Below are 144,179 nucleotides of genomic sequence, written 5' to 3'. Positions count from 1 at the left end.
CTGGCAATGAGGCATTAGGGGAAAATGTCAGTATGGTCACAGTAGCTACTTATGGGGAAGATTGTTGTAGTTACCACCATGTCATAGAAAACTGTCTCACACCTGAGGACATCTTTATTTCAAGTTCAATTTTGAATGGCTTATTTGAAACAGAAGTTATAAAAATGATTGCTGTTGCTGAAATGTGGATTCCAATCACTTAGCTGTAAGTGTCAGGAGTCAGATTAGCTATGCACCATCAGCACCCACTACTGAGCAGTGTGTCCATGCTCACCTTATATCCAGGAAAAGAAGTTTCATCAGTGTGGTCAGTGGTCTGGAAAGCAGTCTGTCTTGTCTTGAAGCAGATTTGGCCTGACCTGCATTGGATGAATATGCACTGCTCTTTGTTGGCTGTACTGATAACATCTCCCACTAACAGGAGATGTAAACATAGGCAGCCTGTGCTCACTGAACTGAGTCCCTTCTGTACAGGCAGCGGGGGGTTCCTGTGACAAGATGTGGCCAAGGGGTAGTTGTTAGTTGCAGTTTGGTTATCACTGACCTTTTCTTTCAGTCTCAGCTTTAACAGGCTGGTTTGGCCATGTAATCACCTCCCTGGGCTTCTGGACAGTGTATCACACTCACTTTGTTTCATCTCCTACAGTGAGACCAAGTAATGGATACTTCCAAGCTCTTTACCCAACCAGGGAGCAGACCAAATACAGCAACATCTGCACTCCTAGAGGATTTTTGATTCCTTGCAAACAGAAATCTTTGCAGGGACTTGAACACCACATTCTAAAGGAGAGCAGATGAAATGACAGGTGCTCTGTTTTTGGGTGTGCAGACCACTGAGCCTAGAGGTCACACACCTGCACCCTACAGTCTCTTTGGATTCAGCCAAGGTGAATTCCTGGCTGCAGCCTACAGCCAGAGCAGGAGCAGTCATGAGATGCTTTGTTACTTGAGGAAAAGGGTCAATATATTTTCTCTTATTTTGATCATAGGATGATTTTTAGAAAAGCCTCATCAAAGACAGGCTTGCTGCCAGCAATGTCTCAGTAAAGACTCGCTCCTCCCTTATCAGCAAGCATCAGCTCAGGCCTGGTCAAACTGGGTGCCTTGTACCCTTCCAGCCCAGGGTTGGTGAGAGCGGAAGATGGGGCTGTTGGGGTGTTTATAGGCACTGAATCTGATCAACATCTACTTATGAACTATCGTTTCCTGCCAAGCACTGCCCACAGACCAACAGCACCTGCCTTGCTCGTGGTGCTGCCATGCATCACATGCACAGCTCAGCCAGATCTCAGCTCAGCTCCTGCTGCACTTCAATAAGTAGGGGCTTATGTGACAGCCCTTGAAAATCTCATTAATTTTTTTATTATTCTAAAGAGTTAATTTTCAGTGAAGTGCATGTAACAGCAGAGTCTGGGCTTTTGTCATAACATAACTACCATCAGCTCCACAGTAATACAACCCTCACTAAAATAAATAGTGACAAAATCCCAAAGTATGCTTGGTGCAGTCTTTCAGTATTTACCACAGCACATATAAGATCACTCTAATGTTATTTTCTTTACTCTTTCCATTTTGCCTCTAGCCAGCAAATTCAGCATGACAGAAGCCTACTCACAAGCCACAACTGAATATGTTTACGATGAAGATGCTTTCTTCTGCAATAAAACCGACATCCAAGAGTTTGGGAAAATATTTCTGCCACTATTTTACATCATCGTGTTTGCTCTTGGCCTCACGGGGAATCTAATGGTAGTTTTTGCCATTGTGAAAGGCAATAAAAAAAGCATCACTGACATCTATCTCCTGAACTTGGCCATCTCTGACCTTCTCTTTGTGATCTCCCTCCCATTCTGGGCGTCCAACACAGTCCGTGGATGGACTCTTGGGACCGTTGCATGTACTGCTGTTTCCTCACTGTATTACATTGGTTTCTTTGGGGGAATGTTCTTTATCACTGCTATCAGCATTGACAGGTACTTGGCCATTGTCAGGGCAACTTACTCTCTGAGCTCCAGGACAGTTAGACATGGCCTTCTGGTAAGCTGTGGAGTGTGGGCAATAGCAGTGCTAGTGTCAGTGCCACAGTTTGTGTTCTCCCAGCTCATAGAAAATTACTGCATTGCTGTCTACCCAGAGAAGCTGGAGAACATCTGGCCAGTGTTCTGCAATATGGAGCTGAACACCATTGGCTTTCTCATCCCAGTCTGTATCATATTCTATTGCTACTGTGGGATCATCAAAACTCTTCTGTCCTGCAAAAATCAGAAAAAAGCCCGAGCCATAAAACTGATATTGGTTGTGGTGGTGGTTTTTTTTCTGTTTTGGTCCCCCTACAATGTACTGATTTTTCTAGATACTTTAAATCACTGTGAGTTATTCACAGATTGCAACCAAATTAAGTCATTGGACTATGCAATGCACCTGGCTGAAACCATTGCATTCAGTCACTGTTGTCTCAATCCTTTTATCTATGCATTTGCTGGGGAAAAATTCAGGAAATACCTTTATCATGTCTGCTTGAAGTACTGTCCATTCCTGTGTTTCTGTGGGCCCTGCAGTCACTACCAGGTCTCTCATTCACTTAGTTATGCAGAAAGTGTGGTGAACAGCAACATAACCCAGAACACCAGTGACCAGGACGGCTCTGTCTTCGTCTAAAAGGGTCTCAGAAGGAGAAATGTATCAATACATGTCTTCTGCAGGGATAGCAGCCACTGAGGGGTTCCATTTACCCATCTGAAGAGCCTTAAAGGTTGCCCTGAATTACTGACATGCCTCTAGTTAACCATTAAATATACTAAAACAGCAAAGATTTTAAAAACAAAAGCAATACAATATGTCAGTGTTGGACATGGAATGGAATCAAAAGCAAGTAAGAGGGAAAGTAGAAACAAAAGGAGCTCTCTGTGCCTAGAAGAGAGTAGGGAACCTTTTGAACAGTTCCACCACTGGAACTTGTGCACGTGTCAGTGTATCTGCATGTGATACTGATGTACATAGACCTAAACTCATTTTTTATAAGGGAAGAGAAGTCTCTTTAATGAAAGGTGACTAAGTTTTTGGAGAGGGGAATATTTTTGATAGTAAAGGGGTGTATTTTTGATGCTATGTATCCATAAGGAAGTGATTTTGTGGTTATTGATTGCAACAAATGTTTTAACTGTGCTTTCATTTGTAATAAAATCACACTGTTTTAAAAAAAAGGAGTCATTATTTCTGAACATGTGTTCAGTGTCACCTGTTCACTCTGTGTTTATAGCATGCAATAATCAGAGCAAGGATCTCTAATCCATCCTTTAGGACTAGAGATGTGCCAGTGGGTGTATCTCCTGATTTCCATTTTGGCTTGGCCTCAGCCAAATGCCAGTGCTCAGTGGAGGCCTTCACGGAGCACATCCCCAGCGGCTCTGACCAGTGGACATCAGCAGCCTCTGGAACAATGGGAGCTAGAAGTGTGGGTTTGGATATCCCTGTGCTTGGTCCAAATACAGCACAATCAAACTGAGCACAGAAAGTCCCTGCCTCTCACCCATGCCCTGCTTGCCACATGTTGTAAACACCAGCCATGCCTACACTATCACAGACAATGGCTCTGGGGACAAAATAATCACTTGCCCATTCTCCTTACCATAACCTTCCTCAGGATTTGGGGCCTCTCCCACCACAGCTGATTCCCCCAGGGAAAAGTGCAGCTGTACCCAGACTTAATGCATCCCAGAGGACACATTTCCCATGTGCACTGCGCAGCCTCCAAATATCCTTGTTACTCCTGCAGTAACAATGCACTGGGGATGCAAAATGTCCATCACAGAATGGAGTCCTTTACCTGGGCATCCTTGTCATCATCTGCTGCAAAAGTAAAGGAGAATTTGTTGGCACTGTAGACTAGAGTTAGGGGAGTGGAAAAAGGAACTGTTGCCAGTAATGAAGCTGACATCACCTTACAAGGAAAAATCAAGGACCAGTCTTACAAAACAAGTCCATGACAGTGGAACCTTATTTCTGTACACTGATGGAACTGGTAATATGTCAAATCTGAAGAAACACTCGCACTTTTGAACTAAAACAAAACAGTTGATTCAGACTGTCAGGGGGAGGAGTAGGGCCTTTCTTTGTGAACCTTAGTACCACCTTGTTTCCTAGAAAATGTGCAGGTGAGTGTGTCCATTGAGCAATTTTTCCCATAATTACACAAGTATTCAATTTTTTGCTACTGAACATTCATCACAATCTACAGTAAAAAAGCCAACTGAACCCAACATTTTCCTAAAGCTATTTGTATTTGGTGGAAATATATTCTCTATGCTCAACTTTGTAATTTTCAGTTATAAGTAGTCTTCCAGACTCCAGACTTGTTGTCTAAGATTAAGTGTAGCATGAGTGTCACTTGAAATTAAATTATTTTTTCAAAATTCAGTCTGCCTAATCAAGTGATATAAGGCAACTTTGTTTGTCACTCCCTCCAAGAAGGTGGTATTTTAAGAAATGGTATTTTTACAATGTTTTTTAAGGAAATGCCAAGATGTGCAGAAAGAAAGAGGAAGGCTCTGAGACTAAACAAGAAGTTATCAGCCTGAAGTCAGCCTGAAGACAGTGGATTGCCAAACTGAGCAACACAATCATGCTTGGTTTATTTAACTTCCCTTTGATTTTTCAGACAATTGTGAGTTACTGAGTGGGAAAAGGAAAAGGCACCTTTAAATATGATCCATGTGCTGTCTGCAGAATGGAAGGTGGAAACCCAGAGCTTGATGCCAGCTCTCCAGGAAAAGAGAGGTTTTTGCTGCTTTGGCCCAGTGGTTCCCCAGCAATGCTATCAGCAGCACAATGTGTCCCTCTCCTTCCAGATGCATCTCCCTCTAGCAGGACAGACTTGCTACTGTGAGTCAGAACTGCCTTGACAGCCCTGGGTCCTCTGCAAGCTGCCAAAACCCGTCACTTCCAAGCTCACTTCGCTTCTGGAATCCTGCACTCCTGTCTTCTCTGTCACACTGTGCAATGGAATGCTTCCAAGGATTGCCAGCATAACATTGTCAAGTTTTATGCCATGCATTTACAAGTTATTATGGTTGCCCTTTATTTTTCATGGTTTTGTTGCTCAATAGGTGAGCATTTGTATGACATTAAAAACTTTAGGGGGTTTGTAGGCATTTGGCTCCACCACAGACTGCTAGTTTTTGCAGGTTCCTCCTCATAGGAGCAGCAGTAAATCTTTGAAAACCCAAGTGAAAACCAAAACCACCGTTTTCATTTTGTTTGTATTAACAGAAAGAGTATTCTTGTAGTTGTTCTTTAAAAACTTCAGCACCCATGGTACATACCTGTGCTCTGAGAGCAGCAAGTAGCAAACTTTACCAGGTCTGGGTTCAGCTGCAAGCTGAGACAGGCATTGCTGCCCTTGCTGTGCTGCACCATTCAAGCCTGGCAGAAAGTCCATTGATGTCTCTTTAACAACTGGACTTTCAGTTAATTGTAGCCTTTTTTTAAAGGCACAACTTCTCTTTCAAAACCTCTGCAGCAGGAAACTGCTGTTTTCTAACTGCCTGGTTGGTTTCTGACCTGCAAAGCTTTTCTAGGTACAGCAGTAATGATACATTTATCCTTAGACTGGATCAACACATCCCTGAGGAACAGCAACATCCAGTTCCTCCCCATTACCCATGAGAAAGTAAATCACTCTCTCAGTATGGGATAAAACTTTTTCATTCGCTATAAATTAAGGACAGACTCTTGCTTACTTAGCAAGTCACAATTTACACATGGAAATGCACACACACTTGTATCTATCCACTGAATAGAATTTTGATGTGCAAAAAGAAGGTGAGGAAATCTCTGGGTTTGGGGGGTGGGTGTTGGGCTTTGGGGTTTTTGAGGTTGATGAGCCATCTTTGGATCTTAATTTTTCATTATTATCAATTTTTTTTCCTTTTTGAGAATCACGCTGACACTTACTATAAATCTTTTCCCAGCTGGGTTAAGTTTGAGGAACTAGTAAAACCTGAATCCAAATGTCCTTGGCAGGTTCATGACTATATTTCATGTTCTACTTAAAAACAGAATAAACAAGACCCATATTTAGCTGAACTGCTTGCAGTGAGATACATGGACATCAGTATTTTTTTAGGTGCCACTATGAATGCACCTCATTCAAATATTACAATGCAGTTCCAAAACAATAGGATTTACATTTCTTCTTCCTTCCTTTTTTTTTTTTTTTTTTGATTCTTGAGGATTTTTTTAACAAAAAAACTTATGCAAAAATCTTAGAAGTGCAGCTGGTCAAAGCATCAGTTTGGCCTAGGAAATTGCTCAGCAGTGAAAGCTGACATTTCCAACACTGGCACCAGAAGGACCAGTCACAATGCACATATTTCCTTTGGGTTCAGAATTTGGTGGAAGTGGATTTGAAGTCCTCACCCAGGGTAGTCTGAAATTTTAATGATGTTCTTCAAAGAGAAACTATTAATGGATTAATGGGTTATGGGTTAAGTTCTGTCATTTCTGTTTTGTCTCTATAACCTTTGTGAGGTCCCCCACTGTGATCTTGTGAGTGATATAAGGCCCTAGTCTTAGCAGGACAATGAGGGAACAAGTCTGATCTACGCAAGTCCCAAGTCCTGCTATCACTAAAAAAAAAAGATAATTTTTCAAAGAAAATCTGAAGTTGCACTATCTCTACCCACTGTTGCTTTTTCAGGTCCCATCTGGTAATGTTTTTCCTCTGTAGTTATAGCCCAAGCATGATGCATATTTGCCAAAGGCCATTAACACACCACTTCTAAAATAGCCGCTGAATGAAATATTTTCTGTACTAAGAACATACCTAGTCCTGCTCAAAGTTTTACTGTTTGCACTTCAATTTCTTAAATCTTCTGAAACTCTAATGAAATTCTGTGTCATCCAGAGTTATTATTTTGAAATTGAAGTTCAGTAATGAAAGCAAAAATTGAGAACTATTTCTAACTATTAAAAATGTTTTTCTGACACTTAACCACATACATTTAGTTTCTGTTGAAGTTAGCAATAATTCTGCTGTCACTTGTAAGCAGAACTTCCTAATTTATTTCGTAGCCACTGTTAGAGCTTGGTTTTCACCATATACACACCCAAACCTCTAGATCTGTGTTTTACAGGGTCAGGATTAACACATTGTTTTCAAAATGGAAAAAAAAAATCCACCAATTTTTCCTGTCTGATTTTGCTTGTTACAATAATATGCATCACAAAAATGTTTATATATTGCATTTTTTATTCCTCTCCCTAAAGAAATACTGTGAAACAACTCCCATTGGACATGATGAAAATGGTTTGCTTTTGAAGAACATTTTGCATTTACCACATTTCTAACCATGATATTTCAATCAGCAGGAAGGAGCACATGAACTTCGCATCACTGAAGGCAGAGGCTGGTGAATGGAATAGAGAATGCCAGCAAGAACTCTGGCACTGCTGTTTCACTATACAGGGAATATAATCCATTTTCAAACTGCTGCTGTCACTGGAACAGTCTGTTTCCCACCCCACTCAGATTTTAAGTCTCTGATAAATTGCATGCATTTGTCACTGCCCCATATCCAGCTGCAGCACTGCAGTCCCACAAGACGTAGGTCCAATATGCCAGGATAATGCAGCAACTGAGAAGCTGCATTTCTCCCATGAGGAGTTCACGTTTAGCTGACCAACTTGCTACATTAAAATTAAAGCCAGCGCCACCGAGAGGCATAGAAATGCCAGCAGAGATTGCAGTGGCCCAAACTTGCAGGGCACATCGGAGGACACAGACAAAACCGGTGAAGCAGAGTGGCGGTGGCTCCTGTGACAAGACAGTTCCCCCTGGTGTCAGACACGGGCTGCTGTCCCCCTGAGGAATCTCCTGTGCCACGGAGCAGGACGGTTCCGTGCAGGTAATAGCTGCTTGAGACCCTGAGCTGCTGCTTCAATGATTTCTCCAGTCTCCAACCAAGAAGGAGCAAACCAGAAGGAAATGGTAAATCTGAAACGCACCTGGAGCAGGTTGTTGAACCACCTTTGTCCACAGCCCTTTGCTCCCCACTTCACCCCAGGCAATTGCTGAGCAACATAGATCAAGTTCATAGATCCCAGTTTGGCCACAGCTGGAGCACAAGGCAATGGGAGCTTTTCCCACAGGAAAAAGGGAATCAGCAGTGCTAATGGCCTGTAAGCATCCAGGCTTGGGGAGCTGGCTAAGTGTGCCCAGGAATTGCTTCTTCAGCACTTCCTAGGGATGAATGAAATGAAGGATGAAGGAAATGAAATTTCCTTTTGGGAAGGGAAATGAAGTCTTGCGATTTCAATGGTGATCAGTTGGGCAAGCTTTGGTGCACTTGATGGCATGCCATGGTTTTTGATGGCTTTCGTATCGCCTACAATTTTTTTTTTTTTTTCAGTATCCATGCTGTGTCCCTCATATTTTCCCTTCCGAGTTGTGTCTACCTCCTTGATTTTTTCCCCTGCTTTTGCAACATCTGTGAGGTTAGTTTTGGCCTCTTTTGGTTCTGTGCACTGCACCTGATGTAATCCCTGTCTATTTTCTTGTAGTCACTAAATTTCCCAAATTTCTTCTTTTTTCCTTCAATTTTATTTCCCTTGGTGGTATCTCCATTCCAGAGTGTTCCTAAATCTTTCTTTACCATTTTGGCCTTCAATGGGGATCAATTTGGGCAAGCTTTGGTGCATGTCCCTGAACTTGATGGTATGCCATGCTTTTTCATAGCTTTCCCTTCACCGAAGATTTTGCTTTTTTTTTCCTTTTCTTTTTCAGTACCCGTGCAATGTCCCTCATATCTTCCCCTCTAAGTTGTGTCTTCCTCCTTGATTTTTTCCCCTGTTTTTGCAACATCTCTGAGGTTTGTTTTGGCCTGGTTTGGTCATTTGCACTGCAGCTCATTTCCTCAGAGACCATTTCTTGAAGGCAGTACATCTCCTGATTTTCTGCTTTTTGGTGGGTTTTTTTCAATTGCATTTCATTTGATCCTATCTCCTTTCCAGAGTGTTTGTAAGCCTTTCTTTTCTGTGTTACAAGATACCATTTCCTTTCCTGAAAAAATCAACCCAGGTCTCCTGGTACAGATGAAGGACCTTCACTTCACATCTTCTTTGCCCTGGAAGGATTGTGTCTGAGGAGGCCCAAAGCCGGGTTTGCCTGTTTTGGAAATGGCAGTGTTAGAGTTTACTAAAATTGACCAGGTAATAACTCCTAAGTGGCTTCAGTGCACCTCTGTAGTGAGTCTCTGCTTTATTGTAGTCCCCCTCCCTCTTGGACTCCTGTGTTAGAAAATAGGTATCCTCCTACTGTGATATGCTTTTTCTATTTCCTTTTTTGATTGTTTGGTTTTTTTCTTGTGTTTTTTGTTTTGCTTTGTGTTTTGGTTTGTTTTTTGCTTTTGGTTTTTGCGGGTTTTTTGTGGTTTGCTTTGTTTTGATTTTGATTTTTTTTTCCCCAAGAGAGCCCTCATTTGAATCATTAAGGCTCATCCTACTTGGTCTCTTGTTTAGTTCCTTTTTCTTGGTCCCATTGCTGAGCCTTGCTCTCCAGATCCTCTTGGTAGTTCAGGTTTCAGGAAGCTACGGCGAAGGAATGGACAAAATTCAAGTTACAATAAAAACAACACAGAATGCCCAGGCCAGGGTTTACAGTTCAAGTCAGATTCAGAAGGTGCAGCTGTAGACAGTGGCATATGTCTTTTTGCACAAGGCTAACAGCACCTGGAGCCAAATATTTCCAGAGTCACTACACCCTTTCACTATCCCTGTAATCACCCTAGCTCACACAGCCCTGACTGAGTTCATTTCATCATTCCTTGTGCCCATCTTTAGTGTCAGTGCTGTCTTTGCATTTCCCCCAGAAGGTGGCATTATTAAACTCCGTTAGACCTGAAAGTCATTCATGGCTAAAGCAGGGCACCCCAGTCAAGCAAGTGGAGTCACTGATGAGCAAGTACAGAGTGTAAAAAGTATGTTTATGAAAAGTAAGAAAAAATTAGTCATTACATTGTGCTGATGGAAGAAACATTTTCTCCAAGGTTTTATTTATATGCTTGCAAGCAAATGAAAGTCTGTGGATATAAAATTAACTACAGGCAGTTTCACCAACAATTCACAAAGCACATCAGAATATCCTGTGAATCACAAAGATGACAGAGATGCTCCAATGAGAACCTTTTGTTGTGCCTGTCACATTTTTATTTTGGTGTCCTGAGTGGTTTCCCCTGCTACTAAAACTGAACTGAATATTATATAAGTTGGCTATACAGATTGTCTTGAACAGGCCTTGCAATGAAACAGCTTTTTCATGGGATAACACAGTGCCTGGGCCTTGGCAAACATGGAAAGATTAGCAATCATTAAGATAAGTATTAGTTCTTACTTTCTCTTGATCCTCTGCAAATACCTTAATTCTTTTAACTAGCCTCCTTTATATTACATCTGCCATGGAAGGAACAAGGCAGGAGAGACTTTGAAGATGCAGATGTTCAGGATAAGGCCAGTCATTCAATAAGCTTTTAAAGGCTACCAGCAACTGAAGTGTTTGTGACTTGGGGGGCACCAACACAAAGCACATGGAACACAAAGCCTTTACACCACATTGCCATCCTTCCTCTGTATCTAAACTCATCACAAAGTGGCCTGAGAACACTTCTGCTTTCACCACTGCCTTTCTTCTTTTTTTTTTTTTTCTTTTTTTTTTTTCCAGAAAGGCCAGCCTTTAAGAGGATCTCATAGTGATGATTAGGTGATGGCTGAGACATTTAGAAAAAAAAAATTCAGTCTTGGGTGTCAGCTACTCCTCAGAATGGAAACAGCACTGACTTCTTACCTACCTGTAGAAACTGCTTGGTGACATTTAAGAGATCACTGAACATGACAAAAAAGCTCCCTGCTGTGCCATTTCACATTTAAGAAGAATAAACTCATCACCCCTAAAAGTGTCCCTTGATGTTTTTTGCATCAGTGATTTTTATTTTAAGCAAAATTCAGCATACGACATGACTATTTCTGTCATGTTTGAGGTAGGAAGTTTCAGTTCTTTTTTTTAAATCAGGAGTTCTGTCTGTAGCAGCTTTGCAAGCACAGCATGTAGAAAGAAAGCAAATGAGGCTGAGGAAAAGGATGACTGACACCATTCACAGAATCACCAGTGGAAAGAAACAGTAGAATGCACAGGACTGGTCCACTGAAAGAAAAAAATTAGGGGAATTGCAGCTTAGCACTGAACAAGGAAAAGATGTCTTCGGCTTAAATAATTTCCTTGTCAGCACAAACAGCTATCTTAGCCAAAGGGAATGCATGCATTCAAGAAGATTGAAATAAATTGTGAGTGAATCACCTGAGAAACAACAATAGTGGATGTCTCTAAAACTAGGAAATTATTCTCTTCCTTTTTTAAGGAACCTTCTCTGTCAGATTGCTCTTTTTTGCTACAGGAAATTTGGAATACATTAAGAAATTACAAGGAAAGGAACTGTACAATGAACTGGTAGTGCAAACACTTTGCTAACAAGGAAGAATGGGAGCTACAGATGTGCAAAAAGTGATTCAAATTCACCTGAACTGCAAAAGAAGAACCCCACAAGGCCAGACAACACACAAAGGAGCTGGATACTTGATGGAGAGAATGGTTTGATGAGAAAGGTAAATGTTTGCCCATCTGTGACTTTGGCAGCCTGGATCCTGCACCAATCCACATAATCAGTCATAATACTAATTCTTGGAATAGTTGTCCCTTTTTATTTACTGTCATCTGCTTCTCTTATGGGCCAGCCTCTTCCAAATGAGGACTTGTCTGAATAATCTGTCCCTGGCCAGCACTGAGATCAGACAGAATGGATGGTGCTCTGGCATATCAGTGGTATCTACTTAGTGGGTTAGGCAAATGTCTATCTCCATTTCTTCCTTGGGCAAAACTCCTATGCCTCCTGTGAAATTAATGATAAGACTTCCCATAAAAGATGGGAGGGGCTGAAATAATCTTTTGGTGGAAAGCAAAGTTTTTTTATGGTATGGGTAGTTTCACATTTTGCTTTTATTAAGTTCCTTCCTGTTGCAGCTAATGTGCCCCCACACAGACACCATCCCATACAAAAGGTTAATCTCCTTCCAGTCAGGCCAATCAGGTTTCGTCCACCCTGTGATTTATCTGACTGCTGTCACATATCCTGATGCCATTTAGTAAAGAGGTGAAATGACTTCTTCTCTTCTTCTCTTCCCCTGCAAAACCTTGAGTTTTACAGCAGCATCACTGAGAATGCTTTCCCCTTCCCCTGTAATCTTGCCATCTCCTGCCAGTCTCCTTTTCTTAGTCTCTGCCAGGTTCTCCAAGAAGCATCTGAAAAAGACAGGCTGCCATGTGTTACAAGGGAACCTCAGAGCTCCCCCACTGGACACTGCAGTTATGCTCAGCCCCTTCCACTCTTCTCTCCAATCAATTGCAGAACCAGCACTCACAACACCTTTCCTCTATTTTCTGCATTGTCTCATTTGCTCAGAGATTTCTTTTGGGTTTTTTTTCCTTTTTTCTCTCCAGTTTTCCATGCAGGCTCTCCCAGGGACTCTGTTCATTGGTAAGCCATCAGAAGGTAATCCAGAATTCATTCACATCCTCTTGATTTTCATGAACTGGCAGATAAATGTTTTAATCTTCATTTTCTGGAGTTCACACATCATAGGTTTTCAGCATCTGTAACTGCAACTGTTTTTCTCTTTTTTGTGGCTGAGCATTCCTCTTTCTGTAGAAACATTCTTGCTCAATTTCCTTAAAAAGACAGCTCTTCCCATCTGGCAATTTAGCATGAAGTGAGTTGATATTATGGCAGGTGCATTTGCTACTCAAAAGCCTTCCAAAGAAGGACTGGGCAAAAGGCACTGTGCCAGGTAGATGCTTTCTTCAAGCTAGTGCCATATGGATCATTCTAAACTGGAATTCACATGGCTGCAGACTTTTTCCCTGCTGACAGAATACCTGAAAGATCAGAAGCATGTCTGAAGTGCAGCCTGTGTGCTAAGGATAGGTCTCGAAAGACTGGTCATGGATGATGATCAACACCTCTCACAAAATGTTGTTGCTGATGGGAAATCATTCCTTAACCAAGCAGGGTTCCTACAGAGTCAAAGAGATTTAATATCTGGATTCAGTTCTATTCACCTCTTCATGTGGAAATCAAGAAAAATCATCACTGATGAAATTCAAAGAAGATATCTAGTTTGATAGAGCTGAAAATAATGAGTGGGACAAGATAAACATGCAGATGCTTGGTGGCTTATTGAGGAGAAAAAATTTACAGCCAGAACTAAGAAACATCAATGCCTAAGAGAGCATTGTAAAGAGCAAGAGATGTTTTCTTTCCTGAAAAGCATGCACTCAAAGAAAGATTTTCTGTCATAGTTATTGTGGCTGAAGAGCTGAGCTTGTGGCTCTAGTGCAACAACATGTCAAAGAAGAGATTAAGGACGCCCTTAGAGAGACAAAAGAACAGCAAGAGGAACAGTTCTGGTTTCTATGAGCAGACCTGATGAAATGGGTACAACAGTGTTGTCAGCTTATCTGATGTCCACATCCTTTAAGGACTTCTACTAAACTGAAGAGAAAATGTAAGCGATCTGCAGAGCAATAACCAGTACAAGAGGAATATCTCCCAGAGACCAATTTTAAAATCTACAGATCCAGCTTGTGAAAGATGACTGACAAGGTCCTTACCACACAGTTTGATTCTGGCAAAACCTGAGACCAGTAAATCCTGCATCTCATGCTTCAGGCTTTTCGCATTACATTCACATCAAGCTCTTCAGCCAAACATCAGTTATTGGGCAGTGTAACAGTGTCAGAGGCATATGAGATAGCAGCAAATGGCATAAATGAACAAAAGCTGCACCTGTGTCTGGAATAACACCAGAGACCAAACAAGAAAACATAATCTCTTGTGGACAGAGATGTCTGATTCTTACTACTCTCACTACCACCTTCTGTAGATTTCTTGTTTCTGCTTCTCATTGTGTATTTTCAGTTTCCCCTGTTGAGAAATGGGTTGTACTTTTTCTTGGCTGGCCTTTTCTGGGAAACAGAGGAGACCAGCACCTGCCAGCTGCCAGCACAGCTGTTCTGTTGGCAGGACTCACAACCATCCCTCTTGGCTACCATATGTCCTCTATGCTCTCTTCTCCCTTCTCAGGATCCTTCAAAAGACAAATAAGGCCCATCTCACTCTCAAGAGAAATTCATAGAAGCTGCTGAGCTTCCTACTGTGACAGAAGGCCTTGGTAAACCTCAGCACTGTGCACACTCTGCCCTTAAACCACACACACGTGCACACATCCTACTTCTTATTAAGTATTCTGACCACTGTTACATTTTGTCCTGGGCAATAGTAGAAGGTAGATTTGCTGTACATAAAATCTGCAACAGAAGACATCAAGAAAAAAGGTAGTGTGAATTAACATGTCTTCATTTCTATTTTTAGTATGATAAGTAGGAGTTAGTGATAAGCAATAGTGATTAGAAGGAACCTTCCCTACACTATCTATACAGCTTTTCTCTTCTACAATTACATAATGCAACTTGCAAAATTAGTTATCTGTCAGAGGACTAGAAACACACTTCCCACACACCCACCAAGTGCCTGCCTCCTCTCTGCTCTCTACAGAGGATTCTTTGATTTTTTTTTTCTGAGATTAAGAAAAGAACAAGGTTTCAGTTGAATGAGAGTTGAGTGACATCTGTGCTTAGTGACGTCACTTTTAATGATTGTTGGATGAAATGAAAATGCTTTAACTCAGTAATCAGTCTCCCAGTGGAAACTGTGGGCTTTTTTAAACGTTATGTGTTTAATTCTGTTTCTGACTTAAAGGGACTGTCTCTGATGAGCACAGGAGAGAAGTACTTGTGATACAAGTCTAAGGAAGTCGAAGCTTCCGCTAAGAGACAGAGCTACCTAGTGATATCTGCTTTTTACATCTGGAGAACACTGCTGTGTGGGTAGCACCTCACTGGCAGAGCTACCTGAAGAAAAGCAAGAGACTCTGCACCCTGAGAGCAAAGAAGATTCTTCATCTCATCTGAGAGGAAAGGAGGAGAAAAGGTAAAATTCATGAAATGCAATTGCTCAAACATTTTTGTATCATGTACACTCATGATATGTGTGAATGTAATACTTTTTCATTTACCATTTATAGCTGCTCAGGTAAATTTTTTAAGCAGTTTTAAGAATTCTTGCATCATCAGACGTGGTTGTAGTCTGTGAGCATATATTTTTAAGTATTCAAATGTATTATGCTGAACCTAGACTAAATTCAGGTATGTCTAGGTGCAGTTGCTGTAAAGCTGTCTTTTCTACACCACTGGTGTCAAACAGTTCTGTCCTTGTGACTTGTAAATCAGATTAAATTCCTCTCTGTGTAGAATGGAATGGAACTGTAGGCTGGAAAGGTGTCATGCTTGGGAACACACACGGTAGGTCTCAGATTAATGATTATCAACGTTTGCTGGTACATAGCAGCAACACACAGGACTAAGAGAAGTAAATCTAAGAAACACTTCTCTTCTGCTTTACATTCATAAAATGAAGACAAAGGGGAAGAAAATAGCACAGGCTTAGAGTTCTGATACGATAGGCTAAAAAAATGCCACTTGTGATGTGAATAACTGAACACAAGTAAGAACAGAACTGAGACTTAAATTTCTGGTATGTCAAACTAAAAAAAAAATGATGCTGTGATATGAATAACACACAAACTCGTAAGTCAGCAAGATATTTTCCCTGTGTCCAACTTACATCACTTACAACTCTGTATCTGCCTATTAGAAAAGAACATAAATATGAAGATGACAAATTCCTGTAATTCATTTAGCCACTGAAAATAAGCCCTTATTGAAAGCACATGACAACTTTCAGTAAAGGTAATTGCATAAGAAAAGTCTGATGAATGTTTATCACTGTCTTCTTATGGTGGGTGACATATACCTGATGGGAAAGGTGGGTGAGTAAAATTCTGAACTGCTGTGAACACTGAGTTTGATTTTTACTTTGCTCTACATGGAACTTAACTCTCTCTAATTTGACACTGATGTGGCCCACATCTTTCACTCCTATTTGCTTTCCTGTCACCCATTTGAACATCCCTTTGTGCTCAACATGCAAGTTGCACAGCACTGCAAGGACAAAGCACATGCATGCTAAGGACAATACCTTGCTCAAATGTGCACATGCATCCATCCCATAATGCTTACATAATGTCTGAGAACCTGCAGTGAGTCGTGTCCTGAGCTGTCACTTCTGATTCAGGTTTGTGGAGTAACCATGTGGTCTTGATGCACTGAAAGCCACTGACATTTTTATATTCTGACATTTTTATATTCTTCCCTTCTCAGAACTGGGGGAAAAAACATGAGTTCTTCAAGTACAGAGTCCCTTGAAGTCGAACCCTCAACCTTTTATGACTATTATGATAGTTATTACGATGCTCCAAAACTGTGCAGTAAAGAAGGCGTCAGGAGGTTTGCAGCCTCCTTCCTTCCCGTTCTGTATTGTCTGGTATTCCTGGTCGGGCTCGCTGGAAACATTCTGGTCATCGTGGTCCTCTTCAAATACAAGAGGCTGAGGAGCATGACTGATGTGTACCTGCTAAACCTCGCCATCTCAGATTTGCTCTTCGTTTTATCCTTGCCATTCTGGTCTTATTTCACAGTAGACCAATGGGTTTTTGGGACTCCCTGGTGTAAAATCATTTCGTGGATCTACCTGGTTGGGTTTTACAGTGGGATATTTTTTATCATGCTTATGAGCATAGACAGATACCTGGCAATTGTTCGTGCAGTGCTTTCCTTGAAAGCAAGGACCACCTTCCATGGTTTTATTACTAGCCTTGTTGTGTGGCTAGTAGCTCTTTCAGCCTCAGTCCCCGAGCTTGTATTTAGAGAGTCTTTTAATGAACATAATTTTACTACCTGCAAGCCGAGATTTACAGGCAATTTCACAACATGGAAGCTTTTTTCCACTTTGGAAGTCAACATTTTAGGGCTCCTAATCCCTTTTATAATTATGACATTTTGCTACTCCATGATCATTAAAACATTAGTTCACTGTAGAAATGACAAAAAGAATAAGGCTGTGAAGATGATTTTTGTTGTCATGATTGTGTTTTTCTTTTTTTGGACCCCCTACAACATTGTTATTTTCTTACAACTGCTGGAATTTATGGGAGTCATTAAAGACTGTCAAGTGAGCAGGAATCTGGACTATGCTTTCCAGGTAACAGAAATCCTTGGCCTTTTTCACTGCTGTCTCAACCCAGTCATCTACTTCTTCATGGGGGAGAAATTCAAGAAGTACCTGAAGATGCTCTTTAAGAACTGGCAGCTACCAGGGTATTTCTGCAAGTGGTGTGGAGTTCACATCACTTACCACACTGAATCTACCAGTTCATTCCACACACAGTCTACAGGAGACCAAGACGCTCTGTAAAACATTTCAAACCAGCCACTGAACTCAGCAGCAAGCAAACTGACAACAAACAGCAGGAACTTTGAAAAGCAGGAATTTTGAAAAGCTAAGCAAATGTAGACACATTTAACAATAAGCTAGTGCCGGATAATTACTTACTTCAGCTTTATTTGTGCCTCTAGATTTTCTCAGTATTATGACAGAAGGTGTCCCAAATGTGGAACATGGAGGATGGACATGCAAGGTTTCTCTGCTGTGATTACAAATCACTGCTCAGCTCTGTGCAAAGCAGTGCACTGTGTGCCTTCTTTGTCACCAGCTTCAGTAGATTGGCCTGCATGGAGGGGCAGAGGTGAGACAGCACCTTGTCATCAGCACATGCACTTGGAATACATATTAATGTACTCAAGAAGAATGATTGTAACCACACTTTTTTATTCTGCAGTTGATCTGTGTAGGACTTGTTCACCTGTGACTCTTAGGCAGCTATTAGCAGTACCTGCTACTTTTAAATGTTTCATTTCAGGGGGAATGATATATCTCCTGTCATTAAGAAAAAGCACAAAATATATTCTCTACGTGCACAAAGACTCAAAGCAAAGCCATTACTTTTCATTGTAGGTGCATTTTCTTTCAGGTTGACATATATGCCTATATGTAGGCGTATATATAGGCATTTTGAATTACTTTATCACTGTAATTCAGGATATCACGTCTGTATTTTAATGAAAATGGAAAATATTTTGAATATTTTTGAATAAAAGTGTTTAAAAAAACTTATTTTCCAGCATGCATCAATAAATTTGAAGCATCTTGGTTAAAAGTATATATTTTAAAATGAATGCCCTTTCTTCCAAAAGTACTTAACCCCAAAACTTGATTTTCATTCACTGGAGATGTATCTGGCAAAACAAAAGAAAGTAAAAACAGAGATTGTGTACAAAGGGTATGTCATAACTTAGAAACCACACATAGAATCCTTGCATTTGATAACAGCACAATGCAAGCAGTGTGATACCCCAGTAGCCGCTCACAGGATATTAATTCATCAGCAATCTGTAACAGGAAGGAAACTCACACAGCAGTGTTTAGATTTTGGCACAAAAATTATTTTAAAATAGGCCAAAAATCAGTAATGTGGTGGCAGACAAATTAAGAGTTGAAAAATATGTATTAGAAGATATTTCTGGTGTGTCTTTTTGCTGGACAACAACAATTCATATTTCTTACTATAAATGATGAATTTTATAGTAAGAGATTAATTATTTTCTTACACTGTCAGTAACAAAGGGCCTGCTCAGCATTCAGCCAAGGCTGCAAAGAGCAAACAAGGCATTAAAATGTATCAGGAAAGGGCTGAAGAAGAAATGTATAAACATTGTAGTGCCATTGTGCTCATGACTCTAAATGAGAGACGTAAGTGAAAGCTCATCTCCATGTGACCTCTCTCATGATACAAGACTGAAAATAAAATTCAGTGCACTTAAATCGCACACACACATGTATTCATCATAACTTTGGGAATGCACTACCATTTGCAGTTTGCTGAGAATGACAAGCAAGGATCTGCATTAATGCAGATAACAATAGCTGTGGAAGACATTACTTGTAGTAAGAGAGAGCCTTTATATTGAAGAAAAAGACTATAAATTCTTAATACTCAAAACCTTAGAATCCAAAATGCAATCACTTAGGAAAACTGATAGAAAGAGTGGGTTATGCCACCCACCTTTTTTGAAAAGGAAGACAAATTTAAAGTGTGAGATGCTTCAAATTGTCACAGATGACACTGAAGCCATCATAACATCCCAAGGTAGCATGGCACATCATCCTCACAGCAGGTGATGCTGACAGCAGAGGCACTGGGAACTGCTGAGCTGTGCACTTGTCTGGGGCACAGACTGCCCTGGAAGCCAGACAGCTTCCACTGCAGCTTCTTTTTCCTTTGTCCTGCTCTGTGATCCCTCTGGTCAACAACAATGGCCCTTGCTTTCCAGACTAAGGGAAAAGCTGCCTGTGCTGGGCTGGCAAAAATGAGGGTCAGCAAAGAACAAGCAAGCTGAAGGCTCTTGACAGCTGTGATGCGAGAGACATCTAGGGCAAAGAGTGGTATCAGAGATGGCTTGCAGGTTGGTCCAGGTCTGGGCAAACTCTGTGGTGAAGGAGAATGCTGTGGAATTAATGGGGTGCACCCAGCAGCCATGCAGCAATGCCACAAACAGAGCCAGTGCAGGGCCCTTCTCCGACACAAAACTCAAATGTGCCTCAGTCACTGCTCAGCTTTGTACCCCATGGCCTTTGCACGTTTCCCTTGCTGCAGAGGGGGCCTGGTGCAACCAGAACTCCTCCCAGGTGAATATTGTCTTGCTTTTCTGTGCCAAATAGCCTCTTCCAGCTCTCCCAGTAATATTCACAGGTGCTCAATGGGTGTGCTGGACCAGCAACTGAGCTGAGCTGAGCTGAAAGTTGAGCTCTGAGCAGCTTTGCTTCATTGGGTGCAAAGAGGAGCTCATGTTAAATTGATGGGTTCAGGAAACCAGGTCCTGAGGCTGGAGCTCATTGAACATGGGTGGCTTCCTCCTCTGTCACCTGAACAAACCGCCCCTCCCACATGCACCAAGCTGCAGCGGACAATGCCACTCCTCTTTTGAGAGAGGGTTTTGAAATCTGCTGATGAGAAAGGACAAGATAATAGTATTAATACAGACAAAAATAAAGTAGGGATTTTCAAAATGTCATTTGACAAAGGTGTTATTTCAGCTGAACAAGAGTTTCCAGCAATGAAGAATATTCGTACAAACCCACTGAACCATGAAAGACGATGGATAGATATTTGAGTGAAACAAAGCTGACTCATTCTTAAAGCCACAATTTTACATCAAGGTTCCTCAGAAGGCCACCCTGCATCCTCTCTTCAGTTATGCTAAGCAGCCACAGAAAGGTAGACAAAGGGGGAAATCAGCTAATTAGATTAAATACAAATAATGATGAAAAGATAACAAGTTGATTGGTTTTCACAGTGTGCTTAGGCCACCACAGTCACTCCCTAACCAAAAAGCTGAATTACACCTTTACTCTGGAGGACAGCTTTACCCCTTCTAATTGTGCAAAAGCAGCATCATGGCCAGCAGCCTGCTCCCTGTCAATCTGCTCCTCTCAGTCTGAAAGCCGGTGAGGAATTGCAGTTCTCCTTCCTAGACTGCAGCTGTTTGTCACTGTCCCAGCAGTGACTGCTTGTCACTGTCCCAGCATTGTCCCAGCAGTGACTGCCTGTCACTGTCCCAGCTCTGCACACCTGCTCTGAAGGGGAGCACAATTCCACAGGCATCAGAGTCTTCCTCTGTAACCAGGATGCTTCTAAACTGCCAGCAGGGATCTACATCACACATTTTCCTGCAAGAGCTCTTAATTCTTTGCAGTTTTATCCAACATCTCTCTCTTAACACAACCAGAGACCAGTTTCATTACATCCTGTCTCTTACGCCAACATCTCCATCTGACTTGATTTACAGTTAGAAATCAAGGGCCATTTAATAATATAAATCAAAATAATCATTAAAATAGTGCTTAAGTCAATGCCTACTGAAAGTTCAACTTTGTTACTCCAGTCATGAAAGGAGGAGACTGGAAATGATACAATAGTGGTGAGATTTGTAGCATTTGTATAACTGATAAGACCATTCAAAGGAGAAGGAGTGGTGGTTGTATCTGCAATCACCTTACTGTGACACAGCAAGTGCCAATGGCAATCATGGACAAATCAGTCCTAAAGCAATGAGCCTTACCACTGAGTAAACACCAAGTTAGAAGCTCCCAGGATGATTTTCTTTTTCACAGTCATCCAGCAGCAACAGCCATCACAAAACTAACAAAATCCCATTTTAGGGGACAGTCACTGAGTCAAAAACTCTTCTCACAGAAATGAAGCTCAAAAACAAAGCTCTTATCTGTTCCGGATAAAAATCAACAACAAAATCAAGTTCTCCATGTAATGCAGACCAAATACATGACTGATAAATGGATCACACTCCTCTAATTTTTGTACTTTTTGAATTTATTTTTTATTTTTCAAGTCAAGTTTGAAGGGTTGAAGTTTCTCAGGGTTTTAATTTCTTGTTTCAAAACAAGTTACAGAAGACATCCAATATAAGTAGCTCTGTAACTGCATAATGCAAGCTCTTTGTGAATTCAAGTGTTGCAAAATAAAACTACTAAGGCACTAAGAATTTTTCAAATTCCAAGATTTTTGCTTGTTTGTATTTAACAACAATGGCAAGTAATCAAGAATCTGATCTGCAAGAATCAGATATTTCTCCATAGATACAAAACACTCATAAAAAGTATTCTTGGTGATGTTAGTAACATGTAAGACAGAGAATTAATGAAGATTGACATTACTAAATGAACTCTTCTTCTCAAAAGAGATTGTGGCATACAATCAGCATTTTCCAAGAAGGTCCAAGCAGCCAAGTTCAGGAAGAGACTTTTGTATCTGGGAGAGTGATTGGAACAATGGGTGGACATCCCTGCATAAAAAGCATATTTGTTTCTTTTGCACAGGAACTTTGCACCCCTTAAAGAACCTCCATGGGAGTATTGTGGTTTGGGCAGGGCAATGGAAGAGAGGGGCCCTCCCTAGCTTTTCACCTGTCACCATTACTCACAAACAGAGAGAGCAGTACTGGCTCATAGTCACACAAAAGCATCTTAATCAAAGTGAGGAAAGACCACAACACATCTCTGTACTTGCTTATAACTGGTAAACTGAAATTGGACCCCAAGCAAGACCGTGACTACAGGCTCAGTGACTTGCCTTTTCTGCTATCAGAGTATGTGGGAAAGCTGCAAAAAGTGCATAGAAGGAATATAAGGATGGATTTTGCTGTTGTTTACGCCCCCTTTCCTCATTCACAAGCACTGGGAACAGAAAGCAAATATGTCTCATTGATTGCAGGGAGCAATGGCATGTTCTGCAGGCCCCGCAGACAAACAGCACTGAGAAGCTGCAGAGGACAGCTCTGCCCTTGCTATCAAGATTCTTGTTTATGCTTTCTAGAACAGTGAGACCCATAGTATGAGGTGTCACAAAAACCTCCCCAGTCCTACAGAGAAGGGGCTAAAGGGTTTACAAAAAGAAAGATTCTGGCTGTTTTCTCCTCAGTTCTGCTTTACCAGCCCATCCTTGCATAATGTAGGTCACTACTCGCTTCCTTTCCTCAGCAATATTAGGGAACATCCAAAATCTCCCACGGGAACGTTGGCCCTGACTGCTGCTGCTCTGGCTTGTTGCATGAACCTCACATGCCATCACCTCATCTCCACAGTCACATGGAATCCATTCACATGTCAATCCATTCACTTCCTCACTGGCTTAAGCTCACGTTCTCTGCTGGCAGAAGTCACACAGTGGGATGGATGCTTGTCTTGTCACAACACAAAACACAGAGTGTTTTCCTTTTGACAAGGCAGTTTCATGAAGATGTCCCTGCTCATTGCAGGCAAGTTTGACTGGATGACCTTTAAAGGTCCCTTCCAACCCAAACACTTCTATGATTTGAAGAAAATATGGAAAGGGCAAATTTTTGATGGCAGGTGCGTTGGCTAATGATAAACACCTTTTAGCCTAAAATTCCCTCCACATTTTTATAATCTTCACATTAAAACTATTTTAGAGTAAGTCAAGCCTATTTGTCAACATTACTGCAACAAATTATTTTATAAATTCTGCTCTGAATTCTCATTAAAGTTTTATTCTGATGGGGGAAATAATTTCAGAAGTCCTCATGTAACCAAAAATTGTAGAAAAAAAATCAAGGATTTGTCTTATTTAACACGCTTAAACAGCTTAAATAGAATAAGTGCACCACACTGCTTAATAAGTATCTTATTACACATATCCATATGAATGTACCAGAACTTAGGAAAAAAGCCAGCATTAGAAGCATAATTTCAGTGAAGTGATGAGTGCTGAAGACTACTGAATAAAAATAGGATTTTTTTTCTGTGTTTTTTTAAATCTACTGCCTATAGTGTAAAAGACTACAGTATTTTATAGACTCCATCAACATGAGACTGAATAAAATTTAAACAACCAATCATCATATTAGCATTTATGAAAGGTCAATTCTTAAGTGGATAACTATTTACAATTTGCGTCAGAGACTGAGAAAGCAAGGTTAGTACTAGATACACAAGGTTCTGCTGAATTTTAATTTGCATGTTGGTTTTTTTTTAATTCCAGGAACGGGTTTGCACAGAGGCAGAGCAACTATTAATAGTGTCAGAAAAAAGGGGGAAAAAAACCAGCCTACCTTTTCTCTAAGGTAATTCACAATGAAGACCTCAGTCATAATATGATACAACTGAATGAGACCTGAATTTTCAGGAGAGCACATGCCAAATTCTTTAATTGTCATACCAGCATAATTCAGTGGGTACACAGAGGCTTCTAGGTCCCTAGAGAAATGTAAAAAAACCCTCTATAATTGTCAACTAATTGTACAGAGATAGCTTTGGAAGGGCTGATACTGCCCAATATTGGAACAAATAGGCAGCTAGTATCAATGCCAATTTTAGACTTAAAAAATTCTGCCATGTTTTCTAGACCCGAGGCCACAAGATTGTTTTGTTACTGTTTTGCAAAAGTTACTGCTTTTGCAAAAGCAAAATGAAACACAGTAAAAAACAGAAATTAAAAAAAAAAATAAATCAGTGAGATCCTTCACAACAAAAGCTCCAGCTGCCTGGTCAGGGAATGGCACGAGAGCAGTACATGAGGACCTGGTCGGTGAGACCTCGTACAGACTCAGCAGACAGATGTGACATTTGAATGAAAGTGTTTCTCCTTTGTGACTGCAAGTGCAGAGAGTCCCACACAGACAGATTGTGGTGGATGGGGGCAGAATACAATTGGCACCAGCTGTATTTGTGCAGATAATGGTCATGTTCAGAAAAACCCCATGTTTTATTAACACTGCCCTACTAAATGCCCTCCACTGTCTGCACTGGCTTCCTTATCATGGTGGTGCAGATGCCAACCAGGCAGAAGTAACCCAGCCATATCAGTACCTCTCAATCTGAGTTAATATACCCAAACCAGACTGTAGGACCCTAGTCCTATACTTCTCCCTGAAAACAGACAAACAAAATCTGTTGAGGATCGACCTTTAGCTTTGCAAAGGATGTTGGTCAATCTGAGTCTTGCATTTGCAACATAGAAATCAAAACTCTGTCCTCCTTTGTAAAACAAGGCATGCTGCAGATGAAAGTACTACAATTAGATAGTATTACAGAAACAAAAATCTGTGCATTACTTGCCAGATTCCTTGCTTTGTCTCAAGACATCAAGAACCATGCACTCTCATTTACTCACAGCCCAGAAATTTTAATCTCCTTCCACAGAAGATGAAAACAACTTCATAATGGATTATTCTAAACACAAGTCTTTGGTTTTGAGCAATTTCTTCCAAACATTTCTCAGCCAATGGGTGATTGTCCTGAATCATGAAGTTTGAAGACTAAACCCCTACTCTTTTTAACTTGCTTGCCCAATTTAACTGAGGTTTTGACATTTGTAATCAGCAGGGGGTTTCACCAATTTGCATGAACACACTAAAACAGGTAACAGGAAAAAACAGAACTTCACAAGAAAGGATAGGAACATTCTTTCAAAACCAAACCAGCATCAAAATTTTACATCAGAAGGTCTACAGCCTGACAACAAATGAGCAACCTCCCAAACCAGAATACACTATGGAGCACCAATCAAGACTGTTGAACAGAACTTAAACTTTTAAATTATTTCAATTGCTGTACTTCAGTTAGCCTTGCAGAGCATGAACTTCAGAGTTTTGAGATGTTGTTTTTGCAAACTAAGTTATGGCAAGCGAGCAGCTGAATCAGCAAAGTCTGAGTCTGTTGTACTGAAAAGAACTTAAAAACACTGAAATTCTAGCTCAACTTTGTACAAAAAAAAGACTTCACCTTAAATTTCCCAGTCCTGAAACTCAAAAGAAGATGATCTGATATGCTCTACTTCAAAACATGATACTGGGCTAGATGGACCTTAGGCAAACTCAGTGCCATTATTCTTATATGAAAAAACAAAGTACTACTAAATGAGATAAAGAGATCAAATGCAACAAAAAATATGAGCTGATCTTTGTGTATTTTTAATGCCCTCAGCCTCTGACACAAAAGGGTTCTTGTGAGCTGTGCCAAATCCTTAACAAACTCAGAGAGAGGAGAAACCTTGGGAATCTCTGAAAGTTCTTTCACTCACCTTGCAGGAGAAGCACAACAGGATGGTTATGTGTCCAGAGAAGATGCTTGCTCACCAGCAACCACAGTGAAAGCAAACCAGAGACCATCCAAATTACTGTTTTGTGAACTGAAAATAGATGATGCCTATCAATGACTGACAGAACCAGCACAGTTTCTACCTTGCTCAGATAAAATGAAAGACAAGATGGTAATGAGCAGGTGGGGATAAAGTACCAGCAGACCTGGTACTGATGGACATTCCCCATTCTTGCAGTTAGACAGATTTTATTAAGATTTGGATTAATTTTCCCCACTTTGCAAATCCAACCAGGGGAGCTGAACCTTTACTACAGTTCACCTCCCTTCTTTCATGTAAAAATTCTCCACTTGTAGCTAAGAAATCTGAAAACTACAGAGCTCAGCATCATTCACCTTTAGTGAGATGCAAGGCCACAGTCTGTAGCTGGAGGTACCAGAAGGGGAAATTATTTTCCTTCCCGTCTCCAATGCCAAGCTGCTTAGTTTAAAAAGAAAAACGAATCCCCAATAAACAAAAAACCAAGGAAAGCAAAACCAACACAAAATCAAAACCAAAAAAGAACCCACCCTTTACCCAACATATTATTATGCCTTCCCCAGTCCTCACTAGGCTTCACATCCAGATCATGCTTTGTAACACTGAATATCCTTTTCAGCTTGTAGCTTCATAATGCTTAAACATCCCCAGTTGCAGCACTTTGTACTGTACCTACAGGAACAGGAGAAACAACTTTCATGCAAGTCAAGGATGCTACTACTGTGATCTCTTTTCAGTATCTTTGCATGGACTGAGTTTTTCAGAATTTAAAAGAAAAAAACCAAACCACAACAAAAAGCCTCCTGGCTCATTTCAGCATAGGTAGTGTCTGCTCTTGTATCTAAATTACTGGCACCTGTCCAAGCTCTCCTTATTTCCTAGGATGGGTGAAAAAGCTTAATTTTGGGGTGTTAACGGTGGTCCTTCTTATCACAATAAAAGACATTAAGAAGAATATAAAATTTGGCTAATCCAGACAGGATCTATCTTTCTTTTTTCTTTTTTTTCCCCAGCACCTCTGAAGCCTTTGAATCAAAGCAAACAGACCTGAGGGGTTAGACTAGAAAAAGTTAAAAATAGGCAGCTTGCTGCTAGCTGTTTTTGCTAAACTTTCCTCTACTTCAGCACAAGCTAGATGGACTCAGTGCTTTAAACAAAGTCACATCGGAAAGTATCTCTGGTCAGAGTCAAAAGACTGAAATTGTCTTGACTTCAGCTTTTGAAGTAGATACTGCTCAGGATCAAAGGACCAGCAAAGCAACACAGACGGGGATGCACAACAGACAGTATTTTGCAGGAAATCATGCTAACACTTTGTGAGTTCAGTATAAGACTCTTGGGTTCTTCAGCACACTGAATCTACCAATTTATTATTAGTACAGACCACATCCTAAAATTGAGGAGGAAAAAGCAAAACAGCTTAAAAGAAAATATGTAAAGTGTATGCAGGATCCAGACCCATCTCTCAGAGTTTAAAGTCTTCCAGGAAGCCCTGATGGTACAGCAGAGTGTTTCAACATCCAGAAATAGAATTTAACATGGAAGACACAAGAAAAGAGTGCAAATTTTTCTTCTGCAGAGTTTCTATGTTATTCCATTTCTGCTTGCTGTGAAAAGAGCAATGAACACTTTTAGCAAACAGAAGATTCAAAGTTCAGCAACAGGCAAGGCATGAGGAAGGTTAGGAGCAAGCTACCAGTTTATTTTTCTTCCTTCTCCTCAACAATTCATCCTGGACAGCCCCTTCACCCATAGCAGAGGAACAAAACCAGATCCCACAGCCACAAGACACAACAGCAGTTCACCCTCTCCCAGGGCAAGTGCTTTGGACAGTGTTATTGGACAAGCCCACAGCCAGGGCAGACTTCTGTCAAAATTTAGACTAGAGATCCATAAAGAGTGTTCACTCTGTACATCTGACCAAGAGGAACTTAAGAAAAGGAACCTCTGAATGAAATTTGAAAGAAAAGAGACAGGCATAAGCAAGCTGGATGCACAGGCATCTTCATCCAGCTTGCGAACTGCCAATGCATAGGTGGAAGGATTAGAGATCAACTCCATTTTAGACAAATAAACACATATTGAAGGAAATTTTTTCAGTTTCTCTACATGTAAGACTTCCTACTGTGGAAGGAAGAACCAGCAAGAGTTCAGGAAGAATGAAACAGGAACTAGGTAAGAATTTCTTAGCTACAGCATCAGAAGGATGAGTTGCTAGGCATTTGCCCACTCTGGCCCAGATCTGTGCTCTGGCCCACATTTACAAACACTGAAAATGCTCAGCTAATATTAGTATAGAAGCATGAGCCCTACAGAAGCACTAAGTTTAATAAAACTACTGCATATACTGACAGTGAAAAAGAAAACAGGAAAAGCCTTTCAGACCATAGATATTGCCTAGATATTCTTACTGAATTTGCACTGATATTCAACAAATCTACTGTACTTAAAAAAGGTACCTCCAGTTGGAGTTTCAAACCAAATTCTCAATTTTATAAGGGTGCCAGTTTTTTCCCCTCTCTTGTCTACCAAAAGATTTTAAGAGGCTGAGTTACAATCATGCAGCTGTAAGCACAACAACAGAGTGCAAGACAGTGAGGTAATCATGATGCTGGCACAGGGTCTGCTATCAAACTGTGCTGGGGAGCCTCAGGAACAAGTCTGTGCTTCCCAGTCCAACTCTATGGAGTTAAATGTGGGACCTTCCTAAGATCCTGACTCTGGAGCTCTGTGTGTACTTGCCTCCTGAGGGACAGGTGCATGTGCTAAAGCCCAAAACAGGAGTTCTTAAATATATCCCAAATTCCTTGGCCACACCATATATCCTAGTTAAAGGGGATTGCATTACCTGAAATAAGCTGTGGTTTTATGAAATGTCTTGAGGTAACACAGACCTTCAACATTTCCCCTGAAACAGGGAAAGGTCACTACTCCCATATTTGATAATGTAACAAGCAACAGGAAATATCTTCTGAAAAGGGATTTTTACATATACACAGTTTATTCAGCAAAAGAATAAGTAAGATCTTTGTGATGTACTTTTTGAACATTTTTCCATTCAGCCACAGCACCAAGTTCTAGGATAATCTATTTCTGCCTGGTTTTGCCTTCTCATTGAAGGAGAACCACTAAAGCAGACCACATTCTTCTGCAGTTTCCAGTTTCTTCTGTCACATAAGCTCCCAGCCAGGACCTTGAGGTTAACTGCTATGCCTTAAGTCCCAGCCCGCAAGACAACTGTCTTGCAACTCAGTAACTTCTATTGAAAAGAGATGCTGTAACACCTGGGCCAAGTCATTCAGGAGCTGGCTGCCCTTTCACATCCTTGCTAAATCTTCTCTGTGTTACCCTGCACCTCTTAAAATTTCTCTAAATAAGTTAAAAGAGATAAGAAAGTGAAAGGGCACAAAACAGCCTCAGAGCACAATACTTTGTGTTGGCCGTGGACAGTGAAAGTTATAACTGGCTTACACACAGCAATGATGGCTTCAGTTATTACTAGCAAGTTTCCTAATATTAAACACTGGAATAACTTGCCCAGGAAAGACTGGAGTTCTCATCACAAGAAATCTTGAAGGCTAGGTTAAAGAAACACACTGAGAATATTTAAGATACAAATGATGTTGCCTTAGGGTAGAAAGACATAGGGCTAGATCATCTCTTACAAACCTTTCATCGTGTATTATCTGTTAAAATGTTGTCACCTTCTCAGCCTGTACAATAACAGCATCACCTCCTTCAGAGCACACTGCAAACCACAGGATTATCCTTCTTCTGCAATTGTCATTTCTGAACACCTAACACACATCTGTCAGGTGGATAGGATTTCCTGTCCAGGCAGAAGGATTATTTCTAGTCACTCCTGCAAGTATTCAAACTGCGCAAACAAAAAATTAGTATTTCATCCAAAAAACTGTGAAAGAAAACAACAGGCACTGTGAAGCTCCCAAAGAGGAGGAGATTGGAGAGCTGTCTGCACCAGAGAATTACAAAAGGCACAGAGAGTCTAAAGGATGACAAGGTCAAGTCTCAATCCTGCCATTCAGGGACCAGAAAATGTTGACTAACATTTAGTAAGATAGTTAAATTATGAAAGAGTCTCATACATAAGTTAAGAAATAGAATTCAATTATATAGCACACAGTCAGTTCTTGTTCCTCTATTTGCTCATTCATCCCAAATAACCACATTTAAAGGCTTTCATTCATGCATAAACAGGATTATAGAATAAGTTTACAAACCCCACTCCAGAGCTGAAAAAAAAATCTATGGTAAGCTGAGCCACTACAGCTACTCTATGGGTAGATTTCAAAGGACATCCCCCTACAGAATTGCAAGCATCTGCCTACCCTCCAGAGGGAATCAGTGTAAAACTTCTGTTTTCTATGAACTAATTCCAACCAAATACCATACTTGCACTGTCTGCCAAAATGAGAGAATATTGTGCTCATTACTCAGCTCCTGTGCAAGCAACACACTTGCAAATTCCAAGGAGATGCACCAGGAAAGATTTGAGGACCCACAGTTTTAGCATTAGGAATATTCCTTCTTGCCAGCCCTTCAGGAGGCAGCTGGCTCCACCAGAGGGACCATCCTGTTGAACTCCAGCACTTGGAATAGCTCATACAACTACACCACAGGTTCCAGCCAGGGGTCTGACAATGCTTTCACACCTTGCCTTTCAAAAACAAATTGGAACTAGGCCCACCAGTGCCTTGCCCACAGGGTCAAAGTCAGCCAGGTAACTCCCTATGGCCCCTGTTCTCTTACTCATTTTCCCTCAGTCAGAAGGTTTAATTTTGATTACAATTCCACTCTGGACATGGCTGAACTACATTAGAGGACAGGTTAAAATGACTAACCAGCCTGAGGCTGCAAAGGAGGAAATGCCACACTGTCCTGTTTTGTATCACACTCAGTCCCAGCAGGACTCCATGCCCAGGCTAGGAAACCTAAGGTAAGTCCCAGGCATGTGCTGTGGGCACAGTGCCCCAGTGTGGGCACAGGCAGGGCACAACACTCAGCTGCAGCACCTGCAGACACATCCTTGGTAAAGCAGCAGCAACTGGCAACAGGTTCCTCCTGCTAGAGCTGTATTCTGAAGGTCCTTTGTCACAGGGACCTCCTTTCTGAACATTCAGATAATATGTCCAGCAGTGTTTCCAAGTAGGTAGAAGAGGATTAGGAATCGGGGCCACAATTTTCAGCTCTTTTCTGTGGACAGGAGACCACTTCACTGAAAGCAGTAAATAGGCAAGTATGCTAAAGAAGCTATCTAGAGCCCTACTTGAAAAACTTTAAACCCATTCTTTCCACGTTGTTACTGTTATTCTTAGAACTAATCAGATGCATGTTTATAAATCTTGATGCAAAGCCCTTCTGCAGGTAATATTACATAATTTTCATGGTGAAAAGTGAAGTCTCACAGATCACACTACGTTTTCACAAGTACAACATAAAGAAGTTAGAGTGAGAACCAGGAGTTCCACTGCCCTCACAGCACTAACTGCCATACAAATAAAAATACTGCCAGCTGCAACAGCACTGAGCTTAAATAATACATAAATAGTACTGTCATTCTGCACACTCCAAGCCACAAAACCCATCAGTTAAAAACTGATTCTGTTTCATCCTTTACTTTCAAGGCCTAGTTCTGAGGTAATTAATACTTGATAATTAATTGCATGCAGAGCATATTCCAGATGCACCATAGGGATGGTGCCAAGAAAGAAAAAAATCTGTGGTCAGAGCAGACCATTCCAAGAATCAATCATGTCTGGGTACAGAACACACAGCTCTCAGACCCTGGAACTGACATTTGAGGTCCGAATTTACAAGCAGAACTGCTCTGTCCTGGATGAGCCACATTTGCTTCCTTTGGAAGTCCATCAAACGTGCCAAACATGCAGCAGTGGGTGGTGCTCTTTCACACCCTCTTCTCCAGTGATAGTATTGGTCCTCATCAGAGGAAACAGCCAGGATCTTGCACTGGCCATGTCAGAAAAGGGTGGCACCTCCAGTTTATGGTCAGCTCATCATAGCTGCTTCATTTTTCTTTGTACAGATCTTGGTAACAGAGAAAATTAACAAGACATTAACAAGAATAACTCCTCATCCACTGAGACTTTGCAATCTCATTTCTCTCTTAATATATATGCTCATAATTCTCTCATCCTTTTTTTCTTTCTCAAACACACAGAGGAAGAATTTAATCTTTAAATAATCATTTTAATAATGTCAGACAAAAATCAAAGGAAGAAAACACAGATTATGAAAATACTTGATTTGATCATTTTCTGTTGTTTAAATATCACCATGGAATTTGCATGACTGACACCAAAATCACAAGAATCAAAAAGAAGATTCTGTCTTCAGAAAGTCAAATGTACTGATGGAGTTTGTGCATCTTTGCAAATATCAGTCACTTACAAAGACCATCAGTTTACTTGAACAAAACAACTGATGTGAATTAATGACCAAAAGAGAAATAAAATTCTTTAACTTAAAGCATTCCACTTCCAAGGTGCTGGCCTATGAAAAGCAGGTACACCATGACCAATAGGGAAAAAAAAAAGAAATAAGACAAACAAACAAACCAGAAAAAACCCAACTCAAACTAAAAAAAATAAAGAAAAAAATTCATAATTTTAAAACCACATTCTGCAGGCAGGTTAGTCAGACGTTGTGGTTCCATCAAAGCAGCCTAAATTTCACTTGTCTTTGTACTTATCAATTTACTTTAAGTCTTCAGAGATAGCAACAGGGAAGCCGTAAATTGGCTTTCCAAGAGGGGACAGATGAGACTCCATGTTACTGCTGTTGGAACAGCTGGCATCTGAATGCTCTCTTCCACAGTTTTTCCCACTGGTCCTATAAGAAATCAACTGAAATTTTCTGAAAGTCACTTGCATTAAAAAATGAGGTCCACTCAATGCTGGCAGTAAGCCAAATAAAATTAAAATTATGTTGATACTCTAATAAAGTGATTAGGCAAGCTAAAGGGTCTTGTCTATTGGCAGCTCTGACTTACCAGTTCACTTAAGTGAAACCAGCAAGGTAGTGGGGGCTGCACAACTTTTGTGGCTCCTCTCTCCCGTTGCAAAACATGGTGAAAAATAAAAGCATAGGAAGGTTACTGCATATAAGCAGAGTACAAGGACTACATTTTCACTAGGCTGATGAAAACATTACCTTCCAGTTGAGTGCAATTTCACAGTCCAAGGCAAATTTCAAAGCTCCAGCTTTTATTTTTAAAAAGAAATTCAATATTTAACGGAGAGATTTTAAAAAAATGTATATCTTTGAAGGATTTAAGAAGTTGCCTCACCTAAACAACCTCCCTTTTTCGAAGACCCTGTGTTACACAGAATGGTTTTAGGGAAAGAGAAGCAAAGGGCAGAGGGTGGAATAAATACTTGAATCATTATAGATGCTTTGTCCACATTTCTCTAATAAAGAGTGGGGGTTTCTCAGTTTCATGCAGAAGGGTTGCATTGATATTAGGTTCATCTACAAACTCTATGTCGCACGCCTGGGCGCTGCAGGGAGAGCGCTCCAGCTCCAGCACTGTTATGTTGTTTGGCGCCGAGGCAACGAGCACATTCCTTGGAACATAAAGGGTCAGCTGAGGACCACGGGCTGGCCAGTAGCGACCAAGATTAAAGCCATTGATCCAAATTTGCCCCTGTCAAGAGAGAAAGAAAAAATAACAACATTTTAATAATCTGTCAGAGGTGAAATGACAAAATAGGCTTAAGCATAACATTCTTAATATAGTAACTGAACTCCTTTCACCTTTCAGTTTGATTGAACACAAGGATAGAAAATCTATGCTAATGACAGTCAAAAGAACCCCAATTCCCTGAGCAGTCAAAGCCATTGCTAATATTTAAAAAGGAAGTGGTAAAATACTGCAGCAACTCCAAATATGACAATAACTAGAAAACAACTGCCGGCTCCTTGCACTGATTTTTGCTCCAAGTTTAAGACCAAAACAAATCCAAAAACTGTATTTGCTTGAAGCTAATTGTTAAAAGGAGAAAGAAGTCACAGAAGAAAAAAGCAGATCATAAGGCTCTTATGGTTTTCTGTACAAGTATAAGACTACAACACCTTGGTAGTCCCAGTTCTGTGATTTCGAAATCACAAGATACAGCTTGTCTAGACACATGAAATTCAGATCTCTCTTTTACTTGTAATAGCTTGGTCGACAAAAGTACTTCTGCAATCACACTGCAATAAAAGTACTGTTGTAGTTACACACAACCATTAAAAGCCTTGGGATCTCCTAGTATTATTTTAAGTACTATGAAATTGTAGCATACAAATTTTTAAAACTGCTTTTTATAGTTGAAGTGGTCAGAACCCCTAGCTCAAAATAACATACTAACATCATAAATACCTTAAATTCAAAAGATTAAAATAAATGGGCAAGGAAAAAAGTAAAAAGTGAAAACACTAATTTATCTACAGACACACTGAAGTGACATAAATGCAGATTTTTCCAGAAGTCCATAAATTGACAGGCTGCAGAATGTTTAGTAAAACTGTAAACTGACTCCTACTGAGTTGAGCTATGTCTTGGCTCTCAAGACAGAGGGAGGATATAGTGCTGATTTGCATAAATATTTTGGTTTTACTCCTCCAAAGGGTCCTTTCACTGTGTATCAAACAAGAGTTTAGTGTCAAGAAAAGGGATGGAAACAGATAACTGCGTCTGTGTTTCTCCCTCTTGCTTTGGCCTTTGGTAATCAAAACAGAGGAAAACCAGACTCATGGCATGGATGTACAAGGATAAACATAATAAAATTGTCTGAATCAGTGGAAAGTAGGATTTTTACTGCATTCAGTGACTTCTAAAGTTGTTTGGGATAGCTGATATCAGAATATTTTAACACAATTTACAGAAGCAGAAATGTAATATAACAAGTATTGCTGGTTCAAGCTGCTTTAGAGGTATTTTTCTAGTGTTTCTTTCTTCAGGTATTTATGAAAATAAATTTTACGAACTCACAAGAGAAACTTTTTAAGGAGTTAGTAACATGCAAATGCAGCTGAATTATTTCACCTCTGTATCCACTTCCGTGGTATAAGATCCTATCTTGCACTGTTCTACCAAGGTGTTAATAAACCTTGGCCTCAAATGCTTTTTTTTAAAATCAAGTTTGTCTTTATTCAAACACACTACTCTCTGTAGTAGGTCTAGAAGAAAACATGGCATGAATGCAAGTTCCCCACACACAAAATGGATGAGTGAGTGTACCCACTAGACTGTGGCCCTCCTCTCACAGAGAATGACAGCAATCTGTGGGAAGTAGGTGTTTAGTGTGGGAATCAACTGCAGTAGAGTTCTGATGCAGGACATATGATCAGACAGGTCTCTGTTTCTGATCTGAATCAGTCACTGGCTGTAACTCCTTTTTCCAGTAAAGCTAAGAACTTACATTTCTCAACTTCAAACTGGCTTTCTTACCACTGCAATTTCTAAAGACTCAGGAATTTGTAAGCCCCAAACAAGCAAATTATGACATCATATCTACTAATAAATACGCCCTAGACAAAATAAAAGAGGGAGGAACTTCATCTTCACTAGCAAGATTTCCTTTAGCAGGGACAGCAATTATAGCCCATGATTCCACAGAAAACAAGAACAGTTCTGACTCCAAATCCTCTTTTCTTTTGAAGAAAAAAAGGTCCAGTAAATCTAAATATTCACTCAGTGGCGTGTATGCTTAAGGGCATTGTGATTCCTCATGTGGAGGGTGGAGTAAGTTTTATTACTACTGAAAGGTTTAAAAAGCACTGAAGGCAAGCCACAACACAGGTTAACACTGTTCATACTGCACCTTTCCTTCCAGGCTGTCCCTCATGCTATATTCCTTGCCTTTGCAAAGGCAGAACCCATCATTAGGACTTTAAGTTTTCTTGGTAAGTGCTGCTTCTGTGGTTTTTCAACTACTCAGACAGGTGAATTTTAACTCCTGCTAAGAGTCCCACTCCACACTTAAGTAATTTACACAGTGCCATGCAAGGAACTAAGGCACACATACAGTGACTGGAATTTATACCCATCTACCTTAAAGGCATTTGCACATTTGTAAAATTATCTGAAAGTCTCAGTTTCCAGGTATCTTACTTCAAACTCTCATCCAATCCATATAAAGCTTGAAGGATAAATTCAACACCCAAACTAAAGCTCATCTGGAATCTCTCCCCAGGACTGCTTTACAGGGTAAACAAACTACATAGAACAGAGGTTTTCATGGATCAGAGTAAAAGATTTCACCAGTACCTAAGATTCTTGGACTACCTTGCCATTTTAAAACTGGCATGTGTGGCCACCTCACTTCCTGAAGAAGATTTATGACTGATAGGGTCACAGAATTTACTAAAAAGGCATAAGATACCAGTTGCCATGAGAAAAAAGCTATTTTTTCAATTTTATTCAGTGATTGTGTGACATGCACTATACAGGGACAGGGACTAAGACAGACTTTCTCATCTAAGCTCAGTGTCAGCAACACCAAGAGCATGCAATAAATCACAGCCTACTGCATATTGTGAAGTGCTTTAACCACTACAATACTGGCAGTGGAGACAGACCAAAAGCAGTTCTTTCTCCTACTTTATTTTAATAGCAGTAAATTAATTGTTTCAGAAAAGAACAATTTTGCTACTTAACACTGCCACAGGCATTTCCCTAAAGCCTGGAGTTAAACACTTAGGCTTCCAAAGAGTAGCAATTCAGTGCACACACTCTGCTCCCTGTGCCTCCCACCAGGAGCAGCTGAGCTGCTCCTCACCCATCCTGCATGCTGGTGGTTTCAGACATGGCACTATGAAAACACACTCCTTCCTGCTCTAGCTACACTCCAACCCTGTGAGAAATTCCCATTGGCAAAGATCTGCCCACAGCTTCTCACAGCAGTGCTTCCTCATCCATTCAGTCCAGGTACAGGCAACCATGCACTAGATCCACATCTGTGGCACACCATCAGCCACAGAATCCAACACTCTTTATGCTTTGCAACAGGATCCATAGTTCCTAACATAGCACCTCAAATATGATCCAAAAAAACTCCCTGCACAACCAAATGCAACACTTTTAAACAGCCTGACAGTTAATCTTACTGCTGAAAAACTTGGGTGCATTGGTTCAGTTGTTTTGGTTTGGGGTTTTTTTTTGTGATGCTCCACTTAGTACATCAACACCATGTATCTTCTGAATATGTTTCCCTTTTCTTAATGTTTCATCCCCAGATTTATTTAAAGCAAAGAATCCATTTCTTAGTCATTTAAATAAATTTGAGACACCCACCTCTATGACCAACGTCTACCCATCTAGGAGAGGTGGACTTTGATTGTCCATAGAAGTTTCAGTAGCTTTTTAAGTGGACTTTGAGGTTTTTACAGCAAAAAATGTGTACCTTTGTCCAACCAGGAAAATTGACATAGGTGTCCTGTGGCAAGTCTGGAATCCCTCCAGGAATTGAAAGAGTACCGGTGTAAAATGTAGGTACTTCATAACTCAGTGCTTTGACAGTAGATGAGTTCTGGTTAGGAAGGGGATAAATAATGTCATAGTTCACTGCTCCATCTATGTCTAGAGGATAGATTTCCCATCCAACAAGTATATCTTCAGCAAGAGTTAAATTTGAAACTAGACCCTAGGAGAAAGAAAAAAGAAACAATACAAAAATATAATTAGCTGATGTTATTGAAGTTATTTGGGTGTAACTATAAATCAGTCACAAATAAAAACTGAATCAAAGTAACAGCTGGCTCCCAATCTGTGTACAAAAACCACAAGCATCTGGTCTTCACCAAGTTATAAGCTTCGCTTAAAAATAAAGGGCTTCATTTATTCTCTGTGAAAGATCTGTTCCTCTTCAGAGCTTCAGGCTTTCATTGATACATAAGAGTTTTTTTTTAAATTCTTTTGCTGTAACTGGAAAAATTTCTGTTTTGCTTTTACATGGACATGATTCCAAAACCTGAGGCTTAATAAAAAGGAGAAGCAACATTAAATGTCATTAAGCCTGAGATACCATCGCTTGGTAACACTGAGTCATTAACCCAAGACATTAAACTTGCAATAGCAGAGAAAGTGGTATTTACTTCCCGCATATCTTCTCCAGACAAGATACAGTACAGTAAAATCAATGGACATGCCCAATTCAGTGAAATGCTTTCAGCTTACAGCCAGCTTCAAGGCCATGGAATCCCATCTCATTCCTATGGGACCATGTACACAGGGGTTCACAGCACACTGGGGTGCTTGCACACCGAATGCCAAAGCAAGGTTAGGTCATCATTTAAGAAGAATGAAAAGAACATGAAGTTACCCCTGCACACACCCTAACCTTGTTACAGTAATGGTTCCTAAAGCAGTGTTTCAGGGCAATGCAAGGGGCTGGTTTTAACTGCTCGACCCTGCACAGAAGCTGGTTGTCACAGCTGGTGCAACACTAGTTATGTTGCAAACATCACATGTCAAACAGGAACAAGCTAACCACAGTCTCCATGGCTTTGGAGAGCTAATACTATGTCGTGTGTCTGCTGTGATATCTCCTAAGCATTGCACTGTCTCCAAAAAGCTCACCACCTGTATGAGCACTAAGTGGTTTTCTCTTCCTTTACCTAATGTCCACTACAGAACAGGAGCTTATTTTGCTTATGTCAAAAAAATATCTGCAAGTGTCAAAAGTTAAGTGACAAAACTTTTCTATACAACCTAGACTCTATTCTCTCTAGCAATCAATTGAAGTAATGCAACATAACTTTAGCCTCAACTTTCTAACCTGCCTCCCTAAGCTATCCGTAGTCACTATCAACAGAGTGATTTTTCAAATTACATTAAGTACATACTGAACATTCTTACTTAGGTCTGCATAAGAATACACATTCAATGATCCTTATCTGGAGAAGATTTATAGGAAGTAAATACCACTTTCTCCGCTATTGTACAAGTTAATGTCCTGGGCTAGTGACTCAGTGTACCAAGATGTGGATATACATTTTCCGAGTAAAACGGAGATATAGGTGCCAGTGTGCATGTGAATAGACACATAAAATAACAAAAACCACACTCTTCCTTCCTTTGTGTCTTTTAACAACTTGACTTAGATCAACAGGATGTTTTAAAACCAAAATCCTCTAAAGATTCCTTCCCAAAAGCTAGATGCCTAGTTCCATCTCAAGCTCAAAAAAGTGATGAAACTCCAGCCAAACAAAACCCTGAAAACCTATCCTCTTTGTTAAAAAATGGAAGGCTTCACAAGACAGGAATCTCTTCCCCTAATTGATTTTCAAAACCACATGGATTTTTAAAACCCAAGGTATAATTACACCCAGTTTTCAAAATCAACATGAAGGAGAGCATGAGGGATGGAGTCTACAGAAAGAAGCAATGCACGTAGTCCAAAGCTACCCAAAGAAGGCTGCCTTTTCTACTCAGAAAGATCCTGCTTTTAGAGGATTATTTTCCCTGTGGACATGTCTCTTAATCCTGCTTTCACTCTTATATGGTTAAAAGGTATAAGTGTGAATTTCAGCTCAACCACAGCAACTGAGCACCTCATTAATCCAACCTCTACTCTCTTTCCTTAATTTAAAACTAAGCATATAGGTTTCCTTATCATCTGACTGTTAATAAATTATTAATTAATTAGTTAATAAAAGCCATGTCTCTGCTGCCTCAACATGAAGGCAAAACACTGGGGTACCAGCTTCCTTCCCCTGCCACTTAGATAAAGGCAAAGTACCTTGAAGAGACAGTATGAACTGAATTGTAATGAACAATTAGCACTACTGCTACCTACTGCATCCTAATAATATCAAAAATCAAGAAAAAGGAAAGCTGTGAACTGTACACAGCAAGAACATAATACAAGACTCACCTCTAAAGCACTCCTGTCTTTTATTGACTGTTATGCAGCACTGGGGATCCCATTAAGTCTAAAACCAGAAAAGTTTACTTTTTGCCCCTGCCCTTCCTAGGGCTACATTAGTGGTACCTCCATGGTATGGGGTTTACATGGCAAGGGTTTGTTAGCAATGGGAGCTGCAGTGGGGACTCTTCTGAGAAGATGCCAAAAGCTGCCCCATGTTAGACAAAGACAGTTCCAGCTGACTCTGGAACAGACCCATTGCTGAGCCCATCAGTGATTCTGAGAGCATCTCATTGATGACATATTTAAGAATAAACTGAGTTCCCCAAGTTGAGTTTGTTTTGACCATGACAGTAATTTCTGAATGATCCCCTTGTCCTTATCTTGAACCACAAACTCTTTATTGTATTTTCTCCCCCTCTCCTGTTGGTGGAGGACGAGTAACAGAATGAGCACAGCCAAGGCCAACCCACCACAGCCTCTCATGCATGGAGGTGACAGTCCTGAAGTATAGCACACACTCAGAAGCTCTGTGATAATAGTAACACCAGGTCAGTTTGGGTGAACTGGCACTTTTGCATGCTGAAGTGCTTATGGACAGCCTTTCCCAGCCACACACAGAGTACTGCAAGGGTACACTGCTGCCAAATGAAATGGGGCAAGAAGAAAGATACAACAGGGTATTTATGTACACATACATACATCCTCCCAGCCTCCAAAAGCAACCCCAGGATTCACAAGCCTCAAAGTGCAATCAAGTTCTGGACCAATTTCCCACTCATTTTTGGAGTTTATAGAAACAATTTTAATACTACTATTTATAAACTCATCTGAACCGGAAAATCTTGTGGGTAGCACTTTGGCTGACCATGTAAGCGAACAAACAAAAAAAGTTCAAAAGATGTCTAGCAGCTTTTAATTTCACATTGATTCTGGTGTCTGGAAAACTCAGATGGAAACTACTGACTAGTTATATTTTAGGTAAAGTTACAGCTGCCTAATCCTGACCTTTTTGCTCTTCCTAATTCATTACTTTCTTTTTAACCTGTGGAAAAGACGAAAAGCCATCACAATCCAATAACTCAATAGATTTTACTTACCTTAAAGTCATTATTGTATCTACCAAAGTTGACTCGGCCCATATTCTCTACCAAAATGTCCAGATTTGCTCCAGCTTGCCCAGTTATATTTATCTTAAGTGATTTCTCCCTTTCAAGGATACCCTGAGGTACCTATATGAATTGCAACAAGAAGAAGAAAACAATAAACACTAAAACCCAAGAATGCCCTGTTACTTATTTTTTCAACTTGCATGAAAAGATTAAAAGTGCAAAGGAAAAAAAAAGAGTAAAGAAAATCCCTTTCCTCTCCATCTCCTGCATGTGAGCACATGCACACACAAAGGGCTTCTACATCAACAATCACATTTCACTACACCAGCTGGATGTGATAGTGGGTTTTGAGGCAACTGACTCACAAAAGCAAGTTCCCAAATTTAGTCCAGTGACTGAAAAGATTTTGGCAATATCAGTGACTTAATCATTGGCTTCATTTTCCAATTATGTGTGCAACAATATTTAGTTTTATTTATTCCTATTCCCACAACACAAGGAAAGATGAGCTTGATCTGGACACAAAGGTGATAAGAGTCCATATGCATCAAATATTAATTGACTGTAAAATACATGAATTTATATTCTCATCAAGCAAGGCCAAAACCCTGCTTATGGAAAGAAAGACTAAGTTTACATTCTGTACAATAAACTTTTTTTTTTGAAACTGTGGTTAGAAGCCAGTTCTATAAGGTAAGACATTGGCTCAGACTTTCTCCTTCTTCCATCCTCAAAGGAAGAAATAAGAAAAAACTAATAAAAAATTTGCAAATATTGCAGAAAAACACCAAGTATATATATCAGTAACATATTCCATAAACCTGCAAGTAAATCCATTCTCTAGGTCTTTTATTCACCTCAGTCATGAATATGTATCAACATTCAAATATGTCAAAAATGGCAAGATAATAGATAGTCATGTTTTCTGCAATACTAATTGGAACATCGGGTATGCACCAAGTCTATACTTCCTTATTTTCCTCGTGTGATTAAATATGATCAGGGTTGCTTTGGTGATCTGAAGAAAGGAGAAAAAAAAATCCAGTCTGCATCCTTGACTTTCATGAAGGCCACTGACGGCATAAATTAATACCAGCAAACAGTGATTTTACCCCATTGACAGAGACATAGGCACGATCATGGACTCCATTTAAAGTTGAAGACAGTGGTGTTGGTTCCACACAGTTCTTTGGAAGTGTAGTTCTATACAATACATATCCAAAATACTAGGAAAAGAAAAGAAAAAACCCCAACAGATTAATGAACCAAGTAATTCTGTTGTTTCAATTCAGGTCATGAATTAAAAATATCGCACGTTTCTGCCTACATGCCTGCACTGAAATGCTAACTTTCATTCACTTCAGACAGTGACTATCACAGATATCATTTCAGGTTAGAGTTTATTTTGACCTTTAGGTAATGGGTGACCTTTAGGTAAACTGGTGAAAATCCCTTTATAACTGAGTTTACACAAAAAACTTGTAAGTTCACTTCTCACTCAGTGCCCAGAAACTGATACATCCATCAAGTCAACATTATCTTGTTATCCATTAAATATTACATGGTTTACATCAGGAACATTTTGGAATAATTTTCACTAAGTTCCCCATCAGGAATGGAAAGAATATGTCATAGCCATTGCTGAGACCTTAGCAGGCTGGAGAGTTGGGTGGAGAGGTAAGTAACAAACTTCAAAAAAAGGCAAGTGCAGGGCCCTGCACTTGGGGAATAATAACCCCATGTATCAGCACAGACTGGGGGCTGATCTGCTGGAAGCAGCTCTGAGAAGAAGGACCTGGGGGTCCTGGTGGACAACAAGATGTTCCTGAGGCAGCAGTGCCCTGGGGACCAAGGAGGCTGATGGTCCTAAGGACATTAAGAAAAAACATGGACAGCAGGTCAAGGGAGATGATCCCACCCCTCTTCTCAGCCCTTCTGAGGTCACATCTGGAATGTTGTGTTCAGTTCTGGGCTCCTCAGAAAAAGAGGACACAGAATTACTGAAGCAGATCCAGCAGAGGGCTATGAAGATGATTAAAAAAAAAGCCATTTTAAGACCTGAAAATTAATATTTCAGAGAGGAGAGAAATCAAGGTGAAAGCCTAGACAGCACAGACACCTACATCCACAGGAAGAAGAAAGCCTCAGGTGCAAAACACTGTAGAATATGAAAAGGCCTCCAAAACAAAAATCCAGGACACCTTTATAATACTATTACTTGTGTCCTAGATAAAGTGTAAGACATGACATAAGAAGAGTAATACCACAGAGGGTTGCTCAAATAAACTCCAAAAAATTACTGTGAAGTGACCTCACCTGCTTTAGCTCAACAAAAGTCAATGGGTAAGTGCTTCTCACTGGTCCAGAACGTGACAGTCCATCAAGAACCTCCAATACAGTGCCTGCCTGCAGCACAGAAAAGGCAGATACATGAAAGTCAGTAAGTTTCAGTTGAAATATAACAGCTGGCACATCCACCCATGAAGTCAGCTAGCTCCATGTGTCCAGAAGGTTAACAAATATTTACACCATCCTTGCAAACATTTAAAATACAATATAGCAGACACAACTGATGAACTCTGAAACATGCCACATGTAGAGCAGTGTTTTAATAAAAACAGATGCTCTAATTTTGCTATGCATTCACAAAAATGAAAGTGACCCTTTATTATTTAACTAGAACTACCCCAGGAGTTTCTCACAAAAGTTGTATAAACAAACACAACTGCTCAGTATGATTAATACAAAGCAATATATTATCTAAATTTTGCTCAGTTATACTTAGAATCAACTAGAGAAAATGCCAGTGATTCCCACTGAGTTACTCCAGAATCATTCTGAAGTAAGTAGGGATACAGTTTAATTCCATCAAGAGCCATCCAAGATGAATTTACTCTATTTAGTCTTAAATGATTTCATGAACTCTAAGGCTGTAATTAAGTTGTCATATGTAAGTAGCTGGACTGGTTTTAATGAGACTGAAGGCAAGGTTTAGGCTAGTCACACACATAAACACCTTGCTGAATAGGGACTTAGATATGTAGAATTAAATTGCCTTTAATTGCCAATATGGAATATTCTACCCATCTATGATTCTCTCTCAAACACCATCATCAGTTTTAGGTTAGTTAAAATGCACACAATATGCCTAATGTCTTACAAGCTCAGAAAATCAATTGCATATGATTTTTCATGAAAGATGTCAGTAAGTTTCCCCAGAATTATTGTCACTGTTCAGTGATAACAACATATTAGACATTCAGACACCTCTCATATACCAGATTTACATTCAAATGCTTAATAAAAAGGGTGTTTAAAAACATGTAAAACTATACTGTAAGAGTACTCACAGCAGTACAAACTTCTGAAGGTACTTAAATAACAGAAGTATTCAACAACTGAAAACTGAATTTTTGCAGAATTTACATGAAAGTTATACTGATATATTAATATGCACATACAGTATTTTGCAGTGATTTTGAACAGAAGCCAGCATGAATTGTCTATGTACACATAATTAAGTCTGCAGTTTTGGCTGGGATACAGTTAATTTTCTTCAGAGAAGTTAGCATGGGGCTGTGTTTTGGATTCTTGCTAAGACTGCTGATAACACAGGGATATTTTGGTCATTGCTGAGCAGGGCTGACACAGATTCAAGAACTTTTCTGCTCCTCTCACCAGACAGCAGGCTGGGGATGCTCAAGAAGCTGGGAGGGAACACAGCCAGGACAGCTGACCCCCACTGACCAAAGGCATATTCTGTACCATTGATGTCATGCTCAGCAATAAAAGTTGGAGGAAAAAGGAGGAAGGAGAGACGTTTGGCATGACAGTGTTTATCTTGTCAAGTAACCAACACACACAAATTGTTCAAAAGGTGTGTGATGTGACACTCTGGAACATGGTTTAGTGAAGAACACAGTAGTGGCTGGGTTAATGCTTGGACTCAGTAACCTCAGAGGTTTTTTCCAACATTAATGATGCTGTGATGGAGCCCCGCTTCCCTGGGAAGGCTGAGTGCCTCCCTCTGCAAAGGTAGTAGCAAATGAGCTCCTTATTTTGCTTTACTTATGTGTGCAGTTTTTGCTTACCTACAGAACTACTGTCTTTATCTCAACACACAAGTTTTCACACCTCTACCTTTCTGATTCTCTCCCCCACCCTACTGGGGGAGAATGAGTGGCTGCAGGGTGCTCAGCTGCCTACCAGGATTAAACCACAACAACCATGTAGACACAGATCTAAACAGACTTCTGAAATGAGACTGTCTTAACTCTAGCTAGGAACAAGCAAGACATAAGGAAATAAAAGGTAACACCAACACTGTCTGGTGGTTGGGTCACCCTTACTAGCCCACAGCTAAGCATGTTCACTTGTGCAAGAAGATTGGTGGTCAAACATGGCTTGCAAAATTTTGATGAAAGTTGCTTGCTCTCATGTTTTCAGTTTAAAAGTCATACCTAAAATCGCAATCATTTTTCATGCAGTAACATCTCCCAAACATTCCAGACTGCATACATGGTCCACTCCTTATCCTGTGCTCCTCCAAGGGAGCCAGTAATGTTACAGCAATATGCAAATTTGTCATGCCACAGGAGAGATTTAGCTAAATCAGGTCTTCTACAAGAGCTGTGAAGCAAGAGATGCACAAACACTGACAAAGGTAATTTATAGAATTGAACAATTCTATGGGCTTTAATAGTCTTAGCCCTAGGTGGACAGCAAAACCAGAAATGACTACAAGCAGCATTAAGACATGGTCATCACTTGAATGAGCAACTAAGTGGCAATGAAAGCTGCTTTGTGCCTTGCTGACCTGTGTATTAGCAGCTTGTACATGTGCCTGTTGGAGTTTTTATTTTTAAGTCCCTGCTACCAAAGGGGCTTCTCTTCTGAATATGGGTCAACCAGGTATGATTCTCTTAGGGATTGGTAGAAGGTTGTTTCTTTGAAACTCCAGGAGTTTATTTTTGTTCAGCTTTTCAGTCTTTGGTGATACATACAAAAACAGCCTTCAAGACAAGATTTGGTCTTGCTGCACATTCCTGTTGACTGCTACTTAGTGGACAATCAGTACCACAAGAGAAATTTACCAGTAAACTTAAAAATTACAAATATTGTCAGGAATTTTTAAAAACAACCTGTAAAACAACAGATGACTGCTAAAAATAAAAGCAATACTTATTTAATCCTCCAAAGCAAAGTCTTCAAAACCAAGTCAAGCATGACAGAAAAAAGGAATGAAATAGCTCCAACAGGAATATCAACTACAGGCAGCATCCTGTTTGCTTAACCCCTTTCTAGCCCTAACACACACCCGCACTGCCTGCTACTTGCTATTGCTTGAGCTCTCCACATTTTAAGAACTGAATACTTCTCCAGAATTTAAAAGTCTGCAGGCTGCTGTGCTAGGGCAAGCACTTCCTTGTGACCAAGCACTTCTCAGGGGCCCCCAGGTGCTAACCAGAAACTATCACCTGCTCACAAGCCTGCACAACCACGTGGATACATCACAGGAACCAAGATTAATTTACTCTCCTCTGGAACAATGCTTCCCAAGTTCTGGGGCTTAAAGTCCTTAAAATCTATCATCTTGTTCACACTTCTACTGTGGTTCTGCCTTTGCTTGCCCTCATTCCTCATCTTCAACACTTCTCTTCTGCATCTGTGCAACAAGATTTTTTCCATATCGCCTGCTTTCCTGCCTTTGCTCTTACATAGCAATGTCAGCATACAGCATCTTTTAAGAAACTGCATTTTTCCCACCCAGTAAGATTCTTTAAATGAATTAATAGCTCAGAATGAGTAACTGTCTCATCAGGGGAGTTGATACTTAAGGACTGAACTACCACAGAATATCTTGAGGAAAAAAAAGATAGAGAACATCTTGCTCTGGTTACATGTACCTCTTTAAAGTACATTCATATGACCCCTAAAAATACTCCAGAGTCTCCTTTCTCTCATCCTTTCTGCAAAAGTGTCAGGGGAGTTGGTTCACTGGAGTAGACACAATGCTCTCTATGGCAGACTGACTGCTGGACCTCAGCTGTGGAGTGAAAATCCACACAGTACCTGTGTGAGCACTGACTGTGACTGCAAATGACATAGCTAGGAAGTTTACTGTTACCAAAGCTAAGTGCTATTATTTAGAATATTCCCTCTCTGATAGTCACCAAAATACATTAAGGCTTCTTCATACAACAAGGTGTATTGGAGCTGGTTCCAGCTAGAGCTAGAAAGGAGTTGGGAAAGCAGCTTTGAGCTGGCACAGTACAAACCCTCTGTGATTGGAGACTTGACTTGTGTTGCAGGGTAACCCAGCAGAGCAAAAGCTAAGCAGTGGGTCACAGAGCAATAGGCCACCTTCTTCACAGAAAACAGTTCCAGAGGCTCTCAGTGCAGATGGCACTATATGTACAAGCATGACAGGAACCTTACATCTGGCAGTTAAGACATGCCATCTGCATTCCTAAAACTGATGTCTGGAGAGCGAAATGCTTCCTCTCAAAAAATCACAAGGTGTAGAAGGGGCAGATCAGATCAAAGATGCAATATTTGACTAAGTTTGGTCATCTGACTCTTGCAAGAGTCCAGCAGCATTTCCTGAAGGCATGAAAGAGAAAGTTTTTCATTCTACTGAAACTGGACAGCCTTATCTGAGAGCCACAGCCCATGACAAGATGGGAGAGTCAAGATCTGATAACTGGGCTGCCAAGTGCTCACAACCAAAGACAGCAGCTATGGCGGTGGGTGTAGCGATAAGAGCCTATAATTAGTCACTGCTGCCAGTTCAGTGAAACCTCATCTGGGAAGAAGACACTCAAAGGTTGTTGAAAGTGATACAGATCTCTTTCAACTTCACAGATGAACCACTTTTATGCAAACAGTTCTTCTGCCCACCACTTGAGCGGAATGACTTGAAAATGCCTGCAAAGCCTTATCGCTACTAAATTTTGCAATGCTTCAGTTGCAGAGATGAGATACCTGACTAACTGGAAAAATAACTGCCAAATTGAAATTACAGAGTGTGAAATCAGAGCATTAGGAGTTACAGTATCTAGCACATCAACTGCAGTAATCCTCCCTCTCAAAACTTGTCTGTGCCCAGCCGAAAGAATGTAGCCAAGTTCATACCTGCAGGGTCCTCTGTTGCCCATTAAACCATCCACTTCACTCACAGCAGGAACCTAGTTCTCAAGTGTATCTCACAAAAAATTGTCCTCGGTCCTAAAATGATGGTGCTGCAGTCAAACCCCAGATACTTGTGAGCTGACCAGCTATACCACTACTGTCACACAGGCTGGGTTCTGAGTGCTTAGTTCTGTGTGCTTTTCCCTTAGCAGGAAACCAATTTAATTTCTCTCATCAGCTACAGATCTTGTCAGAAACTTTATCAATAAAACTTTCAAATTTATCAAAAATATTCCACATTCAAAATTTAAAGGTCTTGAAGTATTTTAAATACATATATCCTACTTTTCCTTCCACTTTAGAGGCATCATGAGCTACAAAAACACTTTGCTGTAAGTCTCATGGTAATATTCCCCCAGCTACATGAGTAATCCCCCAGCTACTGATATATGAGTAATCTTAAACAACTATGAATCTGTTGTGTTAATAATATATTAATTTCAGTTCAGCAAAGCTTCAGGCACATACTGCATATTGTACACACTATCTTTTTACAGCCAGGTAAGATGCATTTGATCATTTTCTAACATGGGCATGATTCCTAATTCCCAAACTCTCCCTCCTTCCTGAAAGTTTGCTTTCAAGGTTTTCCTCTTTATTTTGTAGGATATCTAGAGCCTGTTGTGACACCCTCATAAATATTTTTAATAAAAAGCAAACAGGGAGCATCATTAAAAGATACACAGTGTATTACAGATGTTAATTTACCTTCTGCAGGCGAACCTTCCCATATGCAAATTTGGGTGTTGTTGGAGGGATAAGACCTTCTGGTAACTCCTTATACTAGAAAGAGAAGGAGAAAAAACACACACAAAAACACACAAGTTAAATACAAACACACTTTAACTGAATTCTCACTTTACACTTCACAACTTACAGAATTATAACTTTGGCTAAAAGTAAATAACCCCCCTAGAGGCTACAGATGTATCTAGTCTTCAGATGGAGGGTTTTTTCTTTTTTCAAAAGAAAAAAATTGACTTGATCACATATGGTGAAAAATTTTTCATAACCATTCGACATTAGGTAAAGTAAAAAGCATAATTAACAAAATGAACTACCAAAATTCCCAATGCCCTTGGAGCCCTCCTGTGGCTAGAGCCTGAGTTACTCTCTTCCACAGCTTTTCTGCAGTCCTCTCCCAGTTCATGGGAGCTTGAGTGAACCTTTACAAATCTGTAAGACATCTCACCCTTTGTGAGCAACACTTCCTTATAGGAATTACTACCTCCAGTACCTTTCCTCTCAGTGTTCCTCCAGTGTTACCTTTCCTTTCCATGATCACCACCTGCTACTCCATTACTGCCTGGGCTGGGGTCTTTGAGAAACAAGCCTGGAGACCACAGCTCCATTAACTCAGCTCCATGAACCTCTGAGGTCCCATCTTTAGCTTCCCTCTGTTCCTGTTCTAGACACCTGTCCAGTCAGTCACAGGGAAACATGACAAAGAAACGCTCTGACCACCCATCCACTTCTGGTTGCTTCTTGTCCTATACTTTTAAGAATGATCACCATAAATCAGCAGAGAAAAGGGATGAAGGGCCTCCACTCACCCACTACTTTCCTGGACACCCTTGAGATGTGGCAGATGAGACAGTGGCTTTCTGCCCAGTACTTTGGCCTTCTCCTTTCTGTGCCTACAACCTTCTTTTCTCCTTGCCATCATCACCTTCTCCCCTCCTGCCACTATTTAATAGCCACTCTTCCCATCTGTTCTTTCATTAGCGAGGCATGGCCTGTCTGCATATCAGAGAAAAAACTTCTGCAGATGAGATACCCATATGAACAAGCAATCCAAGACTACATTCTAATAAACATGTACAAAAGATCAACCTTGTGAAGAGTGTCTCCATCTGCAAATTGGTAACTTTGGAGTGCTTACCTTGTCAGGGTTTTGTTCAAATAAATTTGATTAGGGGCTGAAAGGGTTTTTGATTTAGCTGGAAGCTTTGTGTTTTGTTTTTAACAGACCACAGCACTAAATTCCCAATGCTACCCTGTCAAGTGTCAGTCATGGATGGATGAAAGCTTGATTTACATTTCCAGTAAGAAGTTAATTTCTTCTCCTTTGTATTAGAACACAATCAAGATTCCCAAATTTAAAAAAAAACATAAGTTGTATTCACCCAAGAGGAGAAATCAAAAAGAAATCAAAAGCAGGAAATTTCAACTCCAATAGTAAAAATTAAAAGAATGCTAACAGCAATTGAAAGAAACTGTAGACTGAAATTCTTCATTACATTTTTTAACTAATGGAAACTGTAAAGGAAGACTTTAATGTTATCCTTGTAGCACAGCTAACACGTTGAACAGAGTCATTTGTTAAAAGAAACTTTATTTTCTTTCATCAGCTTCACCTCAAACAGCAACTGAGTGGAAAATTTGTTAGAATTAGGTTTAGAATCCACAGTAGTGACAGGAAAACATCACTGAAAATCTATGGACATGCAAATTAAGAAACAAACCAACCACAGCAAAAAATGACTCAATACACCTGACGTTATAGTGAACATTTCACATCTTATCAAGGCTCTCTCACTGCACTAGATTACTACTTACATCTCAGAGAGGGGTCTTGCACCTTGAAGAAAACAACTCAAAATCAGGAAGTTTGTGGATTTCTCTGGTGAGAAAAGCTGTATCAAGACAGGAAACTCCCCTTGGAAAGGCCATCAAAATTATCCCATCAATTTATCCGATCAGGCTTAGGGATAATGGTGAAATTGAAGAAAAAAAAATCCACAGCAGGCCTTCCACAGTTAAAGACATAAAGGCATTCTCCACCCTAAAGAAAGTGTAGTACACTTTTGGGAGACCTACTCTTAAAATAAAAATGTCTTCTAGTGCATAGGAATGTTGCTGGTATGCAACAGGATAGAGACTATAAGCCTGAGCCTTGGGATTCACATGGAACCTGTTTTTAAGCCTCATCTGAACAGCCTCCAGTGCAAGGCTATTCAAAACACAGACAGAGGTTCCATGTTTTACTTCAATCTCCAGTTTGTGGAGACACTGAATTTTTACAGCAAGGCAAAGCTGGTCCCACCCACTAGTTGCAGTTTGTGAAAACACAAAACCGAGATGTGTTCTTTTGAGTAAGCCTGGTCTTTCTCAGAGGCCCAAAACCTCAACATGGAGTTTGGGACAGCCAAAGCACTAAACTGCAGCACAGATTGGGCTGACATCAGCTCATCAGCCTAAGTTGACTGAATGGCTGACTGATGCTGCAAGGAAAAAGCTCTGTACACTCCTCCTCCATCTCTACTCCCAGCCAAACCCTTCCCACCTCCCTCTGCTCCCCCTGTGGCAGCACTGGCTCTCATCCTACTGAGTGAGCTGATTCACCTTACTGACCTTGAGAGAAAACAAATGTAGGAAAAAAGAAGAGCTGAACCATGTCAGAGTCAGACCTACACCAGTATCCTCTCCTCTAAAAGGAAGCAGGAAGCCACTGGGACAGAAAGAATAGCTAGAGAGGGGCAAGATCTTTTGTTTTTTGTAACAAGAAGCAGTTAAGTTGGCCTAATTGTCAGGTTCCATTTCACTTCCCCCAGCTGCAGAAAATAGTACATTGAGGAGTAACTTCCACCAACACAAGAACAAGACAGTTTGGAGGATGTCTCAAAGAACCATTCTAAAAATGTCCTGGGGACACTCACCATACCAATGACTTTTCTGATGGTGAAATACTTTTCTGTCAGATCTCCCGCCTCGCTCAGGGGAGCATCATAGTCATAACTAGTGGGCTGAGGCATATAAGGCATATTAGCACCTAGGGGAGGAGGAAAAAAGAAAAAGCAATAAAAACAGTGGAAGAGATGGATTTTTTCCCAAAGGTATCAACTGCCAGAATTCTTTCTGATTTCAGACAGATTCTGCTACACTTTTAGATTCAGTGTAGGCCTTGATGTTTGGGATTTGGCATAAAAAACTGAAGGAGGACAATGTCCTTGTGAGCTTACACCACTCTGTGACATACTCTGAAGAGAAACATATTTTTATTTGTGCTCCAACTGTTTCACAGCACCTGGTGAAGCAGAAGTAGCCTTGGAAAAGACAAATACCATGTTGGTTTGGTACAACATGTTGGCAATAAACAAAGAACAGCTAGCGCAGTCATGTCTTTTGCCATGGGCAAGTAGGCACAGCTCATTCTTTCACAAAATACATTACTACCTAATTCAAAAGGAGCTCCCCTCCACCATTAGTATAATTTAAGTAATTTCTTACCATTCCAATAGGCAAAGTTAGTCCCACCTATAAACATGTACCTAAAAAGAAAAAAAATCAGGTTTTGCTGAACTGGGAAAAGAAATCCCCCCAAAATTAAGCTCTACTGAACACACACTTACAGGTTAACGTTAGCACCACGTGCCAGGATTTCATTAAGTGTTTTAGCTATAGTTTCTGCGGGCACAACAGAATGACGGTGCCCCCAGTGATCCAACCATCCAGTATAAAACTCAGAATTAACCTGAAAGGAGGAAGGGCAAAAGAGGAAGGGAAAACGTGAAGAGGGAACAAGAACTGAATGCAATGTGAACTAAGGTTCCTAACTGTAAGAGGGAAGGAAAAAAAGGCACCTTGACTAATTTGAGCCATTTTTAAACTACTATAAATACAGCAAAGTACATACTAGATCAGTTCTTCTCAGCAGACTGCAGGTCAAAGGAATTAAAGGATTGTTTCAATAATTTTATAGGGACATTTTGAAAAAAACTGCTTAAGCATCAAAGAGTATGGATTTCTTGGGAACCTGGCAACAAGGATGTGTTTCAGATGCTTGGCATTCAAATAAATGACGGAATCAACATATTCTCTGCAGAACAGCATATACAACCTGGATGTAATGAAAAATATTTCAAATTGCTTTCTAAACAACTCCTTAGCACAGAGATAATTTTGTAGCCTCAACAGGCCTTCTCCCTTTCTCAAAATGGCTTCCAGTGTTCTCACATCCCACCACAGCTTGTATAAAACCTCTAGGGTAGCTGAAAACAGGAAACAACTTCTAATCTGCCCTTTTAATTCTGCTTTTAACTTCTACCTACACACATATCTCACTAACTTGTCTAACCATCCTTAGTGTTTCCGCCGCTTTGTAAACATTTGTCTTAGCAAGGAAAACTACTGAAGCAAAATCATTACTTTTTGAGACTAAAATAGCATTTGGAGAGCAGCAGTTGATGTGGATTTTACAAACACACAGACAAGTTCCTCTATTCACTTTTCTGACTTGGAAATTATACCTTTGTGAACAGGTCCCTAAAATTGTTCAAGCAGTGCTGTCAATCCCTCTCTGATTAACAACTTCAAGATTAGACATGATACAAAAAGTTTAAGTGAAAACACATACCAAAGGGCCCATGGGTTCACTGCTCCTTTGAGCTAAGAATGCTGCTGTGACATTGCCACCTATAAACAGAAAGAAATAAAAATGAGTTGCTATATCCATGATTTTCTGGGTTCATCATTTTATTGAAATTGGTGTTTTATCTCCCTTCCAGCCTAGCAAAAAATAATGACAAGAAAGCTGCTCCAGCAAACACAGGAATCAATACTTTTAATTCTGATGTTTAACTTGCAAAACTTATTTTAAATATATACATGCACATATGCATGCCTGTGTAAGTGTCTTTGCTTTTGAGACACATCCTTTGAAAACCCAGCTTTTCTCAGAAATGACATCCTGACACAAAGAAGTCGGAGATGTGTCAGAATTGCTATTGATCATTGGAAAGTCTAAGTCTGGGGTTACGTTACCAAGGCTACGGGGAAGAGTAGAAACCAGGCAATCTCTAAAGAGGTGTTTCACTCTTGATCACTCCTAGTGGCTCAAGCCACAGTGGCTGGAAACAACTTCTCTGGTGGAATGGTGGCTCACCATTGCATAAAGGATATTGGTGTAATTTTGCCTGATGGTGGGAGGAATGATGAGGAGGACTCCATGATATCAGAAGGCTAATTAATTACTTTATTATACTATTATTCTGTACTATATTACACTATATTACACTACATCTAAACTGAAACTGCGCAAGCACTCAACTCAACTGAACAAAATCTCTTGACTGTCTGCTGACTGGCAGTCTGGACACGAACTTGGCCCTGATAGGCCAAGGAAACAAAACACCATCACTCTGGGTAAACAATTTCCATATTGCATTCTACTTGGGCACAACACGGGAGCAGTAAATGAGATAAGAATTGTTCTGATCATTCTCTTCTCTGCTTTTCTCACTGCTTGTCTCAGGTTCAGAGAATGTGAATCCCACAAAAGGATCTACATGAAGACATCCACAATTTCATTCAACTTGCAAGAAAACAGATCTCTGCTAAGCACATGTGTTTGGTTGTAGAGAGAATAAAGTACAGAAGAGGCCAATAAAAAATTAAAAATAAAATTAAAAAAAAATGCACAATAAAAACCCAAAAATATCTGTCTTGGAGTTTGTTTCTTGTGCCCTAAGCCTATTTTGTCAAGTCCATGCAGTATACAAACATTTAAATTCTTAACTCGTCTATCAAAAGGGTACTCTCTGATCACACTAATAATGCTTAGCCATTTTTCAGACCTATAACACAATAAATTGTAGCAGTGTGCACATTTCTAATGATGATCTTCAACAGTATTTTTTTCCTAATAACCTCTGGCATAAAAAGAAATGTATTTGGATGGCTGGATTCCAGGACAGACAGAGAACATTAAAAAACCTCAACACCAAAAAGGTATATTAAAATAATCAAGGAATCAATGTCAACTATTATTGCTAATTTTTAGGAGGTATGCGCTATGAGCAGCAAAACTGGCTATTCATGATTCCAAGATGCAAGGAAGTGATTATGACATTCTAACTGAGCGGTCATGGGTGATTCTTGAATGTTTAAGAGTATGTTAAATACACATAAATGCCTGTTAACCCATTTAAACAAAGCAGGCAAGTTTGGCAAGCAGTCAAGTAAGTTTGTCCTGCAACAAACACAAAGAGCTCAGAATTTTTGGAATCAAACAGCAGTCTCCAACCTGGAGCAAAGTCCACCGTTGCATAGAGACCCTGGAGAGCCCCACATTTCAAGTGAAACTGGCTGGCACCATCAGTTGTGAAGAGCACCACCTCATCCCCAAGATGCTGGCGAAAGAGCTTCAGGAGGAAGCGCAGGTAGTCGTAGTCACAAGCGAAGTAGCTTCCGTACTCATTCTCTACCTGCAGAGCAAAGGCAAGTTAGTAAAGCCATAGCCAATTCAGTCTGCATCTGATAACAAAACAGAAAGCACAAATTCAACCCTCTTGTTCCTTTGATAGCAATATTGAAAATGTCACTAAGTCCAGATGTGAGGAGTATGAGAAGACAAGACTCATTCCTATCAACTGTACTTTACAGTGGACCCCTCACTGTGCAGAGCTAAGCCATTTTCCTGCAAAATTCATCCTCCCCCCAAAGTAGCTGTTTAGCTACAGTGATCATAATAGAGTCTCTATTAAAATCTGAGATCTATAACCCACCTCCCAAGCAGACCAATAAAACCATAGAACAGGTTGTGAAATGATCAAAACTACAACAAAACTGGACATTCAGAACAGAGACATCTACAAAGGGCTCACATGAACCACAAAGCCCTGAAATAGACTCAAAAGGATTGAAGGGAGAACAACTGTGCTACTACTGTGAGGCACACATCTTGCCCCTTTTCCAAGGAGATGAACTTTTCAGCTCCAGATCCAACAGGTTTCAATCCTGAAGGTTATTTCTGAAAATCCTGTTATAAGCATCTTACTTCTGCCAAAGAATAATTTTTCCCAGTGCTTCTGCTCAACAGACAGAACACACCGTTCAACAAAATTATCTTGGGCATATTACAAAAAGGGTCTCTTATCCCAACCTGTGCCAGTCAGGGAGTTTAAAGAAATTGAAATAAAGCTTTATTAAGATCAAATACTACAAATATAGGACAATCACTCCCACACGTCTATCTAGAAGGAGTTTAGGACAGAAGCTACTCACCATGAACATACAAAATTGTGCTCTGAAACATTTAAAACTCAAATTAGGTGCTAAATTAGGCTTACTCCATACTGCTTTTGCTTCTGTCTAAGGGTATTCTTATCCCCCTTTTTCTTGTCAGATTGTTTCAGGGAACTGTATGCATTTTGGCTTTATGCGAGAATTGCCACAAACCTCAGATCTAAAAAGCTACAAAAGTTCCCTCTATTGCCTTATACAGCTGTGGGAAACAACTTTCACAGAGCAGATGAGGGCTCTCTGAGTCCTAGAAACAGTGGATTCAGTTCTTTAGGATAAGGTATTTCATCAGAATCTTGCAGCTGCCTGAAAGTTAAGAAACACCTGTGACACCACCACCCAAGACTCATGGTGTGCCTGTAAGAGCCGTATAAGCATTCATGCTGCTTGGGTTCATCTGGTTTTCAGAAAGTTACCTGCACCATGATGATTGGACCTCCATTTTCATAGAGATAAGGCCTCATCTTTGGCAAAAGGACACCCATCCATCTCTCTACCGCTTCCAGGTAATCTGTGATACACAAAGTATACATGTTTCACAACTTTTCTGCCTTTTTCTAATTTTGTTTTAAATTACATATGGGTCATCTTTACATAGTATTCTAATTACGTAATTTATGAACAGCATTTAATGAACAGTTTGCTCTTATACTTGAACAAATGTGCTCTTCTACTTGGTCATAAATGCTTCCAATACAGTTTACTAAAAAATAAAACATTTAAATACTGATGAACTTGGAAAATTATCAAAAGAACTTCATTATGTCTCACAGGTTGTCATAATGCATTAGAACAGGAAGAAAAATTCAATTGTTGATCTATGTACTATTTTTTAAATAGATAATTTAACCACAGTTAGCAGAACTGAAGTTGGATATGATATCTATATATTCACCCCCTACATTCACTCCAACAAACACATTAACCTCTTGTCTCATCTTATTCTCCTATGTCTGATTCTTAAACAGGAGCACATGAGAATGCTGTAACTTGTTCTGGACTGCACGCTGACCAGCCAAGAAAGATCCCCATTATGACTAGCTGTGGCAAATCCAAAAACCTCAAGGCTGAAGCATTCTTTTCCTCAATGTGACAATGATTCCCCTCTTGGCACCAACTTGACAATACCTTGGAAACTTTCTCCCCTACTTTAATTGTTCTACACACTTTTTGAATGCATGCTTCTAATTAAAAGCATTGAAGATTTTACTCACAAGAAAACGTGAGCTGAAATATGAATTATCTAGTAATGGCCTCAAACAGAAAGTTGCCTTGCTGTTACAGTGTATTTTTAATGGCCTTTTCTGATGCCTCTACCTGAATCAGAAGACCTGAGAACAATAGATTTCTTTTCCAACAGCCATGCAGGAAGGCCTCCCTGGGAAAAGAAAGGGAAACAGTGACATATTTAGGACTCCTAAGAAGAATTTAGCCTCTTATTAAGACACATACTGAGACAGGAAAACTGATTTTCTACAAGTAGTAATTCCTAAAGAAAAAAATACAGAGTAAGTTTGTATTGTAAGAAGTCACTTAGGATGCATGGATTTTAACTCACTACACCAAGACTCTTGTATAAGGATACATCAATGAGTAAGTCTGTTTACTTTAAGAAATACTTGCACTAGATTTACCCTAGAAGTGAGCTGTTACAAAAGGTTGTATACCATGTCCCATTCTGCACAGATGTAAGGTCCAGCTCTCAGGATAACAAGCAATCCAGTGTCATTGGCAAGCTGCAGGAAATACTCTAGATCTTTGCCACCAAAAAAGTCATACGTGCCCATCTGGGGTTCGTGGTAGTTCCATGGGACATACCTATTAAGAGAGAAAATCACCTTCCATTAGGAAACTGAGACTAAACCTGAATTCTGGAAAACAGCTACTTGCAGTACATGCCCCAGAGATCAGTAATGCTGCTGATCCTTTGGATCAGTAGAAGACAGGAGTAACTCTCTGGCCTTTCTTCTGCCAGGTATTTCATACAGCAGAAGGCTTTAAAATTGACACTGAAATTAGGGTTATGTCTGCAGGAGTCCCTATCAGAGCAAGAACAGGTTCTGGAAGTGCCATTGTGAAACCATGATATCTGTTCCAAAATTAAATAAACAGTTTTGAAGCTGGCAAGGCAGCTGGCAGCTGTATAGTGGTGGGAGGTTGATGAGGAGATGAATGTGGTAAACCACTCATGAAGGAGGAGGCCAAGAACAAGCACAAAACAGCATGTGACCCTCATGTGAATGGATCACCCAGCTTGCATAGAGAACACCAACCAGGCTCCCAGGTCTATGCTGCTGCCACTGCAAAGAATTTGAAAAACACTTAAGCCTCAAGTCATATTGCATCTAGGTCCCAAAAGTTTTCATTGACCAGGAACAATGCAAGTCCTGGAAAACCACCACTGGAAGAACAATTAAGTTAAGAAATGTTAAGGTGCCCAAGAACTTGGACAAAGCAAAGCTTAATTTCAACTAAGTAACAAAGATGTCAAACAAGCACATCACCATTTGAAAGAACACCTCTCTCCTACCTCTAGGACTCAGGAGACCACAGCCTCAGCACAGAACATCTCACAGAAATAAAAAAAAAAACCCACTTGGTTTCAAGACAACAAAGAAATAGAAATCTACCAAATACCATGAGCAGTGTTGTAGCTGATAATCCCTGCTTGACAACCATGTTGTGTTTGCCATGGTACTAAGTGGCAGTCTAGCACAGACAGACTAAAATTAGGGATGAGTACAACCCGAGCAAGGATTCAAGGGAATGTGAAAACTCATTCCCCTAAAATTTCTAAAATTCCCAAAACTGTGTCTAGTCAAGCAAAGATCATCTAAGGCAACACTTTCCTTACTGCCTGGGTTTGTTAGTATGTTCCACATTTAATTTTGCAAAAACCACCCAAGAGGGAAATAAAGTCCCTAAAACAATGCTTTCAATAAGGAAGAAAAACAGGAACCCTCTCATGAGTACACTACTAAAATGGTCATATACAGACAGACATGTACATGAACATCAAATACAAAAATTATAATATTTCAACCTTCGTGAATATTATAGCATCTCAAATGCCAAAATTTTAAGCCTCTGTTTGAAAAGATAAAGCTTCAAATTTGAGTGCCAGGATGGAGTCAGAGCAATGCACTCAGGCATCAAAATGCAGATTTTTCTTCCATGTGGTATACTTTATTTCTGTGTCAAGCTGCTCTAATTGTTTCTGAAGCACAATTAACTCACTTGTAAAAAAAACTACATGTGCATTTAATGAATATATGAACCATGTGAAAATACACTCATTGAATTATCAACTAGTTCAGAAATAAGTCTTAAGGTTTAAATGCACTTAATACTGTCTGAGGTGAGGATGAAAGGTTTTCTCCAGCTCCCTTATGCTCAAGATGGAAGAAAATAGAAAAATCCTTCCAGAAACAATTTTAATTTATGTCACATGCTTGACCACAAGACTGGAAAAAAAGCAGATTCTAGCAGAGAAAAAGGGAAGAAGCACAAGAAAAAAACCTATTTGAAACCATTGTTTTATATAATGAATCATGATAAAAATTTATTTTAAACATTGGTCTAAAAATGGTTACTAAGACACTTTAATCCAGCAATACATTTTCTACAGCTAGTGATGGTCTCAAATGAAATAATTGAAATTGTTATCTTTAATGAATATATTTGTTACACACCATTGTCAAAATTTACAGTCAGTTGTTAATCCTGTACTGCTTTAGCTACAGAATAATGAACTTATAAAGGAAAATCTCATTCTTTTTCAGTCTTTTCAATCTCATAATCCTTTTTTGAAATATGGTATTTATTTTGTATTTGAGTTTACTTTCCATTTACACACAATTTCTAAGCTTCATGCTATAACCTCCCTTTCTTTAGAAGTTACAGCTTTCCTCTCCTATTTCAGATATTATCAACAGGCAAAAAATCACACTTCAACTTCTTTAATGTACAGATAATTCTCTCTCTAATACCAGGCTGGGATTATCTTAATAGTGTAAAATTGAATAAATTGTACTATTTTCATCAATGAGCATGCTAGTTAGATTACTCATTTATGAGTCTTTAAAAAAGTCTTTAAAGTCTTTGTGTTTAAATTTTAAATATTTCATATTCTAAACAGCAGCTCCTTCATAGAAGGACTTTGTACAGGTTTACACCCCTCTGTTCATTAGTCAACAAATAGAGTAAAACAAAGAAAATGCTCAACATTCTTTAACTTTCTATGAGCCTGTAAAGGTAACTGTGGATTCTTCCAGGAAGCATCTCCACTGATCAGTAAATTCTGTATACATCTTCTGCCCCATCTAGTGGCAATTGTTTATCTGCTCTGCACAAAACAAACCCCAGACCTCCCGTGCTTTCCAGATGCCTTCTTCAGCCAGCACTCATTTCCAGCTGGCAGACACAGTCCAGAAACTGAAAACAAGGACCTGTGTGACCAGACACCTCTGCTGAGGTGGGGAGTGAGCTCCTCAGCATCCTCCTCCACCACCTTCTGGGACATCACACCAACCACATTAAATTTCAACCTGCTCTTTAGAAGGGGTAAGCCTTGATCTCTTAGGCTTTAATATAAGATCAAGCTTACTGTCATCTGTTTTCTCATGTTCTGTTATTGCTTAAGGTGTTACCAGGTGCAGACAATTATATTCATGTACTGACTTCACCTATTCGAGAGACCAGGAGGAATTGCTGCCTCAGTCATGAGCTGAATGATGCATCAAGGCACAAACAGCCTTTTGGAAAAAAGGCTGCAGATAACAGGAAGGAGAACATGTCTGGTTTGGCTTTATCCACAAGATATTTACAAGCACAATCCCATAATATAAGGATCCTGTTTTCCTTGAAGTGGTAAACCTCACTGGGAACGCCTTTATAAGAACAAGGAAGGTTCCCATATTTCAAATTATAGCAGGACCATTCCCTGTCTTATGGAAAAAATCCCAAGCAACAAAATCACAGTCTTCAGATGAGGCCTCAAGATTAAGAATCCAACCACCACATTCTGCCAGAGAGTTTGGCAGTGCTGCTGCCCATTCATTCCAGAATGACTTCACAAAATTTATACCTCTGTCCCTTGCTAGCAGTATTACTGATCCAGGAGAGAGTATGCAGAAGAAGAGAAAACAAAAACCCAATCACATAGACCAATTTCCATTTTTTTTACCAAAATCACACAAGATCACAGAAGATTTCTTTGGGGTAATATGAATACTCATAGATTTTTCTCAAATAATCAAAAGCAGTAAGACTTGATTATCGACAAACCTCAAAGAAAAACAAAAGGTTTTTTTTGTACGTGAGGTGCTTTTTAGCATAAGGAGAGACAGTGATTAGTGTCAGATGGAAAGACACATGGATTTGACTCTTGTAGAAAATGCAAGGCACTGGAGCACTTTCTGCTTCTAAAGTACATTTTCAGATTTATCTTTCACCATAGCAGAAAAAATCCAGATGTGAGCAATAATCGGAGAGAAAGTCAAAGAACCTCAGTCTGCTCTTAGAAAAACAAGAGGAGACTAATAAAGCTGTTATGATGTGATCCAGCAGCAACACCTAAAGCCACAGTTGCCATAACCACTTGCCAGCTGCACAGCACCTTTTGTGCCAAAACAGACACAGCTCAGCTCTCCCAAGACCAACACAGATCAGCTGGCACCAGCAAAAAAACAAATCTTCACTGCTTCCTGCACAGCAGAAAGATACTAAGGCAAAACAGTAAAGCAGAGTAAGAAGTCTCAACAAGGGAAAAAAGCAGAAAAGAAAGAAGGAAACACCCACCTTGTTAGTGGGAGATCACAAATGAAGAGGGAGAAAGCAACAAGAAAAAACTCAAACTGGCCCTGCAGCAATTTGCCATTGAACAACAGTGACAAAGGGAATGGAAAAAAAAATATATCTATCTCAATTCCAGTGATGCATCAGAGACATGAAAAGGCAATTTAAAAAAATTAAAAAGAAAAAAATGGACTATTTGAAAAAGCTGGAAATGAACAAAGGGCATTGAAAATACATGGGTGTTGGGAGGAGGAAGAAAATTAATGAGAGACATAAGGGAAGTATGAGACACTATGGATCACAGGAGTCACTGATCATAGGGTCAGTCACAGGCTGACCCTCAAGCCAGACACCAAAAGGCATAATTTCCAGGTCCACTTTAAATTACTTTTATTTCAGCAAAAAGTAATTACTTGGGCAAATCCAGCAACCTGGTCCTGAGCAAGTGTGTTTCTTAATCCCATTGCTCTTATTAATGTGAGCAAAGACAGAACTTGATTCCTTGATAGAAAAAAGCAAAAACAACTACAAAACCACTCAACAGAGTGACTGCATCATCCCAACACAGGCAAGAGTCTTAAGATATGCAAAAAAATAGAGAACCCTAAATTTGGAAAAATTCAACTTTTTTTTTCTCTCCCTGCTGTCTGTTCTTCAGCTACTAACTCTGACTAGTCTCATCCCCAAGGGTACAAAGGAACCATGCAACTTGCAGGTCTAACAACAATACAGATTTCAAGGGTGAGAAACCATTTCTAGAGAGCCTACAAGCTCTGCACTGTCAGAAGCTGAACTTTTTACAGCACAAAAGCAGGTGGTTTCAAAGAGAAGCTCTAAGCCTTGCAATGACTTAAGAAAAGAAAACAAACCTGTTTGGGAATTACAACAATTGCCTGAAAAGACTGTGCCTTACACAGTACCACTTCCCTTGTCAATGAAGCCATGGCAAAAATAAGAGAAAGAATTTGTGCCTCATCTGTTGAATTAAGTACACGACCAGGTAGAAAAGACAAGGACTAGGGGTTTTGCACACACACACACACACAAACGAAAGCTGTTTAAGCTTTTTCTTTTTAAATAAGTACACCTAGCTCCCCATCCATTTATCTAAATTTAAATGCTTCTGGTAAAACAGCTTTTAAATGTTACTGCAGTATTCACCAACATTTTCAAGGCTTCTGAGCGATACCAACCCAGGCTGTACTAACTAGGTTATTGTTTCCTCACACCTAGTCTGCCTTTTGACCAGAGAGTACAGTGTCCCTGGCAGAGGCAGAGCATGTATAATTGTTCCATAGTTGCCAAAGTTCATAGTCCAACAATTTATTTCAGTCACACTTGCACCCTGGGTTGTGAAGTCAGAGGAGTAGCCTATCATCAGGGGAACAGACTGGTGGTTACAACCTGCCCAGATGCCCCCATTTATGTGGTCAAAAGTCATCCTGTACCACCCTTCACTTCTCCAGAGCTTCCTCACCTATTACTGGAAAAATAATAAACAAGTAACAATGGCAGGCTCTTAATGAGTTCTCATACAGCTCCCAGGACCACAAATCCATCAGAAATCAACAGCTACTCACGTTTGAATGGCATCAAGCCCTGCCATCTTCATCTTCAGCAGGCGGTCCTTCCAGTAATACGAGGGCACCCGCGAGTAGTGAATGCTACCGGAGATGTAACGGAAAGGTTTCCCATCCTTGACAAAGCTGTTGGATTCATAATCAATCCCAAAACTCCTCCCAGGTACATTCTGTACACAAAACCAAACCAAAACAAAAAAAGACACAGTGTCATTTTTTTCTGCCTTGAAAGACACAGAGAACAGGCTATACAACATCTGTGGGTTGTCTACAATAGAAGATGCAATGGTCCTAAAATAAGAGATGGTGAATGACTTTCCTCTAGCTATCTATAGCCCACCTGAGTCTTAGCACAACAAATCAGCAGAAGGGAGTCAGTGCAAAGTGTCACAGGATAAAAGAACAAGGAAACTAGTAGATGTAGTTGTTAGAAAACACACTCCCTCCTGAAAAATGGAGGACAAAATTGCTAAGCCAATATGCCTATCCCCAGAATGTCATTACACAGAGCAACTGAGATAGCACTTTACAATCATTTCAAGACTACAAACTCCAAGGAGGAAGACAACAGCATGTTCCATCTGCAACAAAAGCATTATTTTACAGAAAACCTAAAAAATGTAGGGGAAAATGTCCTAGATACACATAGCAATTGAAAGCATTCTGCCAACAGGGAACAAGTGAAATTGTGTGGTGGATGTGTAGCAACAAGTATGAGAGGATACAGCAAGGAGCTGGCAGGGAAACACAAAAAGGAAGTGCTGCACAGCACTGGCTTTTTATGCTCTGTTTCCACAAACTTGGACCCACTCTTATGATTACTTAATTTTATTAAGATAAATAAATCTTGATTCAACAAAGGTATGGGCATGTCAGGCCTTTCCAAAATCAGGACCACACAGAATTCAGAAATACAAACCAACTGCTCTGGAATAAATGTAACTCAAGGGTTAGGATTCTCCATAGGAAATTATGATGCTACAGTAACTCCAGGCTGTTAGACCTCAAGCAAACTATTGCTGAAAAGGATGTACAGGTAGGTATAGCTGCTTACTTCCTGTTCAATTTAAATATATGTGACTTTTCCTGATCTTTCATTTATAACCTGCATCCTGACAGCTGGGCATGCTGCACTAGGATGGAATTGTCCCATATGTACCCGTGAAGGAAACTATTATACCCTTACAGACACCAAGCAGATGTTTCATATTCTTCAAATGTTTTTACTCAAGGGCACCGTGACAAGTCACAGCACTAATGCAGAGCTGAGTGCTTCAAAATGAACATGACTAAGTGGAACTCTGAAACCCAACACAACAACACAGAAAAGAAACCCAAAAAAAGCACCACTATGGATAGAAGTACCTTACACATTAAAAGACCATTATCCCTGGGAATAAGGAGAGGTGAAATAAATTGCTGTGATGTCCCTCTGTAAGAGGATTTTAGCTTCCTCATTCAGGCTAACCACATCAAGAAGTCTATGGAAAAGACACTTAGTTCCATTCATGGCAGAGAACTGTTGAGATGATGAACGTTAAAAAAACTTTACATGCCCTCAGGGACAGACACTTATGGCAGAGAGCCATGGCTATCTTAAAACAATTAAAGGGAGGTATTAATTATGAAAGTGGTAATCACTAAACCAGTTACCATTTAGAAGTTGGGTTTTTGAAGCTGTGACCATGGGTGTAAATCACCTTCCCAACAGATACACTTCCTGCCACAGTGCTGAGGACAGGGAAGAAGCTACCAGAATACTTCGAATTCACCTCATTCATCATTCATTGTAAACAGACCTCCTTCATGATCAATTCCTCAGCATTACTTCATTGTCAGGGGATGATCCAGAGCTTGCAACAAAAACAAGAGAGCTGTCCTCATGAATTCATGTCAGGCTCTGCCAATACTGTATATTCACCATTGTGAGCATGCAGGGAATTCACTCCCACTTTGTGTCCCCTGAAGATGGGGTAGTGGCTCTGCTTGTTGGGTAAGCAACACAAACAGTGCTGGTTGGGGTGCCACTTCCTTCATACCAATTCATATCAGTGCCCAGCTGGAAATTCAGACCCTTACAGGGTATCATGTTGCACCCTACACCCTCAGAGCATACTCATATGGAAATGAGAAGAACTAAAGAATTTGTCCTTGCTTAAATCAAGTAAGAGTTTATTTCTGCAACCTTAATGCAATTTCAACATTTTATAATGTGCATGTCTCTTAACACAATTTTTTTTTTCCATTTTCAACACACCGAATGGTTTATCAGTGGCAAAAATCTCACATTCTCCAAATTTACAAAACCGGGGTTGTTTTTCTTTTTCTTACTTAGAAAGCAAATAAATGCCGGTACAAATCCTCCATCTCTGATGATTTTTAGCCTCTCTTAGACCAGTCACAGAACATCTCTTTCTCCACCTCAAGTATCAAAATTGAGAACCACAAATCACTCATTTTCTTCAGTTCCTTCCAAAATATTCTCTTAGTAACCTTTCTGTGCCCTGTCAGTGGTCCTTTTCTCAGCATCACATCCTCACCCCTGCTGTCTGCATCTTTTTCTCCTAGCAGGCTTTAGGCAAATGTAATAGTGGCCTTTCCCACTTTCCACTATGACTGATTGAGCAGTAAGGGTGTAGGACTTTACAAAACTAGTAAGGTTTATTGTTGGTAGCTTTTTGTTGGTAAATAGAATGAGTGTGTTAAAACTATTCAGCACAAACTGCTACAATGCATACTGGTACAAAATAAAAGGTCACTAGAGGCCTCATAGTTGATTATAAGAATAAAGTTTTATTAAATCCCAACATTTAAAGCATTTGTTATACCACAATTTACATATTTTCCAATCCATTCTATAGTAATTATATAATAAATATAATTTTCACAATGTGACGATACTATTATATTCTGCTATTAATTCTGACATTAATTAACTCCTCCTCAGCCCCCAATGAACTGGCCTTTTATAGGATGAAATGTATATTCATTTAGTTAAGTTCTCTAGATTAAATACATTACACACACACATAAAATTTACAAAAAAAATTTAAAAATTAAAAAATAAGCAGCACAGCAATTTTTCTTCATCTGAAATACTGAACATAGGTCTGCATTGTGTACATTCAAATCCAACTGGAAAAAGTATAGAAAGAACCTTGAAGGACAGTTAGAGATTGCTGAGTAGAGAGATTATAGAAACGGTTCATTCCTTTTATCAAACAGAAAGTTGACATAGGATACTTTCCATCCATAACTAAAAAGCAAAATAAGAAAAGGCTTTGAAGTCTTTTGGCACAGAAAGAAAGCATTTAAAGTAAGAAGTAATCATCAGCAAACAACCTTTCAGAAGGAGAGATACAAAAAAAAGGGGCAAGAACTAAATTACATCAGGAGAACTCAACGAATGTATGAAATGAACATGACCACTCCTAAAATGATGCATATCTGCTTCTGAAAGGATACACAATTATTTTCTAAGAGAGGCACACACAAAGTAATGAAGAAATTCTGAGATAGAAGGACCCCTTCAGCTATGTTTCTGCATACACTTGATCAGAATGAAGAGAGAAATAAAAAGGGCAGGGAGAAAAAAGTAAATAATACTAGCATCTCGCTGAGAAACTGACACAATCTAAAATCAGTCCCACAAATGCCTCCTGTAGAGGAAACTGGCTTAACAATTAGCCTTCTTAACATGCTAAGAACACTCAGTGCAACAAGTGTAAAAATCCTCTGGACTACTGGACTACTGGCCAGGTGAGAATACTCTGCACCACTAAACCCAGAACACAGCTCTTAACTGAAGGCAAGTTGACAAGTAACCAGAGAGCAATCAAAATTCCTTCCTCATTCCCTCCTATGCCACCAACTGCAAAAAGCAGTGTTGAATACACATGGAAACCTTAGGATACTTAAACAGATATTATCACACTATCATAAAAAAAGTTTACAAAATTATAGGTGGTGAGAAACAGAAATTATCTAATCTGGCAAGCAGAGAGCATGGCTGGTAAGATACTCAGTCTTTCAGAAGAGGACTGACTTCTCCAGCAATTCCACTAACCTTTGTGACACATTTAGAGTATTTCTCATTATTCCTGAGTAAAAATGTAAGATGTTTGTACAGAGGAGCAGGATACAAAACTAGCATAGGAATTAGAAGCTCTGCCTGGGAGATGTTCAGAGTGGATGAAGTCAAACCTCAACATTTAACTTAAAAAAACTCTCAAGTTTACAAAGACTACAGTACATTTCAAACACACCTCTACCTATCTCCTTCAATATGAGAACAGAAGCTGAAGAATGGAACCAATGTTTATGGTTGTCTGGTTCAGGATCACACAGGAAGGCAGGAAAAGACTGAACACCACAGCTCTGGTCTCCCATCCTCACTCTCCTGGATAAGAATCACTCTCTTTTGCCCCATGCAGTGGGTCTGCCTGAGGGGAACATGGGCACTGCTGGCAGAAAGGCAGAGCAAGGAAAGCCCTGTGGCTACAGCTGCAGACTAGAGAGGCAGGATTCCCAGGCTCCAGTGGTTTGTGATATTTCATGCAGCAGAAATGAGGTGGGAGAGGAGGAGAGAAGATGCACAGAAGTAAAGTGTTTCATCGGCCTGGACAAAAGTCACACATTATTTTACATTTTGGCTTTCTTACATGAATGCAAAGATATAGAAACAAGAATTTGTATCAATTATTCTCTAATACCTCAAAAATCCCACAATTATGTTAATCTATGATAAGCCCTCCTATGAAAGATGGGAAGAAATCCTCTATTCATTATCCCATAGCAGTGTCTCTCTTATGTGCCCATCAGACAACCAGGACACTGACATGCAAATGCTCTTAAGGAAAGTCACCTGTTGCAGAGTTTAGTCTCATTAAAAGAGGATGCAATTTACTTAAATATTAAAGCCTTCAACAAATTTCAAGCATTAACTTATTTGCATTGTATTGAAATAAAAATTTCTCTTCTTGCAAGAGAAAAATGATGAAGGAGAAATTAGGCAGAAAGAAAAAAAATACAGAAATAAGACAAAAGACACTGAGTATTTCAGCTTTGGAATTAGTGCTTTATATAAGGAGGTTCTGTATGCTCAGACAGCAAAAGAAGTTAATTTTGGAATTCTCCTAATTTGCTTTTATTAGAGCTATTTTCAGTAAACAATTACTGGATGCCCAACTATTCTGGGGACAATGCCTGAGAAAGACAGCTACTTTCACCTTTGGTGTCAGTCTCACCAAATTTTTTGCATGCTGCAGACAGCTAGCAGGATAAAAATATCCAGTCTCAATTAAAAAAAAAAAAAGGCAACCCTAAACTATTAAACTCTTCCTTACCCATAACAATTCCAGCATACGAGTTTACATACTCAGTGCACATTCTTGCAGGCCTTTCTGCAAAGGACACATCAGTGACTTCACTGTACAAGCTCAGAACTTCACCTGCCTGAGATTTGGTAAGGCAGCTGCCTGATGGACACCAAACAGTGGAACATGAAGTAGCTGCAGGACACAGGTATTACTAAACATGCACAGGACACACATTATCTCTGTGACATCAGTGTTATCTTTAAGTGCAGAACCTCAAAATAATGAAGTCAAAGACATAATTATTTCAATAATTTAACATGTCCCAAATTTGTTTCATAGGCCCAAGACACAATTAGTGTTTTCTGCTCAAACTTAACAGAACCTACTGAAGTTCAGCCCAACACATCTCTGGCTTCCCTGAAAAAGGATTTGCTTTCATTGTAGAAGAGCCAATATACTGGCCAAAAAAAAAAAAAAAAAATTAGGAGTCTGTCAAATGGAAAACTCCTCAAGGAGAACGTAGAATAATCTCTGTTATTTCAGCTCTGCTGCCCAGTCTCATGGGTATTCCATAGTACATCGTTCCTGGGCTGACGTAGACGAAGGTATTCTGCCCAACTTGGTACAAGCCAACAAAGAATGGATTCAGCAGATAAGCTCCAGCATTTAGAGGGAAAATCTGCCCTCCATGAGTATGGCCAGAGAGAATTAAATTTATGTCTGGTCTCTCCTGAAGGGCCCACTTTGCAGCAATTGGCTGATGAGCAAGGAGCACTATTGCATGCTCACTGCTACAACCTCTGAGAGCTTTTTTCAAATCCATGCCATGTCCCGAATAACGCAATACATCTGCTTCAATATCATCCACGCCAGCCAGGCAGAACCAGTCAGAAGCGCTCTTTGGTGAAACAATCTTCACATTCTCGTTATGCAATGGCTGAATGTTAAATGATTTTAAGAGCTCGAACCAGTTGCTAACATCTGAGGTGTAGTACTCATGGTTTCCTGTGACAAAGTAAGTCCCCAAAGGAGAATCAAGTTCTCCAAGAGGCTCAACAGCAGGTCGGATGATCTTTGCCTCAGCATCAGACAGGTCCCCAACAATCACGGTGATGTCTGGCTTTAAAGCCTTAACCATTCTCACTATCATGGCAAGCTTGGTTTTCCCAACCGTGGGCCCCAGATGGATGTCTGAGAGCAACACCACTTTCAGGTTATTCATTGCTGAGGGCAGCTTGTGAACTGGAATCTCCACGGAATTCACAGTAGGGGGCTGGGAAGCATTTAACAGCCCAACAACAGTCAGCACAACAGTCAGCAAGACTGACAGAACTGGTTTCAGTGCTGTTCTGTTCTTGTTGCCAGTGCTTGCTTTAGCACCTCTCCCAGCCAAGAACTTGTAAGCCTGTTCTACAGAGCCTAGAGTGAAAAGGAAAAAGATGAGAATAATATAGGCTCCCAAGCAAGTGTAGGCAGCTAAAGAAAAGAAATAGGGCTCTTCTGCAACAAGAAACAGCAATGTAAAGAAGCTTGAATGAGCCAAAGCTAGAAACATGAACACAGCTATTTTCCACAGCATGAAACAGAAGGAGCTGGCAGCTGACGACCTGGTGAATGTGGTGACTGTGCTTCTCCAAACATGAAGAGATCCCATCAACATGAGTGTATTAGCAAATAGTGCCATTTGCAGCCTTAGAAGCCAGCGCCGCGTCCTGAAATCGAGTTTTTCCGCCAGGTAACTCCGTGAGAGCATCATGGAGAAGAAAACCACTCCTGCAGCCACTGCAGCCTTGGCTTCAATGGGCAGTTGCTTGAAGGAGATCATCTTTGCTTCCTGACTGTTCTCCTCTGTTCTGCAGAAGTCTCCAGAAGTCAATAATGTGGTTATGAAGGGATGCCTTGGGTCAAAGCCTGCAACCAGGAACCAGTATGAGCCGCTTTAAAATATTACACACATTCCCTTTTTCCCAGACTGCAATAAAGGACTGTTATTCTACACACTACACAAGATGCTGGGTCATGCAGAATCACTGTCGTAACGACAAAAAGGAGATGTCCTGAAGTGGAGTAAACCAGACAACAGAAAAGACCGGATGCTGGAAGTCTCCTTCCAAGCTCCCTGTCTGCCCCCCTCAATCATTTCTCCCCCATATCCCCTTTTCTTTTAAACACTTTTTTCTCATCAAGACTTCATAATAGTAGATGGCAATACATCACAACGAGGATGCAATGAGTCCTGGAAAAAACCATTATAGCATTTGTAAATCCCGTACATGTTCTGGGACTGCTTCTGATATTAACTTAATACATGATTTCTGTTCTTCTTGCCAAGCAGTTGGCTCCATCTGAAAAGCAGGCATCACTCTACATCATCCTTACCAAATGCAAGATGTTTTACTAACACATGCTACAGCAGCAGTGAAATCCCCATGGAACAGATGCAACTGTGGTCCCAGAAACTGCAGATGATCAGCAGATATCCCTGCCTGCTGCTGTGAATCAGATTTCTCCAAAGCCCTGGAAATCAGTAGGATCAGTGAAACTCAGACTGTGTTTTGCTACTCACTTCCAGCTCCCTTCCACTACAAGTAGAGTTTTCCAAAACCCCAACACCTGTTCTAGTATATCCTGGTCTAACAGGATGCAACCAAGTTGAAAAGGGATTAAAATACCACACCCTGGTCCTTTAGATGGGAGTACACAATCTAATGCATGACTGCTCACAGACTGGAAACAAACAAGCAAGGATCAGTTATGTTTAAATGGTAGCAGAATTCCCTGTTTTGCTCTGTATTTTGCTTAGTCACGTGTTTCTATTAATGCTCAAGTTGCACATTGTTATTTAGAAGAAACCTATTGTTTTATTTTAGTTATAGATGAAAAAAGTTTGGGTAGTCTTTCATAACATACAACAGAGACCATGTCTGACATAATAGCGTCATAATAGCACAATTATTTTCAAAACACTTCCTGCCACACTTAGAGAAAGCAAGCAATCATTACAGCCAAAAATATCTCAGAACTAGGGCACAAAAGCAGCATTGTAGGGCTCAGCAGTGAGCCTAAGCCCAGAAGTCTGCAAACCCCCAGTTGCTTATCTCTGCATATGTCCTCTCAAGCTAATTTAAAAGAACATGAGCACATCTGTGACGACAGGACCCTGATCTACTTTGAGGACTAGACCAAGTTTTTTAACCTAACCCCTTCCCCCATTGCTTGTGTCAGGGAACTGTGGGCTGATAAGGGAAACCGTGCCTGCCAGCCTCAGCTCCTCAAACCCTCTCCGTTGTTACTAAACTACTCTTAAGAAATAGTGCTATTTTGCACGTATGTCTCTCCAGAAAACACCCAGAGCTAGGAAGATAAGAGCACAATAAATGCTCTACTTATTCAAGTCCATAGGTCCTCTAGGCACTCTGTCTGGACAGCAGTAAGAAACACTGTTTAAATAAATGACAGGACCCTGGCCACAGTCTGTGGTTTGCTCCTTCATACTCCTTCAGCTGACACAGCTGCTACACTAGGGATGTTAGAGGGCAAATCTCTTGCACAGTCATTTCTTGTTGAAAATGGATGTTGGAAAGTCTTGGATGTTGCTTATGAACCTGAGGTATTTAAATGTGGCAAATCCATTTTTTTTAATGTGTTGAGTACTATCTGGTTTTACAACCTCCCATGGCAGCAAATTCTCAAAACAATGTATTTTTACAGTATTTTATCTGTCTGAAACAAACCTATTAAATCCCCCAAAAGTGCTCATACTACCAAGTTTGAAGAGCATTTGTTCTTGCCTGCTACCTTCAAAATTTTGGAAGGCCCAGCAACAACCTCACACCTAAGAAAGCACAACCGTGACCCAATCTCCCCTCCCATAAGGTCTCACATGATGTTGTTCTATTTTTCAAACATCTTTAACCACCCGTGCCTCATGCAACTACAACATCTACCACGGTAATAGTATCACTCTGCCTTCAACTCGAGGCACAAACCACGAGACCTGTGGAGCATGAGGATTCGTCCTTAGCCTGTGGGATTGCGTCCCCCGGGACAAGGCGGCTACAGCAGAATCCATGCAGAACAGGAAAAACCTCTTTCTCTCCTCTCACACAGCGCAGGAGGAGCACGTTTTCCCACGGCATGTACCAGCAGTGTCGGTACCGGTTCCCCACGGCCCCGGGTTGCTCAGCGAGGCCTCGGCCGAGTCCCGGGCGCGCAGGGAGCCCCGGCGCCGGCAGCACCGCTCCGGCCGGGCGGCCCCGCCAGCCCTTCCACCCCTGCGGCGGGCCGGGAGCGGCCGGCCTGCTCGGGAGAACCGCACGGACACCTTCCTGCCCCGGCTCCGGGATCTCCCCTCGGCGCAGCCACAAGCCCGGCACCCGCGCCCTGTGCGCCGCCCGTGAGCCCTGAATCGCTCGTGGTTTAAAAAAGGAACGAGGCGAAGCGCCTTCCTCCAGCGGCGACAGGAGGCCCCTGACAGCCCTCCCTCGGCCACGGCGGCCCCCGCGCCCCTCAGAGCCGGCCCCCGCTGCCCCCGGGTGTCCCTGGCGGAGGGGGAGGCGAGGCGGGCACTCACCGCCGCCCGGAGGAGCGCGGCCAGGGCGGCCAGCGGGAGCAGGAGCCGCAGCATGGCGGGCGGCAGCCAGGAAACGGCGGCGTCAGCTGACGGCTCCGCCGGGAAACGGCCGGCGCAGGACGGGCATCCCTCCTCCTCCGCCTCCCTCCCCACCCGCACCGCGGCAGCGGCGCTCCACCCTCCGAGCCCGGCCTCCTCCTGCCCTCCCCTCCCGGGACGCCCCCCCGGCAGCCCCGCCTGAGGCGCTGCGGCTGGGCGCGCTGCTTCCCGTGTTCCAGCACTGCCGTGCAGTGTCAGGAGCTCACGGGAGACTTCGGGATACAACCTGGGATGTTGAATACGTCCAAGGATTTCTCCCACGCAGAAGTTTCCAAGATGGAAAGGTCTTGCTGACCTTTGTCTCCCCTGGGCAGCCCATCATCCTGACACGAAGCACTGGGCCTGGGTGCTCTTCTTCCCATGTTAAAGCACTCTCATCCTCTTTCGGGAGAAATCATGACACAACCGCCAATGCTGAGTACATCTCCAAAGATTGCCCTTGCACAATAGGTGCCGGGACAGAAAGCTGGTTCTGGCCTTTACCTCCAGTGGTCAGACCATCATCTGCAGCAGCACACACACCCCGGTTGGTCCAAGGCTTGCCCCAGCTCCCCAAAGGAATGACAGAAGAGCTGCAGCCTCTGCCAAATTTGCTGGACAGAAAGAGGCATTTTCCCAGAGGACCTCACTAAGTAGTTCCCAGAACAGCCTGGATTTTGCTCACTTCATATCCAGAGTTGAAGTTTTGCTGGCAGTTTTCCTCCTGTCAGCAGAGATTTTAAACTTGATTGCTTCGTGGTTGCTATGGCCAAGGAAGCCACAAATCATCACTCAAGAAAGTCACAAATCATCCCTTTGCCCACAAGTCCCTCTCTGTTAATAAGCAACAAATCAAGGAGGGCACCTTTCCCAGTCAGTTGTCATAGTACCTGTACCAAGAGGTATAGGTGCTTCAGGAATCTTATGGACCTGTTATCAGCTATGTTGATTTACAGGTACTTCTTAGTTGCTTAAAGACTAATTTGTTGGTGTTGTCATCCTGGCTGGGTGGCCTATAGTAGACTCCCACAATCACACCCACTTTATTTGTTTGTCCTTTAATCCTTACCTGGAGGCTCTCTTATGCCGGTGACTGTGCATCTCTGGGGCTGAGCCAAGGCTTCTAAGCTCCTCTTGCTTATTCCTCATGCTGTGTGTAGAAGCACTTCAAATGCAGTTCTTTGTACTCAGTGCCTTGTATAGACAGCTAAGGATCTCACTGGCTGGCACACAGCCTCTCAATATTTGGTGTACCATTCTTGTGCTCATTCCCGGTGAGTGTCATTGTATCCCTTTGCCCTGCACACTTCTGCAGGGAGTTAACTCAAGAATTAAAAGTCACAGTATAAGCCAGCCTGCAGCATGAGTAACAAAGCCATTGATTCTCCTAAAATAGTAGTCGGTAGTCGGACCTGAGATCTGTAAAGTTTTTCTATCCCTTGGGAACAGATGCAGCCAAAAGAATGTTTACTCTAAAATGGGTACTACAAACTAGGCAGGCAGGCACAGGCAGCTCCCAATTTAATTAAGAATACACGGCATAGGTATATGAAGACCTAACAGAAATGAGAATGTTTAACACCAGCCTCTGGTTTGTCTATCCCTGCTTGCCAAGTGCTCTGTAAAAGGAGCTGCTGGTGACATGGCTCTTCACAGGAATTGCTAAAACATTCCATGCCAGCAAACAGGAATTGGGTTCACAGAAATCTGTATATATATTGTGTATATATATATATATATATATATATATATATATGTATGTATGTAAGGGTTTTTTTTGGTTTTTTGTTTGTTTGTTGGTGGGGTTTTTTTGTTTTGTTTTGTTGTTTTTTTGGTTTTTTTTTGTGGTCAAAACTGGATTAACTGTGTGTCTTCAGTACCTCGACTTTAAACTTGTGCTATTTTTGTGGCGGAAAAGAGTTGCTACACTTAGGGTAGTGTAAATAATACTATTTTTCCTTCATGCTCTGTGTTTGCAACCCATCCTTACAGCCAAAACTTTTATTTCAGCTATTTTTAGTTTACCTATGCAGGCCTGGGCTGATACATTTTGTGATGGATGTTCTAATTGCCAGGGCCACTCAGACAGTTTTCAAGCTGGTTTTGTACTTTAACTCCCCACCTTTCTGAAGAGAAGGAAAAGTTTAATGGCTGTGGACCCATGCTGGAACAAGAGGACCCTTTTGTCTCCTGTTTATGGAAATCTCCAGGGACTTCTGTGTGTAATCTACATAAACAAGTAACCTGGCTAAAATTGCAATCAGAGGCACTGATCTCACTGACTGTGAATATCCTCCCCACAGAGGCCAGTGAATTGCAGCCACAGCCTCTCCCTTAAACGGACCGTCTGAGGAGTTATTGAACCTCTCAAGCAGCCTGCTTGGAATGAAGCAGATTAATGTCCTCTTTTTACCCAAGGAAAGGAAAATCGGCATGTTAAAAGATAGATTTACCTCAAACATGGTGCAGTTTTCACTGGGAAAAAAGGAAACTTCTTGGTCAGGCTCAGAAGAGGATATAGCCCTAAGTTTTGTTTTATTTCTGCAAAATCTTTCCAGTTAAGTAAAAGCTAGTGTCAAGCTAAGTACTTCTCTGCCTATAGTACCTGCAATAAATGAAGAGCTTTAAAAATCATCCCCAAATTATGCTTAAGCACCCCAAAGTTAAAAAGAAGACAGAAGAAGTACCGGTGGGTTTAGTTTTCTCACTTTAAACAAAACAAAAAACAGTGTTTCACTTGCAAGTTCTCTTGATGAACATGAAAGCAATATATTTGTAAGGAAAACAGAGATGCTTAGTTTTGCATCAATATGAGCTGAAGGGAAATCACATGTTATCTCACAATGCATGCTGAGATATGATGCAAGAGCTGACTGCCTTGACTCTGGTTTTGCTTGAAAGGATTTAACTGTGGATGGCATTGAGTGAGCATACAAATCAGGAGCCATTTTGGCAGAAATTTGGTAAGAGGACTAACATTCACACTGTTTTGCTTCTATGTGCATTCTTGGGGGTAGAAAAGCTGCTGTTGTCAGCAACACTCACTTAACAAATGTCATGTGGCAGAAAAGTGATGAACAGGATGAGCAGCTGCCTGTGTTCTGGTCTGGAGGTTTATCTACCCTGGGGCTTTTAGCACAGTGGGACTGGCTCTGTAAAGGGGTGGGCTAAATCATACTTATTACTTTGCTGCCAGGGAGAATTAAACTAAGTCTAATTAAAGTCAGGTAAATCCTGAATGTGAGGGCTCGGATTCACAAAGGAGAGACCAAAGGATGTGAAGATCCTTTGCATCTGAGGCTTTGCTCATGGGCATGCCTTTACCCTACTGCAGTTAATGTAGCTCTCCCAATGCTGAATCAGCCTGCATTATACCAAGGCCCAAACGAGCTTGAATTACAGGTAATTACTGTGGATCCACCATCAGGCAGCCATTTGCAAGCTCAGGGAAACTTGTCCCTAATCTCAGAGTCTATGCCTTTGCTTTCACATGTGCTTTCCTTAGCAGATGCCCTGGGCTTTGGCTGAGATCTACTCCCCCTCTTCTGTTTTTCTGCAGGATGGCCCAGGAGGTAGAGGAGGCCAAATCCTGTACAGTGGTATCATCATACAGACCTATGCCTGTTTCATGAGGAGTTTCAAGATGACAACCAATTATTAGAGATACCCAGACACCTTAGGGGAGAATTTGCAGTGGAATGTGGAGCATCCTGGGCTTCTTCCCATTGGAAGGAGATGCTTTGCTGCTGACATGAGTATGGTGCCAAGTAACAGCAGAGCCCAACTCAAAACCTAGCCAGAATCACTGTTTTCTCCATAATTGGAACTGAACCTGAACTGTGATTTGGACATTTCCTTGAAGTCTGAGTCAAACAAGCATTGGTCACAGCTGAACGCCATCATTAAAGCAAAACCCCAAGGTGCTCAGACTTCCTGCAGAGAGGGGAACTTAAGTCAGCATCATTTGCATGCCAGTTTACCAGAAAGAAGACATAAGATGTGCATGTTCATATTTTTATTAACCACTTCTCACTGCCTTTTCAAAGTCTTCCCTGCCACACTCTTCTGGATGGTTGTCACATAAAGATGTGCCACCAGTAGGGACTTTATGGGACTGTCTGCCATCTTGCCCTGGGTCTCCCCACTTTCTGCAGCAGGAATAGCCTGGCCTTTCCTCTTGAAGGTGGCATACTTTTGGTTTGCTCCCTTTTGCTGTTGTTTGCAAAGCACGTGGTGTTGCAGGGCATGAGACAGACCCTGCAGTCTTGCCTCCTGCCTGCTGGCATCCCTGGCAGGCAGCAGAGGGAAGCTGTGACCTTGGGTCAGCCTGGAGAGGTCAGGACTAGACCCAGCTACTCATTCCTGTCCCAGCCTCCCAAAAAGACACTGGAAGCTGCCCAGAGGAGTCCAGTTCTTGTTCAAGGGTACTTTTTCTCCCCAGTGAAAGTGTTCTGCAGCAGGACACAGCCTAGGAGCAATATCTGATTTGCCCTGTGCTAGATGATGCACGTGAGCAGAAAATTGATGGTATGAGACATTGTCCTTTTGGTATCAAAAGAGCTTACCAGGAAAAAACCTCAAAATAAAAATAAAAGAAAGAAAAGATTACCACGTGTGTTTGAGCCACCGAAAACATGAAAACCACAGAGTAAGCAGTCTGGGACAGGTCTAATCAGGCTGAGGCCCCAGGAGCACACACTCAGCTCAGCCTACAAAAAGGTTAACTGTAGGTCTGAAGAGCAAACATTACATGCAGAGTGTGACTCCTGGGTGCCACATCCAGGCTGGCCCCCCTGCAGCAACTGTCCCGATGAGTCCCCTCACTCCTCCCCTATTCATGTCTCTCTTTCCCATGAGCAGCCTCCATGGAAAAGGAACTAAATTACAAATAACCTATTTTTTCCCCCCCCACAGAATTGGCCCAGTTACAATGATCTTTTTGTTTGCAATTTAAGGTAGGTCTGACAGCTAGAAGAAAATAACATAAAAAAGCTCCCTGGGGATACACAGCTCTGCACCCTTCACCAGATGCTTCAGTGCCATGTTAGAAGGAAGTTCTGGGGAGAAATCAGGAGCTTACTGACTGCTGCCAGCCACAGCCACAGGTGCTTTTTGTCAGCCCACAACGAGCAGTCAGAGGGAAGTCAGAGCATGAACATGGGCCATTTCCCCATGGAGGAGGTTTGGCTCCATCCACTTCTGCTGTGGCTTCTGCAAGGCGACCTCTCAGTTACATGAGCTGTTTTTGAATGGGTCTGGAGGAAAAATCTGTGCTAGTTGAAGGTCCCCAGTAGCACTGACTCACCTTGTGTTGTCACAAGGCATTATTCTGGACAAGCTGGTGCAGAACATGTGGAATACTTAGGTGCATTTGTGTTGCATCAAGCCCACCAGGCTCAGCTACCTTTTGTGATGATGGACCAACTAGAAAAGCAATCTACAGCAGAAAAAACCCAATTTTTTTTGTTTACTGGGGCTCAATGATCAGCTTTGCAGGCCAACAGCAATGAGCACTAAAGAATCACAGATAAGAAAGAGAAGTTGCAGGTAGAGATTAATCACTTGCTGCAGAGGATGCAAATATTTAAGACTGCAAAGAACTACTAAAGCCAGGTACTTTTCCTTCTTAGTTGCTAGATAATTTTAGAGGAAAATTTCAATTTTTCTCATGAATCTTTTGCAAGATACAGTACTTTTAGATTACTTTTTACATGTGCACACTGGGGAGCCTACAGCTTGATAAAAATGAGATAGCAGTAACTATAGTGCATCCAAGGACTTAATCAGCACAGTGCCATAGAGAAGCTGAAGACCTAATCTAGGCTAAATGTAAATTTGTAAAATGGAAATAAGTCAATAATTCAAATCAGCAGCATCAATTTCTGTGTGGTTTGTTCATCTTCCGGCCAGAGTTGTTTCAAGGAGTTGAGGTTTTTATTAAAGGTAGAAGAAGAAGAAGTACAAGGAAGAGGTCACAGTCCTGCTTCAGAGTTGTTTCAAATCAGTTGTTTTCTCCCATCTTTCCTCTCCAGGCTACGGAGCTTCCTTCAGGACTGAGGAGCAATCTGGCTGAAGATGGAAGCTGCAAATGTTGTGAGTATACAACTATGTCACTGTTCATCTCCTTTTCCTTCCCCTCCTCTGTCTCCATCAGTTTTCTGCCTCTTTCAAGCCACTGATACTATCCCAATGTAGCAGTAACACAAAGACTTCTTCTCCACCTCTTTCCAAGCTGGGCATTTTGCCTTTTGTTATGTATTTGAAGCCAAGCAAACCATGGTTTGAATTATCTCACAGACATAATGCTTTCACCACCTGCCATTTTCATGACTGAAGTTGGTTGGATGTCATGGACTGCTCTTTTGTGAGTTTTTCACTCAATGGGTCATTTTTATAAATCTCTGCTGTGCTGCACACTCCAAGCAATCTGAAATTATCTGTTTCACTGGCATCCTTTGCAATTTTTCATTTAAACGGAATAAATTAAGCATTTTAATTGCATCTGTTGGAGAGGGGCAAATGTACGTTTTACTGAGCCTCTCAACACAAATTTACTAGATATCCTATTGCAGGTCACACATCCTGGCAGGAGTAGCTTGGATTACTACAGGAATGACAGCATGGTGCTGTCCCTGTGTGAGATCCCAGTGAACAGCACAGACTTCATGTGTGACAAGAGGCAGGTCAGGCAGTTTGCTCAAGCCTTCCTGCCAGTGTTTTTCTGGCTCATCTTCGCTGTGGGCACAGTGGGGAACACTTTGGTCGTGCTTGTCTATTGCAAATACCACTTCAGGAGGAGCATGATGGATCTGTACCTGTTGCACCTGGCCATCGCCGACCTCCTGCTCCTTTTCACCTTCCCCTTCTGGGCCAAGGCTGCTTCAGATGGATGGATCTTTAAGGACTTCATGTGCAAAGTTGTCAACAGCATGTATAAGATCAATTTCTATGGCTGCAGCTTGCTTCTAACCTGCATCAGCTTTGACAGGTACATCACGGTAGTGCAAGCGATGAAAGCCAAAACTTGTAGGCGCAGGTGGCTTCTGCGCAGCAGGTTCATGTGCCTGGCTGTCTGGCTGACGTCTGTGAGCCTGTGCATCCCAGAACTCATTTACAGCCAGAGCACACAGGTGGGTGACCTAACAGTTTGCAAAATTGTGTACCCACCAAACGTCAGTGTGATCTTCAGAGTTATGGTCCTGGCCTTGAAAGTCATCATAGGATTCTTCCTCCCGCTCCTTGTCATGGTGATTTGTTATGCCCTTATCATCAACACCCTCCTACAGGCCAAAAGATTTCAAAAGCAGAAGTCGCTGAAGATCATCACCACGATCCTCACCGCTTTCCTCCTCTCTCAGTTCCCATACAATATTGTTTTGCTGGTCAAAGCCATCGACACCTACACGGGGGTGGTGCACAGTTGTCAGGTTGCCAACCAGCTGGACATCGGGCTGCAGGTCACCCAGATCATCGCCTTCCTCCACAGCTGCCTCAACCCCTTCCTCTATGTCTTTGCTGGTGAGCGGTTCAGGATGGCGCTGGGCAGGATGATGCAAAGCTGGGGCTGCTGCTGGAGCAGGGCCCAAGAGCACTCCTCTGCCTGTGACAGCCAGGAGCACAGCTCAAACTGGTCCTTTGCCATGCTGGGGGGACGGCGGGTCAGGAACTCCCTGATCCTCAACACTCACTGGACCTCCTCTGTTATGTCCCCTCCTTGCAAAGTCATCCTGTAAGTTAGTCCTCACCTTCTCCTCTCCAGAGAAGCACCAAACTCTTTGGAAACCCTCTGTATACCCCAAAAGATTATCCCAGAGGGGCAGAAAGGGTTGGGGACCTGCCCTTGATGTGTGGGAACCAACTGAGGGCTGCTGGCTGAGAGAACAGGAAGCCTTTGGCAGATGGGAGCAAAATGGAACCATATAAACGTTCATATGCTATAAACAGAACTGTCACAAAAAATATCTTTGTGACAGCAGGCCCATCTGCAGCTCAGACCACAACCTGAAATAACAAGTCTCACAGCAGGTGGTAAACCCAGCTATGGCTGCAACACAGGCAGATGAAGCTTTCTGTCCATAGGAAGCAGCAGGAGGGGGCTCAGGCTTCATTTGCTGTCACACCAGGTTCCCCTATGAATGTGGCCTGACTTGGGAGCCCTGCCAGATTCCTACACCAGATCCCGTCCCGTGTAAAGGAGAATGGCCTTTAGCTCTGACACTGGTTTGTAGCAGTGACCAAATGCTGCTCTCTGTGCCTGGGCAAATGCAGCTCCATTTGGCTGCATAGGTGTTTTTTCTTGTAAAGAAAAGCCAGTTGTTCATGTACATAAAATGGACATTGCAGAATGTGGTCTGTCTTTCTCCTGTATTTTAGCTGTGTGATGTCAGGTATGATGGCTCCTGTTTTGATACTGGAAACAAATCACCCCTCACAATAAAAAATAAGGGCTTCAGAGACATTGATTTGTCTGTCCTGGGGATATTTGGTGTATGGTGCAAAGGTGTCATAAACCAGAGCACAAAAACCAAACCCATGGTTCAGCTGACCACGAGTAATGCACCAATATCTTTGGAAAGTATATTTAACCTAGGAGCAGCAAGACAGGGAGTAATTAAGTGTCAAACCTAATGAAATTTGGAATGAGACATCAGGTTGTGGAGGCTGCCATTCCCAGAAGTGGTGTACTGTAATGCACCTCAAAACCTGAACCCACAGGGCATCATTTATCTGTTCCCCATTGCTCATCCCCTCACAGGGACATGGCCTCACCTGTCCTGCCTGACCACAGCCTGCACCTCCCACTCTTCAATTGCAGGATGTAGTGCTCAGAAGGCTTTGTTTTAAATAATCTCATCTAACCTGGTTTGCCTTCTGGTACTTAGTTCTTCCAGGGAAAAAGGGTTTTCACTGTGCATTTATGATTAAAGCATGTTGGTAAACAAGAGCTTTCTGCACAGTTTGGTGCTGCTTTTCTAGCTAATTGGGTATACCTAAGCAGATGGGGTTCAAGTTTCATATACACTTATTCGGATTTTTTTTTTTTACCTTTTCCTTAGAAAGAAAAATGGTCAAAGATGTATATAATTCTCACTGTATGCATAAGAAAGGTGTGTGGGGTTTTTGTAATTTGTGCTCAGCAAACAGAAGCCAAAATTAAATAAAGGCACTGCCACATACACCAAGGGGATGAACTGGTTGTTTCTTGCCCACACATCCTTCCCAGTTTGGATCCATACACATAACCTGCTTGCAATCACAGCATTTACCCCTCTCAAAAGAGGCCAAAGGAAAACTTTGCTAAGAGGGTCTATTTCAAATATCTAACCCTTGTGGTGTGGAAGCTGCAGCTGATAACCCTGCAGGCACCAGAGCAGGTTTAGGCTCCTGAGGCGAGGGCTGGGGTGCAGTCTGGGGAAGAAGGGCAGGTTTCTGCAGTAGGGGAGGAGGGAGCACATTGGGGGCAGATGCTTCCCCACAGCTGCACAGTCCCACTACCCCTTCCTGAGACTGGGGGTGATAGGGCTCTTCTCAGAGGGTTCTCCTGGCCCCCAAAGAGCCCTTGAGTTATGCAAACAACTTAGTGTGCAAACCTTAGCTGCTGCAAGCTCCTCTTCCCTGCACTACATCTCACCAACCCCAGGAACCTGAACTTTGTGGCCATCTCACAGAAATAAAGCTTCTTCAGTCCCCAAAACCCAGTGGGAAACATTCATGCTCAATCAGCAGGTGAAACTGCTGAGGGTAGTGAATCAGCAATTTGCAGCAGTTTGGGGTGACAGGGTTGTCCCTGGGTCATGCACATCCTGCTCTGAGACAGGCTGCTCCCATCACTGTGCCAGGGAAGCTGGTGACCAACCTCCCTGGAGGTGGTTTTCCCTCCTGGGGTTGGTTCCACCAAGGCTGCCTGCAGTCCAGCAGCTGCTGGTGGCTCCCCAAGCTGCTCTCAGCACACAAACTTGGGGGGAAGCTGCCTCCCTGCACCCCTCTGGCTGCAGCGTCATCAGCAACCCTTCTTGTTGGTCAGCACACAGCAGGGACTCAGTCATGGAGGTGTTTTCTGCCATTACTCCCTCTTGCATCTGCTGGGGGCCTCCATCTGCCAGCAGCACAGCTTCTGGTAGTCAAACCCTTCTTGGGCTCCTCTGTCCCTCTGCCCTGATATTTTACTTGGATTTATCCCACCACAATCCCCCTTGTGTCTGGCTAGGGTGTCCCCAACCTTCACCAGATGCTGTCTTCCAGGATGGGAGGTTTCCTCACAGGCAAAGGGTATTTTTGCCTCCCTTGCTCCATGAGCAGTCCCAGGGAAGTCTGCTCATGTTTTACAGCTCTAGCAGGATGGGCACCCAGCAGTTGCTTGAAGTCCTGGGAGAGGCCTGAGATGTTCATAGCTTGGGTCCCCTCCCTTCTCTTTGAGGCCAGCTTTTCCTAGATGTTCCCAGTTTTGGGCTGTAGTCTCCTATGCTGTTGCTATTCCTCGAAGAGGCAGCTGGGCTGGTCCCTGCCCCAAGTGCTGTGTTGTCACCGTGGTGCAGGCAGTCACGCAGCGCAGCACCAGCCTGCTTGTGGTACATGCTTGTGCATGGTGGGAGAGCCATGGGAAACTTGCACTCTCTGCAGGCAAACCTGCCTACCTGGTGCCTGCTCTACCCAAAACAGAGACATCTTTACAGAAGCACCTCTTCCAGAGAGCAGGGAAATGACGGAAGCATGCGAAAGTACAGGCATTATTACTATATTTGGACTTTAAAGCATCCCTGTGACACTTCAAGGACTAATGCAGAGGATATGACAGCCTTGCAGCAGCTTCACATTGTCCCCCCAGAAAAATGTTATCCTATGTGTGCCAAGGTCTGTTCTTGGGGCACAGACTGAGAAATATAAGGCAGAAGCAGGGTTGGGAGAGCCTTTCCCTTAGCACCAAGGGAGGGGATATTACCCAGGATGGATAAAAATGAATTACCGGAGATGAACACAAAGACTTCCAACGGCTGCAGCAGTTCCCTGCAGAGCTGAGGTACAGCAAGGTATGGTCACTTTCACATGTACTGGCTATGTGTAAAACTCACTCTCTGCAGGTCCCTCATACTCCAGATTAGGCTTTGCTGGAGCCTCTCCTAGAGGGAAGCTTCTGAACGTGGAGCCAGGTCTCCAGATGCCTCTGGAGATGCTCTGAACCTTCTATTGCTAATTGTAGCTTTGAAATGAGGGGATGGAACAACATAAATTTCATAAAACCCCCAAGTAGATTATATAATTATCAGATTTATCTTCCACACAATGCTATCTCTACAAGCCAAAAAAGGGACAAGCATTCACAATGATAAAGAATTTTATTCTTAAATTCCTGAGGTTAAAAAAGGGAAAAAAAGCATCAAGAAAAACATTCCAACACAACCATTAACATTTCTGTAACTGTACAGACACTGGTATACATGATTTTTCCCATATCTGGAGCAGGAAGTTTGATGTGAACAGGGCTTGCAATTCTTTGGCAGTTAAGACCAAAAGATGCTTCTGAACAAGTTACAACCTCAGTGATTGAGTATAATGAAATCTATAGTGCAATTTCAGTTTTAGGAAAGAAGTCAGGCTTTTGTAGCTTTGCTATTTTTTAATGTGGTACACTCTTGTGCAATACCTCTTTCATTTTTCACAAAGAAACATTGAGTAATGTTGAGTAAAGGAACACTGTCATTTTCTTGAAGAAACTGCATTCTTTCCTGTGCATAAACCTCTTTGTAATAAAAAATCTTACCCTCCATATCTCCTTACCCTTTCCAGCACCCAGAAAAACATCTAATTACTTATGCTACCCACAATGTGTAATCTCATTGTCCAATGAATGTGACATCTCCTTCAATTTATTTCATGATCAATTAAAAATATTTTTCTCTTTATTGCATTCCTGCAGATAATGAAAAGCCCAATTCAACAAATCACCTGAGCACCTATAAATAAATAATTTTCCAGCATTGCTGGCTTAGCTCACATGAACAAGAATTTTATGAATGGAAGAATGAGGTGCCTGAATGAAATAATCTCTTGCACAAGCCTGCCCTTGTGCAAAGTCCCTTACTGGGTTTCCATGATTCCAGAAATGAAATGTCTGGGACATTTAAACAAAAGGTCTCTACTAATGTCAGGTTCATTACTGTCTCTGCACAGCCTCTTCCAACAGTAATCACGGATTACTGCTCCTGGGAAGCTTCTTTGAACAGCTGCACTCCTGTCCACTTGCATCTTACTAGCCTGATATTTCATCATTTGAAACTTTTTCTGCTTAGGTACTGTCTTTGGTCAGAAGCAAACATTTTCTTTTCATCCTTAAACTACAGGTTCTGACTGCCACTCTTAGTCCTCTTTCAGAGAGAGAAAAAAAACAGCCATAAAATTACTCTTAAAGGGCAGGAAAACCTGAAGAAAAGGGACCACAAAGACTCAAGTGCTAAATGAGAACAATGCAGTGGATTTACTCCCCTTCTCCCAAACACAGGCTTCAGCCAGTCTCAGGACTGTCTACATAAGAGACCTCCAGAAAAACATCTGGCTTACTACATGGAGACAATTATTTTGAGAGCTACATGAACAGGGGGTTAAAAATATTTGCCACAGGATTAAAAAATGTTGGGAACTGGATGTGGAGAGAAATCAAGAGGCAAGGCTGTCAAATTATTTTTAGTAGAGAGACTTCAAATACTTTTTAACAGAGATGTCATATTTTGGCTGATACTTGACAGTGTCCCTTTACCTTACATTTGGCATGTTAGAAAGATATCCCTGGTATTAGGGATTCTAAGTAAAATTAGTATTCTAAGTAAACAACAGCAAAATGTTTTTAAAAACCACACCTAAAAGCTTAAAAGAAAACTGCAGCAGACTTCAGTAACAGCTCAGTGAAATTGCATAGCATATGGTACACAGTACTCCATTTTTAAGCAATAAATAATCTCTTCTCGCCTAATTAAATATAAATATAGCTTCAAGATTGAAATAACCTGTAATTCGTGAACGGATCCACGCCATTTATTGCTGTGTATTACCCACGTCAGCCTCTTGTCCATCTCATTTTCATGCATACAACCAGGTCAGGGCTTAACCACACTGCAGCCTTCAGGGGCTTGCACCTTCCACTGACCACTCTGCCTGGCAGAGGGTTGGGAGCACATCACCACCATGGGGAAAAAGGCAGCTGAAGGCAAGGGAACGCTATTGATGAGCCAGAGACCTAAATCCTAGGTGCTCCATGAAAAGTAGTAATTCTTTCACAATCTTTTTCAGGATCACTGTATTATAGATTGTTAACAACTGGAATAAATGATGAGCAACCTTTAGCTTTAACTGCAATTATTTTCTTTTCTATGATCAGAAATTTCCCTCTGCCTCAGCTGCTCCTGTGTAAATGTCCAACACTTGGTTGGTGATCTCCACCTTTTAAACAACCAGTCCTTTGGGGTGGGAGATCCCTTATGGGTATTGGATTGGACCAGCAATGCATAAACACCAGCTGGCCTCTCCTGACCACCTTCCCTACCTGAGCTCATCCCTCCAATTCCCTCTCCTTGCTTTTACAAGTATGCCCCTTTCCTCTCCCCAAACCATTTGCTGCAGTTTTTTCTTGCCATTTTTTCTTCTTCCCCTTCATGCTTTATTTCCTGTCTCCCACCAGAACCCTGTATGTCAGCTACAGCTGGCATCAAGTCTCTATAGGGTTCCTCACAGGTCTCACTGGTCTTCTACCAACTGCTGCACTAAAACCTTTCAAGTCTGAGGTTTCTTGGGAGAACAGTAATACGAGAAATCAGACACACTTTAATTATGAGGAGGGCTGGTTGGGAGAAAGAGCTTTTCTTCTTTCTCCTGCCAAATGTTTTGCCATTGGAAGACAGGGTTTTTTTACAGAAAAATCCACTTTCGGGTATTTTGACAAAAAGCTGAAATTCTATATGGAAAGCAGATGGTTTGCATACAAATTTTGTATAAGTGAGAACCCAGTCTTCCCTTAAAAGGCAGTGTTAACAGCCCACAAATCTGAGATGGAAAGCTAGCAGTTGGTTAGGGCAATCGCAAGGCTTAGGAAAGGGACAGAATGCACTAACACCACTGGGTGGAGAGCTCACCAGGCCTGGATATGCATTCCATTTTGGATGGATGTTCTGAGACCTGTTCAAACATTATTGCTGCATTCCATGTGGTCTAGAGACAGAGATGTTGCTGATCTCCTCAGAAACTGTGCTTTCCTGTGAATGCTGATGACTAAGGTGCTAAGGCAGGAAAAAGGAATGCTCCTCTTCCCAGTATCACCCAGTGAGCAGAACTTTATTCCACAGGGGATGTTCTGTGTTCTGCCACTGGTGCTCACCATAGGAACTGGTGGGTCAATGTACAGAGCACGGTGAGCCAACGTGAAAGGAGTTGCTGCTTCGTGCTTGTTCTTGTGTAACTGGTATTCAGTGCCAAAGCACTGGAAAGAGCCAGTTAAGACTTACCAAATCTTAGCCCAAAATATATAAAACTCCTATGGTTTGCTGCTTATAAAACTTGGAAAAGATAAAAAATTCTACATGGATTACAATAATTGTGAAGACTGAAGTATTGCATAATTGCTGCTCTGACTGTAAGAGCAATACAGCAGAACAGAGATGGTTATGTTTACACCTCAGTGAAGAGGTCAAAAATAGGCATTTTTCTTTACATTTCCTTTTGAAGGATATTTTTGGAAGAAAAATAGCTCAATTTTCAGCAGAGGATTTCAGTTTGCATTTAGATACCCCCACACTTATTTTTCTCCCCACTGAAAAAAAATTGGTTATTATTGACCTGTTAAACCAAACAACATGGCTTTTCAGCAATCTGTACACAGTACAGAACCATTAGTGTTCCTGAAAAGGCTTCTGTTTTTAGTGTACACATCTCCTCTTAAGTGCATTAGAACTATTGCATAGTTTCAAAGTCTTCAAATACAGTGGTAATCAGAATGCTTACACATGTTCATAAATAATAGCATATCTTAAAAATTTAAAAATACACAGTATAGTAAAGGCTATGGAAAATCACTTCCATCATAGATGACAGGTCGCTCAACAGCCAAGTGATAAAACACTCTTTTTGAGATAAACCTGTTAAGGAAAGAAACAGAGCAAAAAGATTCCATTAGCTGAAGCCAACAAAGAGGGGAAGCCTTAAAAGTACATTCAGTCTTGTTTCACTGCTGTCAAAAATATGCCTGTGCAAGGGCCATCAGATTTGTTGTTAAAAAGATGACAGTCCTGACTGAACTGTCTTGGAATGAGTCACCAATGACCTGCTTACTTCTGTTAACCCTCCCAGAGGTTCAGAAAGAAGAACGTAATTCTGGTGTGGGGGTAGAAAAAAAAACCCAAGCAAGAACAAGAACCAAAATTCAGTCTTGAAGACCTCTTGGCAAGCAAGGAAAATTTTCTTATATTTACTTCTGGATGGCAGAATAATGGTACATCTGATCAGTTCCACAGCTGTAAAACCAAGCTTATTTCACCTTTTATGCCTTTCTAGGACCTACCTAGAGAATGTGTTGTCAAATATCAGGGTGTAGATTCCAGCGTTTCTGACTTTCACCTGTCCTCTGATAGTTTCCTTATGAGAGTTGCAGCGAGTCATAGGGATAAGAACCTGGAATTCAATACAAATCAAAATGAAGTTTGCTCTTTGCCCTATAAATTGGCATTTTCTTTCAGAAAGCCATGATTGCAGCCACCTTGAAACTCCCAAAGTGCATCTGTGCCTGTAAAACTAATTACTCTGATTAGCATTAAGAATTCCCACAAACTAAAATCTCACAGTGAGACATGTGTTTTCCTTGGATTGTATCTTTACAGCACTAACCTATAGCTATTAATCTCTGCTTTAGAGATAGGATAAATTCCTGAACTTGTAAATATTAATCTAAACTTTAATAACTTAATCAAGTGGTATAGTAAATCCATATATCCAAAAGCAGGATTTCACTAAATATATATTTTATTATATATTTTTATACCCCCTGTGTTATAAAATCAGCTTTCTCAGCAAATCCTGATTTTTTATATGAGCTTACAGCAAAAAATGTTTGCATCTGTGATTCTATGTGAGTCTGGCTGTAAAACCCTAGCACAGCTGTCAGAAGAGCAGCTGACATAGATCAAGGATGACCCTATACAACACAAAGTTTAACCAAAGAAATATATCAAGACAAAAGCAGCATTCACACTTCATTCAGCTTTCAGATTAAAAAAAAGAGATATTTTATATGGAGTTAATAGCTGTGCAGTGAATTAACACAAGCTATATAAATGTCTTATTCCCCCAGTAAATCACAGCCATAGAGTTTACCTTACCATGGTGAATTAAACAGCCGCCTTGTCTTCAGCAAAACTTGCAAATAGCTGAGTAAAATAGATTCACTTAATCTGTAATCCTCATGAAATATGGACAGCACATATAAAACTGGGTACCTTGGGCACTGGCAATGAGATTTTGCACACCATCCAGGCATTTAAGTATATGCTTCATTGTAAGAAATGTAGGTAAACCAAGAAATGAAACTGTTTCCCTGTGGCTTTTTCTCAAGTGTCTGGCAAAACCAGCCTTAAAGAGTTTACCAACTAAGTGAAATTGAGAAACAAAAAAGGATCTTGCAGATTTGGATGTTTAATTTTGCTTAATAATACTGGGTGAATTTCAGATGCAACCAACAGAAGCTACAGGGCTTTTCGACTCAACTTCTGCAGGCAACATTAAAGATGTAGCTTTGCCTTTAGCAGAGCTGCAGCTTAACTGGAGAAACAAATCCTTAATGCATTAGCAAATGGCATTCTGGTGAAGATCTCCTAGCAATACTTGTCAATTCCTGTAGGCTGGATGAGTGTGGAGCAGTACAACCTCTGAGGCAGTAAGGAGACAAAGGCCTTACTTTGCACTGATCCAGCGGCGTGTCGTCGGCCTCTTGGTAGACAACACTGAAGGATATGCTTTTGGGGTCTGATGAGAAGATCCAACTGATTGTTAGTCCCATCTCTGTAACAGTGATGGGAATGATACTGTAGGTGCTGGATTTGATGAACAGCTCTCTGTTGCTTTCTCCAAAATTCATGATCTCTTCTACTGTAAGGGGTAATTTCATCCTGTGAGGGAGAAACATATGATTACTTGAAGAGATCCAATCCACTTACTCAGACAAAACCACTAATCATTGATTTTTATTTTCTGTCTATTTCAGGTAGACTCCACAGTGTATTTGGGACACATCCGGAAAATGCATGAAAATTCAGCCTCAGATGAAGGAAAAAACTACAAAAAAGCTGATTGATATTAAGAACCCTCACTGCTCTGGCACAAGTGTATTTTTTTCACTTATTTATTTCTTTTCAACTGAAGAAAACCAGTGCTGGAATACAGCTTTTTAGAGTTACTACAGGTAAGAAAGGAGTGCTGCCCTCTACTGTTCTTTTTAAACAAAAAAGTAAGTGACCTGGTTTCTTCACCTTCCTAGTTGAATATAAAAATTTGCACAGGAAACAGGAGGGATCAGGATTACAGAGGGGACAGGTGGATGAAATGTGAACAGCACTTCTATTCTGAAACACTTAACACATTTGGGTCTCTTTTACCCAACCAAGCTGCAAAAAAACGGACTCAAAATACTTCCAGTTAAAAAGGAAATTCTTAGCATCTAGATGATGCAGAGTCCTACAGCATTAGATAAGCTGATTTCATTCTGGTATCTGTTTAACTCTGTGATCAGTGAGGCCCTGAAGCAGGAGAACACTGGTTACTTTCTTCAGGGGAAACCTGTAATTTCTAAGATCTGTGGGATCTCACCTACATTACCTTACCTAATAATGATGATACCTAGTATCATCTGTCACTCTTCAGGCCAAATAAACTGTTTGCAAATCAATGAGATCAGAGTAAACCACAGTCCTGCCATGTCTCAGGTGACCTTTGATTTTAATAAACTAAATGTTATTCTTGGTTTTGCCTTACAGCCCAGCTATGATTCTAGTTACTGCTTCATTTACCTGGATCTCTGAACAGCCGCAACAAGGTAGAAACATGGACTGATTTATCTCCTTCAGGCACAAGTTTAAAACCTTTCCCATAACTAAGGCAAAATTTCAAAGCTGGGTTTAAGGGGACAGTGAGCAAAGGTGAATTTCTCTAAGTCATGTGCATCTCCCCATATTGGATTCTATTCTTGTCTGTGCAAGACATGCTGTATCACTAGTGCATGTAATTAGGAATTTCAGAGCAGGACACCTGCAGAGAATTGTGCAAACACAGAGCTTGAGTTGAGGCTTAGATGAAATTTTATGCAATGGCATGTATCAACCAGAGCGGGCAAAACAGATTCTGGGAGGCCATCAATAAATAACAGATACATGCTCCAAAAGGCCATGAACTCCCTCCCTTTGGCAAAGGTCCAATTAGAGCTGCATTCCCTGACTTGCCCTTGCAGTTTCTTTCAGAGACTGTTAGAACTGCACAGCCCTTTCTCTAAACTCCCTTCGTGTTGACAGCAATTCCTGTAATAAAAATAGGAAATGTTTTCTCATGTGATGTGGACCTACAACTTTCCTTTTTATTTCACTGGGACTGTTGCACAGGGACTGAAGAGAGAGGACCTGGCTCATTGATGCTGCTCTGTGTGGTTGAGTTACACCCTCTCATCCTCCTCAGACCAAACTCTACCATGGGACACAAGTGAGCAGCTCTTCCAGGAGCCTGCAAGGCTTGTGCTCACATAGCTGGTATCTGAGCTCAGCATTTAGGCTTTCACCTATAGCAATGAAATTGTTCTGCTTACATAATTTCTCCTGACTTCAACAAGCATATCTCAGCATCTTGAGCAACTTGCCAGTCTTCAGATTCATCGAAAGTTGAAGAAGTGCTGTTTCTAGAACAAGGAAAAGAAGAAAAACCATGATTCTCTGAGTAGTATGTAATCAAATACAATCTGCATGCTGATGCCTTCCCAAAATAGAAATGTTTTGATAGTCCTGATACCAAATTCTAGGATTCTTAGTTGGCCCATTCCAGTGACAAAACTGGGCAAAACCGCAGCCCCCTTCTGCTCATCACTGCACAAACGTAAAACTGTTTTCATCCTCGTTTCATGAGCTAAGAGGAATATATATATATACATCCAGAAAATCTTTTCTGCAATCATAACATAAATTTCTTATTGAGATGATGACAGGTTTTGAAGATTCTCTGGCAGGTTGAGGGGCAGACACAAGCAAAACAGTCTGCACTGGTCCCTCAAACAAAGCTTGCAAAAGGATAAGACGTCTCCCTGGATTTAATCTGGGAGGTGTTTTACAGACATATTATCCAGTTCCTTATTCTGACAATGTACACAAAACATATTCTATTGCTGTAGAATTGCTACCATGTGTCTTCTTTTCCTACAAAAAGTACTGCATGATTCAAACACAAATACACCAAAGATACTTTACAAGATAACAAAGCAGGATGTTTCCTCCACACCATGATGTGTCCCAGTGAGTAGTGAAACAGAGGGAAGAACCTTCTATCCACTCCTTACCTCAAAAAAGGTGTATGCTCGGGACTAGCACTGGACTAGCCCCAGGTATGAATTACAGGGCTGGACACAGAGAGAAGGATGAGTCTGAGAGTCAGGAAACAAACACTGATAGTTTCCAAGTAAGTTAGAGCTTCTCTGACTGATTCTTGTTTTGTTTCTCTGCATTCCAGCAGTTTGAGAAAATTAAGCTCTTGTTCCCAGAAAATTTCCAAGGATTCTTATTTATAGGGAACCAGATGGTTGGTTCCTTCCAAATCCAGGGGAATCTAATAAAATGTTAATACCATATGTGCTTCTGAACCATCAAGTGCAGTAATGCTCCTAGAGAGCATAACGGCCATACTTGCTGTTGACCAATTCCCAAAACTAATGCACAGTTTAGCATTTTCTTTTAAATCCAGTGGGATATAGCTCTACAAGCAGCATTGCTGAGAAGAAGAGCATGAGAAAATATCTCCTTCAGGTGGTGATGAGCAGCATCTGAATATACTGTGTCAACAACACGCAATCACATACCATTTTAGTGCAGTGACATTATGGTTTGGAAACAGGACGAATTCACTGTTATGACTGCAAATTAAACTGCACCCACTGTTTACACATTTCCTGAACCGTTATCTTGATATTCCTGTTCTTTTATTTTTGCAGTCTCTTGAGTAACTCTTGACTTCTTCAGTCACACCAGTACTGTTAATACCCTGAAGTGACAGCTGGGATGTGCATGGGAGACTCAAAGCTGTAATTAAGTGCCAAAACCTGAGCTGTACCCGGACACAAGGAATGTAGGCATGAAGTACTTACTAGGTGTTGGTCCATAAAGGTTAGTACAATATCTGTGCAAATACTTACTGATACAAATAACTTCTTGTTAACTGTCTTTATACAACCAGATAAGAAAACTGATTCTGAAAAAAACCTCAAACCAACAAACTAGAAAACTGAACTATAGCTTGTAAACCTACACATACATTTTGCTTGCACAGTGGGAACAGCAACCAGCTTCATGCTGTGATCCATGTAAGTCTCCCATCCCACCAGGTTAGCTACACAGCTTTTATTTCACAGCCTTGAATTCACACAGAGCAAGAGAACTACACAATTACAGGCAACTACACAATTCAGAAGTGTCAAACTCTATGATTTACGACACAATGCCATTACAGCTCTTGATTTAGTCCATTAATTTCATCTTTTATTTGGAAACCTAAAATGTAAATTAAATCACAGGACCAATATATGTTCATGTTCTCCTCTAATACATGATTTTCCTTATTCCTGCTTCAACCCAGTACATGGTTAGGTGGTTACATGGCCACCTTACCACTTGGCTCTACCAACCCAATACATTCACCACACATCTAAGGCTAAGGGAGTGCTAAGTCTCCTGATTTGTGTATTAAACCAAAGTGCCTATAATCACAAAGAAAATCCTCCTTCTTTTTATGACATCTCACTGAGTCTAACAGTCTAAACTAAGGTCTGGTAGGCTATAAGAAACAGTATCATGATTCAACTGGAGCATTTTTCCATTGACAAGAGAATTTATTCTTGCATGACCCATTCACCTTTTGTGTTAGCACAAAGGATGTTCCTACAGTTTGCCAGGTCCCCAGATTATGAATATGCAGCCTCTGGTGTATCTATTTAAACAGTCTGTATTCTTTCACTTCTTTTTAAAAGTAAAATGAAGTGGGACTAAAAGCAGAAAGAAGTGAAACATGGAAAAGACACTACAGCAAGAAGAGAACAGCTCTGACTCAGCAAAGCCTCTAGACACAGATTGTTGGAAGCTGATATAGCCTTTTGAAGAATTATTGCTTCATGCTGGTCTTGTTCTTATGCAATTCCTCAGGCACCTGCTGTTGGTCACTGTCCCTAAGTTCCCTAAGCCTTGTCCACTGTGCCTGTTCTTATACAGGGATAACATTTCTTACAAATTATACTAAAAATACTGTGGCCAACATCATAAATGGCTTGGGGAGTTAAAAGTTAGAAGCCACTTTTAGAATTAAAACTTGAAAAAAGATTGTTCAAATCTAGACTCAGCAATTTTCTGTTTTCACAAACACCTGAGCTGTGACAGCTGTAGCTACATGTCAGAGGTGTTGGCTTCATGTGGCTGAGCAGTGAAATCCCAGAAGCCATCTGCCTCTCAGCAGTGCAGTGATTTCTGGAGAGAACTTCTGTCATCCAGGGGAGAGTCTTACCGAATTGTGTGAAAGGCAGAAACCTGAAACGGAGACTGGAGGCTGTACAGAGCCCCTAACAGCTGCTTAGCCCAGCAAACACATCTGAAAATGCAAAGAAACAATCAAAGGCATTATGCTGAAGTGCACCAATGATTCCCTGGGCCTGCTGTTATCTAGCAGGTCAAACCCACCCCAGGCACCCTAACTTAGTTATTAGCCTTCCTCTCCAACCCATCAGAGAACAGTAAAAATAGAAAGATGACAGCAAGGGATCAGAAGAAAGGATACCACAGACAGTCCTTGACATGGGCAACAAAAGAGGAATGATTTGGGATGGAGCAACGGGGATACAGAGCTCACTGAGTTTTTAACAGGGTGCAAGACCGTGTCTTTCATGAAGGTGTATGGGTGGGAAAGGGATGGAAGTGTTAAGGGCAAACCCTGGCACATGTTGAGATGGGAAAGCATCACACAGACAATTGCAAAACTACACAGAAACGGATGGATGGACATGAAGATCCATCACTGTCTGCAATGGGTGAGATGCTTACTGCTATAAATGAAATCCCAGCTATTTCTCAAAAAAGTATCTATGACTTAGCTATGCCACATTCTGTATGAAACAAAGAAAAACAACCAACAAACAATAGAAAAGGACTCCCCAGCCTTAAAACTGGACACACTCTATCTTCAAGACAAGAAACTATACACAGAAAGCAAGCTAGGGAAACAATCATGACAAAGGAACCTTTCTGTGCTCTGAGTGACAACACACAAAATATTTTTTATTTCTTAATTGGTTTTGTTTTGTTTTGCTTTTTATTGTGATAGGGAAGATGTTTGGCAAAGGCCATGAGATGAAGATAGCTTTCAAACACTGCATTTGTAAAATGTTCAGAACAAGCAATTAGGGATTACCAGGGTGCTTTCCTCCCAGCAGGAGGCAGCAAACAGACGACTGGAAATCAACACTAAAAATACTGACAAGCTGCTGCCAGTATAGCCCAAATACTGCAGCCTGTAGATCACCAAGGCTCCAGCCACCTCTGTGGGTAACACTAGTTAAGATACCTTTGAGTTTTCTTTTCACACAGTTCTTTAGAGGCTGTTAAGGGAAACTGAGGCAGGAGAGATTTAGCAAAAGCAGTTTCTGGCCTGAGTTTACACCAGTATCCACCAGGAGCCCCATGTCCTTTCAGCAGAGCTCCTGCCCAACCCTTCCTGCCCAGCCTGTAGCTCCACAGAGGCTGCTCCATCCCCGAGCCTGCAGGTTCCCTGCAGCCAGGGTAGTTTCTGCACCCAAGGTCCTTCACAGCTCTACAATCAAATGTTCTTCAGACTGACCCATCCAGGAGTAACAGCTACTCTCTCAGCCCACTCCCTATAGGGGATAAATCCATACAACCCAGATGTCACCAGACAGTTTAGCCACTGCTGTGTCATCCTCATACCTTATTCTGCATCTCAAAATGACTGATAAAAGCAGGTGGTTATCACAATATATTGCTCCCCTGTTTGACAGGAACAGTTTGTGAATATTTAGCACCTTGCTCCCAGTTGGTTTCTTAGAGGCAGAGAAATTTCTATCACATGCAATGAAGCACAAGGGAGAACTCAGTTTTTAAAAGGCATTACACAGCCCTTACATTTCTTGTGTCAGTAGTGTTCTTTCAATAATGATGCTGCAGAAGTAAGACAAATTTGGTGCTGTTTTTCTTTATATGCATTTGCAGGTACCAAACTCAAGCAGCCAGAGATACAAGCTCACTGCTCTACAAATCAGAGTCCCAGAAGCACTCCAGCTATGGTAGCACAGGCTGCTACAAAGATCTGCCTGAATGGGCTTGCTTCTCTTAATAGAGATTCCCTCTCTTGCAGAACCAAGGGACACTCAAACTGCTGTACTTTAGAACTCACTGGGTGAGACCTTTCAGGCAATCTTGAATCAGAGGTGAGTTCTGCTAATCTTATGCTGAGTAATATCTTGTAGTAGGATTAATCTCACAGAAACATGGTTTTTGTAGCTCAAAAGAGAGGGCATTTAGCTTTTGGGCTAAATCTTTAAAAAGCCAATAAACCTATCTTACAAAACACTTAATTTACCAGGTAAACAGCTTGCAAAGATCAGTAGTCTTAGGGCTGTTATTTTTGTGTGCTGGCAACAGCCCTGACTGCAATTAAATTGAGGAGAGGCTTAAGGGGTTAAGCCTCTCTTTGGAGAGCTGACAGTGCAAAACCCCATCGACCCTTGAGAGGGAATGTGATGGTAGGGGCTGACAGAGGATTGGTCACCCCTTCCTCTGAGAGTAATACAAATGTAGTGCATTAACAAAAATCCTCCATGTTTCAGTAAGTCACTTGAAATGGGGAAAGGAAGAAATGCTGCCATGTGATGATGTGACTGACATCTGAAGAACAAGATGAGGCTTAACTGAAACACAGGTTCTGAAGTACTCGTTGAGACTCAAACCCTGCCTTTTGGGACAGGTCCAACCCAAGCCAAACAACTCTGATGCTCAGAGTCTGCAACCTGAGCCTAAATGGTAAATTTGGCAAAACAAATTTTATTTCTCTCATGGGTTTCCCCAGAAACCTCAATCCAAGCACTAAATCATGGATGTATTAGAAAGCCTAATCCTTATACTGTTTTCAGAAGCCTCTTTGTAATTGTCTTCTGAGTATGTTTTTGAATCCCCATCAATATAAATCTGGTAACAGATGATGTGTTCAAATCCACCAGCTGTTGTGCTTGGGTCTTGACTGTCAAGACAATCCTCTTCAGCAAATAAATAGATTTGCTTTTGTCTGTCATGGATGCTTTACTACAATTCTTATCTGTTAGCACTTAGGATTTTGTCTGTCTCCTGGATGCATTAAGATTTAATTATTTGCTGAGTAAAAAAACCAATATGTCTCCTTCCAGGCTGCCTTTAAAAAAAAGGCAACATGGCAACTACAGATAGTGCTAACTTTTATAATAACTTCTCCATCACTGACCCCTATAAAAACAGAAATGAGAATTTTCATATTAGTAAGAGTCTTCCTGCCAAATATGTATTTTGTTGTTTTCATCCTTGGCCTAGCAGGAAAGGCACTGACCTTTGTCATACTAAGTTTCTACATGAAACTGAAGACACTGACAGAAACTGACAGTACTTTTGCTGAACCTGGCTATAGCTGACTGCATTTTGCTTTGGATGCAGCCCTCTGGGCATACTCTGCTGCTCAAGAGTGAATTTCAGGCACTGTGGCATGTCATGGGACTTGTATACACTTCAATGTTAACTCTAATGTCTATCACCTTTGACCAGCTTATTGCTGTTACTTTTGCCACCAAAGCACATGTGTCAAACCAAACAAATGATATGGGGCAAATTAATCTCTGTCTTGATCTCACAAGCATTTGCTGCACCACACTTTGTTTTTTGGGAGGTGTTAATTTTGATAAGGCAGTATGTCAGGAAGAATACCCAAACTGTCGCACAGAACTGGCTCTTGAAGTGATCCAAGTGACTCTTGCTTATTTTATTCCCATGCTAGCCATGATCATCTGCTACTCACTAATTACTAAAACCTTACTGTGTGCTAGAAGTCTTAAAAAGAACAAATGTAAAAAAAAATGTCTCTACTTGTCCTCTTTATTTTTACCCAGATACCCTATACTTTCTTCAGATTGATAAAAATCACAGACTGGAGCTTTAAATTGAACAGCAGCCTTGAATATGCAATTACCATAACAAAAGCTCTTGCTTATTTTTATGCCTGTCTTAACCCTCTATTTCTTCAAGGGTATGAAAAACAGGAAGCACTAACACAAAGTTATTAAAAAATCAAGATGTGCCAAATGGCAAGTTACAGCTCAACAGTGGCAAACCACTGCAGAGGAAGATTCTAAATCTTTTACTGCTTCATAGAGTGCAGATGCCACAAACATGTACCCACTATAAAACTGCCTAGAAAATCTGGAAACTCTTTTTCAGCTTCTTTTTTCTGTTTGTTTTGTTTGCAAATACTGATGTAGGCAGTCTGAGTGAAAGAGGAAATACCATTAGTAAAAACACTGTGATCAGCTTAGAACCAACCTATTTTCATCATGATACTTCATTGCTTCCTGCTTTTCCAGTCCAAGCTGGTAACTGAGTTAACAGTGCAGAAGATCTTCAAAAAGTATAAAAACCAATGAGATAAAATTCCACTTTTCATAAAGGTAATTTAAATTTCCCAAACCTCCCAAACCTCTGGCCTGCTGGTTTTCTATGAATGGTGTTTATTTTATTGAAAGCTTTTATGAGTTGTTTCAAATATATTACATATTTTATGTAATATCTTCAGCCCATTCATTTAATGAGAATTCCTGAATTTTAAAAATATATGTTTCAATCTTCATGCTGAGGTTTTTTGGATGTTTTAGGGTTTTTTTTCCATGTAGGACAAGGTCTGTACACAAAATCCTTTAGTGTTCATCTAAAATTTCTGTAATAAAGCAGCATTTTCACCTGCTATCAGGTTCACAGTCTGAATGTCCTATACACATCTTTGTATCTTATATCTGATAACAGACCTCATGTTGCCAGATTACCAGGGCCCTTGTGAACAGCAGGAATATCATATCACACACACATGGGCTCCAACACTGAGCAGTGTTTCTGTAGATGCAAACTCTCGCACCCTGATTCCCCACACATTCTTTGCATCATGATATCCTTCCAGTCTGTTTTTCCTGGCACCTTGGTTCCCTTCTCATGAAACTGCTGATTTCTTGGTTGTTTTCCAACCTTGTTCCACCAGTTCTCCCTTTCCACCTCCAGTCTTTTCACTTCCAAATTGGAGGGAAAAATATGTGCAGGGGAAAGAAAAGTGTGCAAAAGCTCTTGCACTAAGTAATAGAGCAGGTGTGGAGACTGGAACAGGGAAAAGAAAGAAGAGATGTTGCAGAGGAGCAAAGGGAGGACTTTATACAGCTGTGGACTGCTTGCAATAAAGGCAGGGTTGGGTCTGGCCCAAAGGGTCAAAGCTGCATTACAGCTTTGAAATACCAATTTTAACTGCTTCAAACCATTCTTGCAAAAACCACACTGCCTGGATGTTCCTTTACTCCCCATTAATACCCAGGCCTTCCTATCAGAGCACTGCAGCTCAGAGGTACCTGACCCTTTTTGGCAGCAACGTGCCCATCTCACCACTTTTCCCTTTAGGAAACAGCTCCTTAGGCAATCCTTTCCTCACTACACAATCTCTTGTTTCTCCCAAGTGAAATATCCTTAAAAACAAAGCTATGAAGCAATGTGGTGTGACTGCATGTGTAAAGGTGCCATCTCAACACACAGCTGCAATGCAGGCTTTGCCAGCATAGGGTGGCAAGAGGTGCTGCTGTCCCCTCTCCCTCCTGGCTGCTTCTGCGTGGGGCAGGGCACTCTTCAGAGCACATTCACTTCCCCCTTTCGGCCACACCGCACCCTGCCCGGCCACGTGAGCTGTAATTAAGCCAGCCAAGAGTGTTATGAGTCATCAAGAAAAAAACAATCCAAACCAAAGCAGCTACTGTGCAGACAGGCTGAGATGTTCTTTCTACCACTACCAAGGTGTGAATAAACTCTTTGTTCCTGTACCAGGCTAGTGGCAAATTTGGGGTTTTCTTCAGTCTTCTGCTGTCTGTGATCTTGATTTTGCTGCTGCAACATCTACTACAGGCATGTTATGCCTACAAAACATAAAAATGGAAACACAGTGCACTGGTTTATCCTGGGGCCCTTGGTTTTAGAACACAATTTGCATATGTGAATGCTTTAGAAATAAGAGTTCAAAAATACAACACTTCAAAAGAAAACCCATGAGCCTTGAAGTAGCAGGATGTATCACAATTGCACAATTAATCTCAGCCCCTCACATTCAAGATTTTGATCAGGTTGGTCCAAACACAAATAACAAACCTGAAAGGCTGAAGTAACTGCTGCTTAATCCTAACCTTTAGGAAATAGCTACTTCAAGGTCAGTCAGAGTTATGTTGGTATAGTCATCTCTCTTATTCTGCCACATACCTCTGCAGCTGATGACTGATGTGAGTTTTAATTGATTCTCAACTGACCTATACCAATAAAGGCACACTCTCAAGATTTGCTGTAATGAAATAATTTTGTTGTAATTGTGTCATGTCACTTCAAGGAAAGAACAACAGTGGCAGGGCTAAGACACCAAGTGAAAAATAGAGTAAATATACAGTAGGCACCAAAAAGGGGACAAATAGGAACAGGAATGTCCTTTAAGATAATTCACTGCTTTGAGGACCAGCTTGCATTTTTAGTCCAGCAAGGACTCACACCTAGTATTCTAGGTATGGTCAGTGTGAGAATCTCTGCTGTCAGCCAGAGAGAGATCCTAAGAAACTTTGTCAGCAGAGCATGTCAGTTGCAGATCTTCTACTTGGACAGAAAGCCTCCCTTCTCTTCCCTCTCCTGGCTGCTCATCTCCTTCATTTTTAAAGCTCCACCAGCTGGTTCAAATCTCTGGCAAAACCAAAATAGCTTGGATTATTTTCAGCAGATCTCAATAAAGAAGTTTAGCCTGAAAACTGACTTTTTGTATGCCTTCCTCAGACATGCATCTAGCAACCACAGTCTTGGATCTTTGTGTGTTCCCCAGACACTATATCTAAGCAAATTCTACTCCAAATATTCAATTTAATGAAAAGAGAACATTATTGGAATGCCAGTGGAGACTATGTGAAGTTTCCACCTAGAAATCAGGCCACATTTAGCTAGACTCTTTAGAAAGAGAAAGAATAAAGATGATAAGTCTACACCAAGTTCAAGGTGGTCAGCTCAGTACAGCCAACAATTCTGCAGCAATCAAACCAGTAGCTCAGAAAGTCACTAAACGGCAGGCCCTTGAACTGTGGGAGAAAACACAGTGGAAAATTCTGAGTACATGTCTCAAGGGCTGCTGTCCAAGACAGGACAGAGGGTCAGCAGACAATACAGTGGCTCTGGCACATTTACTCACAAACAACCCAACTATCTCATGCTGCACTTCCTGCTCCTTCCTGTGCTAAGTGACACTCAAGCTCTGGGTACACATGTACTCTTCACCACAGAATCAAGTGAGAAGACCTGTGTGCTGTCACAGTCAGCACTGTGCCCTGCTGTTTTTCTTTAACATGCACCACCAGCACCACACCATCATCTGACTCACGTATCAGTTTCTAGATCTCTCCCATAACACAAACCCACAATCAACAAGTCATCTGCAATGCAAGAAGGCCATTCTCCTCTCCACTGCTCAGGCTAGTGACCCTGAGCCTTCCAAACATTACAGGTGCCATGGGAAAGGGCAGGTGTCATTTGTGTTCTCTGCAAAGAATGTCTCAGGTTCAAAGTACAGCCACAGTAGGACTCATCCACCTGCTCATGAAACTGCTAACAAAAAGCAACAGAGGATAAAGCACTATTTCCTGGCTCTCCTGCTTATAATCTGACAAGAGAAGCTGGACAACCTCTAAAAGTTTATGTAGTGCAAGTAAGTTGTTCCATGGGTGCTCTTCAAGAATAGTAGCCTCTTGTTAGTGACAATCCTTCCTTCCTGCCTGAATACTTTGTCAGACAAGATGAATTTAGACCAATGTCAAATTAAAACAAATGGTGACCCACACTTATTTCTCTTTTCCTGGTTGTTTTCTCCAGAGCTAACTCACCTGTAACATACCTCCTGCAGATAGCATGAATTAAAAGAAGTAGTACACTTCACTTTTTTCTTCACAAAACAAACAAAAATTCCCCACCAAAAACTGTCCTTTTGCAAAACACTAAATTCACAAGGGCACTGTGAAGCTCAGTTCATTCCAGCACATGATAAGCAGGAATACACAGTCAGTGTTAACTGTCTACAAACTAGGAAGAACACATTTAAGGTATTTACCAAGAAACAAATAGGTAGAATTTTGAAAAGTCTTTTTACCAAATAAACAAGTCTGTACTGTTTGTCTTCAACCCAAACTGCAAGTCATTGTGGTTTATACCGGAAATGTGTCTGTTGGGTGTAAAAGAGTCTAGGTCTGCTTTCTCAGCAGCAGACTATTTACTCTGTGACTATTTTCACTTCAGCATTTATATTTATCCTGTCTATTTTTCTGCTTGGAAGCAAAGCAAGTACACAATTTAGGTGAAATTTCTCTTTTTGTTTTTTCTTCTCAAAAGACAATATATTTTAAAGAACAGAATTTTTGTAAAACATTTGAAAATATTTGAACAATAGTAAAACAATATTTTGCCTAAACTGTACAAATTAAACATAATAAATAAATAAAGATACAAATTAAACTATAATACTACAATGTCATTTGCAAACCAAGTATTTGGACATTCAGATGGCCTTAAATCCTTTTCATTGGTATTTAGGTTGAATTATATATTAAAACATTACTGAAATCTGCACTCACTCCCATTTTCTTCAAAAAGAAAAGAACAAACTTGTGCCAGATGTAGCTACACAATTGTTCTTTTCTGTAAGCTGTCATCTCTAAGGTAGTAAGGAAGTCTACAGACACAGAGAGCCTGAACGCAGACTTTAATGGTGACAGCTGGCCTGATGACAGCACAGAGCTGGGACTACTCCCCTGTGTTGTGGTGAAGCAGGTGGAGAGAGAGCATGGAGTGGTTTAGATTTACTAGATTGAATGCTGGCTGTGAAAATAGACCAAAATGATCTTGTGTTGTTCTACTGAACATGTGGCCTGGGAGCAGAGATCTTCACTTTACATAGAGGTTGACTATTCTCACTGAATGGGAGAAAAAGAAGAACATTCTAAACAAATCCCAAGGAGTCCCCTCTTTGAGAAGCAGTGTTTACTCACAGATCTGTCACACTTTGATCCAGAGAGTCTCTTTCTATCTGACTTTCATTGTGGAGAGAGTCTGATTCCTGTACTTGGCACAGCTCCTCATCAGTGATTATATCAAAAGCTGCATCATCTGGTGGTTTAGAGGCTTCACTTGCAACTGTGCCATAAAAAACATGAGAAGAAACATGAACACTCTTAGCTGGTTGTCTGGAAAACAAACGAGCAAAACCCTTAAGGGGCAAGCCTGGGCCATTCCTCTTCATTTACAGAAGCATTAGATAACTATTAGAATTAATGGAAAATCTTGGTCTGACTGACACTCATTTCATACATAAATGTTTCTATCAATATCCATTAAATTCAAAGACAGGGTCAGTCCCATCCTGAAAACTCTCCATGACCTCCTGCAGGTCACTGGAGCAGGAGGTGAGCATGTGGTTTTTTGGAGACTGTCAAAGAACAGCACTTATTTCTCCACAGCATGCAAACAATAAACTAACCAAAAGCCCTCTCAGATGGTGACACAGGCGATTCCAATGAAGCTGGTGATCCTTCCTGGTTGGCACTGGATCCAGAGTCATCTGCACTGTCCACAATGACTCTAGGCTTGTTAAAGCAAGCTCTGCAGCAACGCTCCTTTTTTCCACCAAGCTTTGTCACCATGTAGTTGTTGCAGCAGTAGTAGCAGAAAATGCGGCCACACATTCTAGAAATGATTCAAAACCAGGTGTTAGAAAAATACCACACACAGCCAGAACATATCTCCATGACAGAGGTTGGGGCTCTCTCATAATGGTCTTGTTTTCTGCAAAAGCATGAAAGCTACACCTATTGGCAGAACTCATAACAGACCACACTCCTTCCTGAAGTGAAATAGTCTTCTTGACAAGCACAGGATAGAAATTCACATTCATTCTTTGCTACCTTAACAAACAGATAAAACAGAAAAAACTAAAAATACAAAAAATAAATATAAAAATATAAAACAATCAAATGTTCACAAATACACAATGCAAACAAATTATATTTATATTAAGTATGTAAGAAGAAAATTAACTTAATAATACACAGGTCAAATCTCACAGACAGGTAGAACAAAACTTGATTTGATTATAAGGACTTTAAAAACACATCTGTATGTCTCTGCTTCATAATGACCCTCTTCCCTTCAGAAAGGAAAAAAATCCAGTATTGGACACATATGTATACATTCATTCCTCCCGCCCTGTCCAGTTTGAAGTCTCGCAGTATTAAACTTGTCAACTACTTTTTAATGTTGAGATTTTTATGAATTAAAGCACCCAACAGGGATGACTGCTACTCAGGAAATTTTAATGGTTTTGTTTTTCTTAATCATTTAAATCATTACTGGGTGAAGACACAAGCAGCTTTCAGAGACCTTTGCAGAAATGAGTAATTTGGAAGCTGTTACTCAAAATGACTTCACCATTCACTAATTCCTCTGGAATGTTGTTTACATTCACGTGAAATGGAAACAGTTCTAGTGCTTCCTTCTTTCCTTACATGACAAATCAGGTCATGAGGCTAAGGAACAGTAAAGAACCAAACCAAACATATCACTAGGACCCTGAAATGTATCCATTTAAATACTTTTTAATAAATCTAGATTGGATAACTAACACTAACTGTAGGGGAAATAATTTAATATCCACTTACAAAAAAAAAAGATAACTCTGCAATAGTTGATTAGCTCTGAACAAACCTAGTGTAAGTAAACAAATTTATAATTGTACAGCATGTTGAAACATGTTCTGGAATACTTCCACCACAGTAGCAAAGCCATCCTAGTGAATATTGTGTGGAGAAGAACAGAGCAGTGCAGAGCAGTCCTTCAAAGAAACACACTATACAGGGTTTGATTATCTTTGTTTCCAGAAATGAGAAACTAACAGACTCCCCAAGTCAGAGTTGCATCCAGATCTTTGTCTTAATACATGTCAAGGGATCTTTCCAATAATGTCTTATACCCTCATAAGCACATGTGTTCTTTCAGCCTCTAAAATGTCATGTATCAACAATTTTGATCACTGAACTGTGAACATCAAGAAATATTTCCTCCACACAGACAACCATACTGAGTTTTACTTTGGAACAGTGCAATACAGTTCAACAACTGACCTGCAGTGGTGTCGGCGCACCATCCACGAGAACTCTCTCTGGCAGTCCAGACAGTGATTAACTTCTGTGTCCCCCTGCCACCTCTGCTCTGCACTAAGCTTCTGCTGGAACTCCAAAGCATCAGACTTTTGCCACAAAGCATCCTTATCTCTGCAGTGACACAGTTAAAAGAAAGAAAAACACATAGAAGTTGTCACAGTGTTGGTTTATTGCTAACCAACCTCAACTGGAATGCTGGTGAAAGCTTCACAGTAAAAATTCCTTTGCTCCTAAAATTCTGAGAAGCTTTCAGACATAAAGATAGATCAAAAAACCTACTGAAGCTTCTGCAAAAATAGGGAGAAGAACACTTTCCATGCAGAGAACTACCTATTATTTCAAAACAGATAGGAAATTAAGGAGATATTATTGAGTGTTACATTTTTTGACTATATAATGGAAATGCAAAATTTCAACTGCTAATGATTTTGGCCTTCACTTGTATCTTCAATTTGGGAATATAAGCCTGGATGACCTAAGCAGAATCCCTGAACATCCTAAGCAAGGATTTTAATTTCTGCTTGCTGTTCATTTTGATGCCAACCTGATAAGCTCTATCAAACGTTCTTCAAGGAACTGCTTTGTTCTTGTCAGGTCATCCAGCTCAGCAAATAACTTCTGGTCACTGCTATCTTTATCTGCTGCCACCTTGCTGAGCTTCTCAGTGTAATCCAGGATCTTCTCTTTTGCTTCATCAGCTTCTTTTTGGATTCTGATCAAACACAAAGGCAATTATTAATCATTTTTAGCTCACATAAATTCAAGTCTTCCCTGTGGAAGGAAGGGCTCTTCCACCCCGATAAACTGGTAGTTTCAGTGAAATTTTTCTCAGTTTGCATATTTTTTAGAGCTAGGCAGAATCTCCCCAGTTTTCCGCATCACTGAAAATGCACATAGATCCATTACCTAGTGAACACAGCCAGCAACCAGCAATTTCTTGGATGCCCTGCTTATAGTAAAGCTTCTGATGGTATCAACTAGAGATAATACATATGATATCAGCACAAATGTATAAAAATACATAGGCTTTGGTTAACCTGTTAGATTCTGTGTGAGCCCACACACCCATGAAGATCTATTTCTGACTGCCAGATTATCCACACCACATAGGCCCACATTACAGACTTTGAAAACACATCCTGAGTTAGATTGATTAAAGCTGATAAGAAACCTGACAAAGACATGCAGGATGTGGTCCCATTCAGATAATTCTTACTGATTCCCTGAAACTTTGCAAAGAGGAGAGACAAAAGAAACTGTCCAAAAGTACAAATTTTGCATTTCTCACAAAGAACCCCAGTATTAATTTTGTGCTTAACCTGTAAGATAAAAAGAGGTTATAAAAATGTCTCTCATTAATTTATATCAGCTAAATTAACAATACAGTAAAAACTAAGCCGTGCATCACGTGTGCTGTATAATTTGCATGTTTCTTATGTGAAGTGTCAATCTGATATTCCCTGCCAGCGCCCATGAGCTCTTTGTTCTATATAAACCCTGTGACATATGGTACTTCACAAACCATGGTGATTTTCAACATGTTTTGATTATTGTCCTCTTGCTTGGCCTACAAATGAATAGCTTCTGTAAAGAATCCAAACTCTCACCTTTCCAAGAGTTCTCTAAGAGAAGTCATTTCCTCTTCCTTCTGCAGCCGAGCAGATTCTGATTCTGACAGTTGCTCTCTAGCTTCATCCAACTTTCTACACAAATTCGTGTTTGCAGCCTAGTAAAATGAATTACAGTATTTCCTTACATAGAAAAACAAGATTTTACCATGCATAGGACAATTACCAAGACAGCTAACAATGTTTTAAAAGAATCAGTTACAGCCAAATGACCAATTAAGATATTATTGTATAAGCAGGCAGTAATTAGTTGTGTACTAGTGACTGATTACTTCTGTCACACTGAATAAGGGATACACGCTAAAGTGACACAGTGTTAAGCCTGTAATTCTTGTTAGTCTGTGTCAGTTGAAGTTTTGCCTCCTTATCAAGAAAAATCTCTCAAAAATAATGGTAAAAGAATACACCCTGAAAGCTTTTTCACCACCTAAAAGCTTCAAAAGAAAAAATTAAATAGGAGGAAAATGTTGTTTATTAAAAGCCATATTGAATATGAAGGACAATCAAAAACAACCCAACTTCTTTCACAGCTAGACTCTCCAGAGAAGTCTGCCAAATTTGGAGTCCTCAGGGCACATAGCTAATTGCATCTAAAGGGACGTATTTCTCCTAGCAGGCAAGGTCACATCCAGTAATCTTAAATTTCTTCTTTCTGGATTCTTTACAACTCAGTATGACCCTTCTAACCCAACCACTTGATAAACTTATTGCAAAAATTCTGTTTTTTTCTGGCTGGGTCATTTCTCAGCTACATTAATTCTCTGATTCAGTGCTTTTTGCAGCCTGCAAATAGATGGATCTACACATGTGGCTGTATGGGAATGCAGGGCCTAAGAAAAACACATCTTAAACACACACCTCCATTTAGGAAGAGAACGCACAGCCAGGTCTTACATAAAACCTGACCAGCTTTCAAGGCAGGACAAATCCTAAGTGATATCATGCTTTTCATAATCTCTGCTTCAGTGGCTGTCAGCTGCCCAGTATTTTGTCTGCAGCACCTGTATTTATACAGGGGCATTCTCAGACTCACAGCCAGTCATCAGAAATACTGCTCACCTTCCCAGTTGTAACACTAATGCCTGCTGACACAAACACCTCTGGTTTTAATTCAGATCAAGCACCTACTTGTAACTCTGTAATCTCTTCCTCTGCTGCATACTGTTGTCGCTTCTGCTCCTCAAGTTGCTCTCTTACTTTCCCACACTCCTCACTGACAGCCTGGCAGAGAGATTGAGGCAGTAGTTAATAATCCTCCAGCAGCCACCCCTTCACCTACAGCTGTGAATTATGAGCGCTTTACTGCCATGCATGGGATAAATGCAGTGCCACTGGCTCATGAAAGACAGCTAAAAGACACTCTCAGAATCAAGCAAACTCACTTTGTCGTGGCACACTGACTGTGCTTTACTGTTACTTTGCATTGGCTGTTGCAAATCTCAACAAAAAGAAGGTCAAACCCATGCAGTGGCATAAGCCTCTGATCAACCACCAATCTTAGACAATTTATCAGAATGGCAAAGCAATGAAATGAAATCTTCAGCCTTGAGGCGTGCGGTTTCATATACACAGGGCTGACTCATGCTTTTTGGAAGCAACACTTGATCTTCCCAGCTGCTACCTTGAGCAGCTGAAAGCAAAAATACATGAAGGAATTAAACACAAAAGCAACTGGTCTCAGTGTCTAAGTTTCTTTTCGTCAAAATCAGTTCTTAGAAGAAGCAGTGTTATAGGTGTGAGGAACAGGTCTTGAAATGTTCCTACCAAAATGGAAACAACCACAGCTGTGACCAGAGGGACAGAAGATGCCACCTTCACCGCCAGTGTAAGAAATCATCACTCTTTTACTTTAGATAGGCTTAGGTCATGAGCACAGAGATATTTTCAGATTCCCAGGCTAAGGCAGGTTGCAGTTAGTCTCAGAGCCTGACCCACACAAACCTCAGGATTTCATGCAGTAATTGCTGTAGCAGATGGCAAAGCAGCTCCCTCAGCTATAATAATTACATTAATTTACCTTGAATTTTGTCTGATAATTTAGAATTTCTGTGCTCATTTGAAATTTTATTGCAGACAGCTCTTCTTGGCTGGTCTCTTGGAAACTCTGTGCCTGTTTCTTTATTGTCTCCAGCTGCAATTGCAGACTTGGGACAGCTGCGGCACACATTTGAGCCTCCTCTAATTTCTCTTGCAGGCTCTTGTTCTCCTCTCTGAGATTAGAGACGTCAAGCTTCAGCTTCTGCTGTTGCTCTGCTGCCTGTTCTTCCAGTTCTTTGAACCTTTCCGTGGCCTGGGCCAACTGCTCTTCTGCATCCACTTTTTCAGAGGTCAAGGCACAAATCTGAATGCCAAGTTCAGCCATATCAGTATTGGTCCTGTGCAGGAGATCTTTATTTTCTTCGTTTTCCACTCTAGCATTTTCCAAATACCGCTTAACCTTAGACAGCTCTTCCTTTAGGTTCATCAAATTACTTTCCAGCTCAGCTTTTTGATGGGCTGTTCTCTCCTGCTCTTTTTTCAGCTTTTCTTCCCTTTCTTTACATTCCACCAGTTCTTGCACATGACTTCTGTTGAGAGACTCACTCTGCTCTTTCAGCTGCTGGACAAGCGTCTTCTGCTCACTCAAGACAGTCTCAGTGACTGCCAGCTCACCTCTCATCCTCTCTTTCTCATCAGTGGCCTGCTGAAGCTTGACTCGCAGATCCAGGACTTCTGCCTGCAGCCTGGACACTTCACCTCTGTTGACCTCCAGCTGCTCTTCACTCATGGTCAGTCTGAAGGCCAGCTCTTTTGCCTCCTTCTCCAGGGACGCTGCCTGCTGTAGTTGCTGTTTTTCCACTGATTCCTTTTCTGATGTGAGAGATTCTATAAGTTTTGTCTGATGAAGGCATGTCTTTTCAACACTGAGCTTTTCTGTCTCAAGAGTCTCTGCTTTCTTCTTGTGTCTTTCAGCTTCTGCTCTTAGCTGCTGACATTGGCTCTCCATGCCCTGCAGTTCTACTTCCTTCTGTGTGAGCTGCGACTGGAGACACTCTTCGCTTTCCTTCAAGGTGTCCAAGCTTTTTTCCATTTGTAAATTATGCTGTTTGGCACTCTTCAGCTGTGCTTCAAGTGAAGCATAAGACTCCTTGGAGGTCTCTTCTCTTTGCTTTAGTTCTTCATATTCTGAGTGCAGAGCCTCCAGCCTCTCCTCTAGAATTTGGCTTTGCCTCCTGGCATTCTGCAAGTCTTCATCCAGCTGTTTGTTCTCACTCCGGAGTTTCTTCTCTTTTTCATCAACTGACACCAGGGCATCATCTATCTCACTCTGAAGTTGTTTCTCAGAGGCTCTCAACTTGGCTACATCGGCTTCTAGGGAAGCTTTAGAAGCTTCCAGATTTTTCAGCTTCTCTTCCATCTTCTTCTTAGACTGCTGCAAATTTTCATTCTCTGCTTTCAGTTTCCTGCTCTCCTCATCCAATTCACTCACTGCAGAGTTTTGCTGCTCCATCTGCTCCTCCAGCTCCTTGACTTTCTGCCTGAGATGCTCCTTCTCAGACATGAGTTTCTGGTTTTGCTCCTGAAGGCTACACACAGTCTGACTCACCTTTGTTAAGCGACCCTCCTGTAGTTCAAGTTGCTCTGCTTGTGACTGGACTTCCTGCTTCAGTGCTCCTTCTCTCCTACCATACTCCTCCTCAAGTTTTTCTTTTTCCTTCCTGGCTTCCTCAAGATTTTTTTCCAGTGAACCCACGTGAGCCAGCGACCCCATTACCTGGGTCTGAAGCTCAGCCATCTCCTTTCCTTTCAGAGTCAGGGCCTCCTGAAGTGCATCCCTTTCCTTTGCCACTGTCTCCAGGCTCCCAGTCAGCTTTTCACTCTCTTCTTTGGAGTTAGCAGAGAGGCTACTGTATCTGGATTCCAGTTCCTTCTGTGCCTGTTCTTTCAGCAGCAGCTCCTCCCTTGCTGCTTTCAGCTGAGATGCATGTTCAGCATTGAGTCTTTGCATATCTGCCTTTTCCTTTTCCATCTCCTGAAGCTTCTCTAACAGTGCCCGTATTTGTAGGGCAGAGTCATACTGGGCTGTGGCTTGCTGTCCCTTTTCATCCAAGGCAGCATCAACTTTTGCAAGGAGGTTGAGGTTCTTCTGTTCTGTGGAACTCAGCTTGGCTTTGAGCTCATCAATACACAGATCCTTCACAGCAATCAAAGCCCTAGAGGTCTCCAGCTCCTGATTTGAAACCTGCAATTTTGAGGCACAATCTTCCTTGCTGGTCAAAAGCTGCTCCACCTTTGTTGAGTGTTCCTTCAGCTGCTCCGCTGCACTCAGTTCCAGTGACTGTAGGCACTTCTGCAGGTCATGCACAGTGCTCTGAGTGGAGTGTGAGACCTCACACTGCTTCTGTAACTCTGTGATCATCTTTGTCAGCCGGGAGTTCTCCTCACTGTAGTTATTGCTCTTCTCCTTTTCTACCTGTACTTGTTCCTTTTGAAGGCTGACAGCTGCCTGGAGCTCCTGGTTTTCCATTTCTAGCTGGTGAATACGATCTTGAAGTTCCCTCTGCCTCAGCTCAGCCTGGTCAAGTTCTAAACGCATCTCTTCGTAGCCCTCAAGGTGTTCAACATTTAGTGAGTTATTCACATCAGGGCTGGAAGGAAACTCTTGTGCCTAAATGAACAGAAGGGAAAAATCAGAAAGTTTAGCAGCATTAAACATTCATTCAAATGGTGTGTTCAAATGAAAGCAAGTTCAGGTTCTTAATGTACAGTGACATTATGTGTTGCCTTCATAGCACTACAAGATATCAACTTGTAGGAAATGGGGCTTGTTTTCTCAAAAGATAAATGAAAATATGCCTGTCTGCAGGTAGTCTTATGAACATATTTCTTTCTTTTACAAGATTTGCATGTTAAGTTGAAGCAGCTGACAATTCCCTTTACTTTTAATTAAAATGCTTCCCTTTACTTTTAATTAAAATGCTTTTTGCTGTTTAGATTATAAGACTCATAACCATCATAAAAGTTTTCTGAAACTATGTCAACAAAGGACCTACCATGACATATAAACATTTATTTGCAATTTGCTTACCTGCAAATAATTGCTCACTAAACTGCTCATGCTGGAACTGCGACTTGGGGGCTTCCATAAAAATGCTGAAGATCCAAGTGAGGACAGAGTCCTCCTGTTCAGAGAAATAATATCTAAGGTAAGTCTAAGCACATATATATGTATCTTTCTACTTGTATATGTAAGATTGATCTAGGGGTAACTACAACATAAAAAAGGATATAACTGCCCCTGCAGTCTCAGCCAGCAACCACTGAAGTTGATGAAAATTAAGATAGGGATATCCGAGGCATCTATAAAAGGTGATGGGGCTGGCAGCTGTAACTTCCCTCATCCACAAGAACCAATGCAGCCTTGCTCTAAGGAATTGCATCGCTGTGTGGTGGCGGCTCAACCAGAGGATGGCAGCAAAGGGCCCTCGGAAACCCCCATGGATACAAATGGCTCTGGACCAGACCTGGTAGTCTTGTTATCCTCCACTTGTAGGTGGGATCACCGTGGCTGCAAGTGAAGCACACGGCTTGGCTGTGCAGTCACTACACGTCTCAGCTCTTGAAACAGAGGAAGCTAAGAAGATTTCTTCTTGTGCGTGTATAGATGAGAATAGCTTGGGATTTGGGCCAAAACTGCAGCTACTGAAGTGCCATATTACAGAGCACCATCTCTGATCCCTGGTTCTCACTATACTGAAGGACAAACAGGACAATTTCGTCATGGAAAAAGCATATACCTGCTCAAACACAAGTGTTCCTACCCACAAAAGCAGGAGCTTTTACAGATTCTTTAGCAAGCAGGTGTTTTATGGCCTTGTAAATACAAAATCACGTTGTGGCTCCACCTTACCTGGCAAATGCTGGCCAAGCAGCATCTAAATCATAGCCTCTTGATGCCAAGTCAAACTGAACATCAGTGAGCTCATAGAGTTGACCCACAATGTCAGAACTCATTTTGGAATTCAGAAATGGACTTCTTGCATAGTACCAGTCACTTGAAAACAAACAAAAGAGAAGTAATACTCATTCATAGGCAAAAGAGAAGCAGCAGTTTCTCTTACATAAAACTCCCTACATCATTATTTACTCCACCACAGAAAAACTATGATACAGTATTTTAAACACAAATGAAAACAATTAGACCCACCAAACAATATTCTATCCTTTCAATGTCAATGAAATGAAACAAGTTTAATTAATTCCACATCTTTAAAGGAATCCCTGCACAAAATGTTTTTTCCTCAAGTGCATGGGCAAATCACTGACAATAAAAAATATTTGCAATACACTGGATAATCACACAGTAACTAAAGCATACATTTAATACATCAAAAATAAGGAACAGAAGCAGCATCCAGAGAAAAATACATCGTGAAAATAGCTGGCTTTTTCTTAAAGCCCTAGCAGTGCCCCTCCAACCAAATACAACTATTATATGTAAATACTTTCTGGGCTTTGTGCAACACATCCAAATTATTCCTCTCTCATGATGAATAGTCCATCAAACCCAGGATCTTCAATACTTACAAATACATGACCTTTGAAACTGACGTACAGAAGCCTCAGCACAACCCACTCCACATATATTAAGCTGTAATAACTTTCAATCTTTACAAGCCCAAGATAGGAATGAACCAGTGACCCAGGCCAAAAGGTCTATGATCCCTCATATCCTATTACCAGCTCTCTAAGCCAAACAACTGGAAGTGTTTCAATTTCTTTCAGTAAGGTGATGTTGCTTGATCACACTGAGCAAACACCCATTAGTTTAAAAGTGCTTTGCCATTCACCTGGTCACTTTGGTGTTCATAAAACATTGCTGCAAGGTGTCTGCTAGCCTTTGGTGAACCAGGGAATAACGAATAAATGCTCTTCCTTTTCCAAGAGAGGTTCGTAGCTTGAAGGGAGAAACCACAAGAAAAGAAAGTTAAATATCATTTGTGATCATGTAGAGACATGGCCAGAACAGCCTACAAAGCAGCACAAAAATACTCACAATAAGCCACTGTAAAGCAAAAAGTTGAAAAGGAAAAAGTTGTACAGGAAGCCAGTAAGAGCTGCCACTGAGAAACACCTTTTCCTAAGTCTGTCATTGGGTGGAATCTTTTCAGAATGATGAATTTGTTTCTACAGCTGGCTATTGTTCACTTTATAGTAATATAAAAGGCACCACAGGACCAATGAATCATCTAATATATAGAGTACCTGACCACAGACTATGCTAAGAACACTTAAAAATAAAAGGCAAATCTCAATGTGCCCAGCCAAGATGGAAGTGACAGCTTAAGTTACTGAAGATGTGTATGGCCACAGCTGGAAGAGCTTTAGGAAAGATTAAGTAATAGAACAAAGATGTACACATATACAAATACACATCCCCATGGACACAGTAATCCCACACAAATGCAAAAAGTCTTTCTTATTTAGCTGCTAAGTTGATTAAAATCTAATTATTTTTTCAGATCAAGAACAGCTGCAGGACCAAAATTAATGGATCTTTTATGAAAACAGCTGTTAAATCAACATAAGGGGATAACAAAGCTCAGTACTGAATTTTTTTTAGCTATTGACTTGAAAAATCAATACTTTGTTTTTACATCTGAAGCATTTTCTGTCCAGCAAAATAGTGAAACACTGAATAGTGGTGTTTCTTCTTTCCATCAAAGTCAGTAATCAATTTAGAAATGGAAAAGGATGAAAGAATTTCTCACCTAACTGCTCATCTAACTAACAAAGCAAGCACATTTATGATTTAAAATAGAAGCCAAGACAAATAATAGAGAGGCTGAGGCACAAGTTAGTAGGCTACTGTAGACTTTGCTTGAAAGGTTAGTGTGAAAGAAGGCTCAGAGGCCACACAAGCTTTCTTTCCCAGCTGTCAGTATTCCACTGTGCTGAAGTGAGAGCAATACCCTCAGCTTCCCTGTTTTTGCTGTTACTGGGCTTCTGCTCTGAAGTAACACAAGCTCTTCATTTAGTTCAGTAACCAACTACATAAAAAAATGTTCCTTATAAATGGAACCCCAATGAAATGTAAGCAAAGACAGCAACACTTTTTACTGATTTTTGTTTTGAATTCTACAGAATATAAAGTGCAAAATGCCACGGTCCCTAAGCACTATGTATCCCAGAAACAGCAAATTTAATTTAATTTACCACCTGGTTTTCACCCTCATTCACCCTGCAGATATCTGAACATTTCTTCCAGGAGATGCTATCCCTACTCTGTGCACAGTAGCTTACAAGTGTTTTTTCCTAACTAGGCATATTTAGTCAATATCTTAAGAACTGTCAAAAAAAAAAAAAAACCCAAACCTTGGAAGCCACAGAATTAATCCTATCCTTACTCCCATTGGTTTATCAATTTAAATTCTGATACTTTCTATAAGCAATATGGAGACACCAGAAAAAAAGGTACATGATGAGAACCAGAGGAAAATATTTACATATATGCAGCTAAAAGTAGCCAAAGACTATCTGACTAGGAAACAAAACCATGCCACCTCCTGCTGGAGCCCTGTTAGAAATCAGGGAGGCAGAGTGTCTGGAATTGACAATATTTCCATGCTGCCAGAAAACATTGTAGCTAAGGTGCAGCCTATGGCTGTAAACATTTGGAAAGATGTGTATTCAGTGTAATCAATCACCTTGGGAAAGGGGAATGACCAGAACTCACTGCTCACCTACTGCTCTCAAGAATAAGGCCCTCTACTTAATTAACAGGTAACATTTTCCAGGATATTCTTATTTGCTTCCTTGCTCCACCTCTCTAGCATATCCTGCACCCTAATATTAGAAGCACTGCAAGCAGAGCAGAAGAAGCTGTTGAATGTCTGACTGTTCTTTAACTTAACTGCTATTACTCTTTCCTTTTGGTTAACTTCCAGGTTTGAAAGTCAACTAGTATTGTTCAGTAACCAAATAAAGGACATTTAAAAATCTTTATGTCCTTCTATCCAACCAGGTTCACAAAATTTGCTGCTGATTTCTACCTGGAATGAAGGGGAGTAACAAACATATATTTATGCCATGTGTCATCTAATTTCTGAGCCCAAGTCTGCCAGCTCACTTATCCAAAACAGATCACTGATTCTTTTTTTAAGAGTTTGTATTTCTAAATCACAAGTTAATAAAGATTAAAGAAGCCTTCTACAAGCTAATTTCTATGGCTGCACATGAATTGAAGTAGAAAATTGATTCCAAATTATAATTTCTGACATTGTGCTAACAATTTAACAGCCAGAGGTATTGAAGAAGGAAAAAGCAGAGCAGCCTTTACATGTGGCAATATGCAGGTGACACCACAGGCAACAAACTGTTGAAGACTACAGCACAGCCACCTTTGCAGAGAAATCTGCAATCACCACAACACTGCCTCTTCTATCCACTAGGAAAATCTTCTTCAAACAATTCTAAAGACTCAGACAGGATCAACACAGAAAGCTTCTCACAGCTTTTATTTCACCAACGCATTAAGCTGAAGACATAATGTGGTTTTTAACAAGATAAAGCTTTTATTACTAATCTAAATCTAACAGGAACAAGGCCTTGTGTGCTGTTCCCGACAGCTTATCCAAGGTAATAATGACAGCCATCCCTAGTCATTGCATCATGCTATTTCACACAGAGGAACAGAGTTCAGACAGAAGATGAAATTGCTGCTCTCAGTCAGTCCTCCTCAACTCTATGGACCAGTTTAAAAAGTCTTAACAAAAGTCAAATATGGTGAACATTTCATCTTACACTTAGAGCAAGATTCTGCCGTAAGCTTTGCTGAAGATGGCATGCTCTACCCTTGACTTAGTTTTTAATTTCTTTTTAGAGAAAATGACATTAAGTTTATGAAAACACAGGGCATAACCAGAGACAAACTGGTCCATTCACTTGTGTAAGTGGTCTTTGAAACAGGAATCAGGCTTTGGAACCCTACATAACATAGTGCCCTAGTAAAAAAAGTAATCTTGCATTTTTATACTTCATGTGAAAATCAGGAAAAAAAAAAAAAACCAACAGTTTTTTTTTGCTATATGTTAAAAGCTTTTTTTTGTTTTTGGTTTGTTGCTACTGGTCTCTGAAAAAACATGGCAAAACATAAACCACATATTCTGATGCTTAACTGATATACTTACTTCTGTAATAGACTTGACAAAGCGGATTCCATCATTAGCTCCTTTGATTTTTGCCAGACAATCACAGAAATAATCCCAGTAGTCTTTTCTGTTCCCCAACAATGTGCTTTTTTCTTTCTGGTCAAACTTAAACCAGGAAAACAAAATACAATGAGCAAAATTTAGATAGAAATACACTTATATATAGCTACTTGGAATCCTGTTCTTCTCCCAGCAGCATGTGCTTTCATAATTCCTCTTAGCTTTAGCCAATGCATTCACAAAGGAAAGAGACACTGCACTGTACCACTGCAATCCAGCACTTACAAAAGCTACTTAACTGACAGTAAGAGATAATGATGTTCTGGGTCTCTTTAAAATACAGACATCCATTCTAAACTCCTGAAACAAAGGCTGGCAGCAGATTCAGCAGCTGTTCAAGAGCAAGGCACTAACAACCAGCTGCTCAGAGACCTACAATTAAGCATGGCAGTAGCACATGTGTATGTACCAGAAAAACCTGCTCTAGCTAAATCATGTTCAGAGCAGCAATGCAGCAAGTATATGGACTAAACCCTGGACCATTCAAATCTCAAAGGATTTTCCAGTTTCTGCTCTGCAACCCCATTAAAACTCCCTTGCCTAGATTAAAGCTAGATTAGTATTTGTTGCAAATTAGCATTTGTTGCAATCACTGGCATGATTATGGCATATATGGACACCACACTATGCAAACTGAATTTCAGTTTGCCCAGCAGCGTCCTCTTTTACTTAAACCTTAAGGCTGGACAAAAAGCAGCAGTCCAGATTAAAAATCAGCCTTTTGCCTTAAGCCGTCCATACAATAAAAAAACCTTTCTAAAGCAAAATTGTTGAAAATTCTATAAATTACTTACATCCAATATTTATTTTTCATTAAAATGTCAAGGTATCATTGACACAGTTTTTTCAGGATAATTTAGCAAGATATGTCTTTAAAATCAAGTTCAAATCTTTCAGATCAATAAAGAAATGCCTTACATTCCTCAAGTCAAACTTCAAGCACTGCCTTTTGATTACATTTATTTTCACTTGAAATAAGTATAATAGGCAGCACATATTTCAGTCCTCTTATTACACACACCAAAATACAATAGAGAGACTCAACTGGATATTTATGGTTATTTGAGTTAAAATCCACAGGGTGAAGAGTCAGCAAGAGAAAATAAGGCCAAGTTTTGCTGGTGGATTACAAATGACACAGATCACTTTTTACCTGTAAGAGGTACTCAAGCTTGTAGGAGAATTTTTGCAAGTTGACACTGTCGTCTGTGATCGGTTCGCCTCCTTCTTTAAATTCTTTACTTAATTCAGTCACTGCATCTTTAAAACAAACAGCAAAATAGTTAACTAATGCAGAGAACATATAGCACTGAATCCATAAACAACTAAATAAATGCTTTCTTCACAGACACTCTGCATGTGGACTCATTTTCTTTTAGCTGAAATGTCTTAATGACAATATGGAGAAATGACTGATAAGCTTGCAATTTGAGACCACCCATAAGAAAACAAGAGTTCAAAGTGTTTCAATCAGTTGTATGGATTATTTCTTCTTTAAACATACCTAGCACTTCTGACACTTAGCAAAACCTGCTAACAGAGAATTGCTAAATTGCTACCTCAGCAGAGGGAAGAGAAATAACTTTTTGCTGTCTCATGTGCACATTAAGGTATTGCCACAGGACAAACAGAATTCTGATTAGAAAGGACAAAGCATGTAATCTGCTAAAGGGGATCAGTAACACGAGAACAGTCATTCAGTCAGCACATTTATCTTCTCCATGCTTTATTCAGGAAGGTTCAGCTTGTGCTGGTTGCAAACACAAATGAAAAAATAATTTACATAAAAAATAAGCATACAGCAACTCCATTTCCCTGAAATGTACACCCATAGTGGGTAAGGAAATCTCAAGTCAAATATACTTTATTGTCCCCCTGGACACTCTAGCCCCAAAAGGATGTACTTCTCAGCATCAGAAATTACTGATTTTGAGCTTGCTTTCCCCTTGGTCTTATATTTATTTCAGGTGACTGAGTGAGCTTTAGCTCTCAGTCCCACTCCATAACCCTCTGGGAAATAAAATTTCCTCTTGTTAGTAGTGAGATAGATCTTCTTTTTTATGTTACAGGAAGGTGTAGATTTTCAGCTTTGGTGCATATACCTTTTATTTAATAAAAATTAAAAGGAAAAATATCAGAATCTTGGTAGAGGCAGCTGATGAGGACAGAAAGAAAGCAGAAAAACTGTTATGAATCCGATAACAATCCTGCCTGCAACAGAACTGTTTAAATGAAGTTGCCTACTTCTAGTGGAAGACAGGTTCCACTGCAGCAAGAACAGCAGGTGTAATTCTCCAGCACCCTTCCTCTGGGTCTCCTTTCCCAGCTAGGTTTGGCCTCCTGGTATCAATATAATCGATATAGGGTGACTCTATTTGGGGAATAATGTGCTCTGACTCCATGATTTTAGAAAGTTGAACAATGTTTTATTAAGTTATATTATATAACACTAATACTATACTAAATTACATACTAAAGAAATACTATATTACGAAGATACTAAAAAAAACTTGTGACTGTCTGAGACACTCAACTTTCACTGGTGTCTAATTAGCAAATCACTTTAGGTAAACAATCTCTGTAACACATTTTACATTTGCAAAACAAGAGTAGTAAATAGAGATGAGAATCGTTTTCTCTTCTTCTCTAAGTTTCTCACTGCCTTCCCCAGGAAAAATCCTGGGAGAGAAAATTATGTGTCTCTCTGTTCAGAGAATGTGAATACTACATCCTGGTTTTTTCCCTTACCATATTAGCATCAATTCCACACCAGCTTCTCAATAAGGAAGGCTGAGTTTTAGGCCCTTTCTCTTTACTTCACATGAAGTCTTGCAGCAGCGCAGCTTTATGCATGCTGATGAAGTACTAGTTCACAATGCACACCTCACACACCCCCTTCTTTAAATTGTAAAACTTATTTTTTCTCTTACATGTTTAAATTTACAGAATTTAAGAACTGCAGAAGGTACAGAATTTGTCTCACAAAAAAAAAAATCAGTCACACTGCACACTTTGAATTTTGTCACTACAATGCTGCAGGAAAAAGTTACACAATAGAAAGCACAACTCCTGCTCTCTGTTATCTAAACCCAGGCTGGATGCAGCCCAGCCTCCAGAAGGTATCTGTCAGCATGGCTCTCAGTGTACCTTGCAAGTCTCTGATAATCCGCTGCAGCTGGCTTTCGCCACTCGTGGCTGCCATCTTGGGAACAAAAGGAACTCCCCTCCTGGGCCGGTAACCTTTTCATCCATCTAGATTAAAAACTGCAGAGTTCATATCCTTGAAGACCATTGGGTTGATGATGATTATTTTTCTCTGTGACACCTGCAATTGTAAAAGTCAAGAATAAAATGGAAGTCTTTATCAGCTCAAACAGTAGAAAATAAATGCTTTGACATTTTAGATCCTGTTGAGTAATGAATTCCAAAGCCCACCCTTTTCCAGGAATCTCCTTAATGTTTTCTTCTAGTTTTCACTTTCCATTTCAGTTATTTCTTCAGTTATATCTTTCAAAACAACCAAGGAAACCTCAGAGAGCAATTTTCTCTGGCTGGAGTTACAACACAGTTGGTAGTACAGCTCAGCTCTGGCTGGCATTTCACTCAATCTATCTTGTGACCCTGAGGAAGGTTCCAATGACATGTGATTTTCCCACCCCAAACTCTCTGCCAGATCTTCCCTACGGGCTGTAGAGTAAAAAGGTATGACAAATTTTCCATTTCAGAAGGACTTTCAAGACACAGAGTAGGCACGAGCCAAGGAGTCAAAAGTGATACATACTTGACTCTCTGACATTGGAGCATATTTTTAATGTGCAAGAACTATTAAAATATTTAGTACTGGAGTGTGATTTTAGCACAAGGAGCACCTCACACCTCACCTTCTCAGAACCCACTGTTCCCTACACATGTAAGATGACACCACTTTATTTTAAGCTCTGTTACAGCAATCCTGGCTGGATAAACATACCTTGCACCACCTTCTTTGCTTAGGATGAGTTATACTTGGCACTCACAGAAAATCTTTCTTAAGGTAAAATTAATTAAAAGCTTCAAACACTTTAATAAAACAACCATGCCTGGGGATGTAATCTTTCCAATGCTAATCTGGGAATAATCATTCAAAGAAAAAAGCCACATAGAAACTACATAGGGAACTTATACTAAGCATCCTATTCAAAGGTTGTTCAGAATTCTGTCTGCAGAGGTACAGCCAAAGTTTCAAGCAAAGACAACACCCAAAGTACTGAATCTTTAGAAAAATTGTTGTTACATATCAGTGCTTTTGTTATGATTCAAGCTGAACTACAATGAAATTATGCTGTAATTAAAATCTTGCAAACTTTTGAATCTAATGTGATTAGGTCACATTATTATATCTCCTTTCTCTTTCCATTCTTTCACTCCCAAAAGAGCTACATTGGCATGGCTGAAATAAGTGTCTGAATTAATCAAACAGATCATCCTTCCTACCCTATGTATTAAGGTATTGCTAGGAAGTGATCCCAATGTGATCCTGTATTCTTTTCTGTTTGAAACAAAGCAAACATTAACAAAGTCATAGAGACAGAAGAACATCAAGTATAAAGAGAAGGCTGAAACTAGGCTTACTGCTGAGTTTCTCTGCATACCTGTGCTTTGTTACATGCTAGTTTCCATTTCCATGTTTTGATGTTAGTTGTTATGTTATGACACAAGTGTTACATGGACCATGCGCTGTCTGGGGAAAGGCTTTTGCCTGCAAAATCCCCACCACAACCAATTGCTTCGTGGACAGAAGACCAGAATAGCATAGACTACCTGACCTGTGGTGCCAAACACAGTTTTTACCTTAAATCAATAATGTGACATATCCAAGATTCCTATCTCGATGCTACCCAGAGACCATACAAAATACCACACTTCTTGGGACAGTTGGGGTACTACTGAAAAAAAGCAAGAGTAACAAACTCAGTGAGTCAATGTTTCCTTTTCTAAACACTCACAGTAATATCAGCCTGCCTGATCGGTTTGGCAACTGTTGCAGAAAGGAGCTGAAGTGAGAAGACTCTGCCGCGTGGGCAATGAAAGACAAAAAGTGCCTCCAAACCTTTTCCTCACACCAAGAGGGAAAAGAGCAAGGACCAACAAGGGGTCCTGCCTATGCTTCCCAAAGGACAGAATAAGCTCCCATTCAAGGCTCCAGAGACATAAAGGCTTTGGAAGAGGCATGCCAGGAAAACACCGAGCAGATCAACTGCAGACATCTACAGAGAGAGTAGGAAGTTGGAAATTGAGCCTTTATTTAGCAATAACCAGCAGGGAGTGGGACCCTGGGCATCCTATAGCAGCCAGGCACAGCATGGAACCTTGTCAAGTGCTAATTCCCAGCAGGGTGCACAGGCAGACATTCACTGGGAGAGGACTAAGGCTGTTCAGTTTCCCCAGCCCCATTAGCACTGCTTAAATCAGTGTGCACGCCCAGAAGTCACAAATAAATGACTGCTGGGTGCACAACAGCTCAGTGGCACAGGGCAAGAGAAGGCTCTGTGCTCCCAGTGGATTGATCTTGTTGAGCCAAAGCAGCCAAAGATACACATCTTTATTCGTGCTTGGATCTCTAGGTAGAATGTGAGAACCCTGAAAAGAAACCACAACTCAGCTGGAGGCATGAAGCTGCAAAGCCCACTCTGCCGACTCTCTGTCGCCTCTCAATACATGGAGCAAGGTCTCACAGCTTCCCCCCTCCTTGCATCAGCTCCCACACATGACACATGCATTTATCCCCTTCTCTTCCCAGAGCTGAAGGGGATCTTTTGACCTGGACTATGGCATAGGGCAAATGTGCTGAAACTTCTACTTGTCTTCTCCTCTACAAAATGGGGAGAAAGGCTCTTCTCTCCTCCATGGTCCTTCCAGAGGTATTCTTAGAAAGCACAGCTCATCCCACAGAAAGGTGCATAGCTCTCAATTCGTATGGCAAAGAAAGTTGAAAATGTATCTTAACTGGTTTCCCAAGGCTTCAAAATAGGAAGAGCTTCTGTAAACACCTGATCTAGTCCCTCCTGATCACAGAACATTTTGCCCAGAATTCTTTAATTCCTCCAGCATTCTCTGTTCCTCCAGCATTTCCTATCCTACTATGCACACCTATAAATATTTGCTTTGTGAAAACAGCATGATACATTCCTCAGGCATGAGTGACCTGCTGTGGGTCGGGAGCTTTTTAGATGATGCATTGTTACCTCTTATATAACAGCACTGGACTAAGGCAGATGGCATTAACTTGCCCAGAACTGCTGAGCTGCAATGACACCAGCACAGCTACACCAAGGACGTGGCACAGAGGAGGCAAGACAGGGCATGCCACCAGTCCCTCCTCGCACTCCTGGGCCGTGCCTGCTGATCTCTGAAGGTGGTTCCTGCCTTCCCTGCTGGCATAAGTGCTAGTGTGGGGGTGGCAATCTTCTTTACAGAGGAGGATATCCTGGAGATTAAAGAAAGAAGCAGAAAGGAAATAGCCCACATACAAGAAAAGGAAAGATTTACCTGAAGGGGAGTGAGACACATATAAAACAGGCAACAAAGTACAATGACTATAATTAAACTAGTTAATGAAGTAGCTACAATGACCTATATTAAATCTGATTCTATAAAATTTATCTATCTTCATTTTTTACATCATGTCTGCATCTCCAACATCTAGCTTTTTATTTTTTTATCAATTGGCCAGTTTTAGGCAACTTTGACAGAAGGCAGCCATCTTCAAAATATAACATCTTCAAAATATAACATCTTCAAAATACTACTTCTCCATGTGCAATGAAAACAGGAAGCAGGGAGATGTCCATGAGCAAAGTGTTTCTGCATTGTTAAAAATGCTACAGTGAGATCTCTGTTATAGCCTGATACCAGAGAATCCATTCCCCACCCAAATGTGTTTTCAGTGTGCAGTAAGAGCAGAACTCACACTGCAGACTTGGTGTAATTCAGGTAAACAGTAAGTCAGATTTGCAAAAAATATTAATTGGAAACCAAGATCCACTACCTTCTACTGCTTACAGAAATATCTCTTTTTAATATGATTACTCTGATCTAGTTGTTCCAAACAAGGGCACTTCATCACATGGCCCCAGATGGTATCACAAGACTTTTAATTATTTGGTGCCCTCAATCCTACACTGTTTCTAACATTCTATATGAAACAAAACAGGCAAGGGAATATACTGAGAAAAATCCTATGTTTGTAAGTCATAACTTTAACTGCATTATTTCTTTGTGTAGGGTGAACATGATAAGTTCTATAAAAGCAGATACTGACTGATAACTGCAAGTCACACAATGGAAAAAACCTCCAAACAGCCTACCTGGTCATCCAGCTGGCTAAAAGACACACTGACAAAGACACTGAATGCAAAACTCATGGCAAAGATGAAGGAAGAACTGGGGGAAAAAAGTCCCTAACTCTCAGAACTGCAACAGCATTGATTCAGTTAAATAATTTCATTCCAGTAATTGTCTGAAAAAACTACTTTGTACTTTGTTATAGCAGCAAACATAGAGCCTCAGTGAAATTCACGGTAGCTGTGCTGCAGCTTTTCTTATTTTGTACCATGCAGGCACATAGAGCCACATATCCATAAAGGTGGAGAGCTATTTGCTGAAAGTAAGGATCTGAGGTATAAAAGAGACAGCATGATTCTTCTGTCACGCACACATGTGCTTTTTATAGGGCAACTCAACCCTTTGTGCTCTAACATTGCATACAAAGATATGTAACTGATAGAAACACACACTGGACTATATTAAATAGGAGGATTAAAAGCAAAAGGCAGGCACAGCCTGAAAGACAGCTAGGGTTTCCATTCTGAGAAGTGAAATTTTCTTTCCAAATTAATCATCCCCCTTCATTTTCTACACCAACAAAACTTCACATTTCAGTGACAAAAACATGGTTTGGGAATATAAACAATTAGCAATAAAAAACATCTTGCACATGTCCAGAAAAACAAATTCTCAGAGGATCATAACATAGCGGAAGAGAGTAACTAGATGAAAAGCATAAAAACATTCACATTTCACAAATGCTTGGCAGAAAAGGAGCATTTTTATAGTTAAGGACTCCTTACAGTAAAGCCTTTTTGTGGGAAGGCTCTGGTGCTCTAGGAATATTTGCATTTTACAGCATAAGAACACTAACTAATGACATTCATAAAATACAGGTTGTACCCCATACCTGACAGAAGAGACTGATACAAAAGAATCCCTAAAGTTTTAAAGGTTTTCTTGTGCAATCCTCTCTATTCTATGGACAACTGACCTACATTCCATCCCTATTCCTTGTATTTGCAACCTCTTCTCAGAAAGAGATCAAAACTAAGCAACAGACAAGAGTATACAGTGGCACAATAAGAACTCCATGAGACTGAGTTAATTTTTAACCTTGAGTGGACAAAGCTGGCACCCTAACAATTTTTTTTAATGCTGCACCTATCAAATTGGATCTCCACTCTAACACCTGGCTTGAAACCTTTTAAAACCTTACATTGCACTCTGCCAAGGAGGACAGATGCATCAGACTAGGGACACAGATTCCTGACCTGGAGAAAATTGTTTTTTCTCTGATATTCTTTCACATCAATAACTGAACAACAACATCATGAATAACATGAACTCAAATGACCACTTTCTGCAAACAACACCACAGGGATGACCTAGTACATATCTCACAAAGACAACCTTGTCTCAGCCCTATCTCATGATGACAGAACTTCCCTGTTTGAGGAAGCAGTCAGTTTACAAAGTGAAGAGCTCTCTTCTGATAACAGGAATTTTGCAAGTATTGCTTTTAACAAACTTGCCTGCCCTTTTCCCTTAGGACACATGGGGCCACACTGTGTCCCATGTCAGGAAAGCTACACCTTGTTTACTAACATCTGTCAATTAACCCAACCATAACTCTCCCAGAGACTTGCTTCTTCACACTGCTCCCATCCTATTTCACTTCCCCTGGGAGAAGGTACCCCTCCTGTCCCAATGCCTGTATGGTGAGCTGAAAATACAGAATTCATTCTAAAGTGAAAAGGCTTTTTTCCCCCCTTCATGCTCTCATTCTCCCAAACAATTCTCCCTGTGTCCCTCCCTGCCACAAAATCTGCTCTTTCTCTCTACAACTCATACAACCATTTAAAGGCCTTACACATTCTTCAGGCCAGGCACAAGACACACAGGAGGAGCTACTCTGAGGAGCACCACGAAGACACCTACAGAAACAGAAACACCAGGGGACTTCCAGCTGCAGAGGAGCATTTGGTGATTCATGGCACTCAACTTGCTCATTGTACAAGCTTGGAGATGTCAAAATCTCTTTCAGGTCTCCAAAATTGGTCTCTGAGCCTTGTTAACTTCCTCAGCAAGCTTGGCCCGACTCAAGTATCTCAGCCACGTCTGAGACTTCGGGATAGTTAAAACCAACAAAAATTAAATTCTGGATTTTAATGGGATCCTTCCTCAGCAGCACTTTTTACCTCTGTATCTACCGTTGCGCACTGTCCCTCCAAGCTGAGGTTTCAGAAGTACTTGAAAAGGCTTCCTCCAGCTAATGGTTTTGGCAAGTCTGGCACATGGATGTGGACCTTGTAGCACCTCACGTGTCCTCCCTCCAGCCAGCAGCTCCCCAGAATAACTCCTGGCCAATATGCAGTTCCCAGTGAAATACCAACTTGCAACACTGAAAATTACAGGTTTTGACCACACATGTAGACCAAATAGAGGGTGAGGCAAGCAAAAACCAGGCTGAGACAACCCAAACTGACAGGCCACTGAGTGAGTCATGCTGCCCAGAGTCAAAAGAAAGAATTCTTGGTTTCCTTTCTCTGTAGCAGGAAGAATGGAGTATTTCCTCTCTCCCTCTTTTCTTGTGTTTTCCAGTGAGGGTCACCATTTCTGGGGGAAAGGGGAAATTTCAGAGTTAAAAATTCCAAAGATTTAGAAGCATTTGGAGGAGATGCCTGTACGAGACTGTCATGCTGGGTGGCTGGGAGGAGACAGGCTCACAGATGACGCAGGTTTGGCATGAGCCCAGTTATTTGGGATATCCTGATCCAACCAGCTCACTTTTGAAACCTAAACTGCCTTGTAGCAGTAGCAGGACCTTTCCTGTCCTCATCCTTCTTCCCAGCAGGACTCATTCAGGGGTTAGTTAACTGTTTGTAAATACCTGCTAAGGTCACTATACCACCAATCTACACAGAATACCAACATGGGCAAAAGTATTAAACCAAAGGAAGGGCATACAAGTCAAGGTCCTGTGCTTGCACTGAGATCCAGGCACTTTGCATAAAAAGTTCTGCTCTTTCTATCGGTGTTACAAACTGTAAAACCTTCTTCAGAATACATTTGGGCAAAGGATTTTAAATTATTACTATTAGAGAAATTTTGGACACAAACAGCAACTTCTCCGCTAACAAAATGGAATTTCTACATCAAAGTATGAACTAGGCTAGATACAAGCTCCATAAGTGTCCCTGCATTGGCAAAACCAAACTAATAAATACACAGTAATACAAATAAACATATCAAAATGATCATGTGTAACAATAAAAACACTTAGGGTTCTTACAGTTCCCTTAAGTTTAATAATCTCAAAAACATGTAAAGAAAAGTAGAAGAGTTTGATGTTTATCTGACAAATAAACAATTGTTAATTTTTAAATGCGATCAACTAAGAAAAACAATAAACAATCTGGGTTAAAAAAAAATCAGTATTACTTTTCCTTGAGTCCACTGCATAATTTCTGCAATTTCACAGACTACATCTTGACTAGTTTTATCTCCCTGGTTGTTTCTTTAGGTCTCCATCATGCACCAAACAAGAGGAACCCAGCCTCCAGGATGTTAGGACAAATTCCTATTCCTTTTACGTAACCCTCTAGCAGTGGAGAGAGGGACTGCAAACATAATACACTCTTTCACTGTTATCAAATGGTGTACCTAAGAGACTCCTTTATACATGAAAATCGGGCTCCATAACTAACAGGTTCTTGTGAAGTAGTAGTGAAACCAGGTTTATAACAAATGCTGTCAGATATATATACTACAGATAATACATATGTATACTACAACAAGCAGAGCAAAATTGACTATTAGTTGTTGTTGTGCACCACAGTATCTTAAGATACAACTTTTTAACTGCAGCACAGTCTCCTAAATGTGAATGTTGGGAAACGCTATTTGGAATGTCTAGAACATTTTTTAAATTCAAGCACTCCCACGAGGACCATTGGAAGACTCCAAGAAACTGCCTTGCACACCATAAAATCTGGAAAACATAAAACACACTACTGCATGGCAGTAAGAGAGAACATGTTGCCATGCTACTGACCAGAAAGAGAACATGTTTTACCCTGTAAGTTTCACCCTGGCTTGCCTTCATGAGCATTCAAAGTCAGAGCTGGATAAAATCATCCACTTTCACTCTTCAGCATTAAAGAAACAAAGGCCTGGTACTTCTCCCTCTGTTCAACTTCAAATTTAAAACTTCAAGCTTGGTTTCAAGTGACAGGCAAAACCAGGAGAGTGAAGTCTACAGGTGACCAACTCTGTGTGCCAAACCAACCTTGCAAAAATCAGCGGCAGGCTGGATGCAGTGACCCGGACAGAAAGGGGGCCCAGTGCTGGGGCAGCTGCAGCACCAGGGGATTCACCAGCTTCCAGAACACGGCACAGCCCCTCCACAGCCCGACTCACCACCGCAGCACCTCTGCCCGAGAGGAATCCCGTGTCCAAAGGCAGCAGACAACCATTTCACTAAAACCTTGGGTTTTTTCCTTCTCCTTGCTCACTCTGGATTACCAGGATCAACATAAGCCGGAGGAGGAGGGCCGGCTGCAAACCCGGCATCTGCTCTGGAGACAGCCCCAGCCTCCCCGTGTGCCAGCAAAACCCTCTCCCTATCCATCCGCCGCAGATTTGCCGACACAAGGGCAAAGTGGGATTAGGGCCGCGGCAAATATTTGCGTGTCAGCACTTTACAGCGGGGTGAGGGCACGGACGCGGGCGGGTGTTTGGTTTCCAGCAGGGTGACTCCGCTCTCCCTGCAGCTGCAGGAGGGCAGAAAACAGAGGGCAGCGCTGATGTCGGCCTAAAGTCAGCGCTCTCAGCGGGACACGATGACACTTCAGGGGACTGGGTCTAGGTGGTGGCCCTGAGGGACGGGGACCCTCCGTTCCCGGTGGTTCCCAGGCGATGCCAGCTAGCATCCAGCCCACCCCGGGCTAATGTGCCCCCGCCATGCCTGCGCTCACTCCGCCGCTGAGCCGACCCGGTCACCCCCTAAAGCGCTCGGCAACTCTCGCCCCGCCAGGGCTCCTCCCCTCGAAGCCGAGCTTGGCGAAGCAACAAGTGGAAGCCGCCGAAGTCACTTCCCCCTCTCCCCGTCAGCTCCCTCCGCCCGCCGCCGCCTCCCCGCCCCCGGCCCCGCCACGCTCCCTCGGGGGTGCGCGGGAAGGGTCGCTCGGTACCTGCGTGGCCGCCGCCGCCATGTCGCGCACAGGCGGCCCGGGGTGAGGCTCCGGCGCTCCCCGCCCGACTACAACTCCCGTGAGGCCGCGGAGGGGCCGCCCCACAGCCTGGGCGGTGTCTGGCTGCGGCGCCGGGAGGTGGCGGAGAGCGAGCGCCGCGGGGAGAGCTGAGGGGTTTGGAGCGGCTTTGGGGGAGAAATCGTCGCTTTCGGCTACAGCTGCAGCTTTGGGGTGGTTTCCTTTCGAGGAGGCTGGTGTTTCTGGTGGCCTCACGCAAGGTCGCTCTTAACAGAATCACAGAGTTCTGAAGGTTGAGTTGGACTCTGGAGACTTCTGGTCCAACCCCCTACCAAGGCAGAGTCACCTCCAGCAGGTGACACAGGAGCGCGGCCAGGTGGGTTTGGAATGTCTCCAGAGGGGGAGACTCCATGGCCTCCCTGGGCAGCCTGTTCAGTGCTCTGCCACCCTCACTGTAAAATTCTTCCTCACGCTGAGGTGAGACGTCCCTGTGTTTTGACTTATTGGCCATTGCTCCTTGGCCTCTTGCTGGGCACCACTGAAAAAAAAAAAACCACCCTTAATAAATTTTTGATTTTTGTTTTAGTACATTTTAATATAGTACTGACTTGCTTTTACAACTATTCTGTATCTGTATGGGTTACATACAGATACAGAATAGTATCTGTTTTTTTTTTGTTTTAGTGGGTTTTTTTTTCCTCATTTGCACATCAGTTCATCAAGCTCTTTGCACGGACAACTTGAGGCAAATGTGAAAGTCAGGCATGATAAATCTGGTATGCAGCAGATTTCACCTCTCTGCTCTTGCCAGTTGATGAAAGGAAAATTCTCATCCCTAAACTGAAGGGATGAGAGAACATAGTCTCAAGCTGTGCCAGGGGAGGTTTAGGTTGGACATTAGGTGGAATTTCTTCACAGAAGGGGTGATTAGACATTGGAGTGAGCTGCCCCGGGAGGTGGAGGAGTCACCATCCCTGGAGGTATTAAAGGAAAGACTGAACATGGCACTCAGTGCCATGGTCTGGTTGACAGGGTGATGTTTGTTTGTTATGGGTTGGACTCAATCTCAGAGGTCTTACCCAACCTAATTGATTCTGTGACTCTGTGAAAGACGTAGGGCGAGATTACTATGTCCACATAAAATCAGAGACTGGCCGAAAGAGGGTGTGAAACTGGAACAAGAGGTTGCTTCCTGAGACAGGGTGTGGGGACTACAGGGACACAGGGTTTCTAACGCTCCAAGCTCCAGGCTTCTATGAGCAGGCTATTTCCTCCTTTCAGATTTTATCTCTCCCACAATGCATGGGATTCTCTGAAAGGACATTTCTTTTCCAGTGCCTGAAATAGGCTACTCTTGTTTTCCACTTGAAGTGCAAACTTGAAAAACTTCCTTTGCTTTTTTCCCCACATTGCTTTGGTAAATAAAAGATTTTAAATTAAACTCGTGAGCAAGCAGTTTGTCATCAGTTCTTGCCGCAATGCTTGTGACTTTCTTAGCGTCATAAACATCATCTTAAGCTGAAGATCAAAGCATCGAATTTTCAAGAGTCTTGAGGAAATATGTGTAGTGTGTGGTCACTGACATGTCATCATCATCCGTCACACATAAGAATGACTAAGTGACCTTAGGTTTTGATGATTAATCTTCATCTAATGTATGTTTTTTGAATAGCTCAAAAGCATTTTAGTGCCCTCAGAAATGCAGGTTGTATGCCTTTGGGATGCAGTGGGATGTCTTCCACTGTTTGGAAGCAACCTTCAGGCTTACTTTTCTTGGCACACTTTGCTGAATCATGCAGCAGTGCCAGGAGCATCTGCTGAAAATGAGTGTTTGTTTTCCATTGATCTCTAGGCAACTGGGTGTCTTCCAAAAGTAATCTCAGGGTCATCAGACACAAATAAGGGTAAATAAAATCCCATATAATTTCACTGCAATGGATTTTATTTTACAAATTTTCAAAAAGTCTGTGTGGAATTCTACTTTTCATTTGAAAATAATCAATTAGAATGGATTGTTCCTCTTTTTAATTATGTAGTAACAAGCTACTTTCAGAAATATTTAATTATTGAAGTATTGCCTGTTTATGTATTGATCAAGTTCTTCAGACAAAAACATTGTGTTTCCAACTAGATCCATAGCTGACCAACACTTCCTTAGAATTTTCCATATTTCATGGCAATAGAAGATGTTGGAAATCTTTCCTTTTTGGAAGCTGCACTAGAAAAAGCCGCATTGTCTGCTCAACGTGTGTTGCTTTCCTGTATGTTTGCTCTCATAAAATTTATTGATCAACTTCTTCATAAACCATGATGGGCTAGATGGGAATTATTTTCAGTTTTACTAGCCAGGAAAGGCAATGTCAGTCATGTCCCCAAAAGGAAAGCCTTTGCTGGGAAAAGTTTTTTCACTGGGTGATAGAGAGAGCCAACTCAATCACCTAAAACAACTAAATTGCTGCTTAGTGGTCTCCTGTGCACCACAGATGAGAGTTTTATCATGGTCTCTGCGTATGTGTCCATAGAATGTGTTCCTTCCATCTGTCTGACATTATTGTTATATGTGCTACATGTTTTCTTTAATTTTTTTGCAAGAGTTAATTGATGTTATATAATGACGGAAGGGCTTTGCTTCCACTAGCACTTGAGGTATTTTATGAGAGTAGTTAACTCCCAGTTCCCCTGGTCACCCTCAATGGATTAACATACCATTGTAGCTAGACTGAACAACAGGCTGCTGTTCATCATCAGAAACCTTCTGTGACTGTGGGGAGAAAGCTTTGGAAGCACTTTTTGTATTTGTTTGCATTCTGTTTTGAATAGGTGGACAAATAATTGTCAGTAGGTATAAAGCTGGGAGCAGGCAACATAAAAAGAACCAGCAAAGCTCTGGAAAACATCTAGAAGCAAATATGGCATTTAGACATTTTAGGCTGAGGACCTTGGAAGAATATTCTGCTAAATATCAGGTCAGCTTCTGAGACTGACTTTCACCAGAGCACATCAGATTTAGGAGCTAATCAAAAGTGCTTGCATTTCACTCCTGTGGACAAAGTAGGTACCAAGAATTTTATCTAGTTTGGTGCTGGTTCAACTGTACCAGCAACAATGTGGGAGCACCAAGACATAGACTCGACAGTGCAGTTAAAATGAAACAGTCTTTTATATACATCTATATGGATGGCACCGAGATAAAGAGCTTTTTTTCCTTTTTTTTTTTTTTATTTTCCTTTTTTTTTTTTTTTTTCCTTTTTTTTTCCTTCTCTTTGTTGGAAGAAAGCAGCATTGTTTAGAGGAATGAAACAAACTCAAATGTGTTTTGGTTTTGTTACCTGAGTAGCTCCTGAGTATGGAGAGAGTACTCCACTCCTCACGCTTTTCTTTGTCCTTCTCAGTATTTTGTTTCTGTGGATGAACAAGGGCATTTTCAGCTGCAGAGTAACCATAAGGAGAAGATAAAGTAGAATTTTACTTATGGTTGCAATAAACTCAGTATTTCAAAACATTGAGAATATGAAAGTTTCCTGACTCTCAGTGAAAACACTTGTGGCAGTAAAGAAGTACATGCTGGGCTTTGCCAAAATTGCACACATTTATGCATCTGATTCTTGCTCTGATTATGATCAGAAGCAAAATTTTCATTGATTTTAGTGGAAACAGGGTGGTTCCTTAAAGATGGGGTTAGAGGTCAGCTTTGCCAGAAAAGATCTTGGATTTCGAGTGGACAGAAATAGAACACAGCACAGGCATGTGGCCTTGCAGCAGTGAGGACTAACTGTTTATGGGCCTGTGCTGCCATCAGACTGAGGGAAACCTTTATTCCACTGTGCCTGACATTCTCGTGGCCACTGACAATGTCTCAGTACTGCAGGTCTCATGGTCTGCAGTAGAGTATCTAGTTTTGGGGCCAAAAATGCAAGAAAGGGACATTGACCAACTGAAGCCAGTCCTATGTAGGATCACCAAGATGGACAGGGAGTTGGAGCACATGATGTATGAAGACACTAAATTGGCTGGGATATATTTAGCCCCAGGAAAAAACGAGGTTTAGGGGAGATCTGGTGGCTCTTTTCCATTCTCTAATGTGAAGACACAGAGAAGGCAAGGAAAAAGCAACATCACCAGGTTGCAGCAAAAGAAATTTTGTTTGTATGGAAGCAAAAACATCCCCCATAAGAGTCATTAAGCTTTGCAACAAGGGCTCAGAGGGCTTTGAGTCCCTGTTCTTGCAGATTATCAGTTTGACCACATAAAGCCCTGAGTGACCTTGTCTGATCAGGCAGATAAAACTTATGTGAGCAGCACAGAGCACTGGATCACCTCCAGAAGTCTCTTCCATGCTGAGTTAACCTATGGCAATTTACAATTACTTCTTCAATTGAAAATACCTTAATAGGTGGTTATCAGAGGCTGAGAATAATAGTCACAGGGTAGAATTCCATTGGATTTCTGAATGTTTATTAGTACTAATTCATTATATCAGGAGGCAACATATCTACATTCTGAGTTACTTTGTTATGTCAGCAATACAGTTGGGTAATATCAAGAATTCTTTTTACATACTCAGATACACTGTAATATATATTAAAAAATTACAAAATATGCTGAAGTTACAAGCAGATTTAAATAATTTGCTAAAAACTGGGCAGAGCAGGATCAGTTCAGACTTTGTGCTTCTATTATAATTCTCAACTTTGTTTTAGACAGATGTAAAATATATGAAAAGTAAATATTTCACATTCATGTGGCTCCAGGACAATGAGTTGAATGACAGCTTGTTGAAATTATGTAGGTGCATGAGACCTTCTTGGTACTCATGGTCACAGTATTTTCCTCATGTGGAGATTTGCGGGTACCAATGACGTGGTCCTGGCTTACCAGAATAGAAGAAATTGGACTAATTTTTCCTTCAATAATTTATCTCTTCAATAATTGATAGTATTCAGTCCCCAGCCCAAAGTCTCCTGAAGCCACATTCATTTCAAATGAAATTCAAAATAATTTTTTTTCAGGAAGCAATAGCCAAATGCTGGTCTCCACCACAGCCAGAAAAAAATGACAACTTCTATCTTTCCATGGTTTGTCTGAACACAAGTGAATTGGAACCCTGTAGAATTAATGAGTCCCCTTTTTAATTTTTTACATTGTACGCAGTTACTGTAGTAATTGAGATACCAGGAGTGATCTGTTCAGAAAGGTGCATCTGATGATAAGGGACATGATACAAACACTTTGTTCTGGCAACTAAACCAAAGCACAAACTAGAAACTATGGACAAGCCCTAGGAAGACTGTATTGGTCTATGTCATATATATTCACCTCATTCTTATGCTTTTCCTTAGATATTCTTGCTTCTGGGTATAATCAGAAATAGGATATTGTATTATGGGCCTATCTCCTTTTTGTAAACTACACAGCAGCTGTGAAGAATCTGTTGTCTGCTCCAGATAATCTTTAGAGGTCAAATGAAATAGTGTAAAAACAGCGTAGACATTTTACGACAGATGCGTGAAAAGCCAAATTTTGGCTTAGAACCACTGCTAAACCATTGCTTGGTGCCACTGCAAAACTACTTTGGCTTTCTATATAAATGCTGGGAAATTAAATATTCTTCTTTTGCAGGGACTTTGTCATTCAGCTACACTGGAGTATGTACTATATGTTACACTGCCTGGGGTTAAAAATATCTATTGAGCTAGAATGAAGAAGGGTATCAGTTTATCTTAAAGAAAACCCCAAAAATCAATTTTACAAATAAAGCAAACCATTTTTATCCTGCTATTTAAAAAGCCATTTGTTCTTGCACTATAACCTATTTATAAGTTCAAGTGTTCTCAGCACCATGGGAAAGGGAGAAAAGGAGGTAAAAAGGAGCAATTAGAGGCAAATATGCTCCTGCTCTGCTCAGAAGATGAGCTGTTGATTTGCTGCAATCATCTGAAACCATATTCAAAGACTGGAAGAATCCTGTGGGAAAGAGCAGTAACAGAAGGAAAACTGATATCCTAGTGAAGTATCTGCTCAGCATCTGTGTTCCTTCAAGGGCTCTCCTAAAGTTATCAATTTCAGACCCAAAAGACTACTTTTACACAAAACTAGTTTTATATATATGTATCTATCAAAAGATAAAATAACATTTGCCCTGAGAACTTCAGAAACTCTAAGGTCTTGCAGCTATTGTCAGAATAGTTAATCCAGAGACATTTCTCCCCACAAAATAAAAAAGACCAATGAGTAAAATGATAAACATTGAAAGGCATTAAAATTTACAAAAAATACCTATGTGTCTAATGCTACATACAATCCAAGTATTTTAAGTCAGGTAAGAAATAGATATTCAACAGCTTTTATGTTAAAACCCATGTTTTAATGCCCAAAGGAAAAAGCAATTGTTTTCTTTTCAAAAGAGAGTATAAGTGAGAGAAAACCCATCTCACAGTTCAAAAAATTGTGAACTTAAGACTTTCAGGCCATTTAAGTAATATGTAAAGTAATTTCTTGGCATTCTCATCTCTTCATCCCACTGCAAATACATTTTGTTATTTTCCATACACAGCATGTTTGCAAAGAATAAATTTGTGTGTCTTTTCAGGGAAGTGCCTCTGAGAGTTAGAGGCTATCCATAGCATGCAAAATCTGAAAGTTCATTCAGGATTAGTCCTAATAGTTAGGTCTTGCTTCAATAGAGGGATGTCCCTTCATGCTGGAATTTGCCTTCATGGCAGATCCTGGGGCTGGAGGCTTGACCATTGCTGCAGTGTAAACACAGACTGCATAACCGTGCCAAATGCCTCTTGAACTTGACTCCAACAAATACATAGAGCACAGGGTTGAGGCAGCAGTGGGAGAAAGCAATTTGACGGCTGATGTGAAAGGCAAGGTTGGAGTCTTTCACATACTGACAGGTAGGTGGTGGAAAAGTAGTCAGGAAGCTGAGGATGTTGTAGGGTGCCCAGCACAGGAAAAAAGCCACCACAATAATGAGGATGAGTCTCACAGTTCTGTGCTTTCTGCGAGATCTTGCTCTAAGCAGGACTATGAGTATCTTGAAGTAGCAGAATACAATGACTCCAAAGGAAAACAGGAAGAGTACATTTCTCATGTAAATGTCCACCTTTTTCCAATTCCCATTGGCATAATCACAGTACCTGTGCTGTTCCAAGTCTTCTTGCACTGTGGTATGAATCACCTCAGGAACCACAATTAAGATGCTAACAGTCCAAACAGCCAAGGACACGAGAACACCACAGCACCACGTCTGGGATCTCAGAGTTGAAAGTGGGTTCACCACAAACAAGTATCTCAAGATAGTCATTAAAGTCAAAAAGAAAACACCGCTGTAGTAGCCAATGGAGAAAATAGCATTTGATGCTTTGCAAAGGAACTCACCAAAAATCCATCCAAAGGACTGGTCCACTACCCAAAAAGGCAGCATGCAGGAGAAGACTAAATCAGAGATACAGAGATTCATGATGAAGATGTTTGTTAAAGATGTAAGGTTTTCATATTTCAGTAGGATCCATAACACCAAAGCATTTCCTAGCAGACTGAGGAAAAATACCAGAATGTAGAGGACAGCAGTGAGATAGATGTTAAATATGAAATAGTCACCCATTTCACAGACATTGGTTTCATAAAGGTATTCATATGAGGAATTATCATCTAAATAAAATCCTTCATCCATTTTTCTATGCAAATCTTGTGCTGTTCTCCAGCAGCTACTTCAAAGGACTGCAGCGATCAAATCTTTTATGAAAATCAACTCAATAACTAAAATCCCACTGTGGAGGCTTCTGTTTTAAGACAGAAAAAGCAGCAGTGAAACTATTCATTTGGGGAGACAAAGGACTCATTTCTTCTTATGACTAGAACATGAACAGGTAAATATGAAAAACTTACTGCAAAGCACTCAAATACGTAAGTCAGAAATTCAGTTTCTGAACCAAAATATTTGGTGATAACTTTCAATTACCAAGTTTTTTCTGTATAAATGTGCATTGTTTTTTGATAGAAATGTCTCAGGTGCCAAGACTTTCAAATATGCTAGTAGGTTTTTTTTCAGTTTTCTGGAGTGGTATCCAAGTCCTAAGCACTTCACTGTATAGATGATTCTTGGTCATTGCAGTTCTGCACTGCATAAACCTAAAAAGCTGAGCAGAACCAGTAGTAACCACTGTAAGCACTAAGAGCAGGAAAAGTCAGGTTTCTTACAGATTTTTATCTTGAGGTTTGTTGATATCTAAACATCTCAAAGCTGTGGCAGAAGTGTCATCATGCTGGGTGCTCTGGGCCCCTCTGTGGCCTGGTGATTCTCAGGGATGCAACAGAAGCAGAAATCACATCACAGTCCTTTTCTGGGAGTGGTACTTCTTTGTCTATATGCAAGCAGGAATTTAATTCCAGGTCAATGGTGAATTGAAACTGGCCAACAGGATCAAAACTTAGTGGGACTGGGAAGATGGCATACAATCAGGCTACAGTAGCCTAATTTCTTTATTAAATTAAGCTTAAAAGTAGGCACAGAAAAATCAGTCATGCCTCTGACCAGTGGTTTGAAGTCTAAATACACTTTATCCTAGAAAAAGGCTTATCTGCATCACCATGTTTGGATCCTGTTTTGACTGAAGCCAGTGAGAGACCTGCCACTGAGTTCCTTCAAAGTACAAAGAAACCCCAGAGCTCGGGCCAAATTTTGCTGGTGACATTTTCCTTTTTTAATCAGTCAAAGAAGAATCTGCCTTCTACAGCCAGAAAAAGGCATGCTGTCCTCCTTTGGAGGACAGGAGAGCTATTTCTACACCAGGAAAGCATGTCTGGGAGCACTCCTGGCTGCCAGAATTTAATGCCATCTGTGGGGGTAAGTGGTTCAGGTCAGCTGGAACATGACACAGGCAGCACAGGACAGGAACCATCCATCCAGTGGGTTGTGATCAGCAAATTTTGGAGGCAAGGGATGTGTAGGATTCAGTATTGTGACAGCAAGTGGCCCTGGAACATTTACTACCAGAGTCTCAGTTCTAACTGGAAAGATATTTGTGGCCCTCAGTTTGTACAATGCTGCAGTTTTCAGGCATGCAGGGTCAGTCCTTGCAAAGGCAGTCATCCTCTCTGGTTTTACATGATAGTACAGACAACATTTAAGCAATGAATAGTTTAGACTGAGGTCCTGACCATCACTGTGTCCTATTTCAGCTCAGGCTGGGGTATGCTGCTCCTTAGCTGCTGTCCTAAGGGAGCAGAGAAGCCTCTTTGTTAATAACCAAGCATCTCCAGGGATGAGAGGACAGTATAACCTGTGTCTTCACCACTTACTCTCTCCTTTCGTGCTGACTACTCAGGGACAGAAAACCCCAGGGCAGGTCTGCCCACAGGCCAGGGGCTTCACAGCCAGCAGGACTGCTCCTGGACTGCTCCTGGGCTGCTCCTGATCTCTGCCACAATTGCTGCTGGCCCCTGACACAGGAACCTTCTCACAAAGACCTCAGCCCTGATCACTGCATCTGCCTGGGAAGTATTCTGACCAGCACATGTCCTGTCCCTCATCACATCCCACCATTCTGCTCTTCACACCCTTGCTGCAGGGTAGGCAGTGGTTAGAGAGCAGGTATCTGCTGGGGAGCTTTGCTCACTCTCCTGCCTGCTGTCAGGAGCTAAGCAATACTTGCAAGGCAGAAAGCATCATTTTACAAAGCCAAAATAAAGAATTGTACCAACACATCTATTTTCTTCACAGTTCAGATGACAGGAGATGGTAAATAGTTTCAGCAGTTCAAAAAGTCTCTATTTTTCTCCATCCTCCCCAAGGAGACATGCTGAGTGTGCAGACGCTTGATTCATGCTGGCAGACAGCTGTGATTGGAAACCCTGTTAGTAACTCTTGCTATTTCCAGATGCCACGGAATCTTACCCACCTGACCCAAAAGGTTCTGTCTTGCACTTTGGGAGGAGCCAGAGGAAAGCTTGGTTACATGGGGACAGGTATCCTCTCTCTGATTTTGTGTCCAGCATTTCCAGAGAATGTAAGAAAATACTTCTGTGAGGTAGCTTGTTCCTGGTGGATTTTTAATGCTGCAAAGTTAGCCCTTGGTTAATGCCACATTTCACAAAACAAGTTCATCCATCATATGACATCTTACCTGGTGCAGGCTCTATGAAATTACAGATGGAGGCTCCAGCCTACAAAGTATCAGACCTTGCGGATGGTTGATCAGGATTATATCAGCTGAGGAACCCTCCATCAGGTCACTGATGGTAAGGAGAACCTTGCAGGAATCTAAGGCACTTAGATATTTTTCTTTTTACCTCAAAACCCCTTAAATTAAAACCTGTGTTTTTGTTCTACTGTATTTTATCTTCTCCATTTCAACTGTACAGTAAGAAAAGCCATGTATGGATTTTCAATTAAGATATATGCAAAGGAGATAAAAAATTATGTGATTGGATCAACAGGTAAAAAAATATATCAGTGTCACACAAGAAATACAAATCATGCAACTGTTTTCAATGTATGTATAATGGTACAAGTGAGAGCAGAAGTTGGTTGAAAGAAGGAAATGACCTTAATTTCAGTTGTCAGGACAAATAGTAATAGGGAAACACATCATACAGTTTAAAGTCATTCCTGCCCTTCTGAAGAGCACTCAGCCAGGCATTCAACATTCATTTCACTTTTATACAGAAAAACTGCTTCTCCAGAAGCCTTAATTTTCTAACAGGGCTGTGCTTTGTCTTGTATCATCATACTAAAAAAAGGTTCTAATACAGAAATGGGGAAATAATACTATGAGTGATCTCCAGTTCATTTTTCTTTTTCTCTGAAAATTAAGTTTGACTTCTGTCAGCTGAAGGTACAGATTATTCATCAGTTTATTTCATTTTCAAACTGAACATTTGAAAGGGTGGCTGGGAGGAGTTGTCTGCTCACTTTGCAGTCAGTGGAAGGAGAGGGAGGCACTGGCAGAAGCCACATCAGCCCCCACTCAGTGCTCTACCAGTCTCCTCACCAGGCAGAGGCAGCTGAGACAGCCCCCTTTAAGAAGATTCCTGGCATTTACACAGACAAGCTGAGGTTAATCTCATCTTAATTGGAAAAGACAAAGGGAGTGCAGTAGAGAGAAGACCCCTACCATAAGGCATGCACTGATGGCATTTTTTATTCACTTTATTTAAAAAGCCTCTGGACTTCACAGCATGTTCTCCATGTTTCCCAGGGAAAAAAAAAAAAAAAAAAGTTTTTGCAGGCTGGTTTTCACAGGCAACAAGCATTGACACATAAAATAAATTTCTGTTCCCCTAAACTAAATTTATCTGGTAGCTGCTTCCTTAGCCAATCTCTTGTTCCAGATGTGACCTTTTCTGGCAAGAAAATGCTTTAGTTTTTCAAGCATGTTTGGGGAGCAGCCATTTAATTTAGGGAAATTAAAACACAATAAATAACATTTCTCCTTCCCTAACTATGACTGGCATCTGTCTTGGAGCACAGCCTCGGAGTCACACGTAAGAGATGGACAGGAAGTCGTGACTGGCAGGTAGAATTGGTCCAAAGCACAAGTGTACTCTGGACACAGTGTGGTCTGTGCTGGTGGATGAGATTTTTGTCTGCTTTAGAGGAAATTTGCATGTGGTAACAAACTTCCAGGACATGGATAAAGCAAAAGATCAAGGTAAAGTGAAAAGTCAGAAGGAATTCTCTTGTCCAATTCAGTTTTGCAAAGCCTAGAGAAGCCCAGCTTGTCAAGGAATCTCTTATCCTATTGTTAAAGCAAAACATTCTCTTGGGTTGGGATCATTTTCTGAGACCAATGCTTCCACTTATGCCCCATGGGTTTCACAAGGCAGGTACAGCACTCACAGTCAGCCCAGAATTTTGGTGGCCTCCTGTTCCCCCTGAGCTCTGCCTCTCAGTCCTGGCCGTCAGCCCTGTGATAACCACAATCTATGGAAGCAGAAACATCCCAAATGAAGAGTCTGGAACCCCCCCTGAAACACACATTTGAGTTCAAATTTCCATACTAACTTGGCAGCCCCTGGCTTGGACAGGTGCAGCATTTGCTGGGTTAAGAACTGGCTGGATGGCTTGGCCCAGAGAGTCATGGTGAATGGTGCCACATCCAGTCACTAATGGTGTCCCCCAGGGAGCTGTGTTGCACCCAGTCCTATTTAATATCTTTATTAATGATCTGGGTGAGGGGATTCAGACTACCACTAGCAAGTTTGCAGTTTTATTGTGCTAAGGCTGATTGGAAAGGATGTGGTGCTGGCAGCTGGGCAGCAGCTGGGCAGCAGCTGTTCAACCCAGCACAGGCACGAGCAACCTTAGCCAAAGAGGTTTGTGTGGAAGTGGAGGTGGTTGGTGTCCTGCTTGTGGTTTCCTGCAAAAGGCTTTGTGCCAGCAGGATTGCAGCTCTGGGTATTCTCTATTCTCCCCTAGGGCAAGGGCAAGGAGAAATCCAGCCCCTTATTTTTGTAGGATGATGCAAACGAGAGCATTGCTCCCTGCTTGCAGTCAGGTAGGGCTTGGCCGTGGTTTTCCTGGTAGTTCATGCAGGGGTGGGATGAGTAAGCAATTCTGCAGGATGATAAGAAGTAATCCTTTTGGTAATAATTGGCTGTGAGGAAACAGAAAACAGGAGCTTTCTGGGGTTTTTTGAGTGGAGAAATTGTCAATATTTTTCCAACAGTGTAGACGAGTGCAAGTTTAAATGCATTTCTTGCAAGCAAAGAGCTTGCATTGATCTCTGTATCTGATATGTAATTGTGATTTTTCTTCATAGCAGCACTCCTGCCAGGCCCAGGACACCAGCCCATTTCTCTTTGCCAGGCAGCAGTGACATGGCATGCCACTTTCCCATCTGCTCCATAGAGAACATAAATGCTCCATTATTTGCCCATGAAAACGAGCATCACTTTGTTTCTTAGTAGCTGTTTTTCTTGGCAGTCGAAACCAAGCAAAACCACTTCTTATTTTTCTTGCTAAAGCAGGGCATATCTGCAGGTTTCTGCTGCCAACAAAATGTTGACCCCTCCCCATCTCTCTGTGCAGATGCACACATACCCTCCTGACAATATACTGGAAGGTGGGGCTGTCCTTGAGAGATCTCACCAGCCACTGTACTATACTTAAACAAAAATTTTAGAGCTGAATAAGGAGTCTGTTAAGTAAAATGTGTGTAAAAAAGCTGACTCTATTCCCTCACAGGTTCTTACAGACAAAAAACAAAGACAATTATTAAGGCAAAGGAGCACATCACAGTTTGGGGAGAAATAACCTCATGTCTTTCTCTAAAGCGTAGCAAAATTCAAGCCTTCACATAAAGTTCATGAACTCATTTTTTATAGCTCAGAGACCACATGAACAATAGGGTTGTATTTTTCTGCAAAATTCCATTCTACTGGTGTAGTTAATCTATATTACCCTTTTTTTTTTTTTTTCTCCCAAGAGGATTATAAGCCATATGTCTAAAGAATTTGTGTACAACATTTTGGGTGGGATTTCCAGTATTCCTGCTGGGCCCATTGCTGCAGGAATGATACTGAAACAGATGGAAACTGTGCTGACAGCCATTGATGTGACCAGTATGCCCTGCTCCTGAGGCTCCTGAGAGATGATGGCGGCAGCCTCAGCATCTGTGTGTGCAGGCAGAGGGAGATGTATTTTCTGGGGAGATGGATG

The 144,179-nt window shown here is 41.1% G+C and overlaps 7 protein-coding genes across 12 annotated transcripts in view; 3 read left to right on the top strand and 4 right to left on the bottom strand.

The window, feature by feature from the left end:
• LOC131566999 (CX3C chemokine receptor 1-like) overlaps positions 1-2,658 on the top strand; it is an 11,315-nt gene extending 8,657 nt beyond the window's left edge. The window contains exon 3 of the mRNA XM_058818478.1: positions 1,583-2,658. Within this exon, the coding sequence (XP_058674461.1) occupies positions 1,597-2,658 (1,062 nt within the window). The 5' untranslated portion in view covers positions 1,583-1,596. The remainder of the gene's footprint in view (positions 1-1,582) is intronic.
• Positions 2,659-14,889: 12,231 nt separating this feature from the next.
• On the top strand, positions 14,890-18,148 carry LOC131563609 (C-C chemokine receptor type 4-like). Its single transcript, XM_058813722.1, has 2 exons — positions 14,890-15,092; positions 16,382-18,148. Exon 2 carries the CDS (start codon positions 16,398-16,400, stop codon positions 17,472-17,474), a length of 1,077 nt encoding a protein of 358 aa, XP_058669705.1. The 5' UTR covers positions 14,890-15,092; positions 16,382-16,397; the 3' UTR covers positions 17,475-18,148.
• A 13,890-nt stretch (positions 18,149-32,038) lies between these two features.
• GLB1 (galactosidase beta 1) lies at positions 32,039-73,339 on the bottom strand. The gene is made up of 16 exons (XM_058825062.1): positions 73,273-73,339; positions 63,382-63,551; positions 57,673-57,823; positions 57,323-57,383; positions 56,422-56,516; positions 55,008-55,188; positions 53,340-53,398; positions 52,336-52,457; positions 52,214-52,254; positions 51,643-51,755; positions 48,692-48,766; positions 43,109-43,198; positions 41,905-42,018; positions 40,781-40,912; positions 37,218-37,457; positions 32,039-33,475 (listed from the first exon to the last, which is right to left on the bottom strand). The coding sequence occupies exons 1-16, from the start codon at positions 73,324-73,326 to the stop codon at positions 33,215-33,217; spliced, it is 1,959 nt and encodes a 652-aa protein (XP_058681045.1). The 5' UTR covers positions 73,327-73,339; the 3' UTR covers positions 32,039-33,214.
• TMPPE (transmembrane protein with metallophosphoesterase domain) lies at positions 68,769-70,579 on the bottom strand. Its single transcript, XM_058825075.1, has one exon. The coding sequence runs from the start codon at positions 70,522-70,524 to the stop codon at positions 69,208-69,210; it is 1,317 nt and encodes a 438-aa protein (XP_058681058.1). The 5' UTR covers positions 70,525-70,579; the 3' UTR covers positions 68,769-69,207.
• A 6,086-nt stretch (positions 73,340-79,425) lies between the features above and the next one.
• On the top strand, positions 79,426-81,083 carry CCR9 (C-C motif chemokine receptor 9). Its single transcript, XM_058801395.1, has 2 exons — positions 79,426-79,443; positions 79,923-81,083. Exons 1-2 carry the CDS (start codon positions 79,426-79,428, stop codon positions 81,081-81,083), a joined length of 1,179 nt encoding a protein of 392 aa, XP_058657378.1.
• A 3,581-nt stretch (positions 81,084-84,664) lies between these two features.
• On the bottom strand, positions 84,665-130,540 carry FYCO1 (FYVE and coiled-coil domain autophagy adaptor 1). 6 transcript variants are annotated; one of them, XM_058817137.1, is made up of 19 exons: positions 130,493-130,540; positions 121,140-121,317; positions 119,146-119,252; positions 117,912-118,037; positions 114,573-114,679; positions 113,633-113,776; positions 112,811-112,904; positions 109,760-112,390; positions 108,871-108,963; positions 107,722-107,840; positions 106,659-106,826; positions 106,076-106,225; positions 104,437-104,642; positions 103,949-104,093; positions 95,122-95,205; positions 92,174-92,263; positions 90,281-90,491; positions 88,892-89,001; positions 84,665-88,469 (listed from the first exon to the last, which is right to left on the bottom strand). In XM_058817137.1, exons 2-19 carry the CDS (start codon positions 121,192-121,194, stop codon positions 88,394-88,396), a joined length of 4,716 nt encoding a protein of 1,571 aa, XP_058673120.1. In that variant the 5' UTR covers positions 121,195-121,317; positions 130,493-130,540; the 3' UTR covers positions 84,665-88,393. The 6 variants fall into 6 exon arrangements, with proteins under 6 accessions (XP_058673120.1, XP_058673129.1, XP_058673138.1 ...); XM_058817146.1 differs by lacking the exon at positions 130,493-130,540 and adding an exon at positions 121,428-121,565; XM_058817155.1 differs by lacking the exon at positions 95,122-95,205.
• A 6,568-nt stretch (positions 130,541-137,108) lies between these two features.
• Positions 137,109-138,191, bottom strand: XCR1 (X-C motif chemokine receptor 1). Its single transcript, XM_058819218.1, has one exon. It carries the CDS (start codon positions 138,189-138,191, stop codon positions 137,187-137,189), a length of 1,005 nt encoding a protein of 334 aa, XP_058675201.1. The 3' UTR covers positions 137,109-137,186.
• Between the last annotated feature and the right edge of the window lie 5,988 nt (positions 138,192-144,179).

Source organism: Ammospiza caudacuta, chromosome 1 (assembly GCF_027887145.1).
Source record: "Ammospiza caudacuta isolate bAmmCau1 chromosome 1, bAmmCau1.pri, whole genome shotgun sequence".
Classification (NCBI taxonomy): domain Eukaryota; kingdom Metazoa; phylum Chordata; class Aves; order Passeriformes; family Passerellidae; genus Ammospiza; species Ammospiza caudacuta.
Note: the sequence above shows the minus strand (reverse complement) of the source record. Positions and strands in the feature narration are given on the sequence as shown.

What these genes read in the sequence shown, in the direction of transcription:
- LOC131563609 (XM_058813722.1), top strand. Translation starts at nt 16,398, where the DNA reads ATGAGTTCTTCAAGTACAGAGTCCCTTGAAGTCGAACCCTCAACCTTT.
- TMPPE (XM_058825075.1), bottom strand. Translation starts at nt 70,524, where the DNA reads ATGATCTCCTTCAAGCAACTGCCCATTGAAGCCAAGGCTGCAGTGGCT.
- GLB1 (XM_058825062.1), bottom strand. Translation starts at nt 73,326, where the DNA reads ATGCTGCGGCTCCTGCTCCCGCTGGCCGCCCTGGCCGCGCTCCTCCGG. An exon ending in GGGCTTGATGCCATTCAAAC is followed by an intron (nt 57,824 to 63,381) that starts GTGAGTAGCTGT and finishes CTCTCTTAATAG; the next exon opens with GTATGTCCCATGGAACTACC. An exon ending in AACGGTGGACTTTGCTCCAG is followed by an intron (nt 53,399 to 55,007) that starts GTTGGAGACTGC and finishes TTCTGTTTATAG; the next exon opens with GTGGCAATGTCACAGCAGCA.
- FYCO1 (XM_058817137.1), bottom strand. Translation starts at nt 121,194, where the DNA reads ATGGCAGCCACGAGTGGCGAAAGCCAGCTGCAGCGGATTATCAGAGAC. An exon ending in AAGAGATTACAGAGTTACAA is followed by an intron (nt 107,841 to 108,870) that starts GTAGGTGCTTGA and finishes TCATTTTACTAG; the next exon opens with GCTGCAAACACGAATTTGTG. An exon ending in TCTGCCTTTCACACAATTCG is followed by an intron (nt 92,264 to 95,121) that starts GTAAGACTCTCC and finishes TCCTTGTTCTAG; the next exon opens with AAACAGCACTTCTTCAACTT.
- XCR1 (XM_058819218.1), bottom strand. Translation starts at nt 138,191, where the DNA reads ATGGATGAAGGATTTTATTTAGATGATAATTCCTCATATGAATACCTT.